Source organism: Chlamydotis macqueenii, chromosome 3 (assembly GCF_036417535.1).
Source record: "Chlamydotis macqueenii isolate bChlMac1 chromosome 3, bChlMac1.mat, whole genome shotgun sequence".
Classification (NCBI taxonomy): domain Eukaryota; kingdom Metazoa; phylum Chordata; class Aves; order Otidiformes; family Otididae; genus Chlamydotis; species Chlamydotis macqueenii.
In genome coordinates, this window is record NC_141558.1 from 53262083 (window position 1) to 53371486 (window position 109404).

The window sequence follows — 109404 nt, forward strand, 5'->3', positions numbered from 1 at the left end:
CATATTTTCTAGCTATGTACAAAAAGATAAAATTTCTTATCAACCTTCTTTCCCTCAGTAGGTGCAATTCTACATTTCACACAGCAGCCTTGTTTGAAAAGTGGCCATGACTTGTCCAGTCACATACTAAATAAATATTGTAGCTTCACCTTTAAGTCTTTCCTCCTGGGGCCAAGTATGCATTAAATCATACCAGGGCAAATGACAGCAGACTGTGAGGATATGAGTTAGCGGGGAGGAGGCAGTGTCTGAGCTTTCACATCAACCTTCTTTTGCCACCACAGGCAACAACAATGCAGTAAGTGTAATACATGCTTTTGTAGACAACCTTGATGTTTTACAGCAGTTTCTCAGAAAGTCAAGTTTAGAAATAAAGTGACGGCTGTGCAAAAAGGTAGCAGTCTGATGCTCTACACCACGCAGCGAGGAGTGTGATTGATACGAAAATGTTGCTTCTGCCTTCCCTGGCAAGGGGGCACGCTGCTGCTCCTCAGCGTCATGGAAGGAGCAAGGCAAGTTCTCTGGTACGTTTAAGCAACTGACTTTTAAAACAAAATATGCCTCTTTCTGACAGTGTTTAAGCTGCAGCATAGCATCAGAGGAAGGAGGGAAAGCACGCGGCTAAGCTACAGGAACCTTATCTCTGCAGAGTGCCAGCTGCAGTGGTATAATGACTATAATGGAGTAGCTGCAGACATCTATTGTTAACAACTGCCCATGAACCAGCCCTTCCAGCAGGCACGTAGCTGATCCAGAAACCCCCAGGGGAAAGGCTCAATCCCATTATAAATCTGGTTGCCTGTAATTTTGTTTTCTCCAGTTCTGACTAAGTGGAACATCAAACCTCCTTGGTGAGTCACAGGAGAGAAAAAAAAAACATGAAAAATAGAGATTTTCTCCTGAGTGCTTTCAGTGCAAGAAACAAATCCCACTTTTCCTTAAGCATTATACATAGAAATGCTTAACTTCAAAGCAGAGCCTGGATTAGGGCCAAAATAAGATGGAATCCAGGAAGTTAAACAGACTCGGAGATTTCCAGCTTGAAAAGCTTGCCAGCATCTTTACAGGGCAAACTGGAGATTCCTAGCTACAGGTCAATGGGCTAGTACTGTGGCCAGCACGACCAATATGTTTCTTGAATGTAGGACAAAGGTGTAAGGGAAATGTTCTCAGGATGAGGTGGGTACCCACAGCAGCTCTCTGGCAAGCATGGCAAGACCACAGAGGTTTTGCAGCTGACCAGATGTCACAGTTCACAGAAGGGCAAACATCTGAAGCACCGCGTGTAACTTCTGCCCCCGCTGCAGCTAAACCGATTTAATCAGAACTGTGCTAAAGAATCCCTCATGCTTCCCACTCACGCTGCCAGAGTGCATACGTAGTTCTCTCACACGTGGTTGTAACAACTTTTAAATACTTGCACTGGAGTGAGAAACCATCGCAGCCACTTCAAAACAATGTTCTGGCTTCCAGTCCCTTTTGCAAATTAGAGGGTGCAAGACACAAAATGGCAGCAGTACAAATGGAACAGCAGCCTGCGCAGAACCCGCCGCAGCTCCGACGGCCCAGCAAAGCAGATCCTGCCAGCCAGAAAGGTATTTCTATTTCCCATTGGCTACTGAGTGTCAAGTACAGACACTTAAACACTCGGTTGGATTTCCTCTTACAAGTTTGAAGAACTTGCATTCCTTTTAAGAGTGAAGAAAAATAACAAACTATCTTATTACACTGTATACAGGAGAAAAAAAAATAGGCATTCTTGTCCAAAATTTATGAAAGTAGTATTTTCAGGGTATATTTTAGGAGAACAAGCTATTAACATTCAACAGACCTTCTATCACAACACTAATGCAATTCTGAAAATTGTGACTCCATGTGCCTAATAAATTTACATTTAAAAGATTAATTTTTAAAGCCTCCACCACCTTTGAAGAATAAAAGTACAGGTGAATATATCAACTCTTTTCTTGCCTTATTTCAAATAATACCTGAAAATTGCAGTTTTGTTTCTACACCATCCTTCTGGAACCTCAGGCTCACAGTGGGAATTTAAATGGATAATCCTAGGTGCTAAGCAACCTGCAAATTATATTAATCCAGAGGAAGAAGTTGCCATTGTAAATTTTGTGAGAAGTAACATGATGTTAATAGCTCAACAGGGCAATAAATGGCTAGAGGGTACCAGGGAATGGAGTTACATACAGTACAGTAAATAATAACTACCAAAATATATCTAGTATTTTCCTCTTTCCTCTAACCTTTCTCCTGTTATTTTGCAGGATTTGGAGATACCTGGTACATTACTGACACTAATCCACACACAAAATTAGAAAAACAAAATATTGTAACCTGAAGACAATTACATGAATTTAAGAAAATAGATTTGATAACTACCATTAATATGACCATTGTTAGATATATAGTATTAGAAGTGACTGTAAAGGTATTTGTATGCATGTATACATGTATGTGTACACATTCAGAAGCCATTGCTGTGCAGAGTGCACCGTCAGTGACCCACGAACATGGACGTGTGTGTGAGTGAACGATCACAAGGTGTTTACAGGGGCCCCTGAAATACTCAACAGCGGTGGCCTTGAAAGCACAGGAAGAGGATGATACCAAAAGCCCCGGAACAGTACACACAATCACCAATTCCTGATGCAGACTTGTGCAACAACCTCATGAAGCCCCTAAAACTCAGAGCAGAGACGGAGCTGGCTTTAGGGAGTATGCATGACTACAACCAGAGCAACCAGCCAGTTGGTGGGCACCATTGCTTCAGAATCAAGCGTGCAGAATTGATTGCTATGCTATAGTAGCCTCTAGTGCTGCATATGTTAGTATTATCTTTAAGTGGAAATTAATGTCTAATGCTTGTGTCTGTGTTTGATCTAATATCCCACCTTTGAGTCTTGGCTGCAACTAGGCTGCAGCAAGTCAGATTGAGACGACAGCAAAGAGAAACAGAGAGTCAGCAGCAAGTTCAAATACAGTCTCTAAGAAATACCTTTTTAATTTACACATCTCTAGCGTAAGGAGGAAGAGAGAGACATGGGAGTATGAAACACAAGAACTGGGGGTGGGGCTAAGTAACTAGCTTGTAAATATTTTCATGAATCCTGGCAGTTGTTTAGTCGTCTACTCGGCTTTCCACATGCCAAGTGACTCCAAAAAAATAGGTGGATTCTAGCCTTAAAAATTCCATTCACTGAAAACAGTGTGTTACAAATGGAAAACATTATTGCAACATATCTGGCATCCAGAGAGGGAGGTTGTGGCAGTCAGCTCTCAGGGAGCACTGACCAAGTCCGTCTTTAGGTTTCTCTCAGCATGAGCGTTCACAGTTTGTGCTCCTCAGGGGATATGGCTCAGTTCATAACAACGCAGAAATAAGTTGATATGCTGAGAAAGGTGACACATTTAGGAACATAAAGTAACAAACGATTCGGCTGAATGAAAAGCCACATGCTGCTGGGTGCCACCCCCCCCCCGCCACCCCGCAAATCTAACCTGTTCTGGTCATCATCAAAGAAAGGGTGAGAGGAGCAGGCCACCTAGGCAATCTGAGAGCTGCTGGGAGGAGATAAACCTACATTTAGTTGATGTCTACCATAATGTAAAAACAATTAAAATGACATTGTCCTACTGCTGTCATAAGGGATTCTGCTGTTTAAAGGCACAGACCAGATGACACACATAATTTTTTATTGGATCCAGGTATTTTTTTGTATTTCACAGTTAAGTACCTATGTATCTGCTTTATGGCTGCTGTCTTCCTGACATGTCTGAGGACCATGAATCTGTCTCCACTCACGACTGTTTTACCTCTCCTTGCTAAGTTACTGATGCTGCTGCTTCCCATTCACTAAGAAATCTGCAGGAATTTTTTTCTCATCTGACTTTCTGTCTGCTGGCCCCAGGCTAAACCAGGCTGAACACATGGTGAGAGCAAGAAAGAGGGAAAGAAAGGAAATGTAAAGCAGAGAAAGATGTCCCATTTACATACAAAGAAGAGCTGTTTAGGAAACATGTCTAGTGCTTTCCCCTTCCAGCTACCCTACTGATACTTTGGCTACTACAACTAGAAGAGTCAAACTGCATCTGTGGGGAAGGGAGAAGCATTTCTACTCTGTAGATATAGAAGCAGACAAAGGAAGGAGGAAGCATTTGGTGCACTAACGCATCCTTCCAGTCCCAGAAAGGTACCTGGCACCTGATAGACCTGTAGGAAACAACTGGCTAGATCTTCCTTTGAGAGAAATTCCTTTGCACCACACTAAATGTGCCCCAGCCAGAAAGGTATCCTAATGAGCTTAGACAAGATTTCCAGATTTCCAACTCTTTCTGATTCTTAGGGCTGATTTCAGGCCGCTGCTTTTCATTACCTAGTTTTGGAGCTGTGCTGTGACTGTTTCTGCCCATTGCCTGCACAGTGAGCCAGAGCCCCAAATCCCCAAGTAGTCAATGGTATGAATCACGCAACACTCTCGTAAACTTGAAGGACGTAGTAGGAACAACAACAAAGTTGGGACACTGTCCGGTCCACACCCTGGCTGGAAAAGAGGCGATAGCCAACATTCCTCCATATGTGGCTGGAATTGGGATGTTTTGACAATTAGAGCTGCCTTCATGTGGCACTAATAAAGTGCAGGGGGGAGGAGTTGGGCAGAGCAGCCCAGATCAAGGAGGGCAGGGTGAGCATTTTGCAAATACCCAGAATTGCAGTTCTGCAGTTCAGCTACAAGAAGAGACTGGCCTAGTGTTCCTGTCCTGCAGCTTTCAGCTCACAGTGCTAATATCAGAAATCATCACAGCTGGGCACAAAAGACAAAGGGAACACAAGGGTTATAGTCATAACAAAAACAATTGTTTTGGAAAACTAGTGAAAGAATCCAGAGAATTTTGTATTTTTCTCTCTTCATTTGAAAGGTTTTGTCACTTAATGACAAAAGTAAAAGTGCTTCTTATATGGAAATTAGAAACCAAACAGATCACACGGAGACTAGGACTTCAGTGATGGGGAGGTACTTAAAAAAAAAACAAAACAACAACAAAATGACACAGAGGAAAAATAAAAGGAGAAAAAAAATGCTGTTGCATAGGCTAGGCAGGAAGAAAGAAAAGAATGGTCCAGGCTGTGTATGTGGAACTGACTGAATGACATACAGCATCCCTCTTTAGGCTAACATCTTCAGCCATAAAGAAAGAAAAAGGAAACATCCCTCCATATTCACCACTAAGTGAGAACCAAAGGCTTTAAAATGTATGAAGCATCAGCAGACACTTGATGGCTCCTCCAGAAAGGATAAGCCCTACATCACCAGCTTCATGCAGGCCTGCTGCCTCCTTTTCTCACTGGCCCAGCACAGCAATAGGGGCTTGCTCCCTCTTCACATCCTCATGACCCAGCTCATCACTGCACCAGAAAAATAAAGTGCATTTCCTTTCCCAGCAAGCCACAGAGCCTTCTTGGAAGTCTTCCCTTCTCAAACTTCATTTACCATAGGCAGAGGGAGGTGGAAGGATAGATGTTAGCAAGATGTTGTAACCAAGAGCTGGCTTCTCACAATGTCTCTGATGTGGTGGACATTTTCAAGCTACATACTGTATACTTTGGTGTCTAAGACAGTGACTTCTATGTGTGTGACCTAAAATAACTGTCATTGTTGTAAAAGGGCAACACTTCCCACATGCATTTGGCTCAGTCACACAGACACCAGACATTTCATGTTCCTGGTAATGCTGTTTGCCATAAAGGCCAAGGAAAAATACAGAGCATGGGATGTATGAGTAGAACAGTGTCTGTCCTGAACAGTTTTCAAACAATTTCCATGGAACATGGTCTGCACAACTGGCCAAGCCAATGGTCTTTAGCTCCAAAAGGTAAATATAGCTCCTCTCCTAAATCCATTCTGGAACAATGCCACCCAAAAGGTCACTTTACTCTACGTTTCAGTGTTGCATGATGTAATTTAAGGTAATGACAGCTGCAAAAATTATTAATCTCAATGAGACCTTTCCAATAAAAAAAAAAAGGAAGAAGAAGAAAGGAACAAATAAACTGTGATTCTGATACTTGGGAGCAGAGAGGGAGTGAGATTTCAGGGACAAAAGCACCAAGAGAGTGAAAATATGTTAATGAGTCAGTCATTTAAATTAACTTTATAGTCAGTAGCAAGAATAGGTAGCCTAGGGACTTGATTCGTCACATCCTAAAGATGTCTAAAACAGGTCGGATGAATTCTAGCCTGAAAGTATTTCTTTTTCTCTGTGGTTTGAAAGAGAGTCTAATGTGACTAGACCAGAGGTAGTTATTGACGAGTACAGAACAAAAGTGCATGACAGGTTCAGAGGTTAGATGTATCCCACCCAGAATTTCTGCTCCAGATTTACACTGTTTTATTGCTTAATTGTTTTCTTCTTGCTGTCATCAGCAACAAATTCACTGGCATGCAGCAAGGCTAGCAAATTATGGAGAGAAGCTCAACCCTAGCAAGGAAGTTTATACACATTGCTGAAGAGGTGAAGGGCATAGGAAGATCAAAGAGGAGCCATAATCTTGCCTGTGCGAGTAGCATTTTGAACATAATCATACAAAACAGGACTGGAAAGGACCTTGACAGACCATCTGGTCCACCCCTTGCTCTCAGGCAAGATCCATCAGACTTTCTAGACCTGAACTCTTCTTGTCAAATATATGTCCAACTTGTACTAAAAAGCCTCCAGGGACAGAGGTACCATTCACGCGTGCTTTATTTACCCTTACAGATACTTTACAGATAATGTTTTCCCTATTTAGCCTAAATTTCTCTTACTGCAACTTACATGCTGTTCTCAGAGGATGTAGATAAGAGATTATTATCTTATTTTCAGCAGTTTTCACATAGCTGAAGGCTGTTATCACATCTTCCTCCAATCTTCTAATCCTTAAGCTAATTTTTCAGTCTTTTCGTATACATGATGCTTGCTAAACCTGGGGTTGTTCTCATTTCAAGATTATTAGTGGCAATGCTGAAATAAACCTAGAATGGACAGATCTTGCCTCTCTTCGGTATCTCCGAATCATCCTGTAAATGTATTTATTTAGCCTGACAAGCACCCCGCGAGTTATTGGGAAATAAAATAAGCCCCATGTTACACAAGAGGACGTAAGGTAGAGAGGATTTGTGGCTCTCCACTCTGTGTATGTATCTCCACCACAGTCTAACTGCACACCAGAGCATGACCTGAGCGCATCCCAGCACAACCTCTATGAGGCAGAAACCCAAGGGCACAGGCTATAGGGGAGCCACAGCATGCTTCTGTTGTGACAAGGCAGCACAGCGCAGTTTCTCTACACTGCAGACAGATACAACCACAGACCAAGGTCAGGATTTCGAAAGCCGTTCAGCCATTATGCTGTTCAGAATGGTAAGGTCCAATTCCATTTTACTTAGAGTCAGATATGTAGTATATTTAAACACCTAATGATGCAGTGACTAGTACCTAGACACCTCCCTCCTCATCCCTTTAGGTATCCCAATGATTTTAGGAATTCCAGTAGAATTGTCCCGTTAGCCACATCTGGACTGCCTAGGAGAGCCTGTGGCTCTTCTCGTGCTCATTTGTGTCACAACATTAATATTTAACAACTCCACTATCAATGCAGTGTAGCATAACATCATTCAAATAGGTGTTTAGAAACATATCTTCTCATGTTTACTCTAGGGTTTGCATGACTGAAACTGAAGCACTCCGGGACTGAAACTGAAGCACTCCGGGCTTTCAGGCATGTCGCTACTGGTAAAAAAGCAAGGCTTCATTCCAGGCTCTGGCACTGCTCTCCGAGTTTGCAGAAGCAGCTTGTGGATCCCCACGCATTACGCTGAGACTGTCAATGGATATCGCTGCAAAATACAACAGGGGTGAAGGGAAATGTATAGTTTCTAGTTTCATCTAGTTTCCACAAGTTTATTAATCTTGGTAGAACAGCAGGAAATCACACTGCAAGCCACGAAGAGCCTGTTTAAAACCATGATCGGAAAACACAGATTTTGCATTTCAAAGCCAGGGAACCGAGCACTTCAAGCCCACCGGTTGATTCAGCAGCATCGGTAAACACATTATTAAAACGAATAATAAGCTTTGTGAAATGCAAACTTCAGGTCGTTGGACACCATCCTGATCCATCACATGTAAATATTTTTTATTTGCATTTCACTAGAGCAGGCTGGAGATGATAAAACACGCTCAGCTCAGCTTTCAGAACCCAACAGCCATTTGGAATTCTTCACTTCATACTTCTTCTTGGTCATAGTGACTGAGTAAGCAGAGGGAACTGTTCCAAAGGATTATTTATTTTATCCTCTTTTATATTAACTTTCCTAAAAATCTTCAGTTGAGTGGCCGCAAAAAAAAAAAAAAAAAAGTCAGGATGATGGCCTTGAATGCCGACAGTGTTTCACGTTTTTGTTTCACACGGTAAACACGTAAGTAAGTAGCCACACCATACTTAAAAAGAGCAGATTGACAAATCGGCTTTTTTTTGTTTCTTCGCTGGCTTGAGGGAACTTTTGGATGGGAGGTCCCTTTACCCTCCTGCAGCAGGGTGACAGCCCTAGGGATGGACATCGCATCCGAAGGGGTCCCCTGGATCCTTCATCCTCCACAGCCCCCCCTTGCCCCAACCGTGGTACCGCTGCCGCCCGTACTCGGGGCAGAAAATCAAACCGCCGAGCCTGCGGGCTTGGGGCCCACACGTTCCCTGCACAGAAACGAATCCTCCGGCAAAAAGGGAAAATTCGGGTATTTCCGCGAAGTGCGAGCTGGGGAGGAGCGGCGGGCGGGGGAGGAAAAAAAAAAAGAAAGCCGTGTGGGCGCCGGGAATAAACACAAAAATGAGCACACAGAGCACAAGCCAGGGAGGGCCGGCCCGGGAGGCCGCGCAGCCCCTCTGCCCGGCGGCGGGACCGGGAGGGCCCAGCGGACCCCGCCGCCCCCCGCGCCCGGCAGCGTGGTCCCCCGGCGGATGGAGCGGTGCCCCCATGGCGTTGGGGGCCGGGGGTGGGGGGACGAAGAGGAGGAGGAGAAGCGGGGGGAGGAGGAGGACCGAGGAGAGGTAATGAAGGAGGGCGGGGAAGCGGGAGGTGGAGCGGGAGGGGGGAGTCGCTTTCTTCCTGAGTTGAAAAACGCCCACCCCCACGCCCCGCTCTGTCCCCCGGGGCTGCAGAGGAGAAACTTTCTGGCTGCCGAGCGGCGGGGCCGCGCCGCGCCGAGCCGAGCCAGGCAGGGGCCGCCGGCGGTGAGTGCCCGGGCGGTGCGGGGCAGCCCTCCCCTCCCGAACCCTCCATCCCGTCCGCTCCGCTCCGCCGGGCGGCCCCGCTCCTCCTGCCCGCGGGCCCCGTCAGCGCCGCTCCGCCCGCGCCGGGCTGGGGGAGGCCGGTTACCGGCGTATCTGGGGAGCGGGGCCGGGGGGAGTCGGACCGCAAGGAGCGGCGGTTGGCAGGCACCAGGTAGTGGCGGGAGCCCAGTGGGGTGTGGGGTGCGGGCCGGGGGGAGCAGCCTGCGGGCAGGGGATTTTGCGGGACGGCGGGGCCGGACGGACACCCGCACCCTTCCAGGGGGCCCCGAGTGTTCCGGGAGGGGTGCGGGAGGGGGTGGGGGGGCGCGCGTAGCTTGCTCTGTTTCAAGCGTTACCTCCGCGCGCCGTGGGTCACAGCGGCTTTCCGCTCTCCCGTAGCGCCGTTACCGCCGGAGCCTGCGAGCCGTTCGGCGATGAGTTGAGCCCCCCAGCCATGCGTGTGTGAGAGGTAAGCGGCAGCATCCTTGCCTTGCACCTGGGAAGCTGAGAGATGGGAAGAGAGCGATTTGCCCCATGCAACTTCCTACTACTTTCCCCTTCTTCTTCTTTTTTTTTTTTTTTTTTTTTTTTTTTTTTTTTTTTTTTTTCCGGTTGGAAAAGTCCTGAGTGCCCTGGGACCGCAGCCGTTAACTCGCGAAGCTCGGTCCCCTCAGCCCCCGGACGGGAGCTGCAGCTCCTCCAGCTGCTGTGGCACGAAGGCCACGCGTCACCGCTTGGTGCATCTCCTGCCAGCTCTTAACATTCAGTTTGGTATGAATGAAAGTCGCCGTTCTCTCTGCTTCTGTCATTCCCTCTTGAAACAATACAAAGCGTCGTATTTTCCCGCATTTTCAAGCTTTTTCGGACATAATCAGTGGCAATATAAGAAATGGTTACAATTGTGAATGAAGTACAGGAAGTATTGCTCAACTAGTTGGAGATTTTTGGTCACCCTAAGAAGATCAATTGCAATTTGAATAACACTAAAGTTTTAATATCGTCTAAACAAAGACAATGAAAATCTCAGCTAAATATTACCACATTTATGTTTATCGTGCCAGCAATTATTATAACTCACTGCAGTATTTCAGAAAAGGAACGATGCAGCTGAAGGGCAGCAGTGGGAATCAATAATTCAGATGCTGTTTATTACTCTGAAAGGCTCTCGCTGGGTAGCCTAGGGCAAGTCACCCCACCTCTCCATGGCTCTGTTTCCTTCCTCATAAAACAGATGAATGTGCTTGCTTGCTTCACAGGAGTGTTGAGAAGTTTAATTAATTAGTTTCATAACTACTTGGAGATCTTTGGGTGCATTTTTCTACAGAAGCGCTAAATATTATTTCAACTATGAGTTATTTTACTGTGTGTCATTACTTATATGTTTATTCAGTGACCTAAATTAGCAAAGTTTGTAGTGGAAGTCCACAAAGTAGCAGCTCTGGATTGGGATTTTCTTGACTATCTTTAAACTTCACTAGGATGCGAAATCAGAATATACTAATCACAGCGTATTTTACTGGGACAGAACTACTGGTACTTTAAGAAAATGCAGTTTTCTTTTCTTGTTACTCAAAATAAGAGCTTGCTTTTGTTGTTTTGTTTGAAGCATTGTGATGCTTTGCATAATTTTGAATTATCATGGAAGAAAATGAGTGCTGTTATTTAATACAAGAGATGAGAATACTTTCTGACCATATCTGTATCCTCTGCTGTGGAGACTGACCTCAGAAGATGCTTGGTGCTGGTTTTCTACAGCATATTCATATACAGTCTCTTCTGAAACTTGTCCTTTGGTCATAGAGAATAGGGGCTACAAAAGAAGAAATACATGAACCGAATAAATTGATTGCCTATGGTAAAAGCTGATAGATTTTGGTTGCCCGAGTGATAGATTTTGGTTGCCCAGTTTTTGGTATAGTTTGTAGTAGTTGTTTTAATTAGGTATTTAGTAAATGTCTCTACCACAATGGAGAGGAAACTGTGTTTCATTAGCTGCCTAAATGACAGATGTGATTTTCGTAGGTTGCATACAGTAAAAAAGAGTAGCTGAAAGCTAGTTTTAGGGCGACATCTCGGTTTTGGTACTTTTTAAAGGCTCATCTCAAACACCACGCACATGAAGTCTGCGTGTACCATTTCTTTTCCTCAAGTACAATGACAGCAAGCACATAAGCTTTTTCAAAAGTGAATTCAAATAAAACCTAGATCAGTGCTGGTAGAAAGTCATTCCCATCACCAGGCAGCTTTTGGGTTGTGAATGAATGCAGTGAGCTTATGTGCCGGGGGAGAAATGGTCACGTCCGTCAGTACCCGGCAGTCTGAGCAGTGAGAACTAGGGTTAAATGAGGCTGGAAACGAGTCCGTAAAACTGAAGTGTCCCTTCTCTCAGAAGTGATTGCATTTGGCTAAAACTGAGTCACATTCCTAGGCTTGTGTGTGGAAACTTGCACATCTGGCAACCACAACACACTCCAGCAATAAGCAGGAAGAAATTTAGTTACTACTGCTATTGTTCCTGGACATTTTGCAAGAAATAAAGCCTGTTTTCCCTCTTCTTTTTTTTTTTTTTTTCTGAAGGAATTAAAAACATAAAGAAAGAAAGAACTTTCTGTAATCATTGTTTCCTGGTTTAGACTTGAAAATCCAAGTGTCTGGGGAGTGAAAGAGAATATGACTTTTGCTTAGCAAGTTGTATTTAATTGGTAAATATGATATCTGAGCAGCAAGTATGTCCCGGCTATTTACACCTTCTTTGCTGTCTCCATTCAGCTGGGGTAGATAAAAGAGCTTGATTACAGTAGTGTTGTCTCCTAAAGCTCTTAAAGCATGGTGCCAGTTTGTGTTCAAGACTGTAGCCACATATTTATTATAAATAGACTTAATATTTATAATAGACATATTGGAAAGGCCTTGCTTTGAGCTACTTTTCTGTTTAGATGGGTAAGCTTTGTACCGATGTCTGTTAGCCCAGCTAAGCCCAGCCAGGGCTATGGTGAGCTGTGACAGAGTTGCATTAGCAAAACCCAAAACCCTTGCACGCTGCGCTTTGGCCAGAGTTGGCTATCTGCTCAGGATGGGAACAGAGCAGAGGAGGGGAGTAAAGCCTGCTACGAAAGAGGAAATTTAGCTGATGTCACCTGGGACCTTTCTCATGAATGCTTTGTCAGTAGGAGTTCAGCAGAAGCAAAGTGTTGGTAATGCAGAGCTCACCAGAGGGGTCTGGTCATTTTGGGAATCACGTGAAGGACAGAGCGCTGGAAATAGGTTCTCACATCAAGTGCCGCCGACATGCTTTCATCTGCTCTTGGGACATGGTCAGGTGTGAAAGCCCAGGCACAATGCGGCCGTTATGTACATGGTCTGAAATTACCTTTGCTTGATCTTCCTTTCTGTTTTTTCCCCTTAGACTCACAGAGTATGCAGTAGGAATCAGCAAGAGCATTATTTAGAGCAGGATTATAGGGACCTCAGTCACTTGACTCAGGCAGGTATTGTATCTCAGTACCAGACAAACATAATTTTAACATAAGAGTTCTTTCCCCACAGTTGTCCTGATATATGTTCTTGGTTTGGTTTTTATCAGAAGTAGTAAAAATGCTGAATGTTTGATATAAGCCTGGTATGCCCTCTTAAGTCTTCTAATCAAATGGCTGCCTAGAGTTATTAAAGTATTTTCAAAAGTTGTTTGAAAGCGTTTCTGTGGATGTCATGTCATTTTAAAGCCTTTTAATCAGACCCTTGTAACTGTGGTGCGTCACATTTTTTGTCAACACAATGTGTCAAGTTTCAGCTCTGCTGTGAGAGCCATGCCTGCATAACTCAAGGTCCGAAATGAGATTGTACAACTCTAAATTTCATAATTAACCTGTAATTTAATGGTTATGTTGATGCCTACTCAGACAAATTGGTCACGCCAATTGTGAGTAGCTAAATTTTGCAGGAATAATGTAGGCTACGAACTCCATCTGTGTTTGAGTCTTCTGTACATGAAAATGTAATTGTCACTTTTTATCAAGGGTATTCTGGGCAGCAGTGAAGACAGCAGTAATAACCCCAAAGGAACTACGGGACAAGACAATTTATTGTCTCTCCAAGTTTGTGCCTTGAAAAACAGCTGCATCTGGGTACATACAAGTTTTGTCTGTGCATAGATAGACAAACAGGTAGACCTCTCTCTATATATAGAAACCGTAGATAATGAGATAGCAGATGAAAGCGGAGAAGGTAACAACAGCATTGTGCCAATAATGATGAACAGCGTATTGATCTGCAGTGAGATGTGACTGCTGGGCAGAGTGGTGCCATTTAGGACCACAAACACAGAGGCATTTATCCTGTAGCAAGTGAAAGAATAGTTCTTCTATGTAAACACGTTTGAGGTCTGCGTAAACACATCTTAAGATGATATGTAAATAGTATAAAAGCAAGTGTTAATTTAAATTGCTTAGATTGAAGTCTTTTTAAGTTCATAAATTGACTTGGTTGCTGGTGCTCCTACCTGCTGTCACAATACTTGAACAGAAACAATAAATAAAATTTTAATATAGTTTAGTGTGCAGGACTTGAGTCATAAACAGGGTATGGAAACATAGTTAAAAAGAGTTTTGATGCCATAGCAACTGAAGGATGTGATGCATTTTAGAATTCCCATCTATTAATATGACGTCCTGTGGAAATGCTTTACAAATAGAAATATCCGTTTGGTATCTTCAGCTACTGAAGTCTGTAGATAGATACAGATATATAGAGAGTGAGAACTGGTTTTGTAAAACTCCAGCTGGAATACTTCATCAATTTCCAACATCTTGGAGGCAACTGAATGAACAACTATTAAAACAACAGGCAGGAAAGATTAAAACTGTTAATTACACATAGTAGAGGTGAACAACAAGCCAGGGGACTTAAAACATTTACAGGTATTTGGAGGATTAAAGTTCAAGGCTAACAAAAAAGTATTAGTTGGAAAAGAGGATGGAAATTAAAGTCAGAAGTGGAAACACTGGTCTTGTTATCAGAGGTTTCTGATGCTGTAATCAGCCTCCTAAAAAGTGAGGGAAGCTCCATGGCATGCAGCGCTCTGAGTGGGCTGGATGAAGCACCAAGCACCAGGAGGAATTTTGTTTTGACAGCAGTAGAATTGGCTTTCCCCTTTTCCATGTGTGATTAATGTTTTTCTGCCCTTTATTTGTACCTCCTGGGCATTGCAGTCACCCTCTGAAGGTTTTCCAGCTCTTCCACTGCACCATGGCTGTAGCCCTCCATCCACACTGTGGCCACGCTCTTGCTTTCCTCGGATAATCTCTTCCTTTGCTCGCTTCCTCTCATGAGGCGCAGCTGCGCTTGTGGGTTGTAGGCTGCTGTCAGAGGAAACCCTGAGCGTGATCTCTCATACTCCACGCCGAAGGGTTCACAGCCTTACAGGCGCCCTGGATGGGTCTACGTGCGTGGGCCAGGAAAATGCGTTATTTCTTAGCAGCTGCCAAATGAATACCGTGCCACCACCCAGATCATTACAGGCACTTTTGGTCTGTGTTTCTTCAGTGTCTGTGACAACCACGGTCCTAGGTCCCGAAAGTGTCCTCTGTGCTGTAACAATATAATAGATGGATGAGTGGTTTGGTTGACTTCATTAATGGAGTGGACAAACATAGTTAATAGATCCTTTTGGTCTACATGAAAATTCTCAAATTCTTCCGTTAGTGTTAGTGTCTGTGAAAATATTTCTGAAAAAAACCTCTATATTTTTAATTATCAAAATGGCCTTTTGAAAGGTACTTCAGCTCAGGATAAAACAAAAAATGCTGGTGCTCTAAAGGAAATCTTTTTGTGTTAGTTCATAGTTTTATGCCTTTGATGGTAAAAGTGACTGAGCTTTCATTCACTGAATGTGAATGCCTTAACAGGCATGTCTGTACTGGTTGGGAATGATTGCCTTCAGGATTCTGGATATCAAAATGACTTTCTTGCTCATTCGGTACAGTGAAGTAGAGAATAAAAGGTCCCAGTAAGGGTTAGGAATAGTAATGTTAGTGCAACCAAAAAATTATGGAAAAAGCATTTATACCATAGAATAAATTATAAAATAAAATAAAATTCAAAATTCCCAGATTATGGTTTGGGCATGCAGACAATTTAAATCTTGTTTTTGCCTGAGGCAGAGAAAAGGTTATGCATTCAGTGTGCATGTGTGTATGCCCTGTTAATTTATATGTACAGTGGTAAAATAGGCAAATAAGATTTTCAATGAAAGGAATAAACAGGCAAAACTTCTGTCACAGATACCTTACGCATCCTACTGTAAATACTTTGCAGTTGCCATCCTGTCTGTAGCATGGAGCAGAATGAGTGCAGCCCTTCGTTCTCCGAGAATGACCCTCTCACACAGCTGGGCACCGCTCTAAATAGAGCCATTGAATTTTGTGCATCGATCAAAGGACAGACATGAGTTTAAATCTTGACTGCTGACATGATGTCATATACTGGTAATTACTACAGGAACGGGTTGTTTCTGGTTCCTTTTATGATTTTCATAGTACAGCTGTTATTCAGACATACAAGTTGATACAAAGCTGCTTCCAAGGTATTTCAGATTGCTTCAGAACAAGTGCAATGCTGACACCTGGGTACCTGAGCTATACTTCATTTTATTGTAGATTTGATTCTGAATTGGGATTTCAGCATTTAAGCTTTTAAATACCTTTGACATCACGTAATTGTGCTGTAGCATACTCCTCATAGTGAAAAAATCAGAGGAAGAAATGAAGTAATGTCCCCTGGTGGTTAAGGTCGTAATAGGTATTTTTCAAGTTGTAAGCAGTGATTTTTACACCTTTCCAGCATTTTTACTGGAGAGATAGATGGTCACTGGATTTATCCAACTGACCAAAAAGAGAATGGAGGAAGGATTCCCGCCTGCTATTATCTTGGGACATGAGAATTTTCTACGCTTGTGTCCAGCCCCACAGCTTTGAGAGGGGCTTGGCAGTAATGCTTGCTGGTGTGGGAACTATACAGCTTGGCTGTTTGGTCAGTAGATTCATTGTGATTGTTACAGTGCGAAGATAAGTTTATTCTTTTTTTTTTTGGTCCTGCTCTGCTGCCTAATTTTGCTATATCAGATATCTTTCTGTGAGTCAATAGGGACCGATTGGCAATATATATGGGAATTGGGCTCTGTTGACCTTTTAACCTCTCTGTTTTCATGGGCTTACCCTGCATTATTTAGTACTTAAATGTGATGGGATTCAGTTAGAGGACTTAATTGCTCGGCTATTTTTAAATGCATTTGCAAAATATTTAAATCAGTGGTAAAAATGACATTGTTGGACAAAATAGCTCTCCAGTTGATGTAAGCATCATGATTTTCAAACACCACTATTTTCAACTGATTAATTTAGTTTTATAGATTGTTCTCCTTTATCAGCAACAAAGTCAATTGCAATGTGCATGAAAAGATTCACTAATTATTTGAGGTATTTGGCCAAAGTGCCAAAAAAGGATTCCTACAGAAGTTTGCTTTTCTCCACCTGTCATCTAGCCTGGCACTCCTCGTGGCAAGCAGTTACATTTTGGCAGCTGTCCAACAAAAAGATGGATACCCATCCATGTTTAATGGGAGAAGATATCATGCACATCTCATTGCAGCGTTACCTATTAGTTTCATAGTATTTGTACGGCAGCAGTTGTTGCTGGTGGCTGACCATTTCTTGTTAAAATATCTATGACTCTCTTACTTGTTTTAGCATAAAATAAGCTAAAATATCTTATTTTAGTTTTAGTGCTAGTACTTTTGAATGGCTTAACAAGGTGATCTTATAATGTAGTTTAAGTTGTGATGAAAGCATGCCAACACTTGTTCAATGTGAAATTCGGAACTGACTAAACATTACAAAAAATGGAGTAGAAGCAGCTTGCTTTCACTTTGAGTAATTTCGGAAGAAGCGATGCAAAAAAATCATGTGAGTTAAGTCATTGATGATTCAGAGATCATTGTCTAAGGCAAAAGCTTGCAGGATGAACCTGAACATTTGCTTTCAGTCAGTGTGATGGAACAGACTTTCCGTTAAATACTTGAACACAATTCTCACCCAAATACTTGTGGAGGTAATTCAGGTAGCAGTAGTCAGAACTGTAGCCTTTGTGGAAAAGAGGAGCTGCTCAAAAGATGAGGAAAAGTTGTGAAATCTGTGGAGATAAGTCTTTAAATGGTAATTCTGAGTTGTAAACTAGTTTTGTTTTGTTTTGGTTTTTTTTCCTTACAGAGATAGAGGTTGGATACTAGAGCCCAATGTCAGGGCTCCTCTTACCTTCTCTGGAGACAGCTTTGCAGGGCAGGGGGTCAGAGGAAAGCCAGCATATCCACAGCAGAGATGCCAGGAGTTTGCCTGCAGCATCTCCTGAGCAATCTAGAAGGAGAAGACAGCATGGCAGTGGGAAGCCCAGCTTTCACTGGGAGCTGTAACTCTACTGTCTAACTCCATCCACCTTTTTCTGGCTGGAGTCTCCTGGTCCTGTTTAAGCATTAGGCTTCCCAGGGTACACAGTGAGGTGGAGTAGAGCCCATGACCTCAGTAGGTCAGGCAGTGAGGTGGAGAAGGCCCAAGACCTCAGTGGGTCACACAGTAAGGTGGAGAAGGACCAATGATGTCAGTGGGTCACACAGTGAGGTGGTGGAGGGCCCCTAACCTCAGGCAAGCGTAGATGAGAGCTGTGTGCTGCGACAGTCACTCCTGGTGTAAGTGGGTGGGCAGGTCTGACTTCTTCATGTCCCAGCCCTGGGCTCTGGGAAGCTCTTTCATTCAGAAGACTGAATAATCTGTGGTGTTGTGATGCCTCCAGTTCAGTGAAGTTTGAACCACCAGAAGCCTTACCTTTTCTGCTCCTGGCTGCAAAGGCTGATGATACCCATGTTGGAGGTGAGTCATGGGCTAGTGTTGGAGATGCTAGCAGAGAGACCTGTGATTTTTGCTTTTTAAGTGGTGACACAAGAGTTGTCCCAGCAAAAGCCATCCGCAAAGCACAGTGACTCTTCAGAACTGATACTGCAGAAAGCCACGGTTCTCTACATATTTTTACTTTTGTTACGGTCCACAAGAAGGTCAGATTGTTTTAAGGACAGGTGTGCCAGCTGAGGGTCCTAACAGTGCTGTCCTTTACTCTCTCCGCTCTGCTGCCCCTCTCCCACTCCTCTGCTCTCACTGCTGGAGCAGCCTTTCTGTGCACAAGTGGCTGGAGTAACCAGGGCCTCTTTTTCCTTTAAATAGTGCATTAAACCAGATTTATTTGGTGAACTTATTTGTATATACCCGTCCAGTTCAGCTAGTGGTATCAGTTTTACAATACTTTTTTTTTCCTGTGGTTGAACATCTAGTCATTGATGCAGATGGGGAGGACTGAAATAGTTAAGATTTAGTCTGTTTTTTTTTTCTAGAAAAAAATTACGTTCATTACTGTTTGTTTCTGCTGGCAATGGAGTGGAAGTCATGGCAAATGCTCTTTCAATCTAGGACTAAGTGAGAGCCTGTTCAAAGACCGTGGTATGTTAGCATTTTCTTCAATGGGAAAGCATCCTTCAATCTCCTTTTAATTTTTAGTACTTCACTAGGTCATGGTTTCCAAACTGAATAAAACCCCCTCATTTTCAGAAAAGCTTGAGTTGCTTGGTAAAGTTTTTCTTGGAAGATGTTGCTGGTAGTGATGTAGTGTAATACGAGAGTAAGAAATTCTTTTAACTTTAAAAAATGGTATTGTGAGTGCGTCTTAAGCGATCAGAAATCCCAAGCTCCTATTCTTTTGAGCTCTGTGTATCAAACAAACTTGTAGCAGGTTCTTTTACAACTGGTAAGTTGGACCTAATGCAGCCAGTTATCTCTACATGTCTGGCTTCATCTAAGCTATGCAGATGATCAAGTTTCATATGGGTGTTTTTGAACAGTACTATGTGTTTCTTTAGCTTTCAGTATGCAAGTAAGTTACCTAAGGAAACGTCAAAGTATGGAGTTCAACACAGTTGAATATGCATTCTGCATCAGTGTTTTTGGCTTGTTTGGTTTTGTTCCCCGCCCCCGCCCCCAGCTACATTTATACCATTATAATGAATCTTAAGTAGTCCCTAAGCTATTTTTGGTCGCATTCTTCTGCTGAAGGTACTTCAGTTCTTTTGCAACAACCTGATAGTTTTCGAAGTTATTTTATATATCTTAGCAATCTGTGCAGTTTCTAAACAGCTACTGAACTGTTTGATGATGGTGCCCATGAGCCATTTGGAATTATCTGGACGAGTCAGTAAGACGGTGAAGTGTGTGGTCAGGTCTGGCCCTAGCCAGTGAAGAGCTTGATAGTGTGTGTGGCTGAAGGCACTTCTGCCGTTGGAAATCCCTGCAGGAGTGGTTTGTCACGACTGTGTCCAGAACCACACGGTTTGTATTTCCGCATTACCTAGATAATGGTTTTTATATCAAATTCACATTTTTATTCTGTTTGGAACTTTGTGATTGTTTGCATATTACTTTTGCTGGTCCTGCTTTTAAGGACATCATAGATGAGAGAACATGGAACATCTGCCTCTTTCCTCGCTCTCTGTAGCACGGTTTGAGCCATAGACATGCTATCTCGGGGCCTCACTCTCCATGTGGTTGTGGCTGGTGCCTCCCCATCGATCTGCATGGAGAGGAAGGTGGACTCCTCTTTTGCTGCCTCCTCCTATCCACCAGACACACCAGGCTGAGCCCTGCAAAGTTATGGGACAGGGCTCACTGGCCTTACCGAACTGTGGCTGCCATGGGTTTATTGTCTTCATATCACAGGAAGGGCATCAGAGTGATTTAACCAGGAATAAATAAGGATGACTTTGTAGTCCTGCTTTCGTCACTCCCTATTGACTTTCTTGCAGATCTTGACTCAGAATATGCTGCCTATGAATATACTATAGATCAGTTTTCCAGTTATGCTGTTGTTAGTCTAAACAATGTGGTACAGTGGTTGCTTCTCATGTACAAGGTGAAAAAAAAAAGGGTTTACCTTCTGTATTAAATGCACACATGCATGAGAGGAGAAAATGAGGGAAGTTATTGAATTCTTAAAATACGGACTGTGCATTTTAGACGACACTGGAGGTGTTTGATGGTGAAATTCTGGGAAATGTGTGTTGAGATTTACAAAGAGGTGGTTCTGGGCAACCTTACTGTATATTCCCTAATCTCTGGTTGAAGGACCCTAATTTAGGGAACTCTTAAAACTACCCCTAAATTTTTGTGTGCTTAATTCTCAGAAGTACTTACAGAAATCAAACCAAGGTCCTTACTGCTGTCTGGGATTTTTTTTTTTCTGGTTATGTAAGCCAGGAAACTTCTTTCAATGTATGATGATCACAGAAAAAAGTTACAGGAATTTTTTGCCTTTTTTTGCCAGCTTTTTTTTTTAGGTTCTTTCATCTGCTCCCCATTCTAAAGGATTATAAAGGCTTCAGGAAAACTATGCTGTTAGATTTTTTTAATTATGAAGAAGCAGTTCTTCTCAACAGTTAAAAAAATGACATCATGTTTCAAACATGAATGTACTGGTTAGGCTGTTTATCTCCTTCCTTTCAAGATATACTGTTGTATCATTTCGTTATTTATAGATGAGAATGAGTAGACTTGAATGTTTGCATAAACTATGGTGTATGTTTCTTTCTGTGTGTGCATGTTGTGAGAAAATATGTAGATATAGTAAGAGTATTATCAAACCACCCTATGATCTGCGTAATATGTCCTGTAATTATTAGTTTACCTCCAAAAAAAAGGGCAAAACTTACCTATAAAATTCATTAAAGTGCTATGAAAATGTCATCTCCCATTACGCTCTGTTAAAGCAATTATGCTATGCGCTGTGATACAGAAATGTAGGCAGTTACAGGCTGCAATATTATTTTTACCCTAGGCAGGAATGCACAAGAAGAGATGTATTTTTTGGCCAAAGTTGCTTGCTCCCAAATTAATTTTAGGAGCTGAACACAAGCACGTAGAGGATCTGCATACCCAGTAGTCATGGAGGGACCCGGTCTATGAAGGTTGTCTCATTGTCTGTGCACACGTTAATGACATTGTTCAGTCAGGATGTCAGTGTCTGAATAAGGTTTTAGCAGCCTGTTTCTGTTGAAAGTTTTGGCATCTAAATGTGGGGAACTGTGGGGAGAAATAGAAGGTTGCTTTGTACTTCAGCTTCTTACGAGATTTATGACTGAATCCCATGAAACAGGTTTTCCATGGAAAAAAAAAATTGATATTAGTTTTTAGATTTTCTTTCCTTCTGTCTATTTCTCCTTTTAATAATTGAAAACTACTGTTCATTATTTACATAAAACTGACTCTCTTGGGTCTGCTTTCTGTAACCTTTCCCCTTGGAAGAATTCTAGGAATTTGCTGGCTTTCCTCAGGGGGATCCTGGCCATGTTTTATCTGAGACTTCAGGCTAGATAGTTGGTAATTTTTACGAAGTAACTTACTATGTTTAAATACTTGCTTTTAACCTCTGCATAGATTTGCCATTTGAGCATATTTTGAGAAGTTATCTACGTAGGAAAATATGCACTTTAATTTAACGTTCAGTCTTCTTGATAGCTGGCAGTAAATGTCTATATGCAAAATGGAAAATCCCTTTGGAAAAAAAAAAAAAAAAAGCAAAAAACCTAAATGCCCTGAAGTCAAGGTATTTCAGCTGTATTTCTAAGGCTGTGCTGCTTCTCTTTCTCTTTTTTCTTTCAGACTTTTTTTTTTTCAGTTTGTTGGGTTTTTTTCTTTTTTTAAATGAAGACGTGTCAGAACTGGAGGCCATGAGCACGGTATAAAATGATCCTGGCGCAAGCCTCCAGCATTCCTCATCCTCCCCTCTCCAGCTGCTAACATCAGCCAAGGCAGCACGCAGGCTTGCCTGCTGCCAGCATGAGCTCCCTGACTCTCCCCCTTCCTCCTCCCCTCCCGCCCTTCTCTGCTTGCCAGTACAGTCAGCACTGCTTCGTATTAGGCACCGTTGCAATTATTTGAAATCTGGAGTACGAGAGCTGTCAGTGTGTTCCTTCACCTATTATCAGCTACTGGAGGAAAAGATGTAGGAGGGAGAGGCTCTCCTCAAAGTGTACAGGTTCTTCTTTAGGATTAATTGCTCAGTGGGTGTTTAATCTGAAATATTCATACAGAAATTGTTTTAAAGCCACCTGGGTGGTATGTGGGGTTTTATATGTCCGGATGGAATCATATTTCCTAGAGAGCATCCTGAATTATAGCACCTCGCAGATTCATTTTCTAACTCTCTCTTTCATGTCCGTCTGCCATAGGATATTTCAAAGATGGTTTGGCTGCCACTGAGACTTGGAGATCTAATGCCACAATGAGGACTCACACACGGGGAGCCCCAAGTGTGTTTTTCATACACGCGGTTTGCTTCGCCTTTGCCTACAGTGCCAGGGAGGACCCGGACGTGATGGTTCCTTTTGTCAACGCCAACTACGACAGCTACCCCATGCTCTACTTTTCCAAAGGGGATGTGGAGATTCTGCGTCTCCAAGCCACCACCACGCACCAGCACATTGCAGCTCGTCTGACCGAGGCAGTGCAAACGATGCTGTCATATCCCCTGGAGTACCTTCCTCCCTGGGACCCCAAGGAGTTCAGCGCTCGGTGGAATGAAATTTATGGCAACAACCTCGGGGCCCTGGCGATGTTCTGTGTGCTCTACCCTGAAAACATTGAGGCCATCAACATGGCCAAGGATTACATGGAGAGGATGGCGGCTCAGCCTAGTTGGTAGATTTTTGTCTTTTTTTTTTTTAAGTTGTTTTTACTGTTCAAGCTGCTTGCAGTTGGAGGAGTGAGTGGATGAGTGAATTGCATAATTATTTCAGTTGTTCTAATGTTCACTTTAACAGTGACTAACTTGCTGAATACATTTACCCTTACCTGGACCGGCAGTGCCACACAGCTTTTCACCTCCTCTGGACTTACCCAGTTGCAAATTAATGCTGAAAGAAGGAGAGTGACCCTTTGTGTACCATCCTAAATGCTGTAAATTATTAAAAAAAAAAAAAATCCAAATCCATCACAAATCAGAAGCCAGGGTTTCAAATCTGATTTTTAGTGAGAAGTGCTAAAAGTGTTATTTTTTAATTTTATTTTTTTTTTCAGACTCATACAATTTCTTTTGGGTAATTCTTCCTTAGGAAGAATTCAGGAAAGAGAGACCTATGAAAAAGGTGTAATTAAGTGTAGGTAAAAGTGACGCTCTGAGCTTTGGCAGTCAAGTGTTCTATGGATGCTCTAACATCTGAGCTTCAGTTCAGACTTTGATCTCCGCTTTACTGTACGGTTCTTGGGCCTCCTAAGACATACTATGGCACAATAGAAATAGTTATTAATCTGATTACTTTATGGAAACAGTTTGAGTAATTGGCATTTTGATGATCCCCTCATGGATCAGTTCACCTGGATGTCAGTTGTCACACACAAGCTACTCTGTCCTCACTGTGCCACGCTCTTTCTGTGGGGACAGAAGTTAATGTTCTGCTTTTCAAGCAGCATCCATTGTTCACACTACTATTCCCTACCTTCTTTGGGTTAAGACCAACAAGTAGCATCCTATAAATTACATCCATCCGTGGACTGTCATTGGAAATATGCTGGATATGAGCTAGCATAACTTGGGATCCATATCCTCCTGACGGGCATGACTTAAAAGGCAATAGAGTGCTGGGATTCTCCTGTACTAGGTATTAAAGTGGTGAATGCCACAGAAATACAGGAACTAGAACAAAAGAAGTGGTGGGAGAGCAAAGGGACACACTGGGCTTAAGGTGCTTGCATGTCGTGAAAGAGAGGACACGGAGAGAGCTGAGAACGGTAGTGGCACAGCAGGATGGTGGTTATTTCCAAAATCTTCTGCTGAAGCACAGCAATACAAAGTTTCAGTCTTAGTTACCTTCAGAGACAATCTGTAGGACAGTCTTTCTCCTGGCTCACTGGCAGAGGGACAGAGCTTACAGAGAGGAATCCTAGGATGTGTAACCATTTTCAACAGGACCTACAGGCTGCTCCAAACTCAATACCTTCTTCCCAGTTTCATCGTTTGCACTCTTTCTTAACTTGCTTTGGGTAGTGCAGACACATAGTTACATGGCCATCTGTTTTAACGGTATAAGAAAGAGGTGCAAATGATTTTGTGAGTGGTGGAACTTACTTGTGTCTGTCTTTCTCAGTTTCCTACATCTCACTCGCTGTCTCAAGTGCATTTAGTAGGGGAAGTAGAGAAGGAGGAAATCAGAGATGTAGCGGATAGGGCTGGAGTAAACTGCCCTTTGTATAACCTCCAACCTCCAAGTGGCCAGTTTTCCAAATGCTATGACAGAAACATGCATCTGGTTTCCATTTTTGTTTTTCCCCTGTGAACTTATGGTTGAATGCTGTCAACGTGGAGTTCATGCTACAGTTCCAACAGTGATGGCAGATCTCTCTTCCTTGTCCAACGGCCGTTTTCGGGAAAACTATAGGAATGTAGCAACTCTGAGGCATGTACTGCTCTCTCTGGCTTTGCTCAAATAGGTCAGCAGGTTCAGAAGCTGGAAGAGTGGACAGAGGGATTACGTAAATCTGTTTTTCCTAAGAAACTCAACTAAAAAGTACCAGCAAAACGTGTTACTGCCCACACTTCTCCACTTAGGATAAGACTAGGAGCACAAACATGCAAATGGGAGAGTTGTTGCCTGATCACTACTAGCAGACATTCAGATTTTATGGCATCTAAAGCACTGTGTAAGACTGTACATGAATGCTTCTGGCATTATCACAGTAATAGAAGTCTTAAAAAAAAAAAGTTTAAAAGTTATCCAGTCTATTTAAGAGACTCATGTCCATATGTCATCAGTAAAGGGGCTTTTCCAGAGGGATATCAGTGAGATAAGTAAATCAGAGGAACTTTTCTCTCCCTGGACTTCCTCTATAATGTAGATGCCTAAATTGTTAGGTAAATTGCCCCCAGAATGTCTTTATCACTGAGGGATTCATCAACATGTAGTGGAAAGTTAAATCTGGCTGTCATATAGATTCCTTACTGGCAGTTTGATTCTTTCAGCAGTATAATCTGGATTTCTTTTGGCTTCTGCTGACATGACATTGACTCTAACAAAACTCTAGAATTTTTTTTAAAAGTCCAGTTGGAGGAGTTTCCTCTAATTTTCATGGAGATATTAAATGAAATTTAAGCCTTATAAGAAAACTAAAGTGTATTTTGGTAGTGTGTGCAGTAGTTGGATAAAATAACTAGCTTAAAATGTCACACTGGTTATTTGTCCAAGTATGTCAGGAGATTAAGGAGACTGACATTATAAATTTCTTCTTTACATTAGCATCAATCTTCAATAATCTGAGTATGGTTCAATGTATCAGAATACAATTATGAGCAAATCTACTGATAATTGATATACGCATGGAAGGGGCATGTAATTAAGCACATTTGTCTTTTCTCATCAGTTACAGCAGTAATTTTATGTCATGTAATAAAGTGCACCCTTAATTGAGTTCCAGTACGTGTAGGCTAACAGAGCTTGAGCCGTTTATCATAACAAACGATGTCGAAAGGGATGCTGCTCATAACAGAGCATCCGTAATTGCTACATCCTGGAGTAGGTTTACATTTTAAAATAAACAAAGGGGCAATGGCTAATAGCTAACTATAACAATCACCCAAAATTAATATGGGAACAGACAATGTTTTGGAGACGAGCAAGAGCAGGGAAACATAGTGCATTAATATTTCAATAAAAATATATGAACTTTCATGTTTTTGCCTGTAAAAATAAAAGCTGGTGTTTAACTTGCTTGGTTTTCCTGGGATTTGATATCTAGATGCTGTCTAAAATCTTAGGGAAAGTTTGTCCTTCTATTTGAGCTGTATTATGTTATTTTAGAGAGAACGGAGAATATAGATGCATTCTCTGGCGTGTTATCTCTGACTGGCTCCTAGAGCACTCCCCACCAGAAGCGTGGTTTTGACCGAGGGGATCTGTACTCATGATTCTTTCCATATGCTGCCTCAGCCCATTCCCGCTCCGAGTGAGTGATGTAATCTGAGTCACACATCGTGCAGAAATAAGAGTCCAGTCAGATTCTGCATTTTGGACAAAGCAGTGAAAAACTCTCTTCTTTACTAAGCCTGCCTTATAAACAAATGCCTTAGAAGTTCACAAATTCTGCACCTTTCTTACAACAGGAGAGACGTCCCCATTTCCAATTGCCAGACAAAGGAGTTCTGTACTTTTTTTTTTTTTTTTTTTTTGGCACATAGTTGACACACCGGTTTTAAAGACAAGTATGTTACCAATGTGCAGCAAAGTATAGGATTTGACAGTAAGCCTGCCTCCGTGGGTTTCATAGGGAAGATAATTCCTGTCAAGCATGTGCAAACATTCCAGGGAAATAGCAGTGAGTAAGGAGAGGAGAAGGTAACGGGAGGCTTCGGCATAACAAATCTGTGACCCTTCTGCTGTTTCTTATTAACCAGCAACCCTATAGCCTTCTGTTAGTCCCTGTTTAATAAAAGCATTGGAACATGCTATAGGACTGTTGCTGTTAGTGTCCAGGTAGTGCTCGGTGTTGAACGATAAGAATTACGAAGTTAAAAATACATAAATAATTATTACATTTGTAGATAAATGTATAACTAAAATAAACTTGCATATGCTGAGTTGAAATAAAGTGAGTCTCTGTGCTGACATCACAAATTTAGAACATCTGTATGACTCCCAATAGTCAACCAGCAGTCACATTCAAAGAAAATTTGGGGTTTTATAAGACTGCGGCATGAAGTTAGTGTAAAAGAAGCTTGGGGGAATGCTGAGATAGTCTCCTACAGGGGACAAGAAAAAGAAGAGGAAGGGTAGGAGGATGAATTCAGTATCTGGAATATATGTTGTGTTAGTAAGTGAAATATCAAACCCTCATGCTGTTTTTGTCTTTTTCATATGTATAATTTAAAAATAGAAATTGTGCATGGCTTTGAAATTAAATGGCTAGCTGGATTTTGAAGAGTTTCTCTTATACCTTCTTTTTGAATCGATAGCTTCTCTAGGACATCAATTGGTGTTGAAGTTCTGTGGTAGCTACAGGGAGCTTGCTTTGTGGCATACCTGGTATGAAAATATGCTACAAGAGCTAGAGGCAATCTGTTGAAATAATAACATAACTAAATTTCTGTGTCGGCTTTATATGGCACTGAGAACTACTAAAACAGATTCAGCTCTTTTTTATTAATGTGTCGGCACAGAAGGATCACGACTGATACTAAAAGTGAGCCCAGTTTGAAAAGGGCTCTCTTGTGATCAAAGACAAAAATGAGAAAAGAGGATCTGAAAGAAGCTCAGGTTGGATGAGGCTCTGAGCAACCTGATCTAGTTGGGGATGTCCCTGCTTCTTGCAGGGGGGTTGGACTAGATGGCCTTTGAAGGTCCCTTGCAACCCTAACCATTCTATGATTCTGTGATTCTAAGCTTTAGAAGCAGCACAATTATGATTATAAGAACTATGAGGAAACAAAGAGAAAGAAGATAGAAAGTAGATGAAGGTTTCCAAAGGAGTAAAGTTTTAGTGGCGTCCTCAACACCTACCCTACTTTTATAGTAAGCTCTTAAAACTTCTGAAAACTGTTGTCTACATGTTGCTTTTTTCCCCATATTGATGTGAATGTAGCCCTTTACATTTAACCACTACTTTGTCCATCTTCTTGTGAACTGAGCTGCAATGAACATGAGTGTATCTAAGTGGCTGCTGCTGAAACACAACTGGCAAAAGGATAGGGGCAAACTTGGCATGTTTCACCTTAGACACCGGAAATATAAATCATCAATTTTTCAAGGACATTTTTGTTGTTAGAAATGACTGAGCACTTAGGTTGTGCAGATAATGGGGTTTGTGTTTTGGCAGCCAACCAGAAAAATGCTGAAAGGATGAAAGCTGAGAGATTGTTTTGGATGAAACAGGTTTTTTCAAGGATTTTTCTTTTTTCTCTCCAAAACATAAATTAGAAGATACTGTTCCATTAGTGAAGAAAATATCCCATTGGAGCACAAGAAAATATTTTGTTTTGGAGGCTTTGTAAGAAAAATACTGGAGATTGAGCCTAGCTTGTGTAATAAATGTTGGTGGTCTCATTCCCTTTGGTAGGTATACTCCCTCTTGGTATGTATACTCCCTCTGGCCATGGAAGTATACTTCTCTCCTTTGCCTAATGGGAGGTTTAAAGCTGTATCTCCTTCCCCCAGCAGTAGGTCAGAACAATAGCAAGGGTCTGTGGAGTGCCAGGACGTTGACATTGGCATTGGGAAGACTGTAGAATTACGCAATCAATTTCAGGATGAAGAGGTCATTTGGCCCCATTCATGCAGATTAAATGTCAAGTGTGGGTGCAAATGTGACATGTAAACTCAACCGTGCTGTTAGCTAGCTGCCATGTCTAAGGTGGATTGCATCGAAATGCACTAGAGGGCTGATTTTCACCTGTAAGCCTTTAGAAAAGAGCTGTGACTCATTTCTGTTGCATCCACCTAGTGACACTGAAGAGGTTCAGTACTGAGGAGGCAGAACTGGCGTGCTTCCTTCAGTCGTGAGCATAATCTGCCCCGAACCTCCAGGAGTTATTCTGTAGTAAGCAATTTGTCATGGGAAAGTTTGGAGCATTAAACTTCAGGATGTGGATTACTTGTGTAATATATATGTCAGGATGTACTTAATGGTTCATTGTGCATGCAGTGATGCCATATTACTTACTGACATAGAGGCTAGACATCCAACCTCACACTTCCTGGAAGGGAATTCTGTTTCTCAAGTTAGATAGTGTTAACTTCCTATTTACTTTGATTTGTTTTTAAGAACTGGATACAAAGTGAAGGAAAGGTGATACTGAAAATCCCACAGGCCGTGATCAGGGAACTCACTTAAGCAGGAAAGTTTGATTTAAATCCTGCCTCAAGCTGGGCAGACAGTGTGTTTTCCCTCTTGGCTTGTCTTTCTTAGAGAGATGCTAGTACTTCTGGTTTCAGTAAGGAAGTTGTTATTAGTAAAAAGAAATGAAGGAAAAATACAGAAAATCATTTCTACTGAGAGAAGAGACATTACTAGCATTAGGAATGTTATCAAGAAATTGAGAGGTTGTGGTAATCTAACTGCAGTTTTTCTTATCATTTTTGTTGTTGCTGTTGATACTGATTTTTTCTTGGCATCCAAAATTTTATACAGTTGATATTTAGAGCATGGAGTTGCACTTAGTGAAGGTGGTATGTACATTCTTAGCCTTGGACAATGCAGTGCCTGCGTGATGGTTCTTGAGATCATAAATTGCTGACTGAAGAACTGATTCTTAACCCCTCCTTCAGATTCATTGTTCTTTGTAGAAGGTGGCATATCTAAAACAGATAACCACATTACACCACGCTAAAATTCTCAATACATGTAGGAAAACCATACTACTTATCCATAATACCAACCTTATCCATGATCTCTTTATTTCTCCAGTTTCTTCACAGAGGATTTATATCAAACTCTAAATGTTTAAAATAAAGTAACAAAAATATTTTATATGACACAGATGAAGAGAACTTAAAAGAGCACGCCAGGCTTGTGTTTGTCCTGTGCCGTTCACAGAATTTGTGCAGACAGGAGTTCTTTGTGTGGAATGATGCCTATGGCTTTGGATGTTTATGGATTTTATGATTATTACGCAGCAAACCCATTCAGCACTTTTTGCTCTTTTATAAACCTTATCAAATTTCAAGATAGGCACCTCTTCCAAATACAGGTATAAGCATGTAAGTGTAAAAAATAATATTTTTGGTACCATCTGTAGGAGTGCATTCATGGTTTAGCTATTATCTTAAAGCGTGTTTTAGAATTTTTGAAACAGTTGCCTTTGCTAAAAGTGCTTATGTTTGCAACTAAGTAGTTGCTCTATACTAAAGAAGCCATTATAGATATTTTTATTTGCTTTGGATTTTTTTTTTTTTGTAACATCTGATAACTTTACAAGACCGAAGAGGCAAATGCAGCATTGAGGTAGAGGTTACTTGCTGTCTTCAGATACAGTTAATTGCTGAGCTGAGGTTCATACTATCTGATGTTAAGTTTTACTCCTGAGAGGCTTAGAAAATAGCTGTTTTCCAGTGCAAAGCATTGGCATGTTTTTACCTATCTTTATTTGTACAAATACACAAAACTTTTCTTTAATATTTCAGAGCAGAGTAGTTAATAGATAGCCCTGAAAACTCTTTTTTGACATAATATGTTCAGTGCAGGCCTATGGTACCACGCTTTCCCACGGTTTATCGGCCAGGCTGTTTACCAAATCTGACAGTTGAAAAATGAGTGTAATTTAGATACAAAAAGCATTTAATGCTTGCTACTTAACCATTTTCTTGTGAATCATGTTCCACATAGTTTGGTGTACACTGCTTGGTTCCACTGAAATTCAGTTAATGGAAGTGCGCTGATTTATATCAGCTAAAGATAGCGCTTCGTTTCAAGTGCTTCATTTCAAGAACCGATGGTGACTGTGGTTCTGTATGTTTAGAAATGAGGGGCCGTAAATTGTCATCTTTGCCTCTGTGCGAACGCAGGTAGCATGGGGAATAAACAAGAGGAGTTAGACACATGCGCACGCCTGCAGGGCTGTGATCTTACTGGCATCAGGAGATGTGGTGAGATGGCTCCTGTGACTGGAGTGTTGGAATGAAGGGATGCAGGCTCTTTAGGAAAGACAGGCAGGGGAGATGAGGAGGGGATGTCACCCTCTTATGTCAATGACGAGCTGGAGTACATGGAACTTCACTTGGGAATGGATGACATGATGACTGAGAGTTTATGAGTCAGGATTAAAGGGAGGGCAGGGACAGGTGGCATTATAGTGGGAGTCTGCTACAGGACACCTGACCAGGAAGACCAAGCGGATGAGGCCCTCTATAGACAGATAGCAGCAGCCTCATGGTAACCAGCCCTGGTCCTCCTGGGGGACTTCAGCCACCCCAGTATCTGTTGGAAGGACAACACAGGAGGGCATAAGCAATCCAGAAGGTTCCTGGAATGCATTGATGATACCTTTCTTCTCCAAGTGATGGAGAAGCCAATGGACCTTGTTCTCACAAACAAGGAGGGGCTGGTGGGGAATGTGAAGCTCAAGAGCAGCCTTGGCTGCAGTGACCATGAAATGGTGGAGTTCAAGATCCTTTGGGCAGCAAAGAGGGTGCACAGCAAGCTCACTACCCTGGACTTCAGGAGAGCAGACTTCGGCCTCTTCAGGGATCTGCTTGGTAGAGTAACCATGGGATAAAGCCCTGGAGGGAAGAGGGGCCCAAGAAAATTGGTTAATATTCAAGGGTCACCTCCTCCAATCTCAGGAGCAATGCATCCCAACAAAGACGAAGTCAGGCAAAAAAGCCAGGAGACCTGTGTGGATGAACAAAGACCACCTGGACAAACTCAGACACAAAAAGGAATCCTACAGAGGGTGGAAGCAAGGACAGGTAGCCTGGGAGAAATACAGAGAAATTGTCTGAGTAGCCAGGGATTAGGTTAGGAAGGCTATAGCTCAGATAGAATTAAATCTTGCTAGGGACATGAAGGGCAACATCAGTTCCCTTATCCGCCAACATTGTAACTCTATCATTGAAGGTCACCAAATTGGTCAGGCATGATTTGCCCTTAGTGGAGCCATATTGGCTGTCACCAGTCACCTCCTTATTCTCCATGTGCCTTAGCATAGTTTCCAGGAGGATCTCTTCCATGATCTTGCCAGGCACAGAGGTAAAACTGACTGGCCTGTAGTTCCCCAGGTCTTCCTTGTTTCTCTTTTTAAAAATGGGGTTATGTTTCCCCTTTTCCAGTTGGTGGCAATTTAACCGGACTGCCAACACTTCTCAAATATGATGAATAGTGGCTTAGCAACTTCATCCACCAGTTCCCTCAGGACCCACAGAAGCATCTCATCAGATCCAATGGACTTGTGCACCTTCAGGTTCCTTAGATGATCCTGAACTTGATCTTCTCCTACAGCAGGCAGTTCTTCATTCTCCCAGTCCTTGTCTTTGCCTTCTGCAACTTGGGCAGTGTGGCCAGAGCACTTGCTGGTGAATATGATGAACCACACCATTCACATAGAAATCATGACCATGAGCCTAGGGCACTGCATCTATGGTAAAATGCAACATCTACAAGTGAGGGAAATGACCTTTACTTTTAATTTCAGTACATCTAACACCACTGGAAGAACTCAAAATGAACTTGGAGCATTCATATCTGCATGTAAGTAAAGCCTCTGTAGGCTTTTTGATTAGCTGAATTTACAACAGTTTTAAGTGTTCATCTTTTCTCAGCTTCAATCTCATTTCTGCTGAGTGAAGTTATACATTAATTTTTACTTTTTTTTCAGTGAAATCTCTATCTCACAGATTTTTTAATTAAATACATAATGCATTCAGCATTTACTTAACCTCATCTTATGCCAAGCATTTGACACTGTCCTGCATGACATCCTTCTATCTAAATTGGAGAGTCGTGGGTTTGATGGATGGACCATTCAGTGGATAAGGAAATGGCTGGCTGGCTGCACTCAGAGTGGTGGTTAATGGCTCAATGTCCATGTGGAGACCAGTGACGAGTGGTGTTACTCAGGGGTCAGTATTGGGACCAGTGCTGTTTAACATCTTCGTCAGCGACATGGACAGTGGGATAGAGTGCACCCTCAGCAAGTTTGCTGATAACATCAAGCTGTTTGATGCAGTCAACACACTGGATTTCTGACAGCAGTCATAGTGCCAGGGTTTTCCATATAGCCAGTGTAGAATGCAACTGTCATTTTATGTATATGACTAACAACATCTTAAAAGCTTTTTCAATTGTAATCAAAGATGAGAAAGCAGAAATAGAGATGCAGAGAATGAACTGAGATTGACATATAACCAGTAAATTCAGGTGTTCAATTTTTCTGCCTCAGAAACACAGTATAAATGTATCTGGAGACTGTTGCTTGCACAGTTCATCTGTATTTTCTTACAGTTTATCTGGAAATATGGAAAGAATGAGTGTTTAAGAAAAGCATGTAAATGTTTTGGCTTACAGGTCTGTAATTTTTGGCACATCAATTAAGCAAAAACATAAATAAGAACTTTACTGATAAGTTTGGAGTTTGAACCAGGAAAAAAAAAAAATAGAGAAGTGTACCCAGCATTGACCACAGAGGATGGCATGTGGATGTGGAGAAGATGAGTAGTAAATTTCTAGAACTTCTTTCCTGATGCTTTGACAGCTATTTGTTACCACACTTAACAGCTGTCTGTTTTAATATTGTTCACAACCATTTTCTGTCAATGCCTGTCTATTAACTAAGAAACAAAATTGTGCAAACAAAATAATCCAGTCCAATAAAAACCCTGGCTCAGGAAAAAAAAGATCAAATCCTGTTGCTTAAGTAAATGCTGAATGCATTAATGTATTTAATTAAAAAATCTGTGAGATAGAGATTTCACTGGAAAAAAGTAAAAATGAATGTGTAACTTCACTCAGCAGAAATGAGATTGAAGCTGAGAAAAGATGAACACTTAAAACTGTTGTAAATTCAGCTAATCAAAAAGCCTACAGAGGCTTTACTTACATGCAGATATGAATGCTCCAAGTTCATTTTGAGTTCTTCCAGTGGTGTTAGAAAATTAAAGTACTGAAATTAAAAGTAAAGGTCATTTCCCTCACTTGTAGATGTTGCATTTTACCATAGATGCAGTGCCCCAGGCTGATGGTCATTATTTCTATGTGGTTCATCCATGTATTTGGAATGCAAATAAATACTCCTATAGCAGAATGAGGATTTTTTAAAAATCTTGCTCTTTTGGTATTTTCTCTCATCTATTTATTCATACTATTGCTTATATAAATCAAGATGAAACCATATTTATAGAATCATAGAATAGTTGAAGCTGGAAGGTGTACATCTTCAGAGGCACAACACAATTTCCACTCATTACAGTATGACACTCTCTCATCTCAACAATGTTAAATTAATTTATGTAATAAAAAGCAGATTGCAATGTAAGAGAAAGAAGAGAACAACCATTAAGCAACTGATGATTGTTCAGTTTATCAAGGAGATATATTCCTTCATGGGTTTTTTTTTTGTAGAATTGTGGCCTGAAAGTACTGTCAGTACTGCAAATCTGAAGTCTTTCATATCCAATATGTGCTTCATTTATGATAAATATTTGTTCTGTACTACCTCCACCTCCACTATGAATTTTCTTAGTACAAATTTACCATTTTGCTAAGTTCAACATCATCATTTGATACAAGCAGGTAGTTCCTAGAAAACAAATTTTAAGAGCTATTAGGTATGTTAATTTGAACTGTAGTAATGAAAGTAAATTTCATAATCTCTACTTCTAACATTGAATGCGTATGTGAAATGAAGAAACAGCACTGTGAGTTATTTTATTACACTTGCTTTAAAGACAACTTCAGTTGTCTTCACCATTCAAGAATTCATCAAGATTTGGCTCCCTTGGGGAAAAAAAATTATTGTTACAGATTTTTGGAGGAGTATAAACTATGGGATATTTACTTTCTCACAAAAACACTGTGAATCTTGCTTCAGATAAATACATTCCCTTTCTGTACAATCAATATTCTGCAGATATGTTTCTCCTAGCAAAACCCAGAATATTGCAAGCACTCTTTTAATATTTAACAACTTAATCTTTCTAATAAAATTAATGAACTTTGAAGGTTAACGTTGTCCATACTTAGGAAAGAAAAACTGGTCTCAGAGATTTGGTAAGTAGTTTACTACTGTGTTAAAATTCAACATGAATTGCCTAACTTCAGGGACATTAAGTCATACACACCTCACAGGACAGTAATGGAGAAAAATAAGTAGGCGTAACTTAACTAATTTCCATCTTTCTTTATTGACAGGCTAGTGAAGGATGCCCCGTGGGATGAAGTCCCTCTCGCTCACTCCTTAGTCGGTTTTGCCACTGCTTATGACTTCCTGTACAGCTATCTTAGCAAGACTCAACAGGAGAGATTTCTTGAGGTCATTGCCAATGCCTCAGGATATATGTACGAAACATCATACAGACGTGGATGGGGCTTCCAGTACCTGCACAACCACCAGCCTACCAACTGTGTGGCCCTGCTGGCTGGAAGCCTGGTTCTGATGAATCAAGGTATGTTTTTCTGAAGTGTATCAACTCAGTCAGACATTTATGCAGCAAAGTTCAGGAACTGATACAAATGCTTCTGAGACTACAGCAGTATTGAGTTTGCTCTTTTGCTGCTGAGAAAAATGTAATTTACTGAATAGAACAAAAGTCTATGGGCAGATGTACAAGGTATAATATATATGCATGTATATCTATGTATATAAATTCAGTCATCTTACTGATTCTGTAATTTTTACCTCACTGTAAGAATTAAAAATCCCCTTGTGTGTAGTCTGTCCCATCCAGATTTACAGACAGGGCCTTTCAGGGTAGATTATCAGTAAAGAGTGATGCTCTTGGTATCCTTTGAGAAGGTTAGCAGTGAGAAACACCCCACACCCTGAGCTAGGAGCTACACAGGGCAACCTGGAATTTGGTCCAAGACTTCTGTCCTGTCTCCCTGAGACAGCTGCAAAAGTATAACTTCATCTACCTAAAGGCCACAGCTCAGGACCTTTCTTTCCAGCATCCTTTTTTACGGAGATGAGCAGGGCTTTACTTTTTTCCCTTTGAACTATGCCCTTGCACCCCATAACCTTCATGCAAGAGGTATCTGTGCCAGTCCTTTGCCTCGGAGACTTAAACCTGTCCTTCCCAGTTCCCAGAAGAATAACCTCACCAGTTGCTTTTGCCAGCTCTGCCTGGGGGCTATCCCTCTCCTCCAGTTAAAGTCGTACACAATGTAAACGAGAATGCAAGTCACAGAGTCAGAAGGAGAGAGCAGATAAGAAGTCCTGACTTTAAACCCCAGTGGTGCTTCAGCTGAGAGGTGGAAGTCATGGAGCCAGCGCCTGCTTTTATAAGAATGTGTCAGTATTTTATCAAGAGATTACTTAATATGTACTAGAAGTCTTTTGAAAACAGGATGTCCAATGGAATGACTTACTTGCTACAAGTCAAGGACAGTCTAGTTTCTGGATGCTGATGGTGTTGCCAAGCTGTTCAGCCCTGCTAAGCAAAGGCACATCTGCACATAGCTGGAGCTTCCAGATGCCCAAAGAAGTGTGACAAAAAACTGTGTTTTGAAGGAGTAATCTTTTTGTTAAGTGTTTGTCACAACAAGCGCATTCACTCATGTGCATATGCTGAAAAGCAGAAAAAGCATGTGTGGAAGTTATTCCCTTTCCTCCGATCTTGCCTTCCGCAAATGGAAGACTCAGATCATGTTTATTCAGTGGGCTTTGCTAAATTCCTTATAATTCCATCCTTACCTGAGCCTCCATTGCAGAAAGCTGGCAGTTTGCAAGATGACCCTGCTTTTCATTAGAGGATAGACCATAAATAGGCTTTGTGCCAAACAATGGTAACATCAAAATAAAGTTGGGCAGTATTTGTTTTACCAAAGGTTGGTGGGGTTTGTTTTGTTTTGTTTTTTTTTTAAAAAAGAGCAAATTCAGCAGCACTTGAGCAGTTTGAAAATACTGGTGATATTTCCAATGAAAATAGGTCAAAACAGACTGTATATTTCTAAATGAAAATTCAGTTGTTTTCAATATAGAGCAACTTTATTTTTTTTTGTAATGGAAATTTAAATTAAGTTTTTCTGTTGGTCTAAAATAAAAAAATTTTTTTTTTTTTAAATTCTCATTCCAAGATGAAAGAATTTTTCAGAAGGAGAACGAAAAAAGGGAGAGAGCAAGGGAGTGAACATATTGTTCTCCCTGAATCAGATGCATTGCAAGTGCAAATAGTGTATTCCAGTGTAGACCTTTCTCCCAAAAGGTTTAAATTCCAACTAACAGTTTTAAACACAATTTAGCTATTGAAGCATGCAGAGACTAAATAGCCAGCTTAAACACATGTAAACATTGGCACAGGACTGAAAAATGAAACTAATTGAAATGCATTCTAGGCACACGCGTGCATTGACATCTTTGTAGTTAAACAGTCAGATATTCAACAAAGAAACTTGAATAAGGCCTAACTTGATATAGATACAGTTAATTTTAGGTGAGATCTGTTCTGGTTTGTGTGTGTAGCCTGACATTGTTGAATCTCTTACTGTTTTTCATTCTAATGTATTATTATTCCTTTAATATACTGCAACTACAGGGTTATAGCGTAGATATACACTAAGTAAATAGAACATATGTGCATTACAATGGTAAATATCATGGAAACCGTGGAAAATACCATTCTTGCTGGTGCAGTAGTCCAAAGCTAGCTATTGTGGCTGTTATGTCACAAGGGAAAACAAAGGTGGAAGTGTTTGGGATTGTATTTGGACAGAATGCTGTGGTGCCAACTCCATCAGAGTAAGGAAGTAATGTCAGGATAGCTGTGAGTAAATTAAGTGGAAGTAAGTAGTGCCACCTGCTCCTATTGCTCAGGCCTTTCCCATCGTATTTTATCTCTTCAGCCAGCTGATAAAAATACCATGTTAGATTCAGGGTATCTGCTTAACTTAGACATTGCAGGTTTTTTTCATCTCTATTTACTGAGCAGGATTTGGCAGCCTTGACTAGCAGGATGTTGGAATTGCTTATCACTCTGCTGAGCGTAAATACAGTAATTGTGGCAATGAAATGAGACAGTCTTAGTAGCAGGTCTGAATGTAGCTCATACTCCCTTAGCCTGGCACGTGCCCTTCATTCAGCAGGCACCGCTTCACCACGTAATGGAGTGTAATCTATGCTAGCTGAGCTCTGCTATAGGGTGGAAATCAGTCTGGTTAAATCTGTGTCCAGATACTTTGAGTTGGGTAGGCACTATGTTGCCATATGGAAGCGCATGGCAGTTGGTCTCTCTTTAGTCCTAGCTCTCTTGCCAGTGAATCCAAAAGAAAATCCAAGAGAAGGCATATAGCCTTTCCTCTGGGGGGATCCATGTAATTCATAAATGTACTGCTGGGTCTTTTGTGCTGGTGCTTGTTCCTTGGTGAAGGCAAACAAGTCCTGAGAAGGTCTTCTCAGCTCTTGATTTGTGTAGAGCGGACCAGAATAGTAAGATCTCTGAAAGTCTTTTCTTTAGAAGAAATATAACTGTTTAGGTCTTGTATATGTGGAGGCTGAAACTTAACCCAGTTGGAAGATAAATTTTGGTCTAGAACTGAGGAATCTGCATTTGGAATTAACCATGCAAAACTTTTCCAAAATAACTTATATTTGGATAACCCTTTAGGTTGTAAAAGGAAATGAAAATGTAAGTAGAATGGAACATATATTAAAATAGAGCATGTGTTGGTAGAATATCAGTTAACTGCAGCTGAAATGTGAACTTCTTTGTATTTTTAAGCTCTGAGGATCTCCTTACCATGCTGGTGATCATGCTGGTACAGAATGATTAGAATATTTGCATTATTGGAGCCCTCTAGTGGGGGCCAAAAGTCTGTTTTCATACGGCTTTAATTTGAAATAAAATAAGTAGTCTTGACATGGCTCTTCCTTTTTTGCATGCCCTGAATGCATTAAGGAAATTTTCCTTTTAAGATGGAAAGCATAATCCCACATTATTAGCAAAAGGTGTTTGAAAGATTTTCCCTGCTCGTGTGACCTTGCTTTGCTGTGTTTAAATACACTGTTTTATTTTTCGCCCTAGAACTGTGAGGATGCTGTAGTAGTATTTTAGAACTCTGGATTGCAGGTTCCCTGCTGTAAGGGATCCCACTGTGGGAGTACAGATGACGTAATCTATGATCTATGATGTTGTAATTAGATTTTCCAACATCTTATTCTTTCAGGCTACCTTCAGGAAGCTTACTTGTGGACCAAGCAAGTGCTGGCAATCATGGAGAAGTCAGTAGTCCTGCTGCAGGAGGTCACAGATGGCTCCCTCTACGAAGGGGTGGCCTATGGCAGCTACACGACCAGATCGCTGTTTCAGTATATGTTTCTTGTCCAAAGGCACTTTGGTATCAATCACTTCAGCCACCCCTGGCTCAAGCAGCACTTTGCATTTATGTACCGGACTGTCCTGCCAGGTAGGTCTTTTGGGTAAATGAAGATGAATCTTCTAATTCTTGAAGCAGCAGTAAATTTCATACTTGAATTAGGCCATTTTTAAATAACATTGTAGTTGGATTTTTTTAAATAACCTTTTCCTTGGGTTTTACTTTCATCATCCATCAAAACAGTGACATTCATGTTTATCACTGCTTATTAAAGGTCATTGTTAGTTAAACTCTGGCTTTTAAAACCAGTCAAAAGATAGAAATATAATCTGGGAGAAAAAGCAATGCTTCAGAATTTGATTTCTGGTTTTCAAAGTTTGAAACAGTTTCTGGGGTTTCTGTTTGAAAAAGAATATTCTTGGAGATTCTTACTGTTTTTTTTTTCCTGTGCCAAAAATCATCGCACTAAAAGATTAGCTGAAAGGAATAGCAAATGATGAAGCCAGAGTAAAAGTATCAGTAAAGTGCAGGAAAGTTTTACATAATCACCCGTTTTCCACAAAACAGTGAAATAGGTTTTTATACCATTTCTATTAAAATATTTTTCTTACGGAAAATGTCATAGACTCAAATGATAAGTTTCTCTGTGCAGTCCAGGAGTACATGAACCTTTTTCTTTTATCAATGTGAGAATTAAACAGAAATATCTGACAATATTGGTCAATTTTGCTGACTTTTTAATATTTCTGTTCTCTTGCTGGATCTCTCCACTGTCTTGCAGTGTGTTTTAGCATCTCTGATTTGAAGTCCTAGTTGTGACTGAAAGATAGAGTTGTAAAACTATGAAACCAGTTACAAGTTAATAAATATTGCCAACCCCTTCTGTCTTTCAGAAGAGATTTAGTTTCAGACAGCCTTACAAGTTCTTGATGATGGTTTTTTGTTGCTTATTTGTTGGACGACTCGTTAGGAACTTATATTGTTCAAATTCCTGGTTAAAAACACAGTGATAACTTTATTTGCTATAAGAATCACAGATCTAGACACATATGTAAGGGTAGCTGAGCACAGCTTTGGCATGCCAGCACAGGCACGTCAGGAATTGCACTGACTCCATGTGGTATATCAGGCATCTACTGGGGAGAGGGTCCTAAGAGCAAAGTGAACTTATGTTAGCTGTTTCGGGGTGAAGCTGATTGTTTTTACTTGGGGGCACCTCTGTTTTCTTGCTTTGGAGAGTTTGGATTGACATAGGAAACGTGAAAGTTGTAAAGAGAAAGTTACTTTGACATATTTGAGCAAGGAGAGGAAGTGGATGGGACATTGCTGCTTACATTTCCTGTAGTACTTTGACTGCCTGTAACCCAAAGCCGAAGAAGAAAGGCGAGTATTCAAGTTAGCTACAAGCAGAAGGAAACAGCTCCTGTGTACCCTGTTTATGGCTCATTTACAAGTAGGTCTATAAACATCTGAAAAGGCTGTTTCTGTTTGTGTCTCTTTGTACTGCTTGGCTTCACAGTCAAGCTCTACAAATGTATCTTTGTGTGTTTATTTGTTCTTTCTTACATTCCTTTTCACTTTTTCCCAAGGGTTTCAGAGAACTGTGGCCATCGCAGATTCCAACTATAACTGGTTCTATGGGCCGGAGAGCCAGCTGGTGTTTCTTGACAAGTTTGTCATGCGCAACGGCAGCGGGAACTGGTTGGCAGAGCAGATCAGAAGGAACCGAGTGGTGGAGGGCCCAGGGACACCATCCAAAGGGCAGAGGTGGTGCACTCTCCACACTGAATTTCTCTGGTATGAAAGGGAATGAGTGGGCTCAAAAGGAACCTGACAGCTGTTTGCTATTAGTGATAATTCATTATCTTTAGGTTTGTATTGTAGAAGCAGAGACCAGGCTGGCCATGTGCGACCCAGAGACTATTAGGCTGAGAAGAACTTCTTCACTTGGCATAAATGCACAATATGTGTTGCTACACAGAACATCTTGGTCTTGTCCTACATCTGCTTTTGTGTTTTCTTTCCATTGTCTATTGCTTTTATAGAATACAAGCCGCTCCAAAAGGAGTGAAAATTTGCCTGCATATATTCTTTGGTTTATTTGGTCTATTCTAATGGGTTTTAATCCTGTTGTGTTCTTTAATTAGTTGGCTAAAGCATAGTTTTCTTCCAAAAGCTATAAGTAATAATATAAGCTTTATTTTAAAAGCTACAGTAATGTAAATGGTATGGCTATTATTAGTTGCTTGTGCACACTAATTTGCAAGTTGTGGTTACAAAAAATAACATCATAGATGACTAGAGCCATATTTTCAATGTAATTTAGAGCTCCGCTAGCTTATATGTTCATCTTCTAAAGGTAAGAAATTAAAAGATCCAAGAGGCTTTAGATATACATATAAATTCCCTCAGTCTGTGGAGAGAATAAGTACATTTTTGAGGAATCAATGTAGCTCTATTTTTCTCTCTTACCAAACAAATATTACTCAATATATATTGTTTTGTATTTATGATATGCACATTAGAATGCATGTTTATTAGGCTCCAAGCACATTTCGTCTTCAACCTAGTTAGAGAAGGAAACTAAACATACACTAATTGATATAAATAATTAAGATTTATCTTTTAAAATGCCTTCACTTTAATTTTTAGTTTATTCCTAATTCTATTTGGAGACTACGGACTTCCTATAATAGTTTTGGGAGAACATGCTCTGTTTGCTTGTCTTGGTTAAGTAGTCAGTAAATAGGTGAAAATGTTGATGTCTAGTGCAAAAGAGACAGTGTTTACAGCCTGGTCCTAATGTGGCTTTTAAAAATATTTGTATTGCAGTCAGTAGCTTTATGATACAAGACAAAACGAGGCTAATTTGAAATTAGTGGTACTCTTATTTTTGGGCTGCAGAAGGATTGCTTGCTTTAAATGTGGAGCAGGTGCTTTCAGCTGTTATTCTGTAAAAAGCACACAACAGATTTGTGTAGAGATTAGTATAACAAATGTCATTACAACTATATGATTATTTCACCCAAGAAGGATACATTATTTATATTGCTAGGTTGCTCCTTAATGTAAATATTGAATTGGTCCTAATAATGGAATCAGTCAAACGATTTAAAAATCCCTTTTCCTGTCTTTCCTGTCTTTTTGGCAGGTATGATGCAAGTTTGCGCTCCGTACCTCCGCTGGACTATGGGGTTCCTAAGCTGCATTATTTTGAGGACTGGGGAGTGGTAACTTATGGAAGTGCTTTGCCAGCTGAAATCAACAGGCCTTTCCTTTCTTTCAAGTCAGGAAAGCTGGGAGGACGTGCAATATATGATATTGTTCATAAGAACAAGTACAAAGAGTGGATCAAGGGGTGGAGGAACTTTAATGCTGGCCATGAACACCCGGACCAGAACTCCTTTACTTTTGCTCCCAACGGTGTACCTTTTATAACAGAAGCTCTGTATGGGCCAAAATATACTTTTTTTAATAATGTGTTGATGTTTTCCCCTGCCGTGTCCAAGAGCTGCTTCTCCCCATGGGAAGGGCAGATTACAGAAGACTGTTCCTCAAAGTGGCTTAAATATAAACATGACTTGGCTGGTGATTGTCAGGGTCGAGTGGTTGCTGCCATGGAGAGAAACGGGGTGGTTTTTATCAGGGGAGAAGGAGTAGGTGCATACAATCCTAAACTGAAGCTGAGAAAATTGCAAAGAAACCTCATACTTCTCCATCCCCAGCTTCTCTTGCTAGTCGACCAAATCCATCTAGAAGATGACAGCCTGCTGGAGGCAGCGACCAGTTTCTTCCACAATGTGGATGTGCCTTTTGAAGAAACAGTTGTTGATGATGTCCACGGGGCCTTTATTAGGCACCGTGATGGGATATATAAGATGTACTGGATGGATGACACTGGCCACAGCGAGAAAGCTACTATTGCCTCAAGGCTGTATCCACGGGGCTACCCATACAATGGAACAAACTATGTGAATGTAACGACCCTCTTGCGACACCCCGTCACGAGGGCCATTTACCTTTTCATTGGGCCTTCCGTCGACGTGCAGAGCTTCACCGTCCGTGGAGATTCTCCGCAGCTGGATGTTTTCGTTACCACCAATGAGCATGCCTACGCGGTGTACCTGTGGCCCGTTGAGGATGGCTCCCGCTCAGCCTTTGCACAGGTTATTGCAGACCGCCAGAAAATTGTCTTTGACCGAGCATCTGCCATTAGGAGCTCCTCAGTGCCAGAAGTGAAGGACTACGTAGGGATCGTGGAGAGGAACCTGCAGCATTTTAAGCCTGTTTTCCAGCAGCTTGAGAAGCAGATCTTGTCTCGTGTACGCAACACTGCTAGCTTTAGGAAGACTGCTGAGCGCCTGCTGAGGTTTTCAGATAAGAGACAGACAGAGGAGGCCATTGACAGGATATTTGCAATCTCACAGAGGCAGCAGCAGCAGCACGGCAGAGCAAAGAAAAACAGAAAGGTAGCCAAAGGCTATAAATTTGTTGATGCCGTTCCTGACATTTTTGCACAAATTGAGGTAAATGAAAGAAAAGTGCGACAAAAGGCACAGACTCAAGCACAAAAAGAGTTGCCTGTAGATGAAGATGAGGAAATGAAAGATCTTCTGGATTTTGCAGATATCACTTATGTGAAGCACAAAACTGGGGTGTCAATCAAAGGCCGATCAGGGCTGGCACAGATGGTGACGACTGCTCGAAGTAGTGCCCCATCAATATCAGCTTCTTATACCCGCCTCTTTCTGATTCTCAACATTGCTATTTTTTTTGTCATGTTAGCAATGCAGCTCACTTATTTTCAGAAGGCCAAGAGACTGCATGGCCAAAGATGTCTGTATGCAATACTTTTAGTAGACAGCTGTATATTATTGTGGCTGTATTCTTCCTGTTCTCAGTCACAATGTTAGCAGAAGACCTCTACTAGTCGACCAGTTTATGGTCATATACGTCTATGCAAAAGCGTTAACCCTAATAGGGCCAAAGTTTATCTTCTTTTTTTCTGAAACATTCCAAAAACAGCTGGGGAAAGATTGGTTTCAGACCAGAAGGGATGGAAGAATAGGGCAAGTGATGAATATCTCAGAAAACTAAGTACTTAATAAGTACTCCTCCTTTATGTTTTGAGTTGGGCCTCACATCTGAGGGAATGTTATGCTTTGTTCATCAGAGTTCAGTAATGTAAAGTTGTAATTAATTTTTTTTTTTTGTTAAAAGCACCCTATTAATAGATTCGTTTCTAAGGGCTTTCTTTTTTATACAGAATTGGGTTTGCATTCAGTGATTTTTCATTTCAGGCTGCTATGGATGTATCTGGACATTCTCTTAAGGAAAGGACAAGTATGCAAGGCAGATGTTAGCGCTAGACTTTGTTTCTCTCTGCCAAACCAAAGAATGCTTCAATACGGGACATTCCTGTATAATCATTGCAGACCCTTACATCATGTCATCTCTTCCATGCTTTACAGTCTGGCACGGTGGGAAATGTCAGCCATGTCAGTACTTGCCAAGTGAGAGGCACAGTGCTTTGTAGGCAGAGGCAGTAGGCAAATATGGGGCTAACTCAAAGTATAAAGGAACACAATTCTCAGGAAAAAAAAAAAAACACAAACCTTTATCTTTCAGTTAAGTGTAGACTGTAGAAGGATGAATGTTGTAGGGTCTGTGCTCAATTTTACAAGGCAGGGTTTCACAAAAGTTTTCTGTCACTTGCAGCACATCTTAGTAGGGAAATAATGTCCTAGATCACTGCCCTTCCATATGCAATTGTAAAAATACAAACAAAAAAAACCAAAGCAATCCTGTGGTAACCTCAGCATTGCCAGTATGGAAAAAGAGGTATTTAGGAAGTATTTAATGTTGTTTTTTTTTTTCTGTTCACATGGCTAGAAACAGAGGACAGTTAAAATTGTGTGAACAGCCTGCTCTCTATAAAGCACCAGCAAGGGTTCTGCAAGCTCTTGGTGGCCCCAGGTCAATTATTTGGGGATTAGTGGTAAATGGAATCATGTGGCTTATGACAAAAATAAGTTTGACATCTGCACATATATCCCCTTCTGTTCATTAAACTGATTTCAAAAAATCATAGCTATTTGAGAGAATGGCAGCTCTATGGAATTGGGGCATATCTGTATGTCTTTACAGAAAAACAATTCTTCCAGTACATTTGTTAAATAAAAACATTATAATTGTCTCTGTGGAAAAGTTGTTTTTCTTTGATTAAAGTATTTTTCCCAATAATTACAGTAATGATGTTCATCAGCACTTTGTTCAAACCACAGACCTTTGTTTCCTCTTCCTTACACCCGTTTAAGTATCTGTTATCTGCATGGCTGCTGTTAAGCCTTCTGCGACTCTGTGTGTTGAAATATGATGAGCTTTCCTTGTCTAAACATCTTCAGTGAATAGATCAGAATATTTTTCACTTAGTTTCCAGCTACTGAGCCAGTTCTGAGCACTATATTCACATACATAAGTCCTAATGCAGTCTCCAGTGCTTGGATTTATCCAGTGAAATTTGGTACATTTAGTCTGAGCAGAGATTTAGGACCCCAGTTCACTTCTGATCCATGCATAGTGGAGAAACAGAGCCTTCAGATAGCTACTTGGTCCACCTAAGACCTTGAAACACCTTCAAGACATACCTTTCCCTTTTCCCTAACTGCAAAAGGCACGTAGGGTGGTTAATAACCTATTTCAAATGACCCACTTAATTGCTTAAGGTGAAGGGAGCTGAGCCTGGAGAGTGTCGCCCAGTATAGCTCCATGTTTGTAGTGGTGCCTGCAGAAAGTATGACTAGATTGTGACAGGCTGCGTATCACTGGAAATCTCCTTATTTCTGGCTTTGCACTATGATGACATGAAGATACGCAGAAATAGTTGTTGGGTTATGTTCAGTTTCGAAGACACTGTTGGTTAGTTTTTCAATATTAAGTGATACTATTGGCCATGAAACACTGAAAAATCAAGATGCAGGTACTGTTGCAGTGTAGTATAGCCTGGCACATCCCTCCACTGGGAGATGGTGCCATAAAATTGTGTCAGGGTAATTCAGGGAGTCATTATGCTTTATAAGCAAATAACCTGTGCTTGTGTCTCCATGTCCTTGCAGGCATAAGAACCTTCAGGAAAATAAAGAGCTGTGGTAGCTTTTAGCCTTTGAAGGTCCCTTCCAACCCTAACCATTCTATGATTCTATCAGGCTAATGTCAACAGTGGACTTCATACAAATATTTCACATCTTTGCACGTTTACCATGTGTCAATTTGCTATTGCCTTGAACACTCAGCTATAGAAAGCCAACCAATAGTCTAGAAGGCTTTTGAGAAATACTTGCATTTCTTGGTCTGCTTTGTGGCGTGGCATCTGAATTCTAGCATGGGATTTGTGTAGCTGTCAAAGGAAATGGCAGAATTACAGAGATTAGAAAGTAAGGTACAGTCGTGCATATTAGCTCTCATTTACACCACCCTTCTCTGCACCGTTCTAGCAACGCAAAGGGAAGAGGTGGTTGCAAGAGCTGCCCATGCTTACAGCCAGGTCTTAAATCAGCTTTTAAAGCAGCCCAGCATTCAAATGAATAGTGTACATGCGATGATGGAGTGAAGGGAAATGAAATTGAGTCTGTCCTGAATGGGAGACCAGACCCATTTCAGCATAAAGTGGGAATCCAAAGGTTTTCTAGCCTGTGCTTTGTTTGCATCGGATACCTTTCTGCTAAAGATTTGTGAGTAACCTGTGAGTTACTGTTATTACTGGCCACTCTGAACTCCATTTACACAAAAGTAACTTTGATTTGGATAGGGCAAATAAAGTTTGATGAAGCTGTGATTGTGCTGAGTATATTTTGGACACAAAAAGAGTATTCTGTACTCTTTTCCAGGCGTGACCCCTTAAAAAGTCCCTGCCCAATTGTTGTGTAAGTTTTCTTTCCATTCTTTGCTTCCATTCTTCTTGTCCCTCTCATTCCTTATGAAAGATCATAATTCTTCGATGGAATTTGGAGTAAATGGAAGAACAGATGGTTTGGTGCCATCAGCAACCAGCAACTCATGCTGTTGGTTGGAAGTATCTGTGTCACAATGAAGAAAGAGTTCGAGCCTCAGATGGCAGCATACACTGAAAATTCTGAGCTGCCCTCGCTTTACTAGGAAGTGTGAGGAATAGCGGGTAAATGAGATCAGTCCAAATAGACCTTCTGGTTGGTGGGAGGGCTGGAGAAGGTTGGTGATCCTCAATGCTTGCTGACAAACAGAGGATGCTGTCCTCACCTTTTGTCTGAAATGCAGGAGAGACGCAGTCTCAGTGAGCTCTCTGTCCATGGCAGAGGCACTTAGCAGTAGTTTCATCTGGAGTTGGTATACTGAACAGCTTTTGAAATGTCACTGTATGGTACCCAGTAGTGAATTATCTTTCACTTCGTATTTTAAATTGAATCACAACACTGAAGTGTTTCTGGCACATGCTTCTGCTCCCATTCTTATTCTGCCTCTTTTTGGTTTCTAAAAATGTTAATTTTCTGCATCTCTGGATGCAGGAAAAGATGGCTATCCTACAACTGGATGTATGTGGATGTGTTTCTGTATTCGTCTGAGACCCTGCTGGCTTCACTCAATTTGTCTTCAATAGCTGATGTTCAGTCATGCATGCTTCATTTCAGGGCTGCAGTCTAAATTAGTCTAAAGTGAGTTCAGTGTATTCTGAACAAAGTGAATGGGAATTCAGCCCACAGGTAGTGGTGTGTATGTTTGAGAGTCAAATCTGGTTCTTAGATTTTTTTAATTATCTTTTTCAGTCCAGCTAAAAATTGGCTATGGCTGTTATGTGCATCATTGTGACTCAAGGAAGCAAAGGGAATGGAGTGCATTACCTCATTTATTGAAACTTGTAAGATCAAAGCTTATTCTGAAGAATTATGTGTCTGAAATACATCAGATTCTTCTGCTGGCCTATGTATTTTCCACTGATGAAAAGTTTCTTCTTAGTGTTTGAAAGGATATAGTGTTTGGAAAATAGCTCTATTTCTGCGCCAGGATATTACATTCACATTTATTTGGTCTGCAGAAGCCTTAGTTGGGATCAAACATACCTTTGTCTTACTTGCGTCCCTTTGCTCTGGCTACTCTGTTAAAATTCAGTAGGGTAACTTCAAGTTGGTAAGTCTGATTCAGCTAATAAAGCCATGATGTTATTTTATGTCCTTTCTTGGCTGTTGAGTCCAGGAGCACTCTGCAGCAGAAGGCCTACACAATCCTCTGCTAGATATGTCCATACTGTCATCAGTACACAGACTGTTTTCTAAACACGTTTAACCTGAAACAAATAATGTCAAAGCACTTCAAAGAAAGAGCCCAGAACCCTTTCAATGAAGGAGATAGCTGTTGTCTATTTGAGGCAGACAGGAGAATGGGACCCATCTACACATGCATTCTAAAAAATACTCTGAACAGCACTGGGTCTTCCTCAAAGTTGGCACCAGTTTTTCTCCTGATAATAACTAACACAGATGGGTGACTAATTTAAATTTGTACTTGCCTTGGTTGCCGCTCTATGTTGCATAGTGGCTGCAGCCACTTGAGTAAACAGGGAAACTAACAATTTCGTGAGAATTTAGATTTCATCTCTAGTTTTCAATGAAACTGAACATGACTGCAGTGGCCATGTGTGTCAGTTCTGTTTAGGGAGGAGAGGCTTCAGTAGCAGGAAGCTGCTAGAAGTTTCCCCATTGTCCAGTGGCCTCATCTGGGCCTAGGGTGGACCTGCTGCTGGCCAGGGCCAAGCCAATTGGTGGCAGAATGCTCCCTCATAATGTCTCTGTGATAACGTATTTAAGAAGGGGAAAAATAATAAAAATAGATCATGTGAAGAAGCAGACGCAGGAGCCAGAGGGGGAGGCGTGAGTCTTATGGGCCTTGCAGCCCTCACCCTCTGGCCTCCCACTGGGCAGCCATCTGGGCCCAACTTGGCCTGGCCCAGCTGCAAGAAGTGGAGATGAGATGTGAAGAGATCCTGAGAGGCATCTGCCTGCCAGTTGTGAAGAATTTCTCGTGAGAGGAGGAGGGGGAGGTGTAATGTTGCTCCTGGCAGAGATTCCTCTGCAGCCCGTGGTGCAGCCCATGGTGGAGCAGGTTGTCCCCCTACAGCCCATGGAGGTCCACAGAGGAGCCGAGATCCACCTGCAGCCCGTGGAGGACCCCACGCTGGAGCAGCCATTCTGGAGGGACTGCACCCAGTGGAAAAACGACCCACACCGGAGCAGTTTCATGAAGGACTGTAGCCCATGGGAGGGACCCCACACTGGACCAGGGGAGGAATGTGAGGAGTTCTTCCCCTGAGGAGGAAGGAGCAGCATAAAGTAACATGTGATGAACTGGCCGTAACCCCCATTCCCTCTTCCCACCTGTGCCTCTCAGGAGGGGGAAGGTGGTGGAGATAACTGAAATTAAGTTAAGCCAGGGAAGAGGGAGGGGTGGGGGGAAGTTACTTTGTTCTCTTCTTCATTATCCTGCTTTGGTTTTAATAATAAATAGTTTTCCCCAAGTTGAGTCTGTTTTGCCCGTAACAGTAACTTTAAGGATCTCTCCCTGTCCTTATCTCAAACCTCAAGCCGTTTTTCTTATATTATCTCTCCCTATTCCCTCGGAGGGTAGGGGGAGTGAGAGAGAGACTGCGTAGTTTGGTTCCAGAGCTGGGCTAAGCTACAACACCATGAGGTGCTAAGGAGCACATGAATCCATAATATACAAGGCCATATCCTCTGCTTCAATTTGTATGAATAAAAATAGCAAGAGAACAATGTAAATCATGCATTGTGGTAGTGATTTTCTTGTGGTAATGGAATTATGCAGTTAAATCCCACAGATTTGTTCTCAGCCAAATTCCAAACAGCAGAAAAAGCAGGAGGAAAGATGCTGCTGGTGTGCCTTTGTATGTCCATGCTCTCCACAAGACTGTCTGCAATAATACCAGAGTTACTGTGGGACTCCTCATTATAATAAAAGACAAATGGTGGGATCCTAATAGTCCCCTGGACCTCAGTGCTGCTGTGAAAGCTGTGTTCCTCTCATCTGTTTTCAGGTGAGATTTAGGCTGTAGCTGTAAGGTGAGCTGGGACTTCAGAGCTCTTCAGAGCCATCTAACTTGGGTCTGCCCCATGGACAGCCCTATCCGTCTGGGCTGCAGATATTCACCAGTTACAGAAAGGAAAAGCACTGTGGGGTTCCCACGGAAAGATAGCCATGAGGAATGGGCTGTGACTGCCATTGGTCTGCCTGGTAGCCTGCTCTGTGTATGAGAGACACTTTGGGAAGACATCAGTCTGTCAGGGTCTCTGTGACTTGTCATGGTGGTGACAGCCCACTCCCAGGTTCCCTCTTTTCTAAGAACCTCTGACACGTGAGCAGGCAGCAGCATACTAATGTTCACACACACAGCATACACGCAGAAAGGTTGGCATGAGTTGTATCACGTTCAGTGATTTTACTGGACTGGGTCCAGTTCATATATCTTCTGTGACATACGTAGTATATCCCACTGCAACAGTAAAGTTGAGCATTGCCACCTAAGCAAGGAGTGCTTGCCTTTTCCTCATACATAAGCCTGCTGTGCACAATGAGCTGCGACTCCGGCGTATGCCTCTATGAGGAAAGAAGTTCCCAATCTTACTACACCATTTGCCATTTTATCCCAGTGTATCTAGCCATTCCTTCAGTTAAATGCATGTGTAGCATTAACCCCAGATGCTATCTTTCCTTCCTGGTTCCTCAGGCTGATAAAATAAAACAGCATTCGTAGCATTTATGATGATTTTCCAGAAATTTAGGGACTCAGAGAATAATTTGAAATGTGGTGTTGTGTAAGATATTTAGCATGATATTGCGGCCTTTCCCCGCTTTGACTTGTGCCCAGAACCACCAGTGATTTTACTGGTTTCATTCCTAACTGACCCTGGGACAATCAAGAAGAAGGCTGTTCCCACTCCAGCCCCCAGGGCTGTGCTACCATGAACAATAATCCATAGCAAAAGTATATATGAATTCATGATTTTTCCCAAAACAGTAACACAGATTTTTTACCAGTAAGCACTTTCACTCCTAACAGTACACATTCAGTCTAGCTACGTACCTACCACCAGTTGGAAAGCAATCTTCAAGGAGGTGGAATGATTCTAAAATTGTGAGTATAAAATCCCTGGTTTTCTACTTTGTCTCCTTTAAGGCTGTAACACCTAGGAAGCTAGGTATGCCAGGAAAGACAGGCCTATTGGATCTGCCCACAGGAAATGCCAGCAAAGGAAACTTGAGGATGATGGGGTATGGAAACTTCCCTAGACTACCACACTGCTATGAGAGTAAGCTAGATGAATTCAACCTGTGGCAAGAGAGAGTAGGTGATCTGCATTTCCTTTTCTCCCTACAGAGAAGGACTATTCTTTAGATGAAGAGCTGAACTCTTCAGGACATGCTAAGAAAGGCCAAGTTGCTTCATGATGATAAAGCAGTTATAGTAGAACTTAACTAAAAATTATAGTCTAGAACTATATTCACTTCTCTCATGCTCTTCCTTTTTTATATGGCATAACCCTTACTTTGATCAAGTAAAGTAACCGTATTCTTTCATTTATTAAGTTTGTCAGGTACTGAAGGTGAATGTGATTGACCCATTGGCAATGATGAGATCGCATTTCCCCAGTAAGAGGTGAACAGTATGCAATAGATTAGCCTTAAAATGTTATGTATCTTACTCTGCCTCAGAGGCTCCAAGGCTCTGTAGGATATTCCTCCAATAAGCTGTGTGGAGGATCTGGCTCTGACAGCAGAAGAGGTAAGCTCTGGTAAAACACAATCTTGTATGCCTTATGAAGTTTCCTGTGGTGGACACAACTGCAGATTGCTAGCAATGGGAAAATGAGCAGAGGACCAGCGTCCCTGGGAGGGCACTTACATAACTCTGCCTTTATGTAAGGTCAAGGAATACAGAAGATGTTCAATAATGCTATAAAATACTTAGAGCTGCAAATGCCTTGCAAATAAATTGAAAATGATGATGAAGTGTTTGAGCATTACAGAATAAAAGAAGGCAGATCCTGGAACTTGGGAAGTTATTGCTAACATAAAATGTAGGCAACTTATGATCTTCGTGGCCTCCTCTGGACTCCCTCAACTGGTCCATGTCCTTCTTATGGTGGGAGCTCCAGAGCTGGATGCAGTACTCCAAGTGGGTTTTCACCAGAGCAGAGTAGATAGATTAGGCCACACACACAGAGAGAAGGAATGGAACAGAGTCAAATCTCAGCTATTCAGCAATACCAAGATAGCAAGATGTGACGGCATAACCTGAGTAAGGCAAGGATACATGGAATGAAAAAAAATTATAATAAGAGTACAGAAATCATTTGGGTTTAATATGCTTTCATTTGCAAAAGTAATTTTATGGCGTTTCATTTTCCATAGTAAAGGAAAAAGACTGTTTATTTAGAATTGACTAGTTGACTACTCAGTGTGATTTACCTGATTACAAATTAGTTAACTGTATAATGTGCCTCACTAGGGCTGCTTAATTTCATCATAAAACCTGACAACTTCTACCTTTCTAATCCTATAAAAAATATCATATAATTTCTTATAAACTCAGCAAATATTTTTCACTTAATCCACAGATCACAGCCAACACTTAAAGAATCACGCTGACTTATCTGTGGCATATATATATTGTGGATTAGTGTAGATTGAACAGTATAGCCCTCACACTGCTGGTTGCCTCTTGGACTGGGTTCCAGGACCCTTCCCATCCAGAAATGAGACCTGTAGTGGACTTGTAGTGTTAAAAGAGAAATAGTAAAAAATAGCAGAAGAAAACTAGTGCAGTGGCTTGTGTGACTGTGTACCGGAGCTCACCCATCAGAGCCTCCTTCAGAACTGCGCTTGGTTTTGCAGACCTGGTTCCTTCCTGTCCACTCAAATCCTTTTTCAGCCAAAACCTGGTAATAACTATAATGCCTTAAAATAGCAGCATAATGTACACAAATGCTTGTAAGCTGTACATGCCCAGTTACAGCGCTACTTCTCAGGCTGCTGCTCTGCTAAGTATTGGTGCTGCTAATGATTGATATGGTGCCACTGAGCTGTGTGACACTTCACAAACATGTAAGAAGGCTGGTTCAACCGTAAAGTCAGAATAACTTCCTCGCTTTCACAAACTGAGGTAATGGGCCTCCAGAGGAGGCCAGTCCACCTGGAGGGTAGGTGCAGGCCTGCTTGCAGAGGAGACCCCCACTAGCAACACGTTTATTTCACCTGGAAAGAGACAAAAGGCGTTACAAGAATTTTTCTAGAATACAAAGACTTTTCCATATATCTTTCTGAACTGGGTAATGAGAAATGCAACTCTTTCACTTGAAGAAGTAAGTCCAGTTGTTATAAAAAGAAAACCAGCACTGAGGTGCTCTTTTCCATTGCATCCATGGATGTACAAGATTTTAGATTAATAATGTGAAGAGGAAGTTGAGCTTGGTAAGACTAATGACAGGAATTTGGGACAGGATGGGCCTTGGTCGGAGCAGCAAGAAAGAGAATGATTTGTAGGAAAACAAAAGCAGTCTCTTGCTATTCTGAACAAATAGCAAATGTCTCAACAAAAAAAAAAAATTAAATAACTTTGTAAGAACTTACTAACATGACTAAAATAAGATCTACTCAATATGTACTGGCAAAGCCCCCCAGCACACGTGCACACATACACGCACACACAGGTGCTGTATTCAAGACTACAGCTTTTTCCACCTAGAATATGTTTGAGATTCATTCATCTGCAAATGAAAGGGTAGAAGTTAAATCAAGGAGAAAGCTGATAAAATAAATGAGCCAATTTGTTTTCAGCTGACCTCTTTATTTTAATAAATTATATTTCAAAATGAAAATATGTTTGAAATAACAGAAATAACGATTTTGTTCTAAAAATGTTCATCTTTTTCTTTCTGACATTTTTTCATCCCCCTTGGAAGGCATGAAATGTAGTGCACATCAATGCAAAAAGCAACCACTAAATTGGAATTCTGTGTTCCTTTGACAGAAAGCTATTTTTCTGGCCACTTCCCAGTTAATGCTTTAGGGCTGTTGCAGGGAGACAAGTGTTCATTTGGAGGGCAAGAAAGAGGTGCCCTGCGAGGACAATGCTCTGAGGTCAGCAGGATGCTCCACACCTCTGGCCCCTCTGGCCCCTCTGCCTGGGACCCTCTCCAGCCCACCGGCCCCCTTGCCTCGGCCATTCCTGTGCCCCCCTTGGCTCCTGGCACAACTAATCCCCCACCTTCCAACCAGGGTGGTCCCTCCTCCCTCTCCTTGGGAGTACTTGCTGGAAACATGTTTCCTTGAAGGGGAGCTCAGAGCTCCCCTCCCTTTTCCCAGGAAGCTTGTTCCTGAAATCATATTGTATTACAGATACTAAAACATGGCTAAAATTAGCCTTAGAAAGTGAAGTAGCAGGGTTTCTTGGCTGTACTCTTTCCCTTGTGTGGTCTTTACCTGCCCCAGAGAGCTGTGGCTGCGTTAGGTTCCCGTGTTAATCCAGTGGTGCTCAGAGGCAGCCCATGTCCCCATCTCCATAATAAGGCGCCTTTGCAGTGATTTCACCTTGCTTCTGTTAGTTCTGCCGTCTTGATGTCTGCCAAGACTTTTTCAGACATGGTGAATTCTGGTTTCAAGGTGCGCTAACCATTGCCTCTCGCTGCCTCGAGGTAAAAATCAAGGCAACAATATTTGCCAATAATATGAAGTTATTCCTGATAGTTAAAAACAAACCCCTGCTTTGAAGAACTGCAGATATGCTTTACTAGGCTGCCTGACCAGAAAGCAAAATGGCAGGTCAAATTTAGTGTAGAGCAGGTGGTGTTCAAAGCAAAACAAAATCCTACTTTCGTATATACACTGATACGCTCTGTCAGGACTGAGATTTTTTAATTATAATACATACCTCACTAAAATATCAACTCAGTGCTTCACGGATGATCAAAAAGCAGTTAAAAATCTATAAATTATTACAAAGAAATAGAAAACAAAGTCATGTCAGTATGCCGTTGTAGCAAACTGTGATTCAGTTGCACCTTCAACACATTGCAAATCTGGTATACACTCCATTTCCCCTTACGTAATAAATGATACCCGAATTCTAGAGAGTGATTCAGGTGGCAACATGGATCAGGAAAAAAAAAAGTATACAAAGGTATATATCAGACAAAGAATGACTAAATATATTAGGGGCTTCTCAGTCTGGAAAAGAGGGGGCTATGATGAAAATGTACAAAATCATGAGTTAATGGAGACACCAGGTAGGGATCTGCTGTTTTATGCTTTATGTTTTATCTGCTCTTCCCCTTCCAGAATTTGAGGTCATGAAATGAGGTGGTGTCAGGTTTGAATGAAGGTTAAGCACACTTGCTATACAACATTTTGGATGTTAAAATGTCTGCATGGGTTAAAACTGAAACTGGAGGAATTTACAGAAGAAATACATCAACAGGTGTTAGAGGCAAAAGAAATCCCTGAAATGCAAATTGTTGGGGTGTGGGTGTGTTCCTGAGCTCGCTTTCCCTGTCCCTGTGCTCCTCCCCGCTATAACCAAGAGGTGACCAGACTAACACAACCTTCAGTCTGATTCACTCTCACTGGTTTTACATACTTTTTGGTTTTATCTCTCTATATTATACTGCTGCATAATAACAAAGCACAGTCTTTTCCAGACCAAGGCAAGTGGTTCAGTTAGTGGCATGTTTTCTTCTGCAGCAGCAGCTCAGTGCTGAGCATGGCACATCTGGTGCGAGCCTGTCAGCAGCCTGCAGCAGTGCTGCCTGCTCTGGTGCCTCCATGCCATCTACTCAGCTGCCCAAGGAGCTGCAAGGGCCCTTTGGAAGGTTTAAATAATCTCCAAAGTTCATTGAAAATAATTTAGGTTCTCACAGAGCCATTGTGTTTCCACCTGCTTGGTTCCTGCAGCCCTGGGTAATGGCATGGAGTGATACAGGCAGCATCACACCTTGCTGTCTTGCCTGAAGTAGCCATTACCAAAATCAGTCTGGGACAGCTGGAGGCAGTGTTTTGCCTCAGCCTGGGGTGAGGCTCTGGCTTGGTGGTTAACGTCTCAGCCATGATAATACCCAGGAATCACAGAATCATAGAATAGTTTGGGTTGGAAGGGATCTTTAAAGGTCATCTAGTCCAACCCCTCTGCAAGAAGCAGGGACATCTCCAACTATATCAGGTTGCTCAGAGCCCCATCCAACCTGGCCTTGGAGCCCCCAACATAAGAAGGATGTGGACTTGTTGCAGCGAGTCCAGAGGAGGACCATGAAGATGATCAGAGGGTTGGAGCACCTCTCCTGTGAGGACAGGCTGAGAGAGTTGGGGCTGTTCAGCCTGGAGAAGAGAAGGTTCTGCAGAGACCTTATAGAGCCTTCCAGTACCTAAAGGAGGCTTAAAAGAAAGATGGGGAGAAACTCTTTAGCAGGGCTTGTTGTGAAAGGACAAGGGGTAATAGTTTTAAAATAGAAGAAGGCAGCTTCAGACTTGATATAACGAAAATTTTTTTTACAGTGAGGGTGGTGAAACACTGGAACAGGTTGCCCAGAGAGGTGGTAGAATCAGTGCAGTATAAATTACAGCATTCAAAATCTGGTTAGGATTAATTCATGTTGTTGACGCACCCAGTGAGGCCAGGGAGCTCCCAGTTCATACAAGAAGCAGGTGATTTTGACTCCAAAATCCTAGATAAGTTATTGTTGCAGTGAAGATGACAGTGACCACCAGCTCCCCATCTGGCTGCACATCTGGGTGTCCCCAAGCATGTGACAACAGCAAACCACTGCACTGCCTACATCGCCTCAGAGAGCTTCAGCTACATGACTATGAGCAAGCAACAAAGCTTCAACTTCCTTGGTTCTGAGTGCCAGTTCACCTCATCTGTAGTTAGACAAGACAAGCCTTAGCTAGGAGTCTAGTCGAGCTCCCTGAGGGTGTGAATGAAACCTATAAATTCTGAGGGCAAATGTTTTCACAGGCAGCTCACTCTTCCAAGCCCAGGAATCCCTTCCAGATATTTTTCTTCATTATGCAAGCCTTTTCCATCATTCATCCGCTTCATGCCATCTGCTTAGTTTCTGCTGGTTTAGGGGTGGTTTTTTTTTTCTGGTCTACAAAACTGCCACTGCCAGCTATGGAGGAGCACTCTGGTAGCTGGAGCTTCAGTGGCAATCACTTGCTGAGTCGTTGCTACATTGGCTAATTTGCCCTAGCTACTTTTAAAACATTAATTGATTAGCTTGAAAAATTAACATTATTACAGTTGAATTTTCTTCCATAAGAGAACAAGCCATATTGTGTTGCTCATAATAAGGCAAGATAAAAAGCTGTACACAGTTCTGTGTGGTTTTCTCACATTTTATTCACACTTCGAATCTGTTGCCTCACTCAAAAGCTTCACTGAAAAGATGATGAGATTTAAGCCGCTGCTAGTTACAATGCAGGCATGTGTGGGCAAATAAATACTATTTTTATAGAAACAAAGACAGATCTTTGCTGATTTGATGTTGATTACCGGGGCGGGTTTCCACTGTGGTCTCCACTTGACCTTGGCATTGTGCAGTGAGTCCATGCTCTTCTGTTTCCTCTAAGCAGAGCTGCTTCTATGCCTCACTGCATCTCCACCACCGACAGAAAGTAAAAGCTCTGTGAGCTTCTTTAAGCTGCAGGAGTTTCAGGACACTTGTCTTTCTCTTTGCCTTTTCTGACTGAGATTTCACTCTCCTCAAAGTAAGAGGAGGCAGAAAATGGATAAGTTACGTGAGGTGCCGGATTTCTGCATCCGCCACCAGACTGTTCTGGGTTACAGCATGGTGTCCCTGCTGACAGCCGCCAGCGAGCACATCTTCTTCTCCATGGTGTTCAAGTGTCCCTGCAATTATGAGAACATGCTATACGGCTCCGTCTTCCTCATAGTGCCTGCCTTCATCCTCTTTCTGCTCGGCTACATGGTGAACGCCAGGACGTGGCGTCTGCTGACAGGCAGCTGCCCTCCGGAGAAGGGTGACAGCTGCAGCCTCTGCAGAACCTGCGCCCATTACTGCCTCATGCTGCTACCGGTGACAGCCAGAGCCTTGGTGGCCCCCCTCACCTGGATCGCCGTGGCCCTGCTCAGAGCCAGCTTCTACGAGTGCGTGGCCAGTGGGAACAGCCTGATAAAGAACCTCATGTGTAGAGATAAAGGACAAGAGTGCCCCAAGCTGCTGGTCAAAATACCCTGCAACAAGACTTTGTCGGAGAAGATACCGAGTGATTTCCTCAGCCTTCAGGCACAGTCCCAGGTAAAGCCTTGCTGCTCTTCTCTTCACCCTACGGGCTTCAACCCTGGCCGCTCAATGTATGGTGATGCCTGCCAGGAACTGCAAGCAGTCCTTCCCTCTCACGCTATGTAACTACCAAATGCACATGATTAGCAAAAATTCATTAGCAAAAAAAAACACTAACAGAAAGGTAATATGTGTATATTTGTGCTATTTTTCTGGGTTTGCATGTTTGCATGGCAATTGTTTGGCACTGCTATTTGCAAAACTTCTTTCAGAGCTGAGCAGGGAACCAGCCTAGAGACCAGGACTTTTCACAGTACGTTTTCTTCTTGTTTAGCTAAGACACATTGAGAGTTAATCTCTTTTTCCACTTTTACTCCTCTAAATATCTCAAACTTTTGTAAGCACGCATTAGCTGAGGGGAAGCTGAGGTCACATACAGAGAGGAAGCTGATGTCTCCTTGCAACAGAGAACTGGCAAGTGAAACAAGTAAGGACCGTTTGTTTGACTACAAATCTCAGCACATGAACCTGTTAATAATTTCCCACTTGTATTCTAGAAGAATAGTTAAAATACTTATCTGGCCTGCTAAAGGGTTCTTGTGCTGAAGGCAAACTGCATGATCAAAAAAATAGCACTTGTGGGTGGATTTTTTGCTTGGAGTGAAATGAAACCCTCAAATTTTGGCAGCATTCCAGTTTTGTTTCTCGATTTGTTTGGTCATCATCTTAACTCCAGTAGAAAAATCAGGTTTTGTCACTTTTTCTCAGGAAAACATTAAGGCTGGCTAATAGAATTAAGTTTATAAGAGATTATAATTACTTGAATTTTTATAAGTTCCTGTTTATTATAAATGCTTATTAAACAGAAAAAGTGTTTACATTTGTTAAATATTCAGCATGCTGCTCCTTCAAGAAAAAGGCTGAAAAGAGGCAAAGTTTACACCATTGAAAACAGACAGGGTAAGAAAGAAGCAAAATTGAGGAAGACTGACTGTTACTGATATTGCAGTGATATCTTAAAGAAACAAACCAGTCAAAAAAAAAATGGAAATGTGTGAGGGCATTTTTATTACTGACGATTATTTTTAATATCTGATCTACTCTCAACAAAATTAAGAACCAAAAAGAACACAAGCTCATTTTTCTTCAATAGTCAGTGTTTTTTACTTGAAAAAGAATCAGCCTGATGTGAAAGGGGATGCAGTGAGGCCTCCTCTGCCTGGAGCTCCCAGCTAAGTACCACCAAGTACCGGAGGGACCAGCATCTACTAGGGCACCTGCTTTAGGTGGGGCCTCTGAGACTTTTCTAGGGATCTTAAAATCATGTATAAAACAAGAATGAATTCCTATATTCAATAGTCAAATCTGTGTCTTGCCTACAAAACATGCAGGGGACAGCTCTTCCCGTGTGCTGTGGCAATGGTCTGGTTTTTGCAGGCTCAAACATCAGGGAGAGGAGCTGCTTTCCAAAAGCAGATACAACACAGGCAGCAGGTGCTCTAATTAGCAGCACCAGAGGTGGACAGGGTGATTCTGCACCCTCTGTACTGTAAATCTGACCACAACTGCAAAAACTGCTGGTCAGTATCTTGCTTTTAACGTTAAGAAAGCTGGATATGGCTGAGGAGAGACCTTCACTCCACTTTCTTTTTTTTTTTTTTTTTTTGTATTCGCCCTCAATCCAATAAGATCAGCTCAGGGGTGCAGAAGGTCTGTAAGGCTGGCTGAATTGTGTGTGTGGGATCCTCTCTTTCCTCAGCAAGCAGGCTGCTACAGGCATTCCAAGGTGTCTTTGCTTACAGTTTTCATGCCTGCTTCAATGTCAAGTTCTATACTCCTACACATGACCATGCAAAACCACCGTTAACCCATCTATTTCTTTTCTAAGCTGATAGGATGGCTCCTGATAGCCAGCATCATGACTGTGGCACTGATTGCAACATGTTTCAGTCACTGTCACTCCCCAGTTAGCTATCTTCAGCTCAAGTTCTGGAAAATTTACTTGAAAAAGGAGCAGGAGCTCTTTCAGATCAAGGCTAAAGAGCATGCAACCAGGCTGGCAGAAAGAAATATTAATTGCTTTTTTGAAGCCACTGACCCAGAACCGTTTCAGACTCCCAGCAATGAAGACTGGCAGAAGATCTCATACTTGTATACTTTCAGTTCACAAGAGCACTACTACAGCATGATCCACAAGTACGTTAACACAAAGAGAGGCAACAGTGACAAATTCAGGGAAGGAGGTCAGAATTTTCCTATTTTAGGATTTGTGGATGAAGCAACCGCAAGCGAATCAGAGTTTTAACGAAACAAGTCCTTTGCAATACTGACAGTCTTTTAACACTAGTGATGTAAGAGGAGCCTTATCCTGTGCTCTTATTGACATGTATGCAAATTGTGTGTAAAAGCTGATAGCTGTAACCTTCAGCAGATTTGTTTTTAAATACACTTTATTACTTTTGCTTAAACATGTGTAAATAAATACATCTGTCACAACGGGAGTTTTGCTATGCTCTTGTTCATTAAGAAGAGTCACGTGTGAAATAATAAGCATCCACAAAGCTGTCAGTACGTACTATGTCAAACTATTACCAAACACCTTAATGGCATAAAATCATACAATCATAGAATGGTTAGGGTTGGAAGGGATCTTTAAAGGCCATCTAGTCCAACCCCCCTGCAAGGAGCAGGGACATCTCCAACCAGATCAGGTTGCTCAGAGCCCCATTCAACCTGGCCTTAAATGTTTCCAGGGATGGGGCATCCACCATCTCTCTGGGCAACCTGTTCCAGTGTTGCACCACCCTCTTTGTAAAGAATTTCTTCCTAATATCGAATGTAAAACTATTCTCCCTCTATTCTGAAACCATTACCCCTAGTCCTGTCACAACAGGCCCTACTGAAGGGTCTCTGCCTGTCTCTCCTGTAGGCCCTCTTGAGGTACTGGAAGACCGCTACAAGGTCTCCTTGGAGCCTCCTTTTCTCCAGGCATTTGGCATGTGGAGTGACAATACCAAACCTTCGTACCTGGCAGTATTGAAGAGACAAAAAGGAGCGGAAGTTCTGATCAGAAATTCAGCTTCATTTATTAGCTCTCACTTGACAATATACCATTCAGTGGAGCCTAAAGCAAGATGTAGACTAAAATATTTACTTTCAGTCAATTAATTCCTCAAGGCCAGAGAAGTCCAGCAGAATGACTTCAGCTGCTTATCACTTTGAACAGATAAGCAAAAAGATTCCAGCCTACCTGCTGGAATACCCCTACCTGCTCAGCAGCTTTAGGTAATAAGAATGAAACTAAAAACTTCCATGGTAGTGAATTTTCTTTACCACTGCCTGATCTTGATCAGCTTTTGCAGCAGGAGTTAATTAGCTCTACTGCTCATTTACTGCAATTGTAAAGCTCTCTAATAAAAAAAAAAAAAAAGCATTTGAATGGTGCAGGGAAAATATATCAACATCAAACTTCCTGTTTACATTCAATTTATGTTTTTTTTCTATTTTTAAAATGAAAAATACATTATTATTATTATGGGGTTTTTAAAATACATACTATTACATATAGGATTTTGGCTCTGGCATAAGTACCTAAGCTAGAGCTGGATGTCCCTACCAAATACACTATTTAACTTGATCCAAAATGGAGTCAAATTAGCATGTCTTGAGGGCTTAGGCTCATGCATAACATGGCAGTATACATGAAGTTTATATTAACAAACATTTATAGCACAGCTACATACTTAAGGACATTATAAATCTGCAACCCATATTAGGAAATAATAATGTTCTTATCAAAGAACATCTGATCATAAGAAACAAAGAAAACAGTTTTAAGTGAAGAATGATAAAGTTCAGTTTTTCTCTGAAAAGTCTTTTTTTTTAGAGAGTATTTTATTGTTTATAATATTGAGCATGACATCTACAGGATAGAACACTTCCTTTGGCCAGTTTGTGTCAACTGTATGGGCTATACCCCTCCCAGCTTCTTGCACCTGCACATTAGCAAAGCCTGGGAAGGTAAGAAAAGTCCTTGATCTCTTAGCAACAACTGATAACATCAGCATATTATCATCATTCTTCACATACTAAATCCCATACTAAATCCAAAACACAGCAGCTACTGGGAAGAAAAGTAGCTTCATCCCAGCCAAAACCAGGACAGTGAGTTAGACTGTTTGGTCTGGGCTGTCCTTTCACTCCCAGAAATCTTCACTTTTTAGACAGTAAACTCTAGCTTGGAAACAGTTCAGAAGATAGAGAGGAAACCCATGAAGTTGTTTGTTACAGGCATTTTTCAAAGAAGAAGGAAGGAAAGAGCTTGTTTTAATTAGCTGACTATAACTAGCTCGGAAGTTCATTCTTATTGTAAACTGAAAATATAACGCATAAAGGGGAAACAAGATTTAATTCTGTATGTAGAAAACAATTTTTCAAAGTATTCATTTTGTCATGGAGTCACCGACTTGCTTAGTGCTCTTTTCCTTTCAATAAACTTGATAATAGAGTAACAAGTGCCCAGTTCGTTACTTGTGCCTCCAGGAAGCGCGGTTCACTTAAAAATGTTCCGTTTTACGTCTCATATTGAAGAGTTCATTTGTTCATTGACGGCTAGAGGAAGATAAATCTATACTGGAATGTCATAAATGGGAAGGAAACAATGTCCTAGCCCCATTGCGATCACTGCCAAAACATTCCCTGACGCAGTGGGGCCAGGCTTTACCTTAGAGATGTAATAAAATACTTCAGGGTAGACTGAAAGCCTCCAGGAACAAGCCATGCCTTATTTCATTTCCTGATGAGAAGCTGCAATGAAAACACCCTCAGAATTTGTGTTAATCCTCTCAGCTGCATCTGGGCGGGCTTTTCCCACTACCCACTCATGGTCACAACTGCCAGGGGCTCATTACCAAAGCTGCCTTGGCTTTCCAAGGAAGACACAGAGCCAGCACTTCTCATTAAAATCAATGAGCAAAGGCTCCAAATGGGACTGCTATACGTATCTTCAAGTTTGCTGACAATGATGGCAGTCTGTTTTTCACAGATAAAGTGATTTTTGGGGGAAGGAAAAGCTTTATATCTGTGTTTAAGGACAGAAGTAGGTATTATATATTGGGTTTGTATGCAGTCATGTTTGAATTTTGATTTTTCCTCACTTTTATGTAACACTTGTATCTTTTGTGTAACTACATTTATAACAAACGACATTTCAAAGAGAAGCTTCAGCACACTTGTGAGTGCTCCATTAGCCACCTTCAAAAGAAGGGCCTACACTAAAATGAAACACTGAGGAACACTTCTGTGAGTATGGTACCAGGCAAGACAAGCAAAAAACTGTATGTGCTTAGGGCAGCTAATATCAGCAACTAATGTTTAAGTAGTGTGGGGCACTATTTCTTCTATTATTACTGGTTTTCTACCTAACATTTATTTGCTTCATCTTTAGAATACAATGCATGAGGTGATCCAGCTGAACTACGACAAGGAAGAAAATACAAAAAACACTAACAGCAAAACAAGTGTGCATTGAGCACCAGCACAGAGCTCAGCCTAAGAAGCGATTGCTGCACAACCAGACACACAAGTGCGACACAGTACGAGTATGAACTAGCACCCAGCCTGCCTGGCAGCCTCATGCCACCTTTTGGCTTGATCTCAAATCCACGTTGCCTTGACTGACTCAGGCATTCTTTCTATATATTCATTTGCATGGTGGAAACTCATCCTTCAAAACTTACCATGTCCAAGTAGTAGTACAGATTTCCTTGGGCTGTTTATTCTGAAATATTGAAACCTAAAAAAACCAGCTTTGACATCCTACACAGACCATCATTGCAAATGTTTGGCATTGAAGGATGGGAAGGAAGCCTTAGCCACACCAAAGCCAGTGTGGTGAGACTGCAAAGGCCCCAGGATGACACTAGCAGTCCTTGCTTTAAAAATTTTGTAATATCCAGCCCTAACTTTTATTACCTAAGGCCTGCAGGCAGAAACTCTTTAACAGGCCCTGAAGATACAGCAATTGGCCTACCTGTCACTGCAACATGGTGACTGACTTTTTTTAGCTGGTGCAGACCTCTACAGAACGTGTTACCACAGGTGTGTGCATGCACACACACCTGTGCACAAGTCCAGTGCAACAGAGGTTTAAGTAAGAGAATTGTATCTCACAAAAGGACAGTATAGGTTATTCACTTTCAAGATAATAATAAAAAGAGGAGAATATATGGTTGATAGGATGCTGCCAGAAAAAGGAAGAATGGCCATTGCCTTGTAAAGAACTTTTTTATGGTCAACTAAAACCACCACATGTCCAACTCAGCCAACTGGGCACCAGCCAAAACCTCACTGAGGGCTCCTGCCCAGGCAGTGGAATCGGGCTAACTCCACAAGAACTTGTGAAAAAAAAAAAAAAAAAAGGAGGGAAACTAGTTACTGGTTACTGGTTGTAACACTCATTATCCATAGCAGGTAACAGCACATTGGGCTGACCCCAAGGCTGGGTAATCACTAGCTTGATTTTTGTTCTGTACAAAATTGTTCTCTTAAAGCTCCATTACGCTACGCCACCACTGTACATCACTGTTAAGATAAAGAGGGGAAGATGATCGTCAGGATCGTACAGCTCTGGTGGGAGTGACCCCTGCTGTCCCCAAGGTCAGAGGTGCCCCTCACTTACCTGGATTAAGAGGTAAACAGACTGAGGGAAACACAGGAGATGAGGGTACAAATCACAGTGATAGAATCAGAGGTAACTCTGGGCTTCACCAAATTGAACTGAGGGTTTGTATTTTCATTTAAAACACATTGGTGAGAAGAAGGTGAGCTGGCTTTGTGGGTAGGGTACTGCGCTAGGACTTGGGACCTGGGCTTTTGTCCAACCCTTACCCAGATATCTTGCATTATACTGGACAACAATAAATGTTTCCTATAACTCAGGTCTCTGCGAGGCAGCTATTTCTCTACTTCAAAGTCATGTTGTGGTAACACAAGTCCACTGCCAAGTGGCCCATGTTCAATGGCCAGTAAAGGTCAGGTAAGAACAAACACAATGACCAGCAAACTGGTTTTGTGGCAATCTAAATTTTTATTCCAGTTTCCTTAGGTGAAGTACAGATCTACAGTGATTATACATGAAATACACCATGTTTTACTCAGTTTTGTTATAAGGTCAGTGCTCTTGAAGAGAATACTGCCATGAAAAGGCCAATAGCTTGAAGCAACACAAGCATTGCTGTGGTCATCAGAGCGGTACAGCCTGACATATGCACAGGGCTGAACAGGCATGCCAGCAAAACTGCATTTGGGACCTGAAAGAGCCACAAGGAACTAGATCCTGCCACCAGTGAAGTCACATCCCTCTCTGGTTTCAAAGGGAGCAGGATGTCTGGTGTGGAGGACAATGAATGGCAAACCATTCCACATCAAAACAGGCACCTGATAGCGAGACACTGCATACTGCAGTCTCAGTGGATAAGTTCATTATTCCTAACCACAAGCAGCCAGGGAAATAAAGCATCTCTCAGCAACCATGCTTTTGAACATTACCAACAAACAAAATGGGAAAAGGTGGTCACATTTAGCTGAAAACAGCTGGTGTCTGAATGAATATTTCGCATCCAGTGTGCACTAAATACCAAAATAAATACTCCTTTGAGCTCAAGAGCATGGTTATGTGAAAAGGAAGGGCAAGCCATTTTGATCTTTTATACCGATATCTGTGTCGTGACAATAAAGATGGCTTTCCCTCTGCTCTTCCCCTCCTGTTTGCTGCCCAGCTCTCTTCACCTTTCAAATGTATGACTGGTGCAGCTGGCTCAGCGAAGTGTTTTTTACCCTGCATGTCTTCTTCAGAAACAAAAGGCGCAAACTATCCCTCAGCAAGGGTTTTTCCCAATATGTCTTTCATTTATTTCTTTTGTGCTTTCTGTCTTCAGCCTTCCTCAAAAACGTAATTCCTATTTCTGTCACAGCATCACCTTTCAGCCTGTCCTGGAGGAAGGTAACTTCTGCTGCTAAGTGAACCTAGAAAGAATCAGGTCTGATCAGTTAAGCAAAGAAATGCCCAGTTTTCCCCCCTCCTCCAGAATAAAAAGCTTTTTCTCTTTCTCTTACCACAAGGGGACCCCCTTTCTCAGGTTTCATAAGAAAGAGATTTAGAGTCATAGAACCATAGAACGGTTTGGGTTGGAAGGGACCTTTAAAGGCCATCTAGTCCAACCCCCATGCAAGAAGAAGGGACTTCTTCAACCAGATCAGGTTGCTCAGAGCCCCATCCAACCTGGCCTTGAATGTTTCCAGGGATGAGGCATCCACCACCTCTCTGGGAAATTTATGCCAGTGTTCCACCACCCTCATAAATTTTTTTTTCCTTATGTCCAGTCTTCTATTTTAATACCATTACTTTTATTTCTAGATTGTTTTAAAATATCTTTCCCAACTAAGTTAATAAAAAGTAAGTTTATATACACTGGAATACTATAGTTCTGAGACTGATGTACCTACATAATACTTGCACAGCTTTTTTTTTTTTTTTTAAACATAAGTTATACGACAAATTAGATACTGATAGAAATATAAAGCAGCCCAAAAAGTTATCTTCCAGAAAATGCCACAGAAGGTGTACAACTCGGTGACTTTCAAATCATGTCCTTTGTTTATTCTTTTTTAAGAGTCTTAAATTTAAGAACAAAATTTGGAATGACATCTGATGCACTTCTGATGCTTTCGTTTCAACATTATACTCATCCACACTTTGTTCTCCCTTTCAGTAGGCACTGCGATAACCTGAGAATGTAATTTATCTTCATGTATTTGGAAAGAATCAGGGATGGCTATTAGTGGTTACAATTATGCAGAAAGATAGGCTTAAGGAGCAGCGGAGTCATCCAGCATGCTCCCCTGGCTCTCCACATGACGTGTTAGCTGGCTTCTCAGCCCCATCTGGCTTTTGCACCTAAGTCAGCCACTGAAGAGCCAAGCAGGGACAGTGCGGAGGTGAGCCAACCTGTGTGCTTCTCCACCTCAGCATCCAGGATCAGTCTGGCCCTCTTGTATTTAGACACAGACATTGAATCTGAGAGACACGTTAAACATTACTAAATTCCCTTCATTTATCTGAGCAAGTGCTTTTGCATATTAACAAAGACTGGAGAAAAAAGATGTGCACTTCCTTACCATTTCCAAGGCTCCCCGAATCACCCCACAGAGGAGGTTACAGTAGCAAAGTGATGCTCGTTCTGCTGGCAGCTCCTCCACAAAGTCCACCAGTGGGTTTTTGTCCAGGATTAAGGAGAATTCATTTCCTGCAGCACTACTGCAGCTCACACTAGGGGTGACCCCAAGGTACATCTTGAAAGCAACCTGCAAAAGGATGACACTGATGTTTCCATCTGTTGTGTGCAAACCAGAGGGCAAACTGTAGGATGTAGCACCCCGTAGACCAGCTTTACTGCAGGAAAATAGCAGGAGGGGTGAGACAGGCTGGAAATCAAATTAGTCTTGTCTCTTCTGTGATCAGCTTGAGCCAGAGATGAAAATCTGGAGCTACGTAATACTCCAGGGAAGTACAGCAGAAGGCTGCTTATTCTTTGATGTTCCTACATTTACAACCACACATGAAGTGGTTTTACTGTTATCACATGTCTGCTTTCAGTCCTGTCACACTCCCCTGGGACCATTAACGTCTATATTAGGTTCCTGACTACACTGCCGGCAGCTTTGATAATCACAGCTCAATAACTCCTGCAACGGGTGAGTGCATGTTTTTAACTCTGATCTCCATCTGCAGTCACAAAAACCCAACAACTCACCAAGAACAACACTGCCAAGACTGCAAACTTATTTGATTATACACAGCATTGCTTGGTTTCCTTCTACTGCCGATGAGTGTTACAGTAAATGGGCAACATCTGCGCTGCTAGTGGAGGGGTCCCGTGTGAGTGCATTTCTCCAGACAGTGACATCACGGCGTTATCTAGGCAGCGCGCTGGCAGGCAGGCAGGCTAGCAGCAGGCTGCTCCTCCGCTGCAGAACTCTCCCCTGCTAGAACACTACAGACTGCTAGGACTGAAGAGAAAAGTGTCTTGGTTTTTACTTCTGTAGTGAGTATCAAACATGGATGGTTTCCAAACAATCCTGAAATTCTTTATGAACCAGAAAACAGCTATAGGTTACAGTTTTATGGCGCTGCTGACAATGGGAGGTGAACGTGTGTTTTCTATTGTTGCTTTCAGATGCCCCTGCAGCGATGAAAACTTCAGGTACGGTTTGGTATTTCTCTTCTCCCCAGCTTTTGTTTTGCTAGTTATTGGATATTTCCTGAACAGCAAGACCTGGAAACTCTTTACAGGCTGCTGGGTGAACCCCAGAAAAATATTCTGCAGAGGGAATGGCTGCCAGTACTTTTACGCCTTTGGACAAATCACTCTAAACGCCCTGGTAGCCCCAGTGATGTGGCTTTCTGTGGCTTTGCTCAACGGAACTTTTTACGAATGTGCCATGAGTGGCTTGAAAAATCCTGCCTACTTACACACAGTTTGCCACACCAAATCTGCGAAGTGCTTTGAAGAGCTACACAAGGTAGCCTGTGACAAAAGCTCCATGCCCTTTTCAGAGAGTGACGAACTGAAACGAACTCTTCAAGCGCAGTCCCAGGTAAGAAAAATAAATAAAGGGCATTACACAGCTTGTACTGCCACTGTGATTTATCTGTGGAACATCCTGATGTCAGATGCTAAGATAAAACTGGCAGTTTCACATAAACAAAGTTTTGGCATGATGGAACCTTGCAAAATGCAATAAATCCATCTTTTAGTTCAGTCTGAGTTGTGCCATACTTCCTGGGGGGTCCCGCTGATGGCAGGATCAATCAGACTGGACCATTTAAAGCTTTCTTCCTGAATGAAGACTGCTCTAAAGACAAAAAACTACTGGATTGTTTAGGGGGCTGAATTAACACATCACTCCATTAAAGGGGTCTGTCCTTTTAAAAATCCATACCACACCCTCCTATTTTATACCATCGTGATACTGTAATGAAGTCTTAGGCCACTAACAGTAGAAAAAATACTGGAAAATAAGATTTGTGACTGCTTACATAACATGTTTCTGTTTGTGTTCCTCATGTTCATGGTGCCAGATGAAAGCATATTTTTGTCCTGCTTGGAGTAAGGAAGAAAGACCAAAAGAAAGCAAGCAGAACATGCAAAGCTGAGATTGTATTACATTTTACTGTATTTGTGTGATACAGTTCTGCTCACTGCCTTGTGACACAAAGAAATTGAGAGACAAAAAATCAAAACAAAGGGAAAAAAAAGAAAAAAGATTACAGAAAACGATGGATTGTCAGCAGGAAGGAAAAACACTTCTGTGGAGACAGAAAGTTTTTGTCAGACAATTACATCCATATGCAACCATTTCCTCCTCAAGAGCCAGTTTTGTTTTCAAATTCTCATGCAAACAGGATTGGAATGCAGACAAATCCTGCACTGCAGACAAAGCAATTTATTTTAGAGTTTTAGAAGGAAAAAACAAATAGTGCTTAAGACTTTAAGTTGTATGTATAGGAGATCGTGAAAGACCAGCAAGTCATTTTATAGCATGAGAATACAAGGCTTCATTCTCCAAGCTGCAAGAAAGTGAAAAGCCATTAAGAAGAGCAGTTTCTCAAACACCCCTAGAAATCATCAGTCAGTACAAAGTGTCTGGAAAAACAAAAGAAAGCAAAGCTATTCTTCCATACTAGTCCCTAGGAATAACTGTTTCTCAAGCTTCGCTGTTTAAGGTATTTTCCTGAAGAAACTTTCTAGGTTCCCTCAGCTAAAAATAGACTTGTATTGGCAGTTATTTTTTTAACGTCAGTGCAAGAGTTCACATGAGAAAGGTTGCAGCTCTCCATATCATCACTACTAAAGCATGGGAAAGCAGTTCTAGTTCATACAGGTCTCTGACACCTAGAAGATTTGTTCCACACTGGAACTTGTTCCACTGTTTGAAAACAAGTTAGGGTTGTGGGGTTTTTTTTTTTTTTTTGGTTTTTTTTTGCAAATGTTACACACTGCAGTGGCACTAGGTCTGAAAAAACGGTGTTCACACCTCTGCTCTCTTTAAAGCAGAACATCCCTCAATAACAATGTCAAGCATATTTTTCCAGCCTCTGCCCATGCACTAATCCTGGAAGCAGCTCTTTCCTTTAGTATGTTCCTAACAGAATTTTGTCAAACTCTGAAGTTGCTACAAAAAAAAAAAAAAAAAAAAATTGGATTATGCATATTTCAGCAAAAACAAAGTTCTCTGAAAATACAGAAACTATTTCTAATCAGTGTGTAGATGAATTGAGCTCTATCCCAGTGCCAACGCAGACCTGGCAATGCACACGCTATTTCTTCTTTCTCATGCCCTCTCCTCCCAGCATTCTCACAGGATCGGGCAAGAAGATAATTTTAGACAAATTTTGGAATAAAAATTATCTTCCACTACAAAGCACTGATTCACAAAGTAAAAAAAAGTTCATAAGAATAGCTTAGATTTCAGTGAACCTCCTGACCAAAGAATTTGGGAAAAGCTTTTTAAATTTAAGACTATCATTTATATTCTTGCTAGCTAATTAGCGCTAAAACAGTTCTTCTTGTTGTTAGTTTTTTTTTAAATTAAAAAGAATTCTGAAAACAACACATCTAAAAATGATTACAGTTTTAAACGTTGATTGATTTGGGACAATAGTTTCTTACCCTTTTTGCTTGTGTAGTTCGTCACAATTCAGAATTGTGTCTTAATCCTATTTTTTTATTTTATTTAACACTTACTTTCAAGAGATAGCAAACCATTTACCATCTAGTGATTGTGATTTTTTTATTCATGCTGTGCACTTTTCCCTTTGTGTGACAGAATTCAGTGAGCAATTCCAATACACTACACGCCAGATGGTTATAGTTTTGCAATAAACCCTCATCAATATCCTCTCTAAATTACCCAGACACTAGCCCTGCTCTCAGGTCCGCTCTGTTTTCTCTCTAGCACTATTCAGCCATACCATGATTTGACTGATCATTTAGACCTCTCTTAGATTTTTCTTGATACACAGTCTTGTAGCTGAGGTTTGGTTCAAGATCATCTGTCCCTGAAGCTGCGTTGCTGTTGGATTGGACTTGGCTCTTCAGCCGAGTTTGTCATAAAATGGTACAGGGAGGCAGCCAGGCTCTAGTATAAGCCAACTTCTCTTGAATGTTTTACCTTCCACTGTAAAAATCAATCAGCTTTTGCCTTCCTGAGAAAGAGACATCAAAATGAGCACTATTGAGAAGCCTCAGTCCTTCATCATAGAATCGTTAGGGTTGGAAGGGACCTTCAAAGATCATCTAGTCCAACCCCCCTGCAAGGAACAGGGCCATCTTCAACCAGATCAGCTTGCTCAGATGTTTTCTGCTTCCCTTTGGTCCCCACACGGAAGCCCCATTAACATCAGGCAGCAAATGCAAACTGGGATGAGACGCCCACAGTAGGGTCCCAAGAGGAGCGGCAGGCCCTCCATATAAAGTGTGTTTGCTCTGTCAGATGCTCTTCATTTAAGTAGCATTTTCACTTGGGCCTTTTTAACCTGAAACTCATTTATTTTCTTTTCCCAGATTTTAGGCTGGTGTGTGATAGTTACCACAGCTCTACTCTCCCTGCTGACCACTTGCTGTGCCAGCTGCCAGTCGAAAGTCAGCCACCTCCAGCTGATGTTCTGGCGGGTGTATGCAGAGAAGGAGAAGGAGCAACTGGAGCAGATTTTCCAGCTGTACGCCACCAAGCTGAGCGAGCGAAACCTGAAGTGCTTTTTTGAGAACAAGGAACCAGAAGCAATTCCCCTGCCAGCTTTGCAGGCATGGGAAGAGGCTTCCCAGCTCTACTCTTTCAGCAGTGGCAAACAGCATTACAGCACAATTCACAGGCTGGTTGAGGAAGGCCAGAAAGAAATCAATGAGGAAAAGGAGACAACAGTGGGCTTGGCAGACAGAAGGGAAATACCATAGATCAAATATATTTTCAGCTTTTTTTTTTGTATCTTGCTAATATAGCATTCTTCTAGCTGGTTTCATCTCTATATTTTTTTCACAATGGCTTCTTTCTTCTTCATCATGTTCCCTCCCAGTTGCAAACTTGCTCCAAAAGGAAAGAATGAAATTATTTCCCTACATCAGTGAAAAGGGTGCAGTTCTTCACAGCACCTAGGGTTCACATTGAGCTAATGTCTCTGGCTCCAGATCAAGGGCTGACAGCAGAAAGAGATGAATAATGACTTCTACAAGAGGGTTTTAAAAATATCCTATGTAAAAGGCGCTATAGCATACCTGTCCTATGTAAATCAAGAAACTATCATAAAGTAACACCATTTAAAAGGTGTGAATATAATAATAGAAGATGTGTGCGGCTTTCTGACAGCCCACAGAAAGTAAAGGATTTGCTTCCAGGTCATTTCCAGGCCATTTTCAGGTACAATGTTGTTTTGAGGCACCAGTGGTCGCTCAAGGTGTCTCAGTGTCTTTGGACTCCTGTTGCATCTAGAACGCCATGGATGGTCACAGTGATCAGCCCTGGTCTTCTAGTCCCTGAGACATCTGCCTGGGTCACGGGGCAGTGACTTGCATTGACAGTGAGATGCCAGGTAATTTTTCAGACAAACCTTACAGACGAAGTGTAAGGTACCAAGAACTTGAACTTACCAAATGGTTCGGCATTTTTGTGCTTTTGTTAAAAAATAAAATACTATTTTGAAACACAATCAGTTTTTGTTAGTGCTTTGTTACAATAATGGAAATGCATCACTGATATTTTGCCTCTGTAGAGTGCTTGGTATTCTCCCACCAAGAATTTCTCTTTGTACGGCTATAAAGCCCCTGTTTTGAGTGGGTTTCGGGCACTGGGTGCAGCCTGTAGAGCTACGTAATATTGTTTGTATTGGGCCTGCAGCCAGTGTACAACAGAGGGCCTGGAAGGAAATTCCACATTTTAAGACAAGAAAATATTTTTTCAGTAGGCTGATTTTCATTTTTCTGAATAACTTAGGAAACTTAGTGTCTGGAGCAAGAGGAACTGGCAGGTAATGCAGGTGAGGTGACTGCACAATCAGTGCTTCTGACAAATGTGTTTCACCCCAGAGCCCTATGCATTACCTCACCCACTGGGAATTCACCATGTGGCTCTTACACAGGGTGTCCAGAGTCCTTGCAAACACTGTATAAAAGGAGAACGAAGTTTCTGCCAAGTTTCTTCCCCTGGGGTGACAGGGCAGCCTTTTATGCATTTTACTGTCAGCCTCCCTGAGTCTGCAAAGAATCATATTTTTGCTCTGCTTGAACCAGGTTCTTATCAAGAAAACAAGATACTCTGCCCAGCTGTTCTCATACTCACTACACTTCTTCAGCAGAAAAAAAAAAAACAAACATGTATCCACATTTACAGACCATTACTCTTTTTAAAAATAAAATCCAAGACCTAATTCCACTGTCTGCTTAGAATTTTTTTCTGCGTGTTTGGAAGAACTTGTGGTCTTTGAGCAAACATTTTGAAGTTGTTTATCCCAGCTGACCCACTTTGCAGCAGACTTAGAACATATTATATGCCTAAATGTACCTGCTGCAGCTGAAAGCACAGAGGTGACACTGCCAAAATGAAAGTCACAAAAGCAGGCATGTCTGACACCATATCTAGCACATATGCATTTTTCTCCCCAGGCTCCTCTCCTGGTACAACAACTATCTAATTTCAGGGTGCATGTCCCTTTCCATTTGTCTGCTTTTCTCTTTCTTTGTGAGAGATGCCCCAACATCTACTGCCCAGTCCCATCTCACCTCCTCCCTATGTGCAAGGGAAGAGGAGACATGGCCTAACAGGATGTCTGCACTTCCTGGACCACACTTCCCTTCCAAAAGCCATTTTTCCACCTCCTTTCTCCCTGGTACCACAGAAAATGAAAGCAAGTAGGGATGCAAAGAGGAGGATGCTAAGTAGATTAATGAGCTGATCAAGGAATATGGGTAACAAGTTGGTTGACATAAGGATGAGGTCTCCACTGTGATATAAGAGCTGGGACACAGGGGCAAAGGCACAGTCAGCAAAAGGAAAGGTGGGAGGACAGAGGGATCCCACTGTGGACTTCTGGCATTTTGGCACCCTTTTTTTTTCCTCAGGAGAAAGCTCAAGGGTCTGCACCTGAGTAGCCAGAACCACCTGAAACAGGAGTGTTTCCCAGCCTGGCCTTCTCCTTTATTATGGAGGGGTAAAACCAATGGGCATTCTCCTCCCCTCATCCTTACTCTGCTTCATGTGAACAGGTAACTCATATTGAGAGCACCCCCATGTCCAAGAGCAGCTGCTGAGCACTTAGTGCTGCAACATGTGCCTGGTAGGAGCCTAAGTGTCTCGCTGATCCTTGTTCCCAGGGCTGTGTTACTCTAACTATGTGACTTAATGCAATTGCCATGTGGATGCTAGAATACATCTACAAAAAGAGACAAAAATAAAAGTCAGTTTGACCCTATGTTTTCAACTGGAATTTGGTTTTGGCAAATTTAACCCTGTCCTTCAAGCAGCTATCACAGAAGCTGTTCTGTATCAACACTGTCCCGGAATTGAAGTTCAGCAGCTACCATGGCAGCTCAGAAACAGGTGAAGACTATTGTCAATACTATCCAAAACAAACTGGAAAAAAAAAAAAACAAACAGCAGAATCATAATTTTCTCTTGGAAAATTTAGGTTTTGCATTAACTCTGATGTCCATCAAAATATGAATGCACAAATAAACAGGAAACTTCTGCTCAATTCTCTGTGCTTTGTCCCTCCACTTAATATTTCTTCTTCTCTGTGAGAACCCAATTTTCTCATTTAAATTCTCAACTCTACACATCTGCTGCTCCATCAAACTTCAAGTCTTTGTTACAACAAAAACACACGCTGGGCCCTCATATGCTTTCAATTTAGTTTCAGCTGTACTTCGCATTACGGTATGATGAATCTGTCCAAATTCTATTGTTAATATTTCCTGTGTAAAAGAGAACTTGCATGGAAACTATGCAAAACCAGTAGCTGGTTTGCAATGGAGCACCAAATTAAGGCAAAATTACAAAGCTATAAAGTGAAAATTGTATTAAAGTCTCAGCAGAAAAAATAATTTCAGTCCCTACGTAAGTAATTCAATGAATAGACATTAATATTTTTGTAAAAACCACGCTATGACAGGACAGAAATTCCTTTAAAAGTACCATACACATCTTCTCAGAGGGTGAAACAAAGGTCTTTTCAACTTTTCTTTGTGACTCCAAAAGACAGGGAAGTAAAACGAATGAGCAGTTTTGAAAGTTGCATCCATAAATCTGTCTCATTTCTATCTATATGAAATGGAAGAAAAAAGAATATCTGTTTAGTTATGTACATAGGCACACCATGAAAATGACACGCACATAAAGCAAAATCTCTCTTTTTAAAATGTTACTTGCACTTCTATGGGATTATATATTGCTTAATGTCAGACAAGAAATCTATGCAGTCAGAATTAAAAATGTACCAACGTCCTTTTTCCGAGTCTCAACCAGCATCCTATCTTTCTCAAGCAGCAAAAAGAAAATTCATTAACATTTTGATGGTGCTCAAATGCAGTCTAGAATTACTGAAATACCTAGGATGCCACTACCTGTATATACTACTGGGGACTTTTAACTACAAAACATTGCATGTGTACATAATGTTGCACAGTAAGTAATAATATACACTGTTAAAAAAATTGAAACCATAATTTCAGATCATAAAATAACAAGATTAATAAAGGATCAGAATCAATCCGGTTAGAAGGGGAAAGGCAGCCAAAATAACATTTTTGCTAGCATACCCTTCATTCTTAGTACTTTTCCACAGTCAGTGTTTGGGAAGAGCAAGATGCTTTAAAGCCATCTGTTGCTGATTCCATGTACTCAGAAACTTTACTCTTTACAGTGCAAGCACTTCATTTTTCCATTTACTGTCTACCACTTAGCACAGCAACCTGCTGTATGCATTTCCCTCTCACTGCTGAGATCCAGCTCCTGTCAGACTTTCAAACTGGCCACATGTTAATATACAGGGACCCTGTGGCAGGACCTTCCAGGGGAAGGAGAATCGCCTCTCTTGTCCTACAACTCTGGGCTTGGGGGTGATGTGGTTGGATTACCCCAGCCCTGGTGGTCCTCAAGTTTCCCTCTACACGTAGCTGCAGAGACGTCCATCTGCTGCATTCATGGGACACTGAGCTTCCACAATAAAGCCCATCTCTCCAGCCAGTGCTTTTCACCAAGAGATATATATCCTTAGGCACAGCACTGTACTAACACAGCTATGGAGCCTGTGAGCCAGCGCTAGCGCACTGTGCACCAGAGGGCATGGCCTGGCTGCTCCCACCTGTAGCACACACAGACATCTCCTGAGGCATGGTGACACCGTGCCATAGACAGTAACATCATTCTAGGGTTAGATCTAAAACCAGAAGCTGTTTATTTTTTGCATTACTTTGGATCAAACCAATGATGCTAGAGGTCTTGTGAGGAGGAACTGAAGCAAAAATTTGATTTTGTAAGATTATAGAGCAAATTTATCACCCTAATTTCAAAAGTTATACTCAGATGCAAATTCTGAATCCAGTCTTGGACATTATTTCTTCAGCTGAGCTTTGTTCTTACTACCATTCTTCAGTTCGTTTCCATTTTCTTATCCCAAGTTGCCAGTTAGCTGGTAGCCTACTGTTACATGGCCTATTTTATCTTTTTTTACTCTACCCCAACTACAACCATGCAAAGTCACAGCACAAACACAAGAAGTCAAGGAGCACCATGGGAACTCAGTGTAGAAGGACTCACTTTGTCTCATCATCAAAACTTTTTGGCCCTTCTCCACTCCAGCATAAGCTAGCAGTAAATCCCAGGCTTTGCAGTCTGAACCAGTGGTTGAAGTTTTAAGCCCTCAGTTGCTGCCTTAGGTGTGCCTTTCCTCCAGTATTCATTTATTAATACGGCTCATTTTATGTTTTTTCCTTTGCTTCATCTCTTTCCACTTCCACAGGGAACACCCACAGCTTGCTCTCACAGACCTCTCCTTTGCTTTCCAAAGGACTGCAGGATAACAGCTATGTTAACAGGACGTTTGGCTCTTAACTACTTGAACTGCTTAACTGCCTTAATTACTCTAACTTTGAACTGGTTTTACCCTACACACTCATACTCAAACAGATTTCTACCTCGGAAGAGTTAGTGCAGTTAAGTCTGTAAGCACTTTCTCCTGGCTGGGAACTCTACTGCTGAAGAGTTAAAGAGATCACGTAAACAGCACTGTAATTCTGAACTGACAACCTTAAGAGCGTATTTGCAGTTACTTGCCGGGTCATTTTACATTTGCTTTGTTGGTATGTGCCTCAGACAAATATGCTTGAAGACTATTTTAAAACGTTTTGCCAAAGAAAAGTGAAAATGCTTCTCATATCACATGTTGCCTCAGAAAGGTTATACTCCTACTACCAGAACTCCTCTTCTAGCTTTCTAAAAATAGTCTTTCCAAGGGATTGTGTTCTTTAAAGTTTGTTCCAATCTTTCCAAGTAATCTTATTTTTCTCAGCAAGTCTCTTTTGAAGTACAACATGCAGAGAAATAGTGTCTTTTTCTTTACTTTGACAGTTAATTTCTCACTGTATTTTGTTGTTGAATCCCTTGTACTTAAGAATGATGGCTGAACTGTACTAAAGCATTTGTAAATAAGGGAACCATGAGAAACAAGACCCTGAGAAACAGATATCTGGCACACATGTAAAAATCCAGAGAAAATAAAGTACAAATACCACTTGAAGAAGAACGCAAAAGTGTAAAAAAACCCATTATTTTGCAGCTTGATATCATTCTTTTAACAAGATTGTATTTTAATACAGTGATTGAAATGCTGCTTGTCTCATTTTCATTCAGCTATCCTCACTGTCTCCAGTGGATCCTCTACTGCAGCTCAGCTCCTCCAAAGGAGGAGCTTTGTTACACATGATGCTGATATGAGACTCCATAATACACTTTACTTTAGGAAGAAATTTACTTTCCACTCTGTTAGGAGATAATGGGATCTGGCTGGCTTTTAGTAACGTCACCTGCTTCTGCTTTAAACTTTGGCAGATCACGGTGTATGTGTGTGCTGTGCACATGTGCAATTTATAGCCCTACCAGCAACAGCAAATGCAAAAATGTCCTTTCTCTGCTCTGCAACAGCCATGAGTTCCTCTGAGACAAGCATTTTGGAATGATAACATAACTTTTGCCCCTCCATTTCAGCCAGATGTAACATCGGTATTTCTGACGTGGTTAACATGAGCAGGATCACACATCACCTGACAACATCTATGTACACTTTGAACTAAGGTACTCCTGTACAGCCAGCATATACTGGTGCCTTAGTTCACTGTATAGAAAGCCTGCTGCTTCCCAGTTCTGCAGTCAGCAGTCAAACATAATGCCCACATTTAGCTGATGCTGCCAGTAAGTCTCAAGCAATCCGAAAGTATGCCAGGCATATTTTTGTCTCCTAAAATGAGCCAATGGAAATTAATCTCAGTTCAACTAACTGATGCTCTGATCCCTCCCTCTTAAAACAAACAACTTATTTTGTTATTTGTTATAAAGTGTGGTTAATTTTTGCCATTGGGAAAGGCCAGGCATGTCTTCACTGGCAACACTGCATAGCTGAAAATCATAAAGGATAAAAGATTCACCATGACCTGAGCAGGTGTTAGTCTGAGCTAATTCAGTATCTATGACCTACCACTTCCTTTATAGTGACTAAGCAGTCTAAAGGGGCTGGACATCCCCATGGATTTTTCTTTGAGCTTCCCCAGGAAATCTGACTGGCCCATGGTGGCAAAAATTGACCTTTAGAAACCTGTGTATTGCCACTAAATTTCTTCCTAAAACTTGTCTGACATTAGTGTGAAAGACTACTCAATAAAAGGGAAACTTCCATCAAACAAGGCGAAAGTACCCACTCTGATTTTATCTTTTTGATTTTATTATAAGATTTGTGGGTAATGAGGAAAATGTTCCTCTCATTTTCCTTTCTTACAATTCTTCTTTGCTACCATTGAGCCTTCCTTTTGCAGAAAATCCTGCAGCTTATTCCTAATATTACTATTTCAAGGTTAAAAAACATCCAAGATAATTATGGAGATGCTAAGGAAATTCAGATGGCAGAAGTAAGAATATCAAAGTTTAAGATCTATATGAGATGGCTAAGGCTTATGCTCATAGAAAAAGAAAAAAAGTGAGGAAATATATGATTTCAAGTTTGTTAAAACAGGATCATTTTTTGTTTTTTGCCGCATTCTCTGGCAAGAATAGAAGAAATCAGCTTAAGTTGCAGCACATAAAAAGAAACCTTTTCATTCTTCTAATGGCAAAACACCTCATGGGCTACTAGGAATAGAAGAACCTTGAACTTCTGCTTAGAAACTGACTTTAAGGTCAGTTTAGGTCAGAGGTTGGCAGCCTCTCACAGGTGGTACGCCATTCTGTGTTCTCTGTCCTCAACTCAGATATAAAACTAATACCCGCGTGAACCAGTTCTGTGGTTCTCATGACCCTTTGTGGTAAACTTACCACTGCGGGTTTATCAAGGCCATCCACAAAATTCTTATCTCACTAAACATCACATTTTTTTTGTGTTCTGTTGAATGTTGGTTTTTTTCCCAGCCTGATGTAGCACTATGCTACAGAGGTAGAAACTGATGCCTCCTCTCAAGGCCAACCTCTGTGAGCTACTAGTTGATATGAAGTTATAGATAAGGAAAAGGATCATCTAATGGAAGCATGGGTGCAATTATGGAGATGAGTGGGTTTTGATAAGAAAATCATGACATAGCAGAAAATGAAGCTAACTGTTCTAGAGGAAAGTGACAGAGGAGGAGGGAAAAGCTAGACCACTGAAGCTCTAGAGAACGTAAACCTTATTTACCTGTGCAATCATGTCGGCGGTTTCAGAATAACTGCGGCACTTTTTCACAGCTGAATGGGCTAAAAAATCATCAATCAGCCTTATGCCAATGCCATATCCCCTAAGAAGAAAACAAAGAAAGTTAACATTCAAAATGGGGCACTTCTTTCCACCTACCATCTCCCTAATCTGTCTCTTATGCTTTCTCAGCAAAACAGCTGCATATTTCTAAATCAATGGCTTTGAGGACAACAGATTTTTCTGGTCTAGATTCTTCTTTCTACCACATTTTGCAGCACAGTGGGATTGCTGTTCATGTCATTTAAGGAATCATACTCCTTTAAGCATAATATGCCTGCCAAGGACAGTATGAATGTTGTTTATATACACATTGTCTGCATATATATTTATATTTACATATATTAATACATATTAGATGTTCGCTATATAATATACAAATAATACACTTGATTAATATTGCTTTGTCACTAAAAACAGGATAGGATAACACAGCACAGGACTTTCTTCATTCCTCAGTGATCCCCAGAGTTCATCTCCCACTCTCTCTGTCAAGGAGAACAAAGCAACTGTCCCTTCAGGTCACAGCATTCACCTCTGGGCTGGTACGGAGTCCAGCAAATCCTGGGCACCCTCATGGCAGCGTTCAGGTGCCGGGAAAACCCTCAGGAAGTGGACTCACAACTGATCTCTTTCATTTTATCATTTTATCTCTTCATCTCAATTTTAACTCTTTCTCCACAATTCCCTCTTTGTGTTTTTTTCTAACATGTTCACTCCCTTCATCTACTAGTTGCAGAAAGAATCCAAAAGTTGTTAGGTAATACAGTTTCAGTACAACACTACCTTCATTTTGTATTGAAAACACTACAATTTCAGAGAAATGAAGTAACAAACAAATATTCATTCTTAGCTCTCACACATTAACAAAGTTCAGTAACTACATAGTGTGAAAAACAGCTATGCCTCCAAACATTTTTTGATAAAGGGAAAGAGATTGACACAAATGTTATGAAAGAATATGAACTCAACTCAGAAATGTTTTCAGGGAATTTTTCACTTCCATTTATGTGGATGTTGGCAGTCTCTGCCTGTTTGTCAGAGGCCCTACACCCTCAGTGAAGCAGCCTGCACTTGATGGCATAATTCTTATTGATTTTGTGCCACATCTTTGACCAGAAACCAGAAAGTGATCTGATGTCTAATGTGATGACAAGATCAAAAGTGGTTTTGGCAGCATGAAGTCTAAAACTGCAGCATGTCATGCATCAGAAAACAATGAAATATTTATTTATTGCCTAAATATCAATATCAATAATGTTGGTAAATACGTCATCAGCAGTTAACAAGGTATGTATTGGTGATGTACGTAACTACTTAGATCCTTTTCAACTTTTATGTCTTAGATTTTGCAAAGTCACATGAATAATAAATTGACAAGGAGCTATTTGCCAACTTTACAGTGAAAAACACCCTTCTCACTATGGACTTGTGGTGGTGCAACCCCCCTGCTCCTGAGCCACTCGGTGCTTGATGCGATTCCTCTCCTAGGTAACACAACATAACAACCTAGGGTAAGTCAGGAACAGACTGTGGGAGTGCTGAACTTGAGCATTAAGGCACCTCCTTAATGTACCTGGGTCCTGCTTTCCCCATTACTGGAAACAATGCAAATGGTAATAACAGTCAATCACCTCCTGACAACCTAGTGCACCTGCACCTGGGTCAGAGCCCAAAGAGGGGTGATATCAGAATTTCAAATTCTGGGCCTGCGCAACTCGTGGACAGCACCAGAATATTCCATCATCCAAGGCGGTCTGAAATGGAAAAGTACCTGACAAATGTAAATTATCTCGAATCCTATAAATAACGACCCTAAGTGAGACGCATGGAGCTCTCCTGGATTGCAGTGGGCTGTGACCAGCATCTCCCCTGAGCTGGGATGCCTCTCAGGCACAGCCTCCTTAGACCGAAGATGTTTAAGAACTGTCTGACAGCAGTCAATGGAAGGCCAGGGCAAAGTTCAACTTCTCCAGGCTTAATAATTGCCTGCCGAGGAGTGCACTGTGGGTATTTACTCTAAATTTGAGAAAGAAGAGGGAACTTCTAACTGCAGGTTAATCCCCTCTATCCACCTCTCTACCTATATAAAGAAGAGGGAACTTTGAACTATAGGCTAGTCTCCTCTAGACATACATTTCACTGAATGCAAATATTTTTGTTTGTCTTTGTGTGTTTTGTGCTTATACATACACATATATATATCAATTTAGGATATCCTGTAGTAAGTTAGTGTGAATCTTGTCATTCTTGAGTCTGTAATTAAGCCACTGTTTTAATCATATGCTACTGAATCACTTTATTAATCTCTAAATTGGTTAATGATTAAGTGCTGCTAAATTCAACCTTTAAGTTATCTCACATCATTAATAAATGTTGAATTGCTACTCAGTCATAACCATGTGAAATATTTAATGCATGACAATATGTGCCTATATAGAGAGACCTAAGAATACCGCTCCAAACTGGCACAGCTCTGCTAATCTATAGGGTTTCTTCCTCAGGCTGGGCTGTTTTCATCTTCACAGAAGTAAAGATGGACATATTGCTTTAATGAAATCTGTCTATTTTATCAAGTCTTTATCAAGAGAAAACAAAAAAGATTTTATAAAAACAGCTATAATAGTAAAAACACAGGGATTAAAACACAGAATCATAAAGTCATAGAATGCTTTGGGTTGGAAGGGACCTTTAAAAGGTCATCTAGTCCAACCCCCCTGCAAGGAGCATCTGCATCTCCAACCAGATCAGGTTGCTCAGAGCCCCAGGTGGGAATTTTTGCATGTTTGTTTTGCGTGAAAACATAAGCTTTACTCTTCTGCTGAAGACCTTAGTGTATTTCTTGTTAACCAGCTCAAAAGTTGTTTTTTGCTGATTTTCTGTGATATTATTATTTTTACTGCGATAATGCCTAGGAGTCTCAGTCACGATGATAGGATCTTATAAGCATAGGAGCTTCATTTTCCAATAAGGTTATCCATGTAAAAATCAGTTCCTCATTGACCATTTCTGCTCTTTCACTCCTTGCTGTATGGTGTTTTAAAGGTGAGAGGCCCATTTACCCCTAACCTAGGGAGCGGGGAAGAAAGTCACTCCACAGGGGACAATTCAGAGCACCCAAGACAGACACCGGAATTACATCCTCGGCGAGGGTGACTGATTACAAAAGGAGTCTGCCTATTGACTTAGTCACCTAAGCCAAATCCCTACAACCTGGAATTGTGACTACTTCTTAGCTGTCCAAGTCACAGAACCACAACGTAGTTAGATGAGGGGGAGCCACAGGAAGGCCACAGAAATGTATGTTAACTAGAAAACACCTGTGAGAAACAAAAAGCTTGTCTAGTTTGAAATAACATGGGTATGCAGAAATAGAAGAGGACAGTCAACATGGAAGTTGAAAATGAATACATGGAAATAAGAGACGAAATTTAGAACTTTATATTATTAGGTAGCTGAACAAAGGACCAACAAGGAACAAGTGTAAACTATCAGAACAAATCTGATACTTTTCATCTGAGAATTCAAAAGCTGATTGGTGATCTTGATTCACAAATCAGTGTAATTTCTGTTGACAGACTATTGCACCTTATTCCCGTGCTCTCTGTAATCCTAGACAGAGTGGTGGAACTCATAAGATAACAGATATAAAGCTGAAAGGTAACATACAGGTGGACAAATAGCACTATTAGTAAAGTTGAACATTTAAAGCAGTACTTACATTCTATCTAAACAGGTGTTGACATCTTCATCTTTTTCATAGTCCTTGCATAGCTGGGCTACCAATGCCCCGTATGTGAGCACAAATAGTTCTCTGCTCTGCCAGAAAAGGTGGAAATTGAAAATGAAGCAAACTGGAATCAAACTTTTTCACACTTTCGAGCTGCTACTGTATTAAAAGCAAGCAAAAATAACATTTAAATTAATCAAGAAACTTTTGTCCATGGACGTGTTATCACTGAAATGCACAATTCAAGTGTGACAGAGCCTGACTTGATCATCACTTGAGTCTCTGTGCAGGGATTTTGCTTGTCAGAAATATCATTTCTTGGGATAGAATTACTTTCATCAGGTACATTCTTGCATCCTATAACAGCACATATTTATATTTGAATGATAAATGCTGTCAAATGCCATCCAAGATTAATGACAAGTGTTCAGTTGCAGGAAGAATAATTGAGGCAACAAGCTCTTAGTTCTTTTACAACAAGAACAAGTGTATACATTGAATTTTCAATTTCTTCACAAAGGTATGGTTGATCTGATTCAGATCATCAGCTGCTTACCCCCCCCCAAAAAAAAAGAAGTATATAAAAAATTTGCTCAGAATAATGAAAAAAAATACTACATACAATTCAGCACAAGTGTAAAGAATAACAAGCAAAGTAGAAAAGAATCAGCCCCATTGATATTTCCCCTTCTTTATCAGACTTTACAATTAACTTGAATGACTATCTATACTAGCTCTCCAAATGCCTGGACAATCTCACTGCAACATTATTTCTGTATCTTAATACAGAAGACGTGGTTGGCATGGCTCCACTGCATCAGCAAGATGAAGGGGATGGGTGATTACAGCTGCTTGCCCAAGGAGCACAGAGAATAACTGAAGAGGTTAAAGGTGTATCTCTCCACAGATCCTGTCACAAGTACTAGTCTGGGATCTTCAGCTGTGCACCAGCCTGGAGGAAAGATTTCTTCTCTCCCTGTCCTGCCAGATCACCTCCATGGCACTGCAGAACTGAAAGCATCTAGCAGGAGTAGCAGCTGGCCTTTATGGGAGCCACCATGTTGACTCTCACTAAACTTTTGGGACAGGAATTAATTAAAGGAAGTGTTACATGCCCATGGCATGTGGACAGACTAGAGGTGCTTTTTGTTTATAGCCTGTGGAAAAATAATAGTGACTACTAATGAAAACAATAAAATAAATCACACAAGGAAAAGAAGAATGGCTTGGTGGAAAGACCTCTTCCCGCTCCCATTGCATCAAAAGCTCAATGTTCATTGCATCAAAAGTTCAATGTTCCCATTTTAACAAGTCACTGTTCAAAATCTTAAGTAGTATGGAACCATTTCCTAAACTCACCTTGGTGATAACTCCTGTTTACAATAATATTGCACACTGCCAAAAACGCACTAACAAGTTTTTAATGGAGTAAATAGATGCCATACAGGTTCTGTATTGTTCTAGTTCTAGCAAAAAGTCTGTGTTGACAAACACTTTAGAGAAACTTAAGCATACTATATCAACATAATTGCATTTATCAGCCACTCTTGCAATCAGTTGGAGCATTTTTTTCCCATAAACTTATGTATATTAATTTTAATTATATTATAGTAATCTTTTTTTTTTTTCAGTGGAGATCTCTGTCCCCTTTTCAGAACTTTTCCACTGACTCAACTCCTAGCAAAAATCACCATTAACTATCCAAACAGCTCTAAGTTCCTGAAATAATTTTGTGTCATAGGCAAGGCAGCTGGAGAGATATGAAGACTCCTAGAGCAAATTTCAGTATTACTGCTCAGACTCCAAGTCCTATGGGCAGGGTTTTTTTTATGTCACTGCTTAATAGCTGACAGCTTGTTGGCAGCTCACAAGGGAGTCCCACTGTAGCCATAAATGCTGCCAGTGCCTCTGTTCTGATACTGGCAGATATCCTCAGGCTCTCAGTAGTTTCAGGCTATTTGAAAATATGACTGTATACAACACATCAATATAATAATAGCTTATTCTTACTCCATGCACAAGTTTAATCACACATTACAAAAATGTCTTACTATTTTGTAGTTCTCCTGCTTTCTTCCTGGTGGCCGAGACATGTTGCTTGTATAACGCCTGACGTCAGTTTATGTCTTTTCTTCCTCAAGAAAAGGAAGAAAACCTCAGCATGGTTTTCCCTCAGTCACTGTATTTCTTCCTTCCCTTCGCTAAAGTTTTCTCCTTTCTGCTCTTCTGCCTTCTGCATGAGATGTATTTGCTGCAATCTGTAATGCTGCTGATGCTCCTCCTATTCTCTACGTGTACTGAGCCCTTTGGGAGGAATTTGTCTGGCAACAGATCTGCCCCTGTACACAACATAAATAACTTTCCATCCAGAAGAATTATTTGTAATCAAATACACTGCAAACAGCCATAGGAAGTCAAACCAGGCAGCCCCAAGAGATTCACAGCTCTTACACTTTTAAGGACAGCAAGTTCATTCTGTTGTTTGTGTCAGGCTTTGGTGTTTGGGGAGTAAACAAAAGCTCCCTCTCTGAAGAATAAAAACACAATTGCAAGGTACTGCTGAACAAGGTAATTAAAAATTGATCATTTTTTTTTGCCTTAAGGAGATAATAGTCTTCTGTCAGCTCTGCCTGCTTTAGTGTGGTGAGTTAACCTAGGCAGGAGCAGTATGGGTTACAAGGTGCTACTACCACCGTGTTTCTGCAAAGCTGGCAGGACAGATCTAGAGTGCTTAGATTCACAGAGGAATAAACTGTGTACCTGCTACAGATGCCAGCTTCTGCAAATGGCCCTTTCATTAACGATGTTTCTAGTGGATCTTACGTCGTTCTTAACCTGCTATAATCCCTATTTGTAAACATCCCCATTACGAATATCTAGGAAGTTTATGCTTACTTTTTCTGTTTTCCCCCTAGGTAAATTTGGCCTATTCTGTTACTTTAGATTTCCAATAAATTTAGACTATGGTCACTAGTCAATTTAGAAATGAACCAGGCAGCTATCTTTCCTTATAGGACTTATCTCCTCATATATTCCCACTGAATACTCTCAGGAAAGGAAGTAGAAATACATGGCCTTATCTTACTGCCATGTTGTTATTAAATTTCAATCAATTAATAGATTTGGTGCTAGAGTAAAACTACAGCTGTTTACTACTCCACATACACAGAAAGCAGTAGATGTGATTCATTGAGGTAAGAAGGATTAACCTACTTTTAAAAATCGTAGTTTAAAGCTATGACACAATTCAAAAACAAAAAATAGGACAGATAAAAGGATTTTCAGCTTTTTCTGTGGAAAACATAGTCATCCTAATAGCTTTCATTTTACACAGAACAAGCTGGTGTTGATAACTTTACAATGTAATAAGCCTCTTCCATTTTTTTCTAGGCACTTTTCTGGCCCTGTAAAATCCAACTCCATTTTAAAAGTAAAACTATTGTAGATAATTCCCATATCTAAATTTAAATAAAGTATAAAAGATAGGCATTACAGTTCTCTAGGTAGTTACTTGCATTGTCTCAGATGATCTGCTTCTCAGATTGTCTCCAACTGGCGACAAGTGCCAAATATATCTCTCATTGCAACAGACAAGCCATATTCTGTAAGAAATTATACTGCTTTGTATTTAAAAAAAAAACAGCTCTAAAAGATTATCACTAGCATAATTTAACTGCAGGGAAACCATCACAAAGCACTTAAGGCTACCTACAAATGAGCACCATTTTATTTATCTAGCTCTGAATATAAGGATGAATTACTTCAGCCCACGTTATTAAAACTACAATAATGAAGGGACACTGTGGATCAGATAGGGCAATGGGTAGTAAGAATAGATCAGCATTGTTTGGAAAATACACAGGTGCACACGTGTATATGTGTAAATTCACATTTATAATATGATGTATTAGGTAGAATGTACTAAATTTTGAAAGGTTTGCATATGATTGAGAAAATTAAGCTGAAGTGGTGCGTCCAAACAAACTGCAGATTCAACGGCTCCAGTGAGGGAAACAAGTCAATGATGGACTGCACCTTCAGGAACAGTATAAAACCACCTTCTTAATTTTAACTGTCATTCGACTTGCAGCTCTGTGAAAAAAGAGTAGAGGTTGGCACATATCTGGCACCCATTTTAAACCTTAACATAGACTTCTCAGAAATAATCCAAGGCAATTTGAATAGTGAGGAAGTTAGCATTGCCCTCCACCTCCCTTTCTGTCATGTTTATCAGGAGACGATTTTAGCCTTCAGCCCCAAAAAGGCTGGTCTAACACACTGCTTGAACATTAGACTACATCAGTTCTCTTCATGCCCATTAAACTGAAAAAAAAAATTACACAAAATATGTCCTTAAGTTCAAAAGCATGCATAAAAATGTGCACCAGCACCCTGTCTCTTACAGTGGATTGGCTATTATGGGAAAGCTGAAACGTGTAGAGCTAAGCACGTGATCTCTTTAGTAGTCCAGTATCTAAGGATTCTCCCAAACATGAATATCCCAGAGCAGAGTGCAACATAAAGGTTAATAATGAATTAGGTGTCAAGTGCCTAAAAAAATACCTAAAAAAGTTATTTCAGGCAAAAGAAGTATACACTTGCCACAAAAGATGGGTGTCCAAATTAGTAACACACAGGATCAGGCTTTTGTTTGCTCTCCATCTCTAGCTCAATAGATCTTGTGTTAAGTATTTCACTCACAGAAAACTGAATTCTTTCAAATCCCAAGAAGGTAGGTGATGGGGGTTTGAAGCTACATGAAAAAAAAAGAAGTACTTGAACACAGGTTTCCCACATTACAAATGAGTGCTTTTACTCAAAGCCCAGGGCGGCTGCTGCTTTGACCACGTTTCAGAATAAAGCAGTGCTGTTGCTGCCACCTTGCCTGGGAAGCATTTTCAGCGCGACCTGCTGAAACTGCCTTGGTTAGGTTAGGCATCTCAGGAATGGTTTTCAAGAGGGTCGTTTTGGATTCGCATGCCTATTTTCTGCTGAAACTCACTGCAGGCACCTAAAATCTCATCCAAATTTGCCTATAAAGCACAGCTGAATTCTGAAGCAAAAGATGCAAGTTTAAAAATCATTAACAGGTTTCTATTCTTCCCTTAACATAAAGCTTGTTTATTATTTTCTCATCAGTACTTGTCCTGCTTAAAAGGAGTGGAACTTCTCCCTTAACCAGGCAAAGAGACCATGAAAATGACTTGGCAGCCTGAGTCCAACCCACCTTCTTGTGATCTGAAAGGCAAGAATGCAGGACATGGGCAGCGCTCCCCTATGCTCGCACAGGAAATCTGTCATGCAGGTAATTTCGTAGCATGCTTTCTAACATGCACAGGCAGGCTTGACATCCATGCAAAATACAATTCAAACTGCAGCTAGAGGAGACACAGAACGTCAGCCTTTTAACTGTTAACTCAGTGATGAAAACACTTGTGCAGGACTGGAGAGATCAGGGTTCAGTCCTCTCCTCCAAACTTTACAGGAAGCAAACTTCAGATGGAAAATAGAAGAATACGTCCCTTTTTCTCTCTACCTTTTCCTGGCCATTAGATAACAAAATCCTAATCTTTTTCTGATCCAATAAATATGAAAATCCTCTCTGTGGGGGAACTAAGTAGAACTGGTAGAACTATGTCAGAAAAGCTGGACAATACAGCTTCTTCCCACCACAGTCACACCACATCACTCATAATAACTGAGCTCTTAGAAGAAAGAGATGGGTGAGCGAGTTCTGACTAGATCAGGTGGAGAAGGGAACTGAAACCAATCTCTCCCATCTGCCATGGCTGTTTTATCTCACTAAAAAGCAAGCAAGAGAATAAAACCTGTTGGTTTGTGTATGGGAGGATAAGAAGGTGTAGTATGTCTTCCAATAACTATGTTTTAACTATGTTTTAAAAGAAAATTACAAACCATTCTCAGTTCTTAAAAAAAGAATCACTTATTCTCATAAGTGAGGTTGCTGGCAGTGAATTCAAGTTGACAGAGCCCTGCAAAATGACAAGCAAAATCATGGCTAAGGTTTGCCCATGTATCCTATTTGCCTCAGATGTGAGCTATAAGCATCTCTTTCCCTCATGGGCAAGCTGGCTATCACCTCAGGTAGTGGTATTTTGGATTGCATTCAGTTCTAACTCTTCTTGGGCATCAGATAAAGAGCCTAAATGTCTACCTCAGGACTCTGGGTTCCTCTGCAAAGGCGAGTACTTAAAGGTTTGATGTGCTGCCCAAGCTCTTAATTGGATCCAACTCTGTAATTTGTTCCATAATGGGATGACCCAGCAGGATTATTTACAGCACAGCATGAAAGCAAATGCCAAAGACGTGAAAATACAGCAGTACAAAGTTGTTGTATTGATTGTATAAATTGCCTCATTCAACAGCCTTAGGCTGACTATGAATATTTCAGTGTTGTACATCTCTTCAGTTTCACATCTAATGTGTTTCTTGAGTAAACAAGTGATGCCTGGGAAAGCCTTCCTCCCTTATAAACAAAACAAGACATGGGTTCCCAAAGAAAGCTCAGCAGCAATCGATTGCAGATTTTTAAATGAACTGAGGCATAGTGGAAGACTCTTAAAAATCACATCTCCAAAATAATTCTGTAATAGCCTGATAGGTTTATTCCACTGAATTTAAAGGAGGTCATTTTGTTTCAAAATACAATGCCACTAGTACAAAAATAAAAAAAAGTTACTGAAAATCCTGTGATAGTGAAAGAAAACAAAGCTTCAAAATGGCAGTGTTCAGACAGCACTGGCATTTTGTTGTGCTACTACTCTGCCCAAACAACCAAGAACTTAACAACAGGTTCCAGAAAAGCTGTGGCAAAGTGCTGCTGGCTGTTTCAGCATGTTTCTCTATCACTTTTAATTTTGTGTAATGGTGGCACATAGTTTTGAGAGCCAACTACCAGCAAGGACCTCATTCACAGATTGTGACTGGGGATAAGACAAGCAGGTGTCCACCCTAACAGCACGTTGGAGGAACAAGGTCTTGCCTAGTAAACAGGCAAGACGCATAAAACACACCATCCATGTGTATAAGAGCTGTGAGAGTGTCTCTGCCATCCAAGCAGATACCATGGGTGCTAAAACTACTTCTTGAGCTGAAAGTTATTATTAGCAACACTTACTCTAAGGGGAGAGAAGAAGCTGTGCAGTCAGACACTATTATGTCATGCAACCAAGTCTACACTTGCTGGAGACAGCCTTCGGTAACGGGAAGACAATTTTCCTCACAGACTTTCTGGCTAATTTTTTTTTTCTGTTCTGGATAAAAATGTTTATATTACAAGCAGTTAGAATTCTCAGAACTTAAACACAAGTATTTTTATATTCAGATCAGCCTAGGGTAAGCAATGTACAGAACTACTGAACAGCATGATCGTAGACAGAGCACAACCTGGAGAAAATCATCAGGAGTGAAACATTTGAAATCAACTTCTGTTTAAGGCTTGATTTGTGAGAGATGCTGAGAGCCCAGGTCATACATCCCAATATTCAGAAACCAGCTCTGGAAACATCTAACTGAAAAATTTCTATCTACCTCTGTCCATAGAATGGGACTGACAATACTTACAGAAAATCTTCAAACTTGTAGTCACAAGCATGCTACATAAATGTCAGCTATTATCATGAGCATATCCGAAGCTGGTTTGACACTGTGTGAACAGCAGATTACATATTACCAAAAAAAAATCTTCCAAGGGAAACATTCAACACTGTCAGGAAGTATGCTAGCTGCTTGCCACCTACAGATGAAACACTAAAATTCCACAGTCCAGCAGCTAACTACATCTCACACTCCAGTGTCTGGAGAGCAATTTGCCTCAGAACCAGAACTGACATTAAATACAAACAGAATTTGGTTTCCAAACTTTGTGCAACTTATGGAATATTTTTCTGGTTTCATTGTAATTTTGAAGCATTTTAAATGCTTCATTTTTTATAATCAGTCCACTTGACAAGGCTTTGGTTGGTTGGTTTTTTATAAAGAATAGCTGAAAGACTTCCTTTTTTCTTTTTTTTTTTTCCTAGTCCCACATCATGCTTCTGCTAATTACCATTGATTAGCAAACAGCTTGCCAATTAACCCTGAGAGGGTAGTCATCAGTTTGATAGCACTGTATGTCATGCAAAAGCTAGGAAGAATTTATTGTTAGTTCCAGACAATTAACAAGGGGCTGGCAGAGCTCACAATTGCCTAAAAGCTAAATGTTCCAGAACTGCTGAGATAAATTATTGAATCAATTAAAACACATGATCGGATGTCTGTAAGTATATTTAAAGCCAGCCAAGAAGCTTCTAGCTATCATAGAGCAGAATAAAAAATTAGTGGGAGGAAAAAGACTAGCAGGGTTTTGAGTGTTGTTTGTTTGTGCATTTGTTTGGTTTTGGGTGGGTTTTTTTTTGTAAGCTGTTGGAGTTTGTTCTGTTCTAGTCTGCTGTTAACATTAGTTAAATATAATGAAAAGCTAGTATTGACTTAAAGCAAAAGCATCTGGTAAAGAGTAAAATCTAAAATGACTTTCCTTCCAAAGTGGTTAACTTTTCTAAAAGGCAAAGAGGTTGTTATTGCTAATGCTCTAATTGCAATATTGACAATTGGTGGGCAGCAACTCTTCTCTGTTTTTACATTCAGCTGTCCCTGTCATGTTGGGCAGAACCTTATTTATGGGCTGGCCTTCCTAGGAGTTCCTGCGCTGATCCTTCTGGTTGTTGGCTTTGCCTTGAATAACCAGACTTGGAGGCTAGTTACAGGCAAAAGGTCTCCTCTTCAGGAGGAGACTACACCAAACCGGTTACTGCAATGCAAACTGATCTGCTTTGTCTTGTGCAGCATCACTGGGAGAGCCCTGGTTGCTCCAGTAACGTGGCTAGCAGTCACCCTGATAAATGGCTCATATTATGTCTGTGCCATGAGCGAGTATGTCTCTGTGCATTATTATGGAGCTAATCTTAATGCTACCACTAGTGAACGCAGAAGGATATTGGCTGCGTTTCCGTGCAGTCAGTTAGTTCCTCCGGAGCTGACCCGGGCAAGGGATGAAGTGATACTCCTACTCCGGTACCAGTCACAAGTGAGTAACTCATTGCTTCTCTTGGCAGTGGACCTAGTGACGAGCATGACATATAGGCAATATGTTAGAATAAAATAAGATCAGCATCTTCTACTTTGAGTGCCAAATCTCTGTGTGTTTTGAAGTCTGCTTTGTTCCTGGAAGTCGAATTGAACTTTAGGTATATAAACTATGTCTAGTTGCCCCCTTTTTTTTTTTTTTTTAATTTTTATTTATTTTTTTTTTTACCTGCTGCTGCAGGTTATATTCTTCCTTGCATAGTGTCTTGAAAAGTGCCACCAAGAAAGATAAATGGAAGCTGAAGAGCCAGAAAGTATGGAGTTTCTACTTTCAAACATAAGAAACAGGTGACTAAGGTGCCCAGGCTGCAAGAGCTCCATATGAACCAAATTAAAATATTGTGTTTAGATCAGACTCAATTCTAAAAGCTTACATACTCGGTAAATAGTAGGGGAACATTAAGCTGTTACTTCAAAGAAAATTTGTTTTAAACAAGCTGTAAGCTAACATGGGCTAGGAATTAGATGGCTTCTCTGCCACAGACTCATAGTAACAGCTGCGGAGGTAAAATCCTTAACAAACTATATAACAGAACTTCCTTAAATTTGACAGCAAGAAATAACTTTACATGGCTACCTCCAGTAGGCAGGGACTGGGTTTGATGGCAAGAGACCCATACCAGGCTTATACCTTATTAACCTTCTTATTCAGGAAAAGCAAGTAAAGATCTTATGATGTTCAGAAGTTACCACCATGAGTATTTTCAGCTGCAACAGCTTTTTTTTTTTTCTTTTTTTTCTTAATAAGGTGGCTGGCTGGCTTCTCATTGCTGTGGTGGTCATGACTGTCTTCCTGTCTTACTGCCTCGCAAGCTGTTTTTCCCCACTCAGCTTTCTACACTTCAGATACTGGAGCAGTTATGTCCATAACGAGCAGGAGCTCTTCGATGAAGCGACAGACCAGCACTCCAGGCTTTATGCCATGCAGCACGTAAGGAAGTTCTTTGGCTTTGTCCCAGGGAGTGAAAATGTAAAGGAAATCCGTATCCCGTCTCTCAGAGAGTGGCAAGCCATTTCTGGACTGGCGTTTCTAAAACGAGTGGATAAGGAGCACTACGACTACAGCCTCCTCCATGACTGGGCGCTCAAAGAGTCTGAAGATAGAAAATACCTGAAGACTGATGAAGACTCTGTGATTAGAACACAGCTCTGAGGGACCAAGCCCCTACCAAAACCTTGCAGGAAAGTGTCCAGCTCCACATCGGACCTGAGCTGCTCTGGAACTTTTTGATAAGTTATTACACCGATATATAAAGTATGTGAGCAAGTACATCCTGATAATGTAGTCCTTTAGCACATGCTGACAGATGTCTTTCCTGATGGTGTCCCACTCCTGTGGGATGTAATGGTCGAAGTCTAAATTGGGGTCAGCTGTTTCAAAGCTGCAGCTCTCTACTTTCCAATACTTGTGCAAAAAGGATGAGTATGTACTGGGAGAGAAAGTTATTCCCAAATGCTTTTTATTTTCTCCTATTAAAAAAAAATCTTTAAAAATTAATAGTTAAACTTTGATTGGATCCTATGAGCCTGATTCATTCTGTACAGAGCGAAAGCAGATATCCAGCTTTGTCTCAGTGACTCCCTAGCAGAAACGTTTTATCTCCTCTTCCATGTTTTTTTTTTTTTTTTTTTTTTATTATGTGAATAAAATATACTGAGCTATCTGGAAGTTAAATTTGTGGTTATGGCAGTGCAGAAGAAACATATGGGGGAACCTCAGCAACGAAGGCTGAGTCTAGATAGAGTGAGAAGAGAACTTTCCAGTTCTGGTAAGGAGATAAAAAGCTCAGAGAAGCACAGGAAGGAGAGGTGCAGCTGTAAGAACAAAGTCACATGCAGAAATTTGAATTCAAATGTACTCTGGCTGAAAGCAACAGCAAGGTCAGCCTCCTGTTCCTTTTAGTCATACTTCAAAACCTCTCAGTTGTTTGTGTGCTTGCCTACTGTACAAGTAGCAAATCAGGATTGGAACGAAATCTCACTCTGTGCAGTAAGGTTTGCTTTGCCTGTGAAGGACTTACAATTCAGTCACACTGCTGTGCTCGTATATATTACTGTGATTAAAAACTACTGAATTTAGTAAAAGAAGGCTTAATGATATTTTTGTTAATGCAGTGTGGTATGATGTGATGTTACTGCATCTCCTCTCCTCTTTAACTCCCTGTGCAGATATTTCTAACTCTAATGGGGAAAACATGCATATCATAGTATTTTTTCCTAATGCTTCCTGTATTGCCTTGCTATGTACACATGTACATGTGTGTGCTACAAAGGCATATGCCAGATTATAGCACCTGCTGTTAATAAATGACCCTAGAGTGTTGAAGTGGAAAAATACAATTATTTAGAACATGTTGCTACAAAATGCAGGAGCCAGAAGTAAGTTAAATTGCAGATCTTGGTAAATGTGTTTTGTCTTGAAGATTTAAACTTCTAAACAAAAGCAAGCACTTCAGCAAATACAAACAATGTGTGTGCTAAGTAACTGGAAAATTATGTGGGAATTCATAACAATTTGTTCAGTGATGTAAAATACACATGTATTTCATCTGAATCCTAAGCTTTCACTTAACAGAACTGCACTGTTTTTACAAACTCCTTAGGAAGCGAAGTACCTCTGTTAGTAAGCACAATCTCTAATTTCACTTAAAAGTCTTTGGTGTTTTTCTATTTAAGTAAGATGGAACACTGTGTAATCTGGAATAGATGCAACTGATCTGTTTATCTGAAAGTTTTGGCAAAAACAACCCTGTGCTGTCTTTGTTTTATGTGGGTTCTTTCTACTTCTTGCCTTGTTTCACAGTACTGCTATAAAAATGATGGAGTACTTGCAGTTAAGAGTGAGCTGTCAAATTCTTTTTTAACTGCTGGCTAAAATAACTTTTAAATTAAACTGTTTTCCAATTTTTGTCCCAATTACTATTTGCTCTGTAGAGTTTTTTATAGTTTATAATTTAAAATACTGAGTGGAAGAACTAGCTATCACTGTGAAGTCAGCCTGCCAATATACAAATAGACTATCACCCTCTTAACATATATTAATCCATAGTATTAAATACAGCTGTAGTACTATAAGTGACTTGTATTTCCCTTCACTTCTCTGCTTTCCTCAAATATGTCATGGATTGGTAGTGAAGCTTTCAAGAGAGTTCACGATTACAGAAAAAACAATGAGTTGGTACTGAATGGTCTAACTGTGCCTGCAAAAAAAAAACCAGAGTCATCTTACCCAAAATCAACTTAGAATTGCAGTTTGCTCACTTCAAGTGAAAATTACTGTCTTTATGTCCATGGTTTTCTGGACATTCTAGGCTTGTAAAAGGCACCTGAGGGGAAAGTGCTGGCCATAGGCCCAGGAAACTGAGGCACTGGAACTACTCTGTGTACTAAGTACCCATCAGGGTCTGGGTCTGCTGTTTGTTGAACCCTGAACAGTTTTAAATTCATCCTTGCAGGTAACTCCCGAGTACGGGGACCCCCCCATATCGCTAGCCTTGATGCCTCTTGGTTTGCATTTACACAACAATGCTGCTTATGAATGTTTCCTGGAAATGTTTGCAGGTGCTTTATAACTCCAAGCTGCGCTGCCAACTGATTTTTCCAGCCGTATCAAATGAACTTCCACTTTCAGGCTGAAATGGCATTCCGCTGCTCCCACGGCACCTTGCTGTTACTCCTAAGGCAACAGCTTTCAACCTCTTGAGTCTGCTGATCCCTATAAATCTTCAGTGAAAGAACGCACGTGAATACCAGCCTAACAGAGCCACACGTTTTACAGTAACTCTGGGGGTCGAGGTGGGAGCCCGCACACCTTCACAAGCCCAGGTAACAGAGCCTGAGCTCCTCACCTACTCAAAAAAAAACCCGCTATTTTCAGCAGCGGGGAGGGGCCAGAACGGGGCTGGTGCAGACGACACAGACAGGCGCTTGATCACCCTTTGTGCAGGCAACTGGAAACCAGTAAAGGTTCCAGTACCTCAAGGGGGCCTACAAGAAAGATGGCAAGAAGCTGTTTAGTAGGGCCTGTTGCAATCGGACAAGGAGTAATGGTTTTGAAATAGAGGGGGGTAGATTTAGATTAGACATTAGGAAAAGATTTTTTTACACTGAGGGTTGTAGAACACGGGAACAAGTTGCCCAGAGAGGTGGTGGATGCCCCATCCCTGGAAACGTTCAAGGCCAGGTTGGACGGGGCTCTGAGCAACCTGATCTAGTCAGGGATGTCCCTGCTCCTTGCAGGGGGGTTGGACTAGATGACCTTTGAAGGTCCCTTCCAACCCTAACCATTCTATGATTATTTTACCCTCACAGCTGCTTTTTAGCTCGCTCACCCACCCGCCCTGCAAGGCCGCACCACATCTACCCGCCGCGCCACCTTCCTCCCCTTCAGCCCAAAGGCATCCACCGCCGATCGCGGGCGCCCGTCGACGGCGCTAGGCATGCCTAGCCGATGCCGGAGGGGAGCGCGCACGCGCGGGCGGGGGTGGGGGGTGGGTTGGCGGCGGCGGGGGCGGCCCATGGCCCTAAGCGGCGGGCGAGGATGACCGACTACAGCGAGGAGCAGCGCAACGAGCTGGAGGCCTTGGAGTCCATCTACCCGGATTCGTTCACGGGTGAGCCGCGGCAGGGCCCGCCCCTCGTCGCTTCGCCGCGGCGAGCCGATCTGAGGGAGGAGCGGGAGAGGCCTCGCCGTGGCCGTGCCGCGCCCGGCCGGACTCCTTCGGGCCTCTTCTGTCTGGTAGCGGGCACGGGTTGAATGTTTTTTTTTTTGGGGGGGGGGGGGAACCCCAGCTCTTGTTGGCGCTGCTGGCCCGCTCCGCGTGGGTTCCGGGCTGGTGGCGCGGCCCGGCGTGGGCACCCGCTCCGGTATCCGAGCCCGAGTGCGGGGGCTGTACAGCCTCTGTTCTGGTGCTTATTCTGAGTTGTTTTTCACTCGTGTGATGCCTTTGTGCTGAAAAGAATTGGGGGGGGGGGGGGGGGGAGATTATAGTAGTACATTAGCAATTAGGCGAAATTCAGTGAGTGCTGTTAGAGCATATGTACTAGATTGGGCATAGGGTATGACAGTGACACAGAGCAGTCCTTATTTAAGGGTGTGATCTGCAACCCACAGTTGTGCAATGAGGTTTCTAGTGTGTGAAATTTCACCTTTTGTGTGTCTCTGTGAAGCCTCTTGTCCTTCTTCTAGCTGCCTCGTTCATGCAATTTCATTCTAGTACGTTACTTGAGTAGTATGTTTTTGAAGGAAAGCACTGCATATTCCTTTGTTTGTTTGTTTGTTTTAAGAAGCATTTGTTACATTAAGCTGTCATAAATATAGAAATAGGTGCAGACCTACAGTAAAACTAGTCCAGGGTCAAAACTGCGCTGGATGCTCAGCACACATACCTAGCACAATAAAGCAAATTAGCTTTGGGAGCTTTCCACGTGCATTTGCTGTGCTAACATAAGTCATTTGATGGTAGGTGGGTTTGTACTTTGGGGAAAAGTGAAATTTTGGAAAGAGAAAACTTCTTAAAAGATAAGCTTTTTGGTATTATTGATGTTATATGCTCTTATTCAAAGAGCACTCCAAACATCACATCATATGGAAAATAGCTGTTAATTGAAAAGTTTTTGTTAATAGGATATAAAGACCCATAACTCTCTATCAAGAGCTTCCTTGCTTCGTTAGTCCTTGAGAAGTTGAGTTTTAATGACGTGAAGAAGTAGTTGTCTGATTTAAGGAATCTCTGTCTTTTTTTTTTTTTTTTTTTTTCTTTGAACAGTATTATCAGAAAAGCCAACAACTTTCACAATCACTGTGACATCTGAAGCAGGAGAAAATGATGAAAGTAAGTTGATTATGTCTTAAATGTATGTAGGAGGAGTTTCTGTACTCTCTTGCTAGGGCTGCTTTCTGACATGCTGAATCTCAAATGCTTTGCAGCGTAGCTTCAGAAAGATTGGATTGTCATTATCCCTTACTTATAACTTCTACTGGACATTGTGTCCTTATCACGTGATTTATGTGGAGCCCTGATACCCAACACAGAGGTTGATACTCCAACCAGGCATGCAGAAATTAAAACATTAATATGCTGAGATTCTCTCTAGATCTCTTGTTAGGACTTCTCAATTTCTCCAGGTTTAAGTGGGATGTGAGGGAAAAGAGATTGCTGCTTCTGTGATATGGTGAGTGCTAGAGGTTTTCCAGTCTTTCTAAGACCTTTCAGATATTAATAGCTTGTAATAGTTTATGTAAGAGTAAACTTATATTGTTTTAATTTCTCATAGCTCTTGCATCTGTTGAGATAGTTTTAACGTCTGTGTTCCTTTAAGACAAGAATATTTTATGTTTTAAAATCTTGAGGCTGCTGGTGCAATAGAAAAATGTACAGAGTTATGTAAAGTTATCACTGTAAGAATATGTGGGTCTTTTTTATCTTGTAGCTGTCCAAACAACCCTTAAATTTACCTATAGAGAAAAATACCCTGATGAAACTCCGCTTTATGAAATTGTCTCACAGGAGAATCTGGATGATAATGATGTCACAGACATAATAAAACTACTAGAACAACAGGTAAGAAAAATGAGATATCTCAGCTCGGTTTGATATCACTTCACACTTTAGCCAGAATTGCTCTCCCAAGTCAGTTATTTTCTGAGGTATGTGCTACTGATTTGAAACATATTCCATGCTGTAGTGCCTGCCTGACTTTGAAGTTTGGGTTTTGTAAATTACATTATTGAGGTAAATTATGCTAATTAGGTAAAATATAGGGCTAATTCAGTGTACACAGGTACAATAATGAAATGGAAGTGCTCTAGGGCTTCCCCTCTTTTGCAGTTCTAGCTTAAGGTGAATTTCTTTAACTGTGTAGGTAGTATTTGTGGAAATAAGCCGCTTAAATTTTATTTGGAAAGATTGAAAAAATGTTACATTGGTTATTGATTCTTTTTAATAACTTAACTATTTAGAAGGAGAGGGAGAATATCTCTTCAGCCTGATCATGGGATCAGTGAGAGTGCATTGTAAAGGACTGAGAAGGAAACACTTTGCTTTCAGGAATTCTTGACAAGTCCTCCTTGTCTTAAAATTGCCATAATATGTTCAGTAGACATTCTTTCTTTTCATTTTACTTCATATAATCCTTTCATCAACTGATGTTTTTTTGTTTTTTTTCCTGGGAAACTGTCCCACTTCAAAGGGGCACGTAGTAGGATTAAGGAATAAGCCATTTCAGGAGAGGAGGGGTTCTGAGTGACTGTTGTCTCTTAGGATTTATGATATTCAAATCTTGGAGTTGTATTCCTACTATAGGTTTTGTTTTATTAATAAAAAAAAAATTCCTTATGTCTATAATATGTTGATAACCTGAACACAGAGATCATCATCACTGTTTTACCTATTTGGGGGTAATTTTAACTGGATTAACTGGCCAATTGACTTGAATTTTGCAGCAAGCTTTTGAGACTGGTGCAGAGTGCCTCAGCTGTGTTATGTACATTTAGACAACATACTCCTTTTTAAACCTATTTATGTGTTAAACTGCTGCAGATTTGAGGTTCTGTTTCTGTTTGAGGTTGCCTTCTTTGTGTTGTAGGCAGAAGAAAATTTAGGAATGGTGATGATCTTCACTCTAGTCTCAGCAGTGCAGGAGAAATTAAATGAAATAGTGGATCAAATAAAAACACGGAGAGAAGAGGAAAAGAAACAGAAAGAAAGAGAAGCAGAAGAAGAAGAGAAAGTATGTAAAATAATGTTTTCAGCTGAAAATTTCCCAGTTTTTAAAAATGTTTGGGTTTGCAGGAGTAATTCTCGATTGCATTGGAGAGCAACATCTATCCCAAAGTTGATGTAGTTAAAAGTTAAGGACTAGAAGATTCTTTAGTACACTTAAGTGATTTTTTTTTTCCCCCCATTTTCTAAAGCATTCTTTTCAGAGATGTATTGCATGATCACAGTCCCTTCTAGCGTTACTTCCTAAGACGGGGATTTTTCCCAAATTAAATCGAAGTTGCTATAGCCAGTTTCTTGTTTGAAAAGGCAAGGGGGGATGGGGAGCAAAAAGGGCTGGAATATGGCATGCTGCCCTCACGCTGCATGGTCTGAGGAAGCGGGTAGACTGGGTTGGGTGGAAGCAGTGATACCAATCTTGAAGACGCTGCATATCCTATTCTACCAGCCACTGTGGAATAGTTTTTCTGTTCATGGAATGTGCTGTGGTAAGTCCGATTACTGAATTTTCACTTTCTTCCTCAGAAATATCTAAAGGATGATGGGATTTGGAAGGTTCAGTATTTCTGAAAATGACAGAAAAATAGCTGGAAAAAAAAATCATTTTTTTCTATGTTAACAAGATAAAAGGGTTAATGTATTTTAATGGAAAGATTGCACTTTAGAGTTGATAAGATGCACTGCCTGGTTATGGCTAACATGTATTAGTGGAGTGTTGCCAACTATTCTGCTGTAGGTCCAAAAGTAGTATGTGGGATCTTTCTATAAGAATTTCCACCTCAGTACACCTCTCTGAAGGGAGTCTCATGATAAAAAACAATAAGAATGTGTTATTTGTGTATTCTCAGGGTTAGCATTAGTTTCTCAGAATACTTCACAGCAAGCAGTGCTTCTGGAATGTTGTAGTTTAAATAATTAAGAGAATGCTCATCTTCACTTGTAGCTTTGCAAGTTGTTTTTGCAGCCTTGTTTTCTGTTCTTTCAGCAACGTTTTCATGGCACTCCTGTTACAATTGAGAATTTCCTGAGTTGGAAAGCAAAGTTTGATGCAGAACTCCTAGAAATAAAAAGGAAAAAAATGAAAGAGGAAGAACAAGCAGGCAAAAATAAATTAAGCGGTAAGATTTAAAAGTGGTGCCGAGGTTTTTGCAGTTTTTACCTGACTGTAATGACAAGCCTAAAAGTAATTTTTATACTGAAAAATGATTGTAGTAAATAAACTCATAATGCAGTATTGGATTATCGTCATTCGTGTCACATGAAATCTTTTTGAGTGCTGATGTTGCCTTAAATACAAAGCTAGTAGATTCAAGATTTCTGAAGTCGTTAAGCTTCCCAAAGTGTGTGTTTAAGCGTCTTCAGTTTTGTACCAGACAGTATACCACTTGGAGCTGCTGCTGACAAGCTTGTTCAGGCAGGAATAGCTGGGGTTTGTAAAGCAACAGAAATTATCTACAGCAGACAGTTTATTGATTTGGCCTTTATTGCACTGGATTGTACAGTGACTTCAGAGTACACTTCAAGTGTGTGTAGGAGTTTGGGATGCTGTTGCTGGACCGAAGCAACCCAGAGGTTGGCTGCTGCATATGACAAGCTTATGATGACTAGTGAGAATGGTAGGCTCTGCTCTCGTATTTTGGGGAAGCGCTTGTCATAGCAGTGGTTTCAGGCTCTGTGTTTGTCTGTCAGAAAGCAGACTCTGTATCCAGTGGAGGAAATTACTTTTTTTATGAGAACATGTAGGTCAAAATTAAATCTTGGGCAGCATCCTCCACTCTCTCCATGGCTTAGCTTTTGTCTCTGGTTTTCCTGTGACGTTGGATCTATGTTTTAACCTGATTACTGGAGAACATACAACCAATGTGACTGTGCTGTGTCACTGTTATCTTTTCTCTTCCCTTTTGAAGGCTTTTGAAACTTTTTGTTTAGTTTTCATGAAATTTGACAGAGATAGAAGTTTAGTGATAGTAAGTTTAATGAAAAGCTGTACAGGGTAGGGGGCACGCTTGATTCCCCTTCTGAAGGAAATGCATTTGAGAATCTGCAAAGATGAAATAGTAGAAATCAGACTTCTTCTCATTCTTCTGTTCTTAAAATTATTCTTAGCATGCTGTATCTGTTTTTCTCTATACAAGTCTAGTTTATAGAAGCTCTCTGTTACAAAACTAAAACCAGATTTGTTCTCAGATGTCATGAGTGTAACCCCAGTAGAAGTAAAAGGTGTCTTTAAATGTTTTACCATGAACACCAACTGGTCTTGTTGGTCGAAGCTTGCGTAAGCAATGCAGATGAGTAGTTTATGTGGAAAGAGTACGGAGTTGTTCTTCTCCTACCTCCCAGTTAGAAAGGCTTCACTTTGCCTTGTGTTTCCTTCACAGATGTGTGTGTAGGAGCTGGTGATTTGTGTGTAGATCCAAGTTGCTTTTCGAATGGGGAGGATATATGGAAAAAGATGGAGGAGGCAGCTGAATTCCTTCCCAGTTTCCACAGAGGATTTCTTGTGGAATGCAAGATGAGGACTTAAAACAATAAGGACTGAGCAAAGGTGGTGGGGCAGTATGGTGTAAATTTTCCCACCCCCCCCATTATTAAAGCCTTGGTAACATTAAAGTGACTAAAAGCAGCAGTGTCCCATTTACTGTGTAAGAGGAGGAAGCCTGTTGACGTGGAAGAATCCTGGATGAACAGTCAAAAAATTGGAATGGGGAACATACATTGCCTTAGGTTGATAGTTATTTCAGAATTCTACTTGCTTATATATTATTTTATTTCTAGGTAAACAGCTGTTTGAAATGGATCACAACCTTGACACCTCTGATATCCAGTTCTTGGAGGAAGGTAAATTTCAGTTTGTTTCCACAACTGAAAGGCAGTGCCTTATAACAGGTCAAAATTCCTAAGCAAAATCTGTGTTATATTTTTGACTTGACATCTTACCTCACTATCACTTTTACATTGGAAGAACGTTCTAAGAAGTACTGTTTTGCTGATTGAACAAAATGAAAACAAGCAAAACATTTTCAAGACCCTAAAGCCTGTTTATTTGCAGTTTTGAGCTTGAGTTGATCTTATTTCTGTTGCTTCAGTCCAAGTGTTTTGACTGGAAGCAAAACCAAAAACAAGCAAAGCAAAACAAAAACAAAAAACCAACAACCAAACCCCGCTTTTTATATTTTTTTCTGTTAGCCAACCTTCTTACCCCCGGTTTCAAGCACAGATTTTGAAGTTCTGTCTCCTTGTTTCTGAACCTCAACACCAATAGCAAACATCTTGCAGGCCAAATGAAATGCTGCTTGCTTCTGTGCAACTCAGTTCTTCTTTGTGGTTTTGTGCAGATTTTTCTGTTATCTTACTGACAATATCTGACCTGGTGCTGGGTGAAAGTTTTTTAAGCATGGGCCACAAGATATTAAACTTGGAAAATCTGTTGGAGATAAATCAAATAAATCTATTCAGTCACATGTCTGTTTTCTGTACTGCCTTTTAGTATCCTAGTTTAAAAGATCGATTAGTCTTTAGTTAAGACAATTCTTTATTGTAGCTGTATTGTCTACTGGTGTTGCAAAACACACATGCAGAAGAAAGTGAAGAATTTTCTATGCAAGTAATTAAAAAAAAAAAAAGTTGTTTATGAACACAAGTAAGTATAAACTTGAAATGACAGTAATGGGAGAGTTGAATTTCTTATAGTTAGATAGCATAATTTAACATTCCTCCAAAATGTCTAAAGTGACGATAGGTTGTGATGGAATAGTTTGTGGTCTTAAGGGAGGAACAGACTTCTGTATTTGGGCTCTGTACCCAAATGACTTGTGATTAACGTGTCAACTTTTAATCCTCTTGCTATCAGTGACTAAAAACTCCTGTCCTTATTGCTGTTTGCGTTCTGTCATAAATGCAAGAGGTTACTAATATTACAATAACATGTAATAAGTAATACTGATTGTCACACCTTGAACAGTATAATGGCATTATCTTTTAGATGGAAACGGTTATAAAGGCTCTTTTAAATCCTGTGAAAGAACAGAACCTTGTTCCGTGGCCGGAAGATGTCGCTGTTGATACACACAAATCAAATCAAGTTTTATCCCTAGGTCAGCATCACCTCTTGCACAAGAAAATGTGCAAGCATGCAAAGCTTCGTCTTGCTTTTAAAATTTACATCTGAAAGCAAATGTGTATATGTAGGCATATAATGATGCGTAAGGGTTTTTTATAAACCCTGTGTGTTTCTGTGGCTGAGATAGTTGTAACTATCCCATCTGTGACGTCCTGAGCTTCTGCTTTGACAGTACCTGGGAGAAAGGATCTCTGCTTCTGGGAACTATAACTGTTAGTTTCATTATCTGAATTAATTTTGAGGTATTGTGTGACATTTCTTTTGGCTGGATTTTAGTATGGGGGGAAAAAAAGCTCCGCTTCAGTTGTGAAAAGATAAAGTGTGGCATTTCCATGTCTTTCTGATATATAAAAAGCCAAGTAAGTTAACAGCTAGCTACATTGAAGAGTGAATTTGAAAAGGTGTTGTGTATTTTGTTGTTCAGGTACTGTTTTCCTACTTGCATGAAGATAAATTATTATTCTGTTCTTTGCAGCTGGAAACAGCGTGGAGGTTGATGAATCTTTATTCCAAGAAATGGATGATTTAGAGTTGGATGATGAAGAGGATGACCCTGACTACAACCCGGTTAATTTAGATAGTGATTAGACTTCTTTGAACTGTCTGTCATCAGTATGGACAAATGTAAGGAGAGAGAGTCAGGCAGGAAAGCCACAGCATCTGTGGTTTTAGTCCTGTGTATTCGTTTTTCTTTTTTCTTTTTTCCTCCAAAGAAAAAACCAAAATATTTTAAATTCAGGAGAATGGTCTTCTGATGACTTTCATCATAAATAAATTTACTTTCATATTTCAAATGAAAAATTTGAGGAATATTGATCTGTCTGAAAATGCTATTCTATTTTCTCTTATTTTTTCCTTCCCACTTTTATAATTATCCTTTGAAGAGATGTTACAATGAGCAAGATGGAAAGATGTTACCGCAAGCACTAAACATATCTGCATCTGAAGACTGAGCAGCTGTTCTGCTATTTTCCACCTGGGATATACATGGGCGGCTTTAGTGATTAAAAGGGATCACATACTATGCAGGGTTTTTTTGTTGTAGTTGTTTGGTTTTTTTTTGTCTGTGGAATTTTGTAACACTTAACGTCAGTTCTGATGCCCTAACCTGTCAGCTGTAGATAGGCAGCACTAGCCACCTTTTAATAAGGCATAGCTTTGTTAAAGTTTAATGGAAACCATTTCCATGCTACTAGAGTAAAATCTGTTACATAGTTGAGGATAATAGTTTCAAAATAACTAGTTTAAGTCTGTAGGAAAAGTCAGAATGAGATGAAGTCCTCTTTAAAAGTTTAATTGATTTGTTCAGAGAGGGTTTTGTGATTTTTTTTTTTTTTTTTTTTTTTTTTTTTTTTAACTTGTGTGTCCATGAACTTCCGTGGGGTGCCAGGTGGGGGAGGAACCCTACGAAATTAGTTTGCTTTTGGCAACACGCTATGCCAAAAATACTTATCAGTGGAGTGCAGATTACAGTACCAGAATTTATAGAGTGCTTACGGGTTTGAGTGTAATGAGTGTTGTTTTAGAAGCATCTTGTTGCCAGCCTGTAAAGGTTAGCACAATGTACAGTAAAGCTACACATGAACTCATGGATGTTAAGCGTCCTGTAGAGTTGCTTATAGAGCTAACAGCTTGATGTTAGACATCTCCCCACCTCCAAAAAAAAAAAAACAAAACACTGTGAGAACTGTAGTGTTTAAATATGGTGTGTTTGAGACTGAATCAGCTAGAAGGATGACAGTATGGATGAAGGTTTCGAGACAGCTCTCCAAATAGAGAACCACCAGGCACCTCAATGATTAAACACTGTGTGCTGAGTTTTAAAATACTGTTAGTAGACTGCCTTAAGTGTGCCAGCTTCAACTTTTGAAGAGGGTTGCACTAAAATATCTCAGTGCTTAGAGGAATTAGAGATTTACGTAACTTAATATTTGGAAATTCTGTATTGAAAATGAGAAATTCTGGAAATAACGATGTACAAGATTCTCTGCTCATATTGCTCGAGAACATCTGTTTAGGATGATCTCCTTTAACATGTTTCCGTAGTCTTTGTATTCAAGATGAATGAGTTTCTAGTAGGTAGAAATAGATGTTCAAGTACCCTGTAAATACTTTTATAAATTAATCATGTGCCTTTGTTCTTACTGTTCTCTATTTGATCTCTTTGAATTTTGGCTACTAAGAACTCAAGACAAGCATCTAGGTTTCGATCATAATGTTGTATGTTTCAAAGCAATAAGCAGGATCTGTGTTCCAGTAGAGTTAACAAATATATTAAAAAATTGTGAGCTAATGTGATAGTAAATCTGACTTTTCCAAAGATTGGCTTGAAAGCTTCATAGTGACTGCATCCAGCTTCCTGTGTAACTGCTAGGATGCTTTAAAATGCTCTTCAGCACTGAACTTAGTTAACTTCTGGTCTGTCGCAGTTCAGCTGCATAAAAACCATTTTCATGAGGCTGCTTTCAACTTTCAGCTGTGTGTGTTTAAAACTGGCATTTTTCCATAAAAGAAGTTAATTAGTTCTCTTTAAATCTGGTCTGAATCCAAGAATGCTGTGTAGTCTGTGCGAAATGTTGTAATCTGAGAAAATTTTCCAAGTGGTTCACTAACAAGACTCATCTATGTATGAAAAAAAATTCTTGTTAATGATATTTCTAGATTAATGAGATTTTTCTAGTCTGTTTTCGTACTAACATATTTATTGGTTTTCATGCAGAGGATGTATAGCTTAAAAACGTGAAAATGATGTCAAACAAGTTAAAATTTGAAAATATATTTTCACTGTTACATCTTATATTTCAAAGCAGAGGAAATAATAAGGGTTGGAGTGACAAAAAATGGCTTAAAGCCCATTCCTCAAGTCTTTGGAACAAGTTTCAGTGACTCAATCTGAACTTCAGATTTGTTTAGCTTTGTTAGCAATTAACATCTGTGAAATAAAAGGGAATTTGACTGAGAGTAAACTCGACTATATTTGTGTGTTTCAGTTTGCTGAAATAGACTGATGTAAGGGGCTTTTTGGTGGAGGAAGTTTAGGTGAGATATTTAAAGTTTACTTATGCACTTTGGATTAGATTGAAGTCTAATTCACATTACCCTAATAAAATTCCATTTATAAAATTTGATGGAATATTAGTAATTCAAAATCACCATGCTGACAAGCTGGCTTATATCTTGCTTTTAACTCTCAAAGTCCAAAGTGTACACTGTAGTGCATGTAGGGAGGTTATTATGAGTTGCAACACTGCACTACGACCAGAGCTAATTTAGTTTTGATAATGCTGAACTCTTTGAATAGTTGGTGCCTGAGCTTAATTAAATTTCAGAGGATGATCTCTGCCACATCAAGATACTATAGTAGCACAGTCTTGGGCAAGCTGCAGAGCCTAGGATTTTGCATCCAAATCACGATTGCATTATGATATGCTTTAAAGCAAACAAAACCTAAAAGCAGTATATATATGGTTTTGTCTTTCTTTTTTCCTTCCCTTATTTCCCTCCTTCTTTCTGCCAGAAATGGGGAGCTTGAAGTACTTTTTTCTGTGGGGAGAATCAACTTCAGTCTTTTTCCTAGTAGACTTATAACATCAGGCTACCTCCAGTTTTTAAACTGTGCAGTTACTGAAATAAATTCGTTGGAGCAGACGGTAGGCTGTGCCTGGATCCAAGATGCTGATACTCTGGATCCTGAGAGAAAGAGCTGTCAATTGAGTGCTCTGTCTTGTGTTACAAAGTATGACAGTGCCTGAAATATTACATTTTTCTTTCTTTTTTTTTTTTTTTTTTTTTTTTAATTAGCCCTTCGGTCTCTTGCAACTTGACTCAGAGTAGGAGGGAGAGAGGAGAGGCTTTTCAGGTTCAATTCTTTGAGGTAATTGTGTTTATTGCCATGAAGT

The 109404-nt window shown here is 40.9% G+C and overlaps 6 protein-coding genes across 9 annotated transcripts; 5 read left to right on the forward strand and 1 right to left on the reverse strand.

Annotated features, from left to right (window-relative positions):
* Nucleotides 1-9167: 9167 nt before the first annotated feature.
* Nucleotides 9168-45604, forward strand: DSE (dermatan sulfate epimerase). Of its 4 annotated transcripts, none has more exons than XM_086745581.1 (7): nt 9168-9283; nt 9722-9791; nt 22635-23103; nt 35290-35543; nt 39259-39498; nt 40998-41205; nt 42560-45604. In XM_086745581.1, exons 3-7 carry the CDS (start codon nt 22688-22690, stop codon nt 44319-44321), a joined length of 2880 nt encoding a protein of 959 aa, XP_086601707.1. In that variant the 5' UTR covers nt 9168-9283; nt 9722-9791; nt 22635-22687; the 3' UTR covers nt 44322-45604. The 4 variants fall into 4 exon arrangements, with proteins under 4 accessions (XP_086601707.1, XP_086601709.1, XP_086601708.1 ...); XM_086745583.1 differs by having other exon boundaries at nt 40998-41175; XM_086745582.1 differs by lacking the exon at nt 9168-9283 and having other exon boundaries at nt 9685-9791.
* Nucleotides 45605-58229: 12625 nt separating this feature from the next.
* Nucleotides 58230-61053, forward strand: CALHM6 (calcium homeostasis modulator family member 6). The gene is made up of 2 exons (XM_010115342.2): nt 58230-58763; nt 60637-61053. The coding sequence occupies exons 1-2, from the start codon at nt 58230-58232 to the stop codon at nt 61051-61053; spliced, it is 951 nt and encodes a 316-aa protein (XP_010113644.2).
* Nucleotides 61054-65812: 4759 nt separating this feature from the next.
* TRAPPC3L (trafficking protein particle complex subunit 3L) lies at nt 65813-86726 on the reverse strand. The gene is made up of 5 exons (XM_010115341.2): nt 86572-86726; nt 84512-84609; nt 80734-80833; nt 67926-68111; nt 65813-66773 (listed from the first exon to the last, which is right to left on the reverse strand). Exons 1-5 carry the CDS (start codon nt 86611-86613, stop codon nt 66654-66656), a joined length of 546 nt encoding a protein of 181 aa, XP_010113643.1. The 5' UTR covers nt 86614-86726; the 3' UTR covers nt 65813-66653.
* CALHM5 (calcium homeostasis modulator family member 5) lies at nt 68623-74228 on the forward strand. Its single transcript, XM_010115340.2, has 2 exons — nt 68623-69404; nt 72374-74228. The coding sequence occupies exons 1-2, from the start codon at nt 68865-68867 to the stop codon at nt 72761-72763; spliced, it is 930 nt and encodes a 309-aa protein (XP_010113642.2). The 5' UTR covers nt 68623-68864; the 3' UTR covers nt 72764-74228.
* Nucleotides 86727-93047: 6321 nt separating the features above from the next.
* On the forward strand, nt 93048-94817 carry CALHM4 (calcium homeostasis modulator family member 4). Its single transcript, XM_010115339.2, has 2 exons — nt 93048-93605; nt 94413-94817. Exons 1-2 carry the CDS (start codon nt 93048-93050, stop codon nt 94815-94817), a joined length of 963 nt encoding a protein of 320 aa, XP_010113641.1.
* Nucleotides 94818-98114: 3297 nt separating this feature from the next.
* RWDD1 (RWD domain containing 1) lies at nt 98115-106529 on the forward strand. Its single transcript, XM_086745742.1, has 7 exons — nt 98115-98277; nt 99433-99498; nt 100097-100227; nt 101252-101395; nt 102371-102503; nt 104161-104223; nt 105981-106529. The coding sequence occupies exons 1-7, from the start codon at nt 98115-98117 to the stop codon at nt 106091-106093; spliced, it is 813 nt and encodes a 270-aa protein (XP_086601868.1). The 3' UTR covers nt 106094-106529.
* The last annotated feature ends 2875 nt before the right edge of the window (nt 106530-109404 follow it).

Excerpts from the sequence above, each read along its gene's own strand:
- CALHM5 (XM_010115340.2), top strand. The coding sequence starts at position 68,865 with ATGGATGGTTTCCAAACAATCCTGAAATTCTTTATGAACCAGAAAACA. Across the intron at positions 69,405-72,373 it reads CTCTTCAAGCGCAGTCCCAG|ATTTTAGGCTGGTGTGTGAT; the intron begins GTAAGAAAAATA and ends TTCTTTTCCCAG.
- CALHM4 (XM_010115339.2), top strand. The coding sequence starts at position 93,048 with ATGACTTTCCTTCCAAAGTGGTTAACTTTTCTAAAAGGCAAAGAGGTT. Across the intron at positions 93,606-94,412 it reads TACTCCGGTACCAGTCACAA|GTGGCTGGCTGGCTTCTCAT; the intron begins GTGAGTAACTCA and ends TTTCTTAATAAG.
- RWDD1 (XM_086745742.1), top strand. The coding sequence starts at position 98,115 with ATGCCGGAGGGGAGCGCGCACGCGCGGGCGGGGGTGGGGGGTGGGTTG. Across the intron at positions 98,278-99,432 it reads CTACCCGGATTCGTTCACGG|TATTATCAGAAAAGCCAACA; the intron begins GTGAGCCGCGGC and ends TTCTTTGAACAG. Across the intron at positions 100,228-101,251 it reads TAAAACTACTAGAACAACAG|GCAGAAGAAAATTTAGGAAT; the intron begins GTAAGAAAAATG and ends TTTGTGTTGTAG.
- CALHM6 (XM_010115342.2), top strand. The coding sequence starts at position 58,230 with ATGGATAAGTTACGTGAGGTGCCGGATTTCTGCATCCGCCACCAGACT. Across the intron at positions 58,764-60,636 it reads GCCTTCAGGCACAGTCCCAG|CTGATAGGATGGCTCCTGAT; the intron begins GTAAAGCCTTGC and ends TTCTTTTCTAAG.
- DSE (XM_086745581.1), top strand. The coding sequence starts at position 22,688 with ATGAGGACTCACACACGGGGAGCCCCAAGTGTGTTTTTCATACACGCG. Across the intron at positions 35,544-39,258 it reads CCTGGTTCTGATGAATCAAG|GCTACCTTCAGGAAGCTTAC; the intron begins GTATGTTTTTCT and ends TTATTCTTTCAG. Across the intron at positions 41,206-42,559 it reads CTCCACACTGAATTTCTCTG|GTATGATGCAAGTTTGCGCT; the intron begins GTATGAAAGGGA and ends TCTTTTTGGCAG.
- TRAPPC3L (XM_010115341.2), bottom strand. The coding sequence starts at position 86,613 with ATGTCTCGGCCACCAGGAAGAAAGCAGGAGAACTACAAAATA. Across the intron at positions 84,610-86,571 it reads AGCAGGAGAACTACAAAATA|AGCAGAGAACTATTTGTGCT; the intron begins GTAAGACATTTT and ends CTTTTCTGGCAG. Across the intron at positions 80,834-84,511 it reads AACACCTGTTTAGATAGAAT|GGGATATGGCATTGGCATAA; the intron begins GTAAGTACTGCT and ends TTTTCTTCTTAG.